Source organism: Amphiura filiformis, chromosome 15 (assembly GCF_039555335.1).
Source record: "Amphiura filiformis chromosome 15, Afil_fr2py, whole genome shotgun sequence".
NCBI lineage: Eukaryota > Metazoa > Echinodermata > Ophiuroidea > Amphilepidida > Amphiuridae > Amphiura > Amphiura filiformis.
This window is the reverse complement of record NC_092642.1, coordinates 568,813-690,708: the sequence shown is the minus strand read 5'-3', so window position 1 is coordinate 690,708 and position 121,896 is coordinate 568,813. Positions and strand designations below refer to the sequence as shown.

The 121,896-nt window shown below is 38.5% G+C and overlaps 8 protein-coding genes and 2 long non-coding RNA genes across 10 annotated transcripts; 9 read left to right on the top strand and 1 right to left on the bottom strand.

Moving 5' to 3' along the window:
* The first annotated feature begins 3,181 nt into the window (after positions 1-3,181).
* Positions 3,182-3,613, top strand: LOC140172039 (uncharacterized). The gene has a single exon (XM_072195386.1). The coding sequence runs from the start codon at positions 3,182-3,184 to the stop codon at positions 3,611-3,613; it is 432 nt and encodes a 143-aa protein (XP_072051487.1).
* A 14,382-nt stretch (positions 3,614-17,995) lies between these two features.
* LOC140172038 (ras-related protein Rab-8B-like) lies at positions 17,996-30,548 on the top strand. Its single transcript, XM_072195385.1, has 6 exons — positions 17,996-18,337; positions 23,730-23,790; positions 26,806-26,866; positions 27,661-27,738; positions 28,254-28,343; positions 30,354-30,548. The coding sequence occupies exons 1-6, from the start codon at positions 18,178-18,180 to the stop codon at positions 30,546-30,548; spliced, it is 645 nt and encodes a 214-aa protein (XP_072051486.1). The 5' UTR covers positions 17,996-18,177.
* Positions 30,549-30,832: 284 nt separating this feature from the next.
* On the top strand, positions 30,833-32,068 carry LOC140172098 (uncharacterized). Its single transcript, XR_011861665.1, has 3 exons — positions 30,833-30,893; positions 31,685-31,744; positions 32,025-32,068. It is a non-coding gene; the product is annotated as an uncharacterized lncRNA (long non-coding RNA).
* Positions 32,069-33,587: 1,519 nt separating this feature from the next.
* On the top strand, positions 33,588-45,735 carry LOC140172097 (uncharacterized). The gene is made up of 3 exons (XR_011861664.1): positions 33,588-33,748; positions 34,808-34,908; positions 45,675-45,735. It is a non-coding gene; the product is annotated as an uncharacterized lncRNA (long non-coding RNA).
* Positions 37,364-44,359, top strand: LOC140171963 (uncharacterized). Its single transcript, XM_072195311.1, is given in 4 exon segments — positions 37,364-40,804; positions 40,957-42,905; positions 42,908-43,830; positions 44,174-44,359. Coding segments are annotated over 3 exon segments (5,880 nt in total). The 5' UTR covers positions 37,364-37,604; the 3' UTR covers positions 43,639-43,830; positions 44,174-44,359.
* A 5-nt stretch (positions 45,736-45,740) lies between the features above and the next one.
* On the top strand, positions 45,741-53,686 carry LOC140172096 (probable serine/threonine-protein kinase qkgA). Its single transcript, XM_072195444.1, has 6 exons — positions 45,741-45,802; positions 48,174-48,231; positions 48,574-48,788; positions 50,508-50,570; positions 52,554-52,745; positions 53,502-53,686. Exons 1-6 carry the CDS (start codon positions 45,800-45,802, stop codon positions 53,649-53,651), a joined length of 681 nt encoding a protein of 226 aa, XP_072051545.1. The 5' UTR covers positions 45,741-45,799; the 3' UTR covers positions 53,652-53,686.
* Positions 53,687-55,620: 1,934 nt separating this feature from the next.
* On the top strand, positions 55,621-57,149 carry LOC140172037 (uncharacterized). Its single transcript, XM_072195384.1, has 4 exons — positions 55,621-55,725; positions 55,935-56,003; positions 56,267-56,503; positions 57,129-57,149. Exons 1-4 carry the CDS (start codon positions 55,684-55,686, stop codon positions 57,147-57,149), a joined length of 369 nt encoding a protein of 122 aa, XP_072051485.1. The 5' UTR covers positions 55,621-55,683.
* On the top strand, positions 57,125-64,132 carry LOC140171118 (uncharacterized). Its single transcript, XM_072194300.1, has 7 exons — positions 57,125-57,283; positions 58,349-58,426; positions 59,019-59,286; positions 60,046-60,153; positions 60,604-60,705; positions 62,777-62,962; positions 63,440-64,132. Exons 1-7 carry the CDS (start codon positions 57,149-57,151, stop codon positions 63,457-63,459), a joined length of 897 nt encoding a protein of 298 aa, XP_072050401.1. The 5' UTR covers positions 57,125-57,148; the 3' UTR covers positions 63,460-64,132.
* Positions 64,133-66,596: 2,464 nt separating this feature from the next.
* LOC140171119 (hematopoietic prostaglandin D synthase-like) lies at positions 66,597-76,952 on the bottom strand. Its single transcript, XM_072194301.1, has 5 exons — positions 76,673-76,952; positions 69,277-69,372; positions 68,504-68,619; positions 67,920-68,009; positions 66,597-67,478 (listed from the first exon to the last, which is right to left on the bottom strand). The coding sequence occupies exons 1-5, from the start codon at positions 76,803-76,805 to the stop codon at positions 67,311-67,313; spliced, it is 603 nt and encodes a 200-aa protein (XP_072050402.1). The 5' UTR covers positions 76,806-76,952; the 3' UTR covers positions 66,597-67,310.
* Positions 76,953-80,135: 3,183 nt separating this feature from the next.
* Positions 80,136-115,620, top strand: LOC140172036 (uncharacterized). Its single transcript, XM_072195383.1, has 21 exons — positions 80,136-80,471; positions 83,444-83,539; positions 84,280-84,395; positions 85,220-85,309; positions 87,427-87,754; positions 88,067-88,162; positions 88,973-89,088; positions 89,881-89,970; positions 95,077-95,404; positions 96,113-96,208; positions 97,307-97,422; positions 98,534-98,623; positions 99,924-100,251; positions 101,508-101,603; positions 103,423-103,538; positions 104,387-104,476; positions 105,078-105,408; positions 106,316-106,411; positions 111,914-112,029; positions 112,920-113,009; positions 114,522-115,620. The coding sequence occupies exons 1-21, from the start codon at positions 80,261-80,263 to the stop codon at positions 114,687-114,689; spliced, it is 3,204 nt and encodes a 1,067-aa protein (XP_072051484.1). The 5' UTR covers positions 80,136-80,260; the 3' UTR covers positions 114,690-115,620.
* The last annotated feature ends 6,276 nt before the right edge of the window (positions 115,621-121,896 follow it).

The following is a 121,896-nucleotide window of genomic DNA, read 5'->3' as shown; positions in this document are numbered from 1 at the left end:
GCCTCGAGCGGTGGGGCTGCTGGCGACTAAAAAGGTATAGTTACAAAGATCATTTTTTATCTGATAATTCTTCTTGCCGCCCTTCATCATCGCAGCCCCTTCCTTTTTTTGTCACCCCCTGCTTCTACGCCCGCAAAGCCCCCCAAAAAAAATACACGCATGCCGTACTTTACCTTTGTCTTAGACCAAACTTACTTCCAACATTTTTTGGGGTTATCTTTTAATAATGTCCTCCGCAATCTTTTTCTCATACTGTCGTTTAGCTTTCCGGACTTCTTCACCACTCCTGATGGAATTTCTGGCACTTATTTTTCAACTTCAGTTATATGTTCAGACAGCCTTGTTTTGATCAAACAGCCCGTTTTCCCAATGTAAGCCTTTGGGCAGCTATTGCATGGTATTTCGTAGATGAATTCCGCTGTTTGGTGCAGTGAGATTTCATTGCGGTCGAGAATCCATGTTTTTTTCAAAACTCTTGACATCCTGTCGGATAGCCCCTAGACGTACAACGACTGAACCCTTAGTTTTGTCTTTTATGCCTCGCTTTTCTTGGTTTTTGGGTATTATTTTTCTTCCTTGACTTTATTGATGCACCTATAAGGGTATCCACATTGAGTCAGCGCTTCGTTGATCTTACTTTCTTCCTCTTCTTAACTGTCTGCCTCCTCTGTGACGATAACATCCTTTCTGTCACGGAGGGTCCTTACCACTCCTTACCTTACCTTATACCACCAATTTCTGGTGTGAGTGGTGAGGAAACTAGATTTGAAGGTATTGGTTGGTGTGTGTGGACTTCTAATTGTATAGATGGACAACTTTGTGGTGCCGTGACTGCTGGTATGTCGTCCGGTGATTCGAGTGTCTATCAAATGCTGCCCTGTACCTATCTGTCTCCTCCTCACATAAGTAAACTTAATAATATCAGTGGGATCTATTTGAGGTGGTCCAAGTTTTTAGTTTCACCCTGTTTCACAATTTCAAGGACATCGTCCACGTAACGCTTATAAAGATTCGGTCTACAACCAGCTGGGCAGTGGCTATGACCTGGACTTCCAGCCATTCCATAAACAAGTCGACAGCAATCGGACTGAGAGGACTGGTCATCATGGCTGAGCCCTTGTTTCTGCTGTTAGATGATGCATTTGGATGTGAAATAATGTGGTAGATAAACTCAGCCAATTCCATGATGTTGTCAACTGTCAGTCTCGTTCTTAGATGTAGAGGACGATCTTGTTTCATTTTCTCCTGAATTATGTCCACAGCATAGGTGTACTATTATTGAAGAGAGAAACTATACGTCTTGAGATATCAAGCACAAATCATCTTCTATTGTGAGGGCCGTATAAATCCTCAGCTAATTGTATGAAATTCAATATTCTCATGATGGCATCCAACCAATGGATTGATGACGTCAGAAAAGGACCGAGACATGTTATTACCAATGATGTCCTTCATGTGAATTTTTGGGCTACCGTATTTGCCAGGAGTGATCTCAGCTGTCGGATACAAAAAATATCTTGTCCTGTGGTCTTATTTTTTCTTCTTTTTCCAAAAGGCTTAGGATTGTGACAAATAGTTTTTGGTATCGAAGCGTGTGATCCTTGTCTAACTTTATGTATTAAAGTGTCGGTGTTATTTAGCATGTTGACCAACTTTCAAGTCCTCGTATTCTATGATGTCCTCGAATTGGCTCATTCCAAGGATGTCCACTCTCCGTGGTGCTCTTTCTGATTGTAGTCAACATCCTATTGGACTTACTGAAGAGCAAGCAAGATCAAGGACACCAGTTGAAGAACACAGACTTCAAACAGTCCCAGAAAGCATATGCAGATGACCTGACGATTATAGCAGGAAGTGTCGATGGATGTAGAGAACTTCTCACCCTGGCGAAACCTTCCTGAAGTGCACCAGAACGATGGAAGCTAAACCTACTAAATGCAGAAATCTGGCCATGAAGAAGTCAGACATTGTTAGGACAAATGGAAAGACATCAAAAACCTATGCACCATATGACCCATAACTTCACATCAGTGGGAAGGACATCCCGTTTATCCACCAATCATCCATGCGATTTCTCGGTCAAGAGATATTCAAGGATCTGAACGACAAGAAGTCCGATATGGTGTTGACCCGGGTGTTGAGTCCAAACTAAAGACTCTCCTAGAGAGAGTAAACAATGACCAAGTCAACAGTATCGCTAAGATGTGGATATATAAAACCACATTGTGAGCAGGATATCTTGGGAATTCATCATCTACTGCTTCCCAGTGTCATTCGCCCAAAATCTTCAAGATGTGGCTTCACGCTACCTTAAGAGATGGGTAGGGCTGCCGAAATGCGCCAACTCCTTTACAGAACTTCTCTACAGAAAGAGAGATAACAAGGGCCTCCAACTGAAAGCTTTAACAACGCATTTCAAATGCATGTAGTTGGTGAAGTACCACATCATGAAATACTATGTGGACGAGGATCTATGGTCACATATAGCAGAGACAGAGAGAGAGAGAGAGAAACAGCGGAATGGAGTGAAAGAGCTGCATGAAAGAGAAAGACATCTCTTTATCAACGAGCTATGCAGAGGGCAACATGGTCGCCAGGACCTGGGCTTTATCAAGGTCAGAAACGCCAAGAGCAGATGTCTAAGCAAGAGCATAGATGCACGCTATCATGCATTACCAAAGATGTCTCAGAAGAGCACCTCCTTATATGGAATGGCAAAACAAGGTCGCTTCTTCGGATGGGAAACAGCCATGTACATCATGGACACAAGATGGAATAGTCTCCTCTACTCCTGGTCACCTGAGATGTTGAAATTTTACCTCAACACTACCCTCACCTGCCAACATGAAGACCTGGAACAAACATCCACTAGGTCAGTATACTCTCTGTGGCTACAACTGCTGCACAATGCTGCACATATCAACTGCTGCCAGTACTCTCTTAGAACAGGCCGTTACAACTAGAGACACGACATGGTACTCCGGGAGATAGTCCACCAACTACTTCCTGCTGTTTTGAAAGCTAGATGTGGGACAGTAGGCGACGAAGATCAACAAAATTATCCCTGGCATTTCATTCAGAACTGAGACGGAAAGAAGTACAGTAGCACAGAACCCAGAAAGACATCATCCAAAGCTGTGAGGACTGGCAAGTAGTGTGGGATGAAGACAATCGCCCAGCTATGTTCCCTCCAGAGAAAGTGACAACATCGAAAAGGCCAGACATAACTGTCTACTCACCATCAGACAAGCAAGGCATCATAATTGAACTCACAGTACCTGCTGAGGAGAACTTAGCACAGGCCAACCTCAGAAAGAAAATGAATTATGAAGATCTAATCCAGGAAGGACAAGAAGCAGGATGGGAACTGAAATACTTCCCAGTAGAGGTGGGATCAAGAGGATTCACAAACAACACACTTCGAAACTGCTTCAGCTTCAAATTCTTTGGCCTCACAAATAAAGAAACCAAAAAGGCACTGGATACTGTGGCGAGAACAGCATTAAGAGCAATATACACTCTATGGCTTGCACGCAACAACAGACACTTTGTAAACTGGGAATTGGTGAATCGTCCGTATATGCGACCACTCGACCTATCTAAAGTTGAATAAATGACCAATCTTTACTTCCCTACATAGGACCAGGATCCTGTGACCAGCCTAACCTCTAATGGAACTTGCACACATCAAGATGTTTCAGCAGTGCAAGTCCTGCCCTGCAGATCCATGACAAAGGGTTTGCTTGGTATACTAAGGGGTGATGGCACGTTGGTTTCAACACCTTATACCAACAGTTCCTGGTCTGCAAGAAGGGAGTAGCCACTACTGTAATGTGATTCCTTTAACAGTTGCTGCACTGGAGAGGGAGGGTTCCCGGGAACAAAGCGCTCAACCCACCACCGCCCGTCCCAAGTCAGAATGTTAGATTGATGGAACATGATTTATAATATGTCTACCTGGGCTTGATACAGCAAACAACAACTTGCTTCATCTGTACACGTCCTTAAAAAACGTAGATTGCAGTTCAAGCCAGGAAGCAGCCACTACACGGCTATGGAATTTCACCCTATCACAACTGTTGCTCTGCATTTGTGTGCTCCCAGTATTCTGCCTGAATTGGGTTGTTTTATTGCGACTATTTCATATTTTGAGTGTTTTGATAGATAACGACCCATCGCATCAGCTGATTCCACTTAAATCAGCTTAAATCCACAACGCTAGAGCACGACGAAAAGAGTGATTTATTTCCTTCTTTGTAGCCTTGTTTTTTCTGCCAAACAATCGTTCATGTACACACGTTGGACTAAAGAGGCGGAAGCTATGATCAGAAAGCAAGGGACCACCATGAACAGAGACGAGGGGCATGGAATACAATCTCAGTCACGTGTTTGACGATATTCTCAAGAAAAATACATCTGGCAACCGCGTTACTAAGCAACCAGCATCATTTGCGGTAAACAGAAGGTCGTCACAACATCAACAGTGTTGAAAAAGGAGTCTGCTAGTCTTCGAAACGTCCATAGTGTGTACTGTTTTTTGGACTAGTACTATTAATCGTTCTTTTCGTTTTGTTGAAGAGCACGGACATATAAGAACACTACAGTCATTGCAGAGTGAACAAGGTTCCTGATAGGAACTGAAATATATCGAACGAGTATGCTTAGCTACTCCATTTCGTTTGGACCTGTTAGCAGAACTTATCTATTTAATTGACTTTTGAATGATCCTGATGAATCTCATCAATAATAATTCAAACGTGTTTACTAGCTCTAATGCAGACTGAGATAAAAAACAAAAAAACAAAAAACAAACAGGGATTCTCTTCCCGTTGCAATATAATCATGACGCAGTTCACGATCCGTTGACTTCCTTGTCCGTGAACATGGTAAAGTCCCGGGTAAAGTAGGCCTACTGCCTAACTGACATTGACCTTCATATTATAACGACTGGTACTTCCTTGTTTTAACCAAATTAGCATCAAATGCAAGTTCGACGTTTGCAATCAGTACACATATTGCATCAGTACAGTGACGATGGTGGGAAGACAAAACATGCTTTTGGCAAATTAACTGACAAACAATATATTTTGTAGTGGCTCATGCATGTATTTACATTAATATATGGTGCAATGTTATCACTAATAATTTGCATATGTTCGTTTATGATGGCTACCAGAGGCCAGTCTGCGACCGGGTCTGTGAAAACCCCAATTGGAAGAGTACATGGTTTCATTGGACAGAACGTCACTTTGGTATGTGATCTTCAAGACATCCGTAATGAGTATGTTATATTTTGGTACCGCGATCCCGAACCATACTATAGCTTCAACGAGGTTATTAGTATTATACCAGATGAAATTAAATCTCGCATATCAGTTAGATGTGAGCGAAATTATCCAGTTGATCGTTGTTCCCTAACGATATCTTCATTGGTGACGACTGATTCGGGTTCTTATGGGTGTGGATATGATAGTCAAGACGGTATGTTTCTCAAGTTGGACCTTGGCTATCTCATCATAGATACTCTTAATGGATCTTTCCCTTCTGAAGATTCGCCTGGGTCAGTTGCACCACCTACTTTTACTAGCATTATAACGTCCACTATGCATGAACACATAACTGCACACACTACAACGGACTCGAATGAATCACAATCGATAAAATCGTACTTTGTACCTTTTGTGATTATTACCATAGTTTTATTTCTTATCATCACGGTTATTCCAGTTGCTTTGTTGTGTAAAAGAAAGAGAAACAAATCTGATGTGCCTAATCAACATCAGGTTCATCAGCCTGTAAATACGGGACACATTGTTGCACAAGATGAAAGGCCATACGCGGAGGTGAATCTGGATATGACTGGAACAGGAGACGACGAAACATTGCAAGCAAACAATGATAAAGATGAACAACACATATACACTTATGCTGACTTGAACGACAACGTGCCAGACGATCATTCCGAGGCATCTGGGATAACGCATCAGTACATAGACTTCAGCGGTCACGGGATGCCACGAGGTATCAGCTCCCCTATCTCTCCAGGTTTTTTTGAACAAGAAGCCGCATTGAAAGCTAACACGAATGAAGATGAACGTAAATATGATTATGCTGACTTGAACGACAACGTTCCAGAAGATCATTCCGAGGCATCTGGGATAACGCATCAGTACATAGACTTCAGCGGTCACGGGATGCCACGAGGTATCAGCTCCCCTATCTCTCCAGGTTTTTTTGAACAAGAAGCCGCATTGAAAGCTAACGCGAATGAGGATGAACATAAATATGATTATGCTGACTTGAACGACAACGTTCCAGAAGATCATTCCGAGGCATCTGGGATAACGCATCAGTACATAGACTTCAGCGGTCACGGGATGCCACGAGGTATCAGCTCCCCTATCTCTCCAGGTTTTGCTGAACAAGAAGCCGCATTGAAAGCTAACACGAATGAAGATGAACGTAAATATGATTATGCTGACTTGAACGACAAAGTTGCAGAAGATCATTCCGAGGCATCTGGAATAACGCATCAGTACATAGACTTCAGCGGTTACGGGATGCCACGAGGTATCAGCTCCCCTATCTCTCCAGATTTTTTTGAACAAGAAGCCGCATTGAAAGCGTACACGAATGAAGATGAACATGGATACGCATATGCGGACTTGAACAAAGATATCGCGGCTTCGAAGAATAGCAAAGTACCTTCAGTAATGGTAATTACGCACCGTTATATCGATTTTCACAGTGGCCATAATGGTGATAAGAAGGAAACAGAGAGTTCTCAGGAACCACCATGTTCACCCAGCCTTTCGGCTACTTATGTGAATACCCCGTAAACGCCAAAAAAGAGCTATCACCTAATCTTACCCAGTCACAGCAAAACGTTGGTGTGATATTCTCAAAACGACACGCATAAGAGGTTGCCAGAAAACGTTTAGATGTCGCGTTGTACAGAATATAAAATGGTGTTATTAGGATCGAATCAACTACGGTTTAAGAAATGCACGTGGTATTGAGTACGTTATTGATAAAACCAATGTTGAAGCCCGGGTTGAAGCTAGTCTCGGTCCCAGTAGATGTGTGCTCCTCCGTCACTAAACAAACTGTCTGGCGTTAATCTTGAATGAAATGACAATCGCTGATTGGTTAATGAATTTCCATATAAAAAGATTTTCAATTGGCTATGGAACCATGTGACTGCGGAACTAGGACATGACTTATGTAGGAGTGACAATAAACATAATACCGCCCAGATTTGTTGCTAACCACAAGCGCAAAATCGGACTAGACGGACGGCAGCCACTGAGACGTCGACCCGGGGGCACCGATCTTCGTCTGATATCGCCTTCCATGCCAGAGAAGTAGCAGCGCGCACTCACGTGTATTGTGTGGATTTATATCACCACTTGGCTGTCCATCAACCAATGAATTCGAAGCCTAGTGCGGCACGCGTAATTTTTTTCTGCACTATAACGGGACGCAACATTTGTTTAAATCCTAACCCTAACCTTAACACTTACCCTAACCCTAACACTTATCCTAACCCTAACACTTACCCTAACCCTAACCCTAACCCCAACCCTAACCCTAACCCTTTCCTATGTATTCCTATGGGTTACAAAATCGGCGTCCCGTTATGGTTGCAGAAGCGTGCGGTACCCTTGATGGTTGCAGAAGCGTGCGGTACTCGTGCATAATTGACAGCCATTTCATCACGGTCTCAGATCAGGGTAATGTTCAGTCAATATGAAAAGACGTACTGACGTTGTCGCCAGGCGGTTTGTTTAGTGATCGAGAAGCACAAACTGGCTGGAAACGAGACTATATTGAAGCTAATTCAAACGTGTTTACTTTGGTCCCTCTGATCAGAGACTACCAATACATTTTTTTCATTGAGACAAAGCCCACTGGAAAAACACAGGGGGTTAGTCTGTTCCCTCCCCGGGTTCCCTCCTCTTTGCAATATAATCATGACGCAGTTCACGATCCGTTTTTGTATCATGGTTGTGCATGTTGCCTTTAGTTTGACTTCCTCGTCAATGTACCGGGTTGATGTCCGTGAACATGAAATAAAGTAAAGTACTGTCGAACCGATATAACCATACATAACGTTTCCTTGTTAGCTACTTGAGCCTCAGATGCAAGTCCGTTTGCAATGTACACACCGTCCTACGATGGGAGAGTATGAGCATGCTTTTAGCATGGAACGTTTTGACTGGAAAACACAATTTGTAGTGACTCATGTTTTATGTTAATATAATTATGTGCATGCATGGTACAATGTTGTCACTATTCATTATTTTGCTTATGTTCGTTTATGATGCTACGTACTGTTAAAACCCCAATTGGAAGAGTAGATGGATTCATTGGACAGAACGTTATTTTGGTATGTAATCTTCTAGACATTCCACATTGACTACAACATTTTTGGTGGCGTCAAAATCGCGACTCATACACCCTCATTAATTATTATTATAGCTATATAAAGGAGGTTATTAAAAGGGCATTGCGTGATCCACAGCATCATCTCCCACTTTTCTCAAAAAAGTTGAGATTTTTATAGGGCTTACCACTGGAAACCTCTGGCTACATAATGCCGGTTAATTCGTGTAGCAAGACTATCGTCAAATTTGAATTACGACACATGCATAACTCGTAAACGTAAAATCGGAATCAACAGAAATTTTGGGAAAATTGCTAGAAAATTGAGGATGCTAGGATCACCAAATACTCCTTTAATAATATACCAGATGAAATCAAATCTCGCATACTAGTTAGATATGAGCGAAATTATCCCAATGATAGTTGTTCCCTAACGATATCGTCATTGGTGACTACCGATTCGGGTTCTTATGGGTGTGGATATGTTACTCAAGCCATGTTTTACAATCTGGACCTTGGATATCTCTTCCTAGATGCTCTTAATGGATCTGTTCCCTTAAATTCGCCTGGGTCAGTTACACCACCTGCTAATAGCATTATATAGTGTCCACTATCATAATGAATAAAGACATAATATTTATTTATTCATTTCAATCTTTATTATATACAATTACATCAAAACAGATCGAAAAGTAGACATACAAATCCAGACAAGAGTATGGCATCAGAAAGAATTCAGTTGCCATATCTCTGCAGGAGTAAAATGGATGAAAGACAGTAAACAAAATATATTAAAAACAATAAACATTTCAAGATATGTACAGATTACAAAAGCACCTAGGAGATTGACCAGTCCTGGTCATATTTGGAGTAAAAGATTGCATATGAAGCCAGTATTGCACGTTTACTGAGGTTGGCTTGAAATTTCTTGCACAGTATTTTGTGGGGTTTATTACCCAATGAAACAGAGGTGAAAATGTTTTGAATATTGCACTTATTGTCGTCAGTAATGAGGCCTCTGCTGCCAATTTCAATACAAAATAACTTGGCGTCATAACTCTGTCCCTGAAGATCCATGATCAAACTTGAGTATTTGTTTACCTTGCGGTCGTGAGAATTTCTGATGTTTTGTTCGAACGGAATAGTTAGCTCGAAGACAATGATCTTTTTTGAGTCGCGGTTGACGAGGACCAGGTCTGGTCTCTGTTGAGTTACCAAAATATCAGGAGGGATAGTGGTCCCCGCAACTTTGGTTGTACCAGCTAGGTCACAATAGAAGGTCCATGATGGGGCAGCTATTTCCTGAAGAGTGTCATGGATGATACGAAGGACAGAGTCATGGCGCCAAGTATACCTGCCTTGTTCGAGCATAATCTGGCAGTGGTTTAAAACATGGTGAAGAGTTTCTTTTTGAGACATAAATTGCAGTTTGTGGGCAATTTTTTGCCCCAACGGCTGAGGTTATTTTTTGTTGGGAGGGTGTCCAGAAAAGAGTTGACCATGAATTTCATGACACCTTTAGGCATATTAAAAATGAAAGACTTCCAAATATGATCTGCCTTTTCAAGGATGGAAGCGCGCAACATGTCACCCTGGACAACAAGATCTTTAAGTTGGTTGATCCAGACATTATAATTGAAGACAGAGATAAAAAGGACTAGTTTGCGTCTGACGCCACTGTCAATCAAATTCCCTACGATCCTTGATTGGTTATTAAATAGCGCGTAAAAGGAAGGTCGATTTATCTGTGCCGATCGGAGAAAAGGAATAGCAGAAAATGGTGAAAAATTACGTAATTTTACAAGGCAAAAAGCAACTTTTCTAGGCATTGTTGACATGGTGCCTTCGTGAAAGAAAGTGTCCTACTATAAAGACCTAACTTTTGAGATGGTTTGTATGTTTGAAGGTGCAAAATTAACAATAAAGCCTCCAGCATACTTTCCTGCCGCTTGCCGCAGCGGCAAGCGGCAGGGCGTTTCAACCAATGACAAGCCTTTATTGTGTCCGTTTGCCTGCAATGCGCGTGCGCCACGCCGCTCAGCGGCAAGCGGCAGGGTAGTATGAAACTAGCATAAGGCGCCCGTTCGGCAACTCAAATCATCACGACACTTGTAAACACACCGTGCTCGAGTTTGATTGACAGATGACGTCTCTCTGTCTTCCATTATACTATATTCGGACACACTTCGAACACAGCTATAATCTGTGCTAAAAAGGAGTCAAGCAGACCACAATCGACAAAATCGTACATTATACCTTTTGTTATTATTACCATAGTTTTCCAGTACTGATGCCAACTACATCTGGTTTAGGGATTCAACCTACATGTATTACCTAACTGTTCATTGCGGAAAGTGTGCCACCAAATCTCGCTGAACGCCTCAGAGTAATCTGTTCCGTATATCTAGATGCGTGCTACTTAACGATCACACGTCTTGAGTGATCTGACGCGGGACAGTATGGGTGCGGTATCGAGCGTGAAGACGAATATCGCTCTAGACTAGGTGCTACATCTGGACAACTTTCTATCTTAGTTCCACCTTCGGATACATCTCCCATCAGTGATCTTTATGATCTGGATTATAATCGCATCAACGATGGTACAGTTTATGTTGGTGATTCACTTAGGTTTAGCTGCACAATCACCGGTGGTGATCCAAGACCATCTGTGTATCTTGCTAGGGAAAGTTTTCTCATCAATATAAATTTTTAGAAGATGATATAGGACTGGAATTCAGATGCGTAATGAACCACCCGGTTCTGTCCCAGCCGATTACTTGCTCCTTGCTCTTTTGAAAAGAAATGTGCCATTTTCAACAACGTCTGACCAACCAGATGTTAAGACCGAAGAAGTTTCATCATGGTCATTCGCACCCACGATGAGACGCGAAGAAATAGTTTCGGGACAAAAATTGCAGCCAAACATTTTGACTATTATAATTGCGATATCTTTGATTTCAATCGCTGTTCTCATTATAATTACGTTTATTGTGTTGTATAGAAGAAGAATAAGATGCCACTCATGATAAACCAGAAGGAACTGCAATACTGCATACACCGAACTGATCTTGGAGACTACGGATAAAAAACACGAATACGAAACATTGAATACGGGTGAACGTGATGAATATTCTAAAGAACTTTGGGAATAGGACTCGCTAAATCTTTTAGGCGGCGAGGTAGGTACCAGGGAATAATCACACGGCTTGGTAGATGCGTCTTGGTTCACTCGTCTCGTCTAGTCTCTCTGATTGGTAGTTCTGCTCCTCGGCTCTTCATCGTAGATTTGGCATGAGTAGGGGCGCTAATATAAAGTTCTTCATAGAACTAGAGGTTCGACCAGGGTCTTATTTAGGCTCTCAGATTCAGCCAAATACGAATATTATCACACAAACATGAAGACAATGAAAACCACAATTTCTTACTACATCTTCTTCATTCCGTATGAAACGTTATATAAAATCTAACAAGTGAACTAGGAGTAGAACAAACTCCATTATCAAGTAATAATTAGCGAGAATTGTTCTCGCTCTAAACTAAGAAGTTGTGTTCAAATCTTGACGCACACGGAGAGTTTGTAGAGAGATGTTATGCCTCTGAGTGACTACTACAAGCTACAACTCATGTTCAGTTTGCGTCGTCCACAAGACCTTCGTTTACAAAAGACCATTGCGACGTTTTACGATAGTCTAATCTAAATGATACCAGAGAGTGATCTCACTCGGGGTGAATGACACCATAATTTTGATTAAATAAATAAATTAAAATAGAAGGCACGGGATATAAAATAATATATCGCCACAACAATATCATCAACATGAATACGTGTATGCAGATGTGAATGAAGATATGGCAACATCTGTTGGTTACGAGATATCTGGAATAAGGCTCGGTATATGTATTACACTAATTACACCAATTTATTCATCTGATCACAAGGATTTAGATGTATAATTTACGCTCTGCCACAATACAGCGCGCTGCAGCGTTATTCCAAAAAAAAAAAAGCCGATTTCATGTCAAAGGGGTATTTTTGGTGTACAAAATTATGATTCCCCTAATTTTGGTATACATTTTTTATACCCCCATGACCCAACATTCCGATAAAAATGACAGCCCTTGACTTGACTTGACTTGACTTGACTTGACTTGACTTGACTTGACTTTACTTTACTTTACTTTACTTTACTTTACTTTACTTTACTTTACTTTACTTGACTTGACTTTTTCTTCCGCTTGGTATCGTGAAGTGTTGCGGGGAGATGTAACTTCCCGGGCTATCAAGGGCTAGGTGGGGCATGGTGATACCTAGTTGTGTTACACTCTTAACACCATCTTCCCATCGTCTAATTCTGGGTCTCCGCTTGATTTGATGGCTGATTGATATCCGCCTATTATTTGTTCGCTATTCATTTTGCAGCAGGCTTTTATAATTTGGTTTGGGAGGGTTGTGTTTGAAAGAAAGTAGGATGCAAGAATGTGTTTAGAAACGTTTAGAATATGGATGTCAGATGTTAAGACATTGGACACCATCACTGACCAATGTTCAGAAAATTGACACATGATGTGTAGCCTCTAAACGTGTTTACAAAGTGAAGGCAATTAAAATTTTGTTTAGAAAAGTGTTTAATTTTGAAACACTGATTTTGCAGTGTAGTGAAGGCAGTTAGAAAAATATCACATCAATATTATCATACGTATGTTACTGAATTATGTTTGCTATTTCAAACTTTTAAAACTGATTTAATACTCTGATTGTCATAAACAGGGTCCTATGACATGTATGATTTGCCGGAAATTAACAAACTATAACAAGCAAACAATTCGAGTGAATGACATTGTAATTTGTTGATAATGTCATGCCAATGAACATCGACCATTAAAAGGAGGAACAAAGCTTGTGTGTATTTGGTTGGTTGAAAACATTGTAGGCCCTATTATACGTCAGTATTATTTCCTAAAAGGAAAACGGCCTTGCATTTATAAAAGTAGTAGGATTTCATACATGCTCATCTACTAGGACACAGTTCTGTAAGCCCAATATGGTTGTACATTCATCAAATGACCTTTGAATATTTTAGGTACGAAAACTCATCTAGCACACCTAATGTCAAATTTTGTTACTTATAATGTGATTGTTGAACTGTGCCAGCTGAAAACGGATCATTCCGATTCGTAGAGCTACGTAATCAGGCCTTCCTATAATGAAAGAAAGAGATAAAAAAGACTAAATCGCGTCTGACGTCATTGTCAATCAAATTCCCTTCTATCCTTGATTGGTTAATAGCGCGTAAAAGGAAGGCCGATTTATGATATCTGGTGCCGATCGTAGAAAAGGAATAGCAGAAAATGGCGAAGAAGTTAATACGTACTTTTACAAGACAAAAAGCAAGTTTCCTAAGCATTATTGACATGGTGCCTTCGGGAAAGAAAGTTACCTACTATAAAGACCTAACTTTTGAGATGGTGTGTATGTTTGAAGGTGCAAAATGAACAATAAGGCGTCCGGTTATACCGCCGGCGGCGTTCAGCAAGTGCATCATCACGACACGTGTAAACAAACCCTGCTCGAGTTTGATTGATAGATGACGTCAGACGCGGTTAGTCTTTTTATCTCTGACTTTCATTCCGGGCTTTCATTATATATACTAGTGCACCTGCTGCTGTGAGAGCACTGGCATGATAGCGATACTGTTTGACCCCAGATGACCTTTGACCTCGGATGACCTTGGTGTAATTTTTTTATGCTCCCCTCATACGAAGGATTCCACCCACCAAGTTTAAGCCCAATAGGGCAAAGTTTAAATTTAGCCCCTACATGACCTTTGACCTCGGTTGACCTCAATTTTGTTTTGCGCATAGATTCCCCTCGTATCAAGGATTCCACCCACGAAGTTTGAGCCCGATAGGACAAAATTTGAAATCCATGACCTTTGACCTTTGACCTCGGATGACCTCCATATAATGTTTTTCATGCTCCCCTCATACGACGGATTCCACCCACCAAGTTTGAGCCCGATCGGACAAAGTTTGAAATTTGACCCCTCAGTAATGACCTTTGACCTCGATTTTATTTCGTGCATATATTCCCTCCTATCAAGGATCCCACCCACCAAGTTTGGGCCCGATCGGACAAAGTTTGAAATTTTGACCTTTGACCTTGACCTCCGATGACCTTTGAAACTACCCGGTAAACAGCGCACGGCCGATACCCATCCATGTCTGAAATATCGGAACGATGCGTCGAAGCGCGGCGAAACGCATAGCCGGACAGACACACAGACACACAGACACACAGACAGAGCTTATGATTATTATAGTATAGACTAGTTCACCCGTTGCTGTGAGAGTAACTGATGGCAATGCTATTTGACCCCTGATGACTTTTTGACACGTTCTCCTCATATCGAGGATTCTTTCTACCACTTTTAAGCCCAGTTGGGCATACTGACCCCATATGACCTTTGCCCTCGAGTGACCTAGGTTTGATTTTGTTCATGCTCCCATGATATGGAGAATTACTTTCACCAAGTTTTACCCGAAATTAGGCGAAGTTTAAAATGCAGCCCCTGGATGACCTTTGACCTCGATTATATTTTTACGTGTTCCCCTCATATCAAGGTTTGAGCCCAATCGGACAAAGTTTGAAATTTGAACCCTCCGTAATGACCTTTGACCTCAGTTGACCTCGCATTTTATTTCGCGCATATATTCCCATGGTATCAAGGATTCCACCTACCAAGTTTGAGCCCGATCAGACAAAGTTTGAAATTTGAACCCTCCGTGATGACCTTTGACCTCGGTTAACCTCTGATTTTATTTCGCGCATATATTCCCCTGGTATCAAGGATTCCACCCACCAAGTTTGAACCCGATCAGACAAAGTTTGAAATTTGAACCCTCCGTAATGACCTTTGACCTCGGTTGACCTCGCATTTTATTTCGCGCATATATTCCCCTGGTATCAAGGATTCCACCCACCAAGTTTGAGCCCGATCAGACAAAGTTTGAAATTTGAACCCTCCGTAATGACCTTTGACCTCGGTTGACCTCGCATTTTATTTCGCGCATATATTCCCCTGGTATCAAGGATTCCACCCACCAAGTTTGAGCCCGATCAGACAAAGTTTGAAATTTGAACCCTCCGTAATGACCTTTGACCTCGGTTGACCTCGCATTTTATTTCGCGCATATATTCCCCTGGTATCAAGGATTCCTCCCACCAAGTTTGAGCCCGATCGGACAAAGTTTGAAATTTGAACCCTCCGTAATGACCTTTGACCTCGGTTGACCTCGGATTTTATTTCGCGCATACATTCCCCTCGTATCAAGGATTCCACCCACCAAGTTTCGGCCCGATCGGACAAAGTTTGAAATTTTGACCTTTGACCTTGACCTCCGGTGACCTTCCAAACCACCCGGTCAACATGCTTTTCCCGATACCTATCCATATCCGAAATATCGGATCGATGCGTCGAAGCGCGGTGAAACGCATAGCCGGACACACAGACACACACACACACACACACACAGACTTCGCTGGTTATTTTAGTATAGTAGATATGAGACTGTACTTGTTGTAACATTTCTATTTAAAAAATATTTATTGTTGTTCTACAAAATGGTAGTAAACAAATGTTAACCGTCTGTGTAGTCGGGTAGAACTTGACCGACTGTGAGTGTAAATTTAGGTATGACTAACATGGTTTACTTTTAGATATAATGTCTGGGGTGTATAGAATAAGAATCTAACGGGTGCTCAATGGGCACCTTTGGGCATTCTAAGATATCAAGGGTCAAAGTTTACACAGGGCCAAACCCAATTTTTTTCCGGTTTTGTTTAAACCTATTCCAAAATATTCTGCATTCCACAAGGATTCAGAAAATGTAGTTTGACTGTGGATCATGTTAAAAGCTGGCGACAGATAACCCACGAAAAAGGCGACGGATGTGAAAATCACAAAATTTTGGCAGATTCGCTGACGGATGAGACAACACGACGGCAATGGATCGCGAACGGGCTGCGGCAGGAAACGAGTGACGATGTCTCGATGAGCCCGACAACAAGCAAGGAGGTCAGACGGCTGGCAGCGGATTGGCTGACGACAAGGAACGGCGGCTGACGGTGAATTGCGGCGACAATGACGTGACTCAGCGGCCGACTTCAAAGCCTGTGTGTGCCCGGATCGTATAGTCCACTTTGACGTCCCCACTCTTCACAACGTTCTGGTCACCCACTCAAACATACGCTGTGCTGTGCTTGAGAAGAATCTACTAACTTTTACATTTTTACTTTGCATTTTACCATCTCAGAGAGCTCAAAAAGTTTAAAATCGTGGACCATCGTTTACAAATCGTAACCAATTGCAGACCACCGTTGCAATGCCGCAGGTACTCGCAAACGACTCGCCATCAACAGTCAACATCCGTCCCCTCCGGACAAAATTCGCAGACCATTGTCGTACCAAGGTCGTTACAATTTTCGTTACTTGGCACAATGTGTCGTCAGGGTTCGAGACGTGACGTTACTTGCCGTTCTTTTTCCGTCAATGGTCGTTGACAACGACTGAAGTGGATGATGTGAGTCCATAGACAGGTACTGGTCAGTGTGTGTCGGTTTGTGACAGATAGTGACCTTGAGAGTGCCGTCCTCCTTTCTGTTAATCATGGTGTCCAGCATGGCGATTTGTTCGTCCTCCTCGCGCTCGATGGTGAATTTAATGGAAGGCGAAAGGTTATTAATGTGTGTGGTGAAAGCATCGACTTGTTGATCTTGAATTGCCCGTAAGGTATCGTCGACATATCTAGCCCAGAAGGCCAGAACGATGGTGGCGCTGGGTAAGTGCTAAGAGCCTGCTGCCCAAACCATTCCATAAATAAGTTCGCCTGATGCCCAGGTGTAGTGTTGAAGTTAAAACTTTAATTCAGTGCTTAATTTGCATAAATCCAAAATGGCCGCTTATGTAGCGGGTGAATTTAGAAAAAGAATACTTTGAGCTATCTCCGATGTAAAGTTCTTGAGTTATAGGGGAAATGGTCAAATGTCAAAATTTGGATTAAACAGGGGACAAAAATTGAAAATTTTTAAATGTTTTTATATTACTCCACATGTAAGAATATTTAAAAAGAGAATAGTTTGTCATATTTCAGATGGTTTGTTTGCAAAAAGATCAAAATATATTGAGTCCTGTTGCCCTTGACATATTTTGCGACGTTACCTATGATTCATTTTTGCTAAAGGAACAGTTTGAGACCAGTTGGTTGATGCATTTTTCAATACATTGGTATGGTTTTGTTAAAAGAAAGATTTGACCAACTTTGAGATTTCACCCCTGTATTTCGTATTGATGCAAATTAAGCACTGTTCCACTACTTTTGATGTGTTATTAAATATGCTTTTCTGAAGTGAATGATGATTAAATGGGTTCTGTTACAATAAGTTGAGAGTTAACCACTTATTTTTCTTAATTTGACAAGCCTATAGTGGTGACACGTCCCTGATTATATCTCTGGCGGAAGTTGCTGGTCATTCAATGTTAAACCCGGATGTTAAAGCTTGTTAATATACTAGTAATAAGTAAGAAAACCAAAGTAAAGCTGACGTGTAAAAAAGCTACACTGTACCTGTGGTGCTAAAACAATAATTATTATAAGCTTACACAAGTTCCAGATATAGGTGTAGGACACCATCATCATGACCATGCAGACTGCATGATGTTATCATACAGGTTTCATATGTGTATGAAGACTGTGTGACTACCAGGATCCATCGACGGTGGTACTGGTGCTATAATGGCTGAGCCATCAGTGACAAAGTCAAGCATTGGAAAGACAAGGAGCCGTTTATATGATTATCTTTTCAAGATATTGATGATAGGGGATTCAGATGTAGGCAAAACTGGCTTGATTTTGAGATTTTGTGGTCCAAGTGCTTATCCCATCTCCACTATCGGTAATGCATGATTAATACTAAATGGAGGGGGGGGGGGGTCATTCATATAATTATATATTTTCATTAATTAATTAACTAATTCATTCATTCATTCATTCATTCATTCATTCATTCATTCATCCATAAAAGTAATTAATTAATTCATTCATACATTCATTCATTCATTCATTCATTCATTCATTCATTCATTCATTCATTCATTCTGGTAAGCCTTTTCTATACCTCTTTCAAGTACTAAATGCAATAATTACTATAAGACAAAAAAGACGATATGAAAATAATACAGCAATGAAATTGCAACAAAAATCCAATTTACCAAGCAAGGAACAACAGCATTTACCTAACAACAAGTTTCAATGAGGTGAAAAACCACAGGACAAAGTATGGCTATTACATCTCTGTATTGTTATCAAAGATGTCAAGAATTGCAGCTGTTATAAACACGACTATAGCTTCAGAACTAATAATTGTTTCCATAATATTTCTACATAGAAAGAAGGATGATTTATTTACGCGCATTTTAATACCCCATTTGTCAAATGTCGTTCAATAATAACAACGCAGTAGTGCTTTTAAAGAACAACACCCGAATTTAAAAGTTGCAATCAATGATTATTACGCAAGCATTGTGGCACGTAAAACCCTCCATTTATCTTCGCGCTGACTTCAATCAATACAATGTCTGTCCAATTAACTTAGACCATGGAGGTATATAAATAAATGGAGAATGATCTAGCCAAGCATCTTTTGTACTACGTTGGTTATGACCAATTATTGTTGAATAGGCAATTTCAGGGGATATTGATTATGCTAAGCTGATTACATTGTTAAGTCTGTTTCACTGGTCATTTATTTCAATGGGGTGCTAAATGCAGTTACTTATAATGTTTATTGGAAAGTGCTCATGTTTCAGAAAATTTAATATCAAAATGTCATTTTCGCCAAAAAATTGCATTGAAATCAGTCTTTTGAATAAAATAAACACCCTATCTGTAGGCCTATATCTGTGGTCATATTGTGACCCCTACATTTTGGTCATGATTCTTGACAAATTAAATTAGGCTATGACCCCTATTTTTCTTTCCAAAAGTTATGACCCCCCCCGGTATAGGCCTATTTGGAACCCCCTCCAAAGAAAATGATGGCCCCTAATAATATTAATAATCATTTAGGCCTAAATACTGATAATTATTTATTATAAAATGAGAAATTTAATGATGATGAAAAGATTTTAGCTGAATTCGAAGTACTTCCGGTAAATTTTACTCGCTCTTAACTCAATTGGCCCAAATTGGCCCAACATAATTTTTTTCACAATCGGAAGGTAAAAACGTTTTGCTTTCATTTGCACTATATTTGAACTCCCTCAGACCCCTTAAAAGCTTAATATATGACACATGAAAACTAAGTATATTTGTCAAGATACGGCACAACTAGTGTTGAAAACAGTTTCATAACTTGAGAACAGAACATCCAAATTTCATCGGGTTTTCGCACAATCATACATTGAAACTATAAGCTATCAAAACTGGCGACTTTGAACAGCTAATTGACTAGCTGACGTCATTATACAGTCTCTTTTACAAGCCTTCCGGTACGGGTCAATGTAGGGTCAATTCCTATGATGAAATTTTGGGAGTGACGATCAATGAACCATGGTAGAGTCTCATAACCATCGTGGAGATCAATAGCTTGGCTGAAGTGGCTAGTCATTCAAGTTTGGTGACTCATTGAATAGAGGTAATAGGATAATCTCCACTTAAGAGATTAGAATTCTGGCGATCATTCTCCATTTATTTATATACCTCCATGCTTAGACACCCAGTTTTTGTTACTTATTTGAAAAAATATCCACTTTCAAAGAAAGTCATGAAAGAAAAGTGTTAACATTCGCTGAGACCTAACGGGATTTTTGTGTTTCCAAAGCATTGAGTGAGAGTTTACCAGAACAGAAATTCTATTGAAATTGGAAGGTTTTTCTCAACATTTTAAAAATAATCTGGTAGAAGTTGGGTACCACTATTTTGGAAGGTCTCATTATACAGATTTGTAGGTATGGTGATTTTGGATAGTGAATGGATGAATAGTAAATTAATTATACTCCTCACCAAAAACATTTTATAAAAATGAAAAATATAATTCAGTTCATAAAATGCAGACAGTGTTTCTAATTGGCATATTTATTCTTAGTGTATTAGCTCAGTGATCCCAGCTGTCGGCGCGGTATTTGAATCTTCTTCTGTGCATGCTTTTGGCTTGGCCCAATTCTAAGAAAATACAAATTGTATGCCCTATGTATGTTCTGATGTTATTGGTGAGGAGTATAATTCACAATACACTCCAGACGCATACCGTCGTTTTATCTTTTCAGTTTATGTTTCCGTATCCGTATCTGTTTTTGTAAGTCATTGTTATTCTGAAGTGCTAGTCTCCCAGGTGTGACCAATCTTTTATTCTAGCCTTTTGTTAGTTACTGAAAATTTGAAGCTCGTGAATTTCAGTTTTCGTTTTGGTAAGGTATATTGATTTTTTACATAAAACCTTGAGATGTGCGGTTGGGTGCTAATCTAGACAAAAGAAGAGTCTAAATTTTACGGTCCTAAATTGACTTGTGTTACGCCTAGACGTAAGTGGCTCTTAAAAATAGTCTTGCATTGAAATATATACTAACCATGTTGCCAAGTTATAAGCAAAAGCCTATCATATTGGCTATGAAACGAGCGTCTGAAATAGTCAAATATCTCCCAATGAGGTGCATACAAGTGGTGATTTGGTAATCATGTTCTATATTGAAATGCAATACAAAAGAATTGCATTGGAGCAAAGATAATTTATTCTATTCATTCGTACCAATGGCAAGCTAATCTGATAATTGAATATATGAATACAAAAGCCACCCAAGTCCATACTTTGGCCAAATTGAGTTAAGCATGGGAAAGTGTTGCTATACATAGGCCTGTCATATGTTTGAAAGAACAACTCAAATTCATCCTCTGTGTCTATTGAGCATGTGAAAATAGCATGTATGAAAGAATCAACCCAAGTCCATGATTTGAGTCTTGTAACACATTGATTGAAATCCAGTATGTATAAAAGTCCACTTGTAACATCTTCATTGCTGGAGAGCGACTTTTGAAAAAAAAATGGGTTTAATCAAGGAAAGTGTGTGGTTTATATTACATGGCAGAATGCTTATCAACATTATACATAACTGTGTACTTTATTTTGTATTATCTTACTAGTGGTAATATCATTCCAACATTATTGTCTTTGTATATGATTCAAAAAACCACCCAAGTCCAGAATTTAAAATGAACCCCACGAAGTCCCTGAAATGCTAATCGTCATACCTAATACAATAACCCACCCATTTGCACGTACAACTTACCATATTGACCAGGTAAATCTAACTGAAGGAATTAAAATGATACACAGGTTTTTTTCTCAAAATCACTTCCCATGGACTTGGGTGGGTTTTGGATTCATGTATTCAATTGGTTGGGCCTATATGCAAGACTCGGGTTTATTTTAAATGTTTATTTTTGCAGAGCTTATTTTCAGTCTCATCTTCTCTGGTCATACTGATAAATTTCGCAAGGGAGGGGAAGGGAGGGAGGGGATACTTGAGACTGAACAAGTGAGAGTTGGAGGGGGTGAGGAAGAAAGAGAGGAGAGGGAGAAACGGAAAAACTAGAAATGTGTATTGGGGGTGCGACATGCCCATAAGCGGACCTTTTGTGATTTAAGGGCTTATTTTCAACGTTTTTACAGAAAAAAGTGGACCTTTTCATTCGGATTGGCATTTTGTAATAATGTGAATCAATAACAGTGTCAAAGACTAGAGGGCGCTAGACCATAAAAAATACCGGTGTTAACACCCATGACACCGGTGATCCATAACCTTGTCTCTCCAGCCTTTATTGACACAGGCACCCACGCCTATTGAAATAAGCTGATTGGTACTTCAAAGTTAACAATGAAGTCAGATTACAGTAAACTTACTGAATCCCTTGCGTTTTCGTATCTGAACAATAGACTTACGGAAACTGAAAAGATAAAAAGACCCTATAGTAACTTGCCCTATCATTTGTTATAATGCACCAACTGTGACATCTTTTGGGTTATAGAGGTTGTGCATGAAATTATTGATTGGCTCCACACAAAGGATTTGGACCGGTGTCCTTCACCGAAATCATGACACAGTGCAGTCCATTCAATCAAATATTGTCATCAACCTATTTGATCGTAGTGTATTTGTTATGCGTGTGAGACGATCTCTCGCGGTAGATTGCAAACGTGCTTTTGTTGAATGCATTTGAGTAGACCGTCATTATTGTGAATTAGTAAAAGGATCAAAGAAAAGAGGGTGGAATCACTGATCAAAATGCAACAATATTCAAACACCCCTGACTGTAAATAGATTATCCCATCAAAAGTTTCAAGTCATTAAGAATATTCGCCTGGTCCCAGATATCTTGCTGTAAATCGGTCAAAATTGAATAAAAGTAGACAAGGAAGAATATTTTTTCATCGCTTTACTAATAATTTCTGTTAGGTCTGACCGTGTTTAGCAACTTTTCTTTCATGACTTTTTGCCAAAGTGAAAACTTTTCGAAATATAGGCCTATCCTAAAAAGCGGGTGTCTAAGTTATTTGGACAGACAATAGCTGCAACTTTTAAATTCGGGTATTTTTCTTTTAAAACACTACTGTGTTGTAAATATGGGACGAAATTGGACAAATGGGGTATCAAAATGCGCGTAAATAAATCATCCTTCTTTCTATGTTGAAATATTGTGATTGCGTATTTATAACAGCTGCGTTACTTATTGTACTGTGCTGTCTTTAGTTATAAACTGTATTATATATAGAGAGAGAAAGACTGGTATGTCACAGCTACATCAAACTATACTTTTTCCGAATCCTTGAAATGAGAGGGAATTATTTCTGTTAACATCTTGAAATAGAACCATAAAAGGAAGCTAAAAAGGGTTGGTTTGGTATATTTGACAGGAATCTATATAATTATGAGGTTAGGAAAGTTGACTAGGCTACAGCTTTGTACTCTCCACAAGATATTTCACTGGGTTATGTTTTTGTGTTTTTGCGATTCTATCATTTCTGGACAGTTCAGTGGGCGTTTCCAAATATATTCACTTTAAGTACTATGTGTAATAAATACTTTAGCGGTAATAGAAATTCGCGGCTGCCTGTTCTACCACGAATTGCGCGAAAATTAAACCCCCGCGATTTTTTGTAATTTTTATTTAAAAAGTATTTTTATTTGGTGGTAGAAACAATTTTGACATTAATACAAAAACAACCCATTCATTTTTGCATTATTGTAAAATTTAATACAAATTTCAATTGTGTTTATTTTTTTATATTGCAGGGATTGATTTCCGAAGCAAACAAATAGAAATAGATGATAAATTCGTTAAATTACATATATGGTAAGTCCTCATTGTTTATATTATTTTTGTTTCAATTTACTAAAAGTGGACATTTTAGCGCTTGCTAATTTTGCATGGTTTCAATTATTGTTTTTAACTTTGCGATTCTAGGTTTCCATAAATTTACCTATACACAAAAGGAATATATTTGCGTGTTGTTATTTTTACGGTAGAAGCTTGAAACGCAAATATATAATGCAAAAATAAATGTAGCACAAAAATTTTCCACTTTTACAGTATTAAGCAAAAACTTTGATTTTGTTCTATTTTAGCTTTCTCATGTAAACCAGACCATATTAGACAAAAACAATTCGAGACAAATGATCTAGGATGAGATCAACAAACAACACGGAACTCTAAAATATTGCCTTCCTTTCTCTGACCCAGAGGCTGACAATAAAACTCCACACTTGATTTTTGTTCAGGCAGTGGACTTTAATGCCACTTATTCCCGCGTTGAAATGTCTTTCCGCAGTAACAATTGTTGAATTTTTAGTAAATAATACTAACTTGAAACCTATTTATTTACTTCAATATAATCTATAATACCTTTAATTAGTTTTAATCAACTTTTCAACATCAAACCATTGCTGGAAAATAAGGAAACAAACTTTCTTATGATCTCATGAAAAACCTGTACCCATAGAAAAAGTGCTTAATTAGCTCATTATGACGTCAGTCCTTGACGACCATCATAACAACAGATGACGCCCGGGGTATTTGAATTCTTTTTTAAAACATGTGATGCATAACAAATGATCAAGGTTATGAATTGTGATACTGGAGGAATAAAGGTATCCCCCGATTACAACGGGTTAGTAATTGTTTTAACTCACAACAGAGATTTCCTATCTAGCAGCGCATAGTTTAATTTCGACTTCCAAAACTGTTCAGTTTTAACATTAGATCAGGCTCAAAATGCCAAAAATGACCGATACCAGAAGGATCTGTTCGATATAATTTGAGAAAAAAGGAAATTCCTGGCTCAATGGACAATCGCCCGAAATCTGGACGGCCGAAAAAAACAACAACACCAATATAATAATAACAACCGACCACAAATAGCGTTTGTATCAAACATTGTTGTTGATTGTTGCAGTCGAGATAACTGCAAGTCGATCATGATAACCTTTTGACGTCATAATGAGCCTCATTAAACAGCGCCGCCACTTTTTTCAATATATTTTTTCTTTATTTATTTTTTTAATAAATGACTATTATTGATTAAAGGGTATATATTTTAGCGACAGTTAGGTTTGATACGTTTTCCATTTGTAGTATCATTACAATTTAACATTTTCTGTGGTTATAGGGGGTGCAGAAAGACATTTCAACGCGGGAGTACACCCACATCTCATATGCACAGTTAATTCCTTACATACTTTGTGTCTTGAATAGCTATTAAGAGGCTAGGAAATAATTCCTATGATATACCTGACCTTATATGGGCAATTCCAAGCAAAAGTGGACATGACCCAAAACATGAAAAATGCTCAGAAATTCAAAACTACAAGTGGTGCAATGGCAAATTTGGTATCAAATGATCGAGATTATCATACTCTTTAAATTAAGTCGACTTGCAGTTACATTATTGCATGTTTATCATGAATTTTCTTTGAAAAACCTGTTTTGGGCCAAATTTGTTACTTTTTTAAGTGAAAAAGACCTATATTTGGGATCTCATTTGCACATCTTCATTAAGGTTTTATTTCATGTTTTTGTTTTAAATTGCTCAAGGAATATTGAAATTTACATATTCTATGATGTTTTTCATGTTTTTTATCTTGTAAATGTATTTATTATGTAATTTGTTTCCGTCTTTTTGGGCGGACAAACTGTAGCACGAGTTACCGTAGCACGAGTTACAAAAGTAAAACTATGAAGGACAAATCTTTTTTATGTATATCAAAATCAAGCTTAACATAGTAGTTACTTATCATAATCAATTAGGCTTTATAGTGTTTTAGGACACCATACAAATTAAAGTGAGTGATTTTTTGGCATGTCACGGCTCGTAGCACTCAAATGAGTTTAAAGGTTGGAGCATAAAGTTTGTCAAAGGACGCGATAAAGTGTAGCACGAGTTACCATGGAATTGTCCATAATAGATTCCTGTCATCTGATTGGTTAAAAGTGCAGTCATTGAATTAGCTATGCCCTGCTTTAAGAATTAGGCCTATGTAAAAACTGAACTATTCCCCAGGCAATAGTATTTTAAAAAGACTATTCCCCGGGAATAGTCACATTCACATCTCTTCTTCTCGTTTGAATAATTTCGCTGTTTACAATGCGTCACTGCCAAGTGCGACATTAATACAGTAGAAGAGACTGATTTTGTTTTGGTGATCCCACCAACACCGCGAGTCCACCGAAAGCGCTCCCGGTAAGCGATCAAATTTTAAGTAGTGTTGAAGTCAATTCTTCTAATTTCACTACGTATGAATATTCAATTTTACAGTAATATATATGTATTTTACTGATGTTATATATTTTTTTCCAGTAAAAGCTTTTTTTTTTTGATCGCTACCTTGTGACAAATGACTTATAGCGCACTTTATACCGGATTTTTTGGGACCGTGTACGGGAATATCACATTCGTAAGTATGTGGAAATCCTCACCCCGATGATGTATATAAGAGTATTATGGCCATAAGTGTATTTAATATTTGTTCATTGAAAACAGTCCCTAGTGTCACTAATGGCCTCATTTTGTTCATTGTATTAATTAGGCAACGAAAAATAAGAAACCATGTTCTACGGGCGACGGACCTTTCACGTAGGGTCGGTCGGTCGGGCTTTTTTTTTGCAAATGACCCCAAAAATCATCCAAATCTGCAAATATTTTGCAATTTGGGGAAATACAAAAAAAAAATGTTCCTGATATTTTCGAAATTTGAGTCGGCATTCATTTGTACAGGAAAAATTTGTTTCCCAATTCTTGTAAAATTTGGGTCGATCGGGCCCGTAGAACAGAGTTTTTCGTCGCCTTATGGACATGTTTCTCTTCTTATTCAGGGACACAGCTGGCCAGGAAAGGTTCCGCACCACCACAAGTGCTTACTACAGAGGGGCATCGGTGAGTTGAAAAAGCTTAAAAAAACTTGGTATGTTTCAAAGCACATAACAGTTTCAAAAACGAATTTAAATGCACAATGTTTTGTTGTTGTTGTTGTGTTTTTTAATAAACTTAATTTTGAATTAATTTTACAAATATAACTTTTTTTAGCATAATACATATTAAACATGAAAAAATTTGCTGCTCTGATCTGGTGTCTCATTCTTGCGCGTCCTGGGACCCCTTTCTTGTTTTTATTTTGGACGGTTTGGACCCCTTAGTTACAAGTCTGAAATTGATCAACAGGTCTGGTCAAAACTGCATGGACCACTTAATTTTTTTTACAATGCAACGAAGTTTAAATTATGTAAATCCTTTGCCTAGTTGCTCATAATAATTTTTCGTCATTGTCGATAAAGTAAAGGACCCAATTATGACACAGGAACCCCAAGAAATCTTTCGAATAGGTAGAGCGTTCCAAAATCATACAAATAACCGGTCAATACAATAACAACGCAATAACATTGATCTTGAAGTTCAAAGTTCAGAGCTTCGGACCTCTTAAAATCGGGTTTTGCAGAGCTTAAAAGGGTCCGGATAAATATTAATCACACTTATAATTACTATTTGTCCGGCAGCCTTTTTCTTATTGATTGCAAAGTTCTGTTGCACTCAATGTTGATGATATATATCCTGATCCAAACTTGTCCTTGCTAGACATCAACTTGATTTGAGTCACATAAGTAACAAAATGTCACCCTATAATATATTTGCTCTGAATAAAGTGAAATTGATATCGCTTTGGATAATTGCAGGGCATTCTGTTGGTATACGATATTACACATGAGAAATCATTTCAGCACATGCAACATTGGGTTCGGGAAGTTGAACAGGTACGTATGCTTGAACGAATGGTGCATTGAAAATCAATACTGTTGCTTCAAAGAGAACACAAGTTGTTTAAGATTTTTACACATATTGTTTCACTTTTGAAGTTTAACCGTGCTTAATTACATAGAACCAGGGGGGTTATAATATTTTGTCGGGGGGTGGTCTATACAATCATCCCCCAAATGTTGACGCCTGTATGTGTGTTTCTGACCAACCTTATAATTGGCCATTTTAGCCCCTAAGTGCAATTTTTTGCGCGCTTCGTGGGAATTTATTCCACTTTTGCACCAAATTTCATCAGTTTAGCTTAAAAATGGCAAACTTCAAGAAATTTTTTCCAACCCCACCCCCCCCCCCCATATTAAAAAGAAATCTACGCCACTGCTTAATTAATCTCTTTCAAATAGCTTCAAATATGCCCAGAGTGTTTCCTCATTCATTTCCAGAAATTGCCTCATGATTCACCTTAAACTGAAATGGTTGTGAACTTGACCTGCATGTTTATGTTATATTGCAGAATGCCTCATCTGATGTCGTGATAATGATAATTGGAAATAAATGCCACAAGGAGAACAGGAGGATGGTTTCAAAGCTTAAAGCAGAACAAGTAAGGAATTGAAACAGTTGAAAAGTTTGCTTAAAGCTTATGGGCTCAGATAGCAACGTCTGCACAGTATGGTTGTCAGACATGAGAGCACATCAGACATATCGAATTGCATTCTGAATACGAGGAATGTCCTTCTGATATCAAATATTTGTTATTTTTTTAAATTCGCGATATAATACAAATTTTGTAGCAAATTATTAAAGTTTGATATTTTTTACATTTTTATTGATATTTAACTGTACTCGCAGTAAACGTTATAAGTCTAATGATATGTACTTAAAGTGTATGTAGTTGGGATGAAAAAAAACAACCATTAATTTTGAAAATATACATTTTTTCCCAAAAGACCAATTTTTTTTTTTCAAAAAATAATTCAAAAAAATTTCAAAAAAAAAAAAAATCGTCGGCCTTTTTTTAATTAAGTCATTTTTTGTAATTTTGAGAACAAAGTACAAAATATGAGTCAAGCATGTATTTAACCATACCGTAAAACCCCGTCTACAAGCATTATAGTGTTGTTTATAAAAGCTTAATTAATTCCGAAGCAAGCGTTAATAAACCAATACAATAGATCGGTCTTAAAATAATACTTGTTTGTATATGCTTGGATCCGTAATTTATTTGCTCAAACTCCATAATGGCGACTGGATTCATGTAGCTTTCATCAGAAGCACACTATATGCTTGTAGACGAGGTTTTACGGTAGTTATTCACCAATCTTTGCACAAGGACAAATGATAATGATACTAATAAAAGGGAATAATCCGAAATAATTAGGGTGATTACGTAATTGATGCATGCTTGAACGACATTTTGTTCTGTGTTCTCAAAATTACAACAACAAAAAATGACTTCGGCATTTAGCGTAGCAGGCTGACGATATAATGAATATGAATGAGTGAATGTGAATAAAACACCACCATTTTGAATCGGTAAGTCGAATTTTCTTCTTTCTTACCTTTGTTAAGGGTAATGAGTCAATGAGTGCTGAAATGAGCGAATATGCAATGAAATGAGGGAATGAGCAAATGAGCAGTGAAATGAGCAAATGAGCAGTGAAATGAGCAAATGAGCACGGAAATGAGTCAATGAGCATGAGTAAATGTGCGGTAAAATGAGTAAATGTGCGGTGAAATGAGTAAATGAGCAGTGAAATGAGCGAATGAGCATTAAAATGAGTCAATGAGCAGGTAATGAGGAGTGAAATGAGCAAATGAGCATGGAAATGAGTCAATGAACATATAGACGAATCCGACGAGACACATTCCTACATCTCACTGACGGCCAAAGCTGGGGGCCATCCATCCATTTTACGCGCCGCCAGTATCATAGGCGTACAGCGTTCACCGCACGCCTAGGCGTATTTAATAGTAATGGGTGAAGAAGAATAAACAAACGTAAGATTCTATCTTTTTTAAAACTTTTATTAGCAACTTCCAGAAAAGAACAGTCGATTATTAACGCGCTTTAATCATTGCTTTCCAGCTCGATATCCTCTTCGCTCTTCGTCCGATCCTGTTGGAAAAGCCCAGCTAATTGAGATCGAAGTTTAGTCAACGTTATTTTCACCGCTTTGCATACGTCCATGCCGTCTTCTATTCGAGGTCGGTCACGATGTCCTGAGTTTCATCGTGTTTCAAATGGACGTTACGAGACAAAAACATGTCCCGTAGCTATCAAAAAACAAAAAAATTTCCCAAACTCAGGAAACGATATGTTGATGACATATTGAAAGTAGTCAACAAAGATGCTGTTTTACCGCTCACTAACCACCTCAACGAAATCGACGATACCAACTCAATCAAGTTTACTTTCGAGAAAGAAAAAGATGGGAAAATCCCTTTTCTTGATATGCTGATTGTTCGGCAAGAGGACGGCACTGTCAAGTTGTTAGTGTATCGCAAGGCCACACACACTGACCAGTATCTGAATTTCGCATCCCAACATCCTCTGCATCAGAAACTGGGGGTTTAAGAACTCTTATGGACAGAAAAGACAATATCATCACAGAAGACAAAGACAAGGAAGAGGAAGAAGAAAGCATCAAAAAGCGCTTCACACCTGTGGATACCCGCCATGGATAGAGTCAGAACACAAATGGAAACCCCCAAAGAGAAGAAAAACACCAAGAAAGACGAAAACAGCAAGTCGATTGGTCTTGTCGTAATTCCCTATGTAGAAGATGTCTCCGAACGCATCGCCTGAACTTTTAAAAGTTACAACATTGCCACCTCTACGAAACCCCATTGCTCCCTAAGGAATATATTAGTCCATCCCAAAGACAAGCGTGATCCTGAGAATACCACGGATGATATTTACGCTGTAAGAACTGTAACTCAATGTATGTAGGAGAAACGGCAAGAAAGTTCGGCAAGCGAATGGCAGAACACCTGGCGGAAACGGAAAAGGCAGGGGCCAATGTGCGGACGCGCGTGGTTAGAAAGGAATCTCAATCTATTGTTAACAAATCGGCCATTACATTCTTATTTCAATGAACACGGAATTAAGTTTATGGAGACAAGTGTCAAAGATAACATAAATGTGGAAGAAGTAAGTAAAAATTGACATGTAGGCCATGTATTACAATTAGTAATATCACCACCAAATAACAACGTACATTCATGGCATTCACCAAAATAACGGCAAGTGTAACCTTTAAATGAGACCATGTGTATGTGTACAGTGGTTTAGCTTGGGGTCGTGGCGTACTATGGTTTCAAGGATACAGAAAGGCACCAATCCTCCCAATTCCTGAAACAATTGTGTGCGCTTTGTTGCACAAATACCGCAATCTACCTTCGGGCTCCGGCACCCGGAGTGAAGTTCAGCATGTGCTTCGTTGGCTTAGCGTTGTTTCTTGTGTGTACGTACACTTTGAACGCGTATGACGTATAAACACAGGCACCAAGTAACGCAAAGCTAACGTAGAACACGCTGAACTTTAGAGCTAGTGCCGCTGACTGAAGGTCGATTATGGACTGTTGGTTTATTATCAAGTTGAATTTTGGTTTTAAAAATCTTTCAAATGACTATTTATGTTGAATTGTGTGTCAAGGGCGCAACAATATTGACATTCACCGCTTGGAGGGGTGCAGAACCGAGCTAGGGTGCTCTGAATTAATCGATTTCATTTGATTTTTTGGTCAACCTGTAACCACATGTTTTGATTTATGTTGCATGTAAATATGATCTTTATTATATGCGCAATATGCTGTTTCCACCCAAAAATAATGCAATCCTGATAGCTGTGTTCAATGAAATGAGCAGAGTCTTATTTAAGAGAATGTTTCAAAAAGCAAAAATAAATTGTTACCTTTAATTGTTATACTTTCACATTCCAGGCCTTTATCACACTAGCAAGGGATATTAAGACAAAACAGGATTTACTGAACCATCAAAAAGTAAGTCTTTAAATACTTGTGGGCTATGAAAAATGAGTCAAACAACTGGTAATCTGGAAACACAATATCTGCCATTCGCAATGGAGGTGCGATAATGTTTATGATCATTTCAGTTTATAGTTGTCCGGTGAATTGAACAGTCAATCAAATCTTGGACTTCATTATAGAATAGACAAAACCACAAACCAAAAGCATTGCTCGTATACATAACTAAAACATTATGCACAGTGTATTATGTTGTTACAATTTATGCATACTACATAGTTGTCTTTTCTTTCAGGAACAGTCATCAAGTCCTGTAAAGGTAGCAGAACTAGGTTAGACCACCTTTAAGTTATCGTTTAATTCTTTGTTGATTATCAGATTATTGCTTTGTGAGTGAGGTGTAATTTGTAAAATTCTAAGCTCGTACGGTAACATTAATCTAAAATATATTTTATTGTTTAGTCCAAATATTTCTCATCAAGTTCATATACATATGAATTGTAATATCACAATTTACTAATGTAATAAAGAAGCGGCCTGATTTTATCCATATGTGTAAAAACCATTACATTTGTAATACTTGATGAGTTTTTTCTGATAACAAAAACAGTATACGTTCTGTGCATTGAGTGTGTTGGCAGTCCATTCTCTCAAAAGTGGCACACTTCATTTCATGACATGACAATAGTGTCTAGGTCAAATCTGTCTCGTTCGAAGGATCTCACCGCTTACAGTTGTTGGTTTTTATGGAATATCAATTTTAAACCACTTATTTTCTCAAAAAATGAGTCATTTTCATTGTTCTCATAATATTAGCTTGCCAATGATAAGATGTTGTCCGAGCAATATCTATGTCCTTTAAAAAAGTGATACATGTATATCATATTGAAGTTCATAAAATGCTCTTCACTTTTTTCAGCCACTCGATTTACTGGACTCCAAAAATTAAGCAAGGGTTTCATGAGTAGATTGCGAGGTTTGGGGAGTAACAAGGATGAAACCACACAAACAGGTATTGTATTTGACCTAATCATCGCTTATTAGCTACTACTTTTAGTAAGTCATGTAAGAACAATAATTAGTTGAGATTTTGTTTTTATTTTTGGCCCCACACGTATGTGGGGGCTTATGTTATGGCCAAAATGGTTGTTTGGCTGTTCAATTGTTTGTTTGTTTGGTTGGCTGACTATCCGAGTAGATGCAAATTTATTAATCCACTCTGTAGCTCCAACGCAATAACCGATCAACTTCAAACCTGGTATGGTGATAGTATATAATGGTAGCCTGATGTGCTGTGTGTCATCATATTTGTATATTTATGAATATCAATGAGCTTATTTGCCTATTTTACCTACATATCCAGTGCAAATCTAGTCTGCAGCTTAAACTCAATAATCGAGCAACTTCAAACTTGGTATGGTATAGTATACGGTGGCCTGATGTTCTGTATAGTTTTGTGTCATGTTATTTGCATATTTATCAATATTAAAGAGCTTGTTTGCATATTTCCCTATATTTTCATTATTCTACTCTGCAGCTTAAACTTAATAATCAATCATCTGTTATTTTAGTTAATGAATAACATTTCCCTCCATACAACCATTTTGGGACACACTAGATTACTACAAGTGTTCAATACCGTAAAAAGACCCCCATTCACAAAAGTGTAAAGGGTTATAAGCCAATATCGATACACATAGTTATATGCGAACAAGTAAACCTGCACATGTGTGTCTCAACCCCATTAGATCAGTTGGTAAAGGGCCGGACTAGGGTACAATTTCATGTCTTCAAAAGCGCTTGATGATAGTAAGCACATATGCTAACTATCGAGTTTTTCTTTCATCGTATTGCAGAGGTCACCCCATATGAAATAAGGGCCATAGGACCAGCTGCAGTAGATGCCTACAATATAGCAATAGAGGCTGGAAAGAAAGCAGTGTATAGAACACGGCTGATGTTTGTGGGACAAGAACGGGCTGGAAAAACTAGTCTCAAGAAAAGATTAATGGGAGAAAGGTAGGCTATACATTGTAAATTGCAATAAATACTTAAAACGTATGTGAAAGTGTAGTATTATATACTATATTATAATACGAATTCTATTATCTTACGACATGTTCGTAAACTTTGCTGAAGGAATTTAGTTTGATAATCTTGCTTTTTAACAACGCAGCAATGACGTGCGTGAAATATGCGCGCGAGTCTTAGGATATCTCACGAGTCATGTTGCCTAGACGCGTGCGTATTAGATTACACACTACACAGGCAATACGGGAAATATTACCTGCCAGTATATTAATGAGTAGTACGCAGTTAATACGGATTTTTATCCAAGTGGTGTTTGACCAATATCAACTAAAGGATAAAGTAACATATCGCTGGCTTAGAGCCAGAAGCAGCTATGTACATTTGTTTTCCCAATTACATGTTACTCATTTCGGTAACAAATGGACGGTTAATACTACCATCCATAAGAAAATGTAAGTGACTTGGAGTATATGCATGGTCACTTGCGTCTAGCTGACTGTTCAAGTGACCATGCATATACCCCAAAGTCACTTGCATTTATTATGGAGGGTATAATTAACCGTACATTTGTTGTCGAAGTGAGTAATATGTAATTGAGAGAAAAAAATGGACATAGCTGCTTCTGGCTCTAAGCTCTCGATATTGTCCCCACCACTGGACGAGTGCAACATAATAAATTATATAGCAAGCCTTTCAGAGCATTCCAAACTATTTCCCTTTCAGAGAACAATGGGATTAGCTGGTATACCAAATTAATAAGTGTTGTTTTACTAAGCTCATCCTCTCCCTTATTGAATTCGTACAGTTGAAATAAGTACGGAGATATGTCAGTTTAATTTAAACCTTTAATATATACATGCACACATTCAAGGACCTGCTAGTGTCTGTATTTTGGACGGAGTATGATGTAGATCGAAAATAGTTCATGATTAGAATATTATATTGAAGGTACAAGGAACCAGTCATACATTCATTTCTAATAAGGTGCTTCTAAATGAATTTCTCAAAATGGTAATTAAATGTCTTGTTCAACTAATACATTTTTAGATTTGACCCCCGAGAGCCTATAACCGATGGTATCGAATCTTCCAATACATGTAGCATTGATATAGATCAGTCGGTAAACTGGAAAGTCAACCAGCTCTGTGGTAAGCAAAATAGCAATGCTTGGGTATTTTGTTTGGTAAACAATGATGTAATAAGCAGTGTGAGGGAAGTCGCGTCGGTGCTCATCGGTGAAAAGGGATCCGAATTATCCGATACGATGTCTGCGCCCGTATGTTGACACGCGCTGATTTAGTCAGTGTTTTCGTAATCTTAAAGTGCCACTTTTGCGGTGTAAAGGTTCCCAAAGGTGGTAAGTGTTCATGTAAGAGTGTTAAGAACTAATTAAGAGCTAACATAGAGTTCAATGATGAATGAAGAGTTAATGGGATACATATTCTATAGTTTATAAAGGTAGCATCATGGTGTCATGTTTTGAGATGTTATCAAAGCTTATCAACGTCAGTTATTTAAAAGGTTAAACCACAGACTGTACAATGTGTCAGGTGCGATTTACAGTACAAGTACATGTATATTGGTGTTACTATGGTTACCAGGTGATTTAATACGTTGATATTACCATTGATTTGCTTGCGTATCCCATTATTATGATCTTAACCTAATTGTGTTCTGGGTTACTGTTTTATATTTTACAGTTTCACGGAGCTTGTGAGTTGTATTGCGTCTTGCGTCTCTGCGATATCTTCACTTGTATGCGATTACCTTGTGTAAACTGTTGAAGAAATGAGAAAATAACTACGAACAATAAACAAGCTTCTGTTGTATACCAAGAAACGTCTAATCCTTTACTCATTAAATTGCGTCATCTTACGGTTCTGGCACTGCCGTAATAGTGAAACACCTCCGGATCGAAACTGCGACTTCAGCCTTGAAGGTAAACATTACCCGGAACGACATTACGATAAACTTGAAAGTAACGCACGCTGAAAACTGACTCTGTTTATAGCCAATTTGCAGTATGCAACCTGCGGTTGAAATCCCAAGCTACAGTTTTGCGTACCGATTGCTGTGCTAGAGTTTATAGTCACTATAGCTCACTACCTTAGGCCTATTCCAAGATACCAATTCATGCATTTCTTCCCCCTCAAGGACAATTGAGGAAAGAATAAAGAGCAGATTTGTGTGAGGTTGTCAGTCTACAACTTGGAATACAGCTTCACCCCCCCCCCCCCCGACATCAATCAACTTCCTGCGAAGGTGCTGATGTTTGAGCGACAACACCAATGCGACATTTGCGAAACCCTTCCAAGCTGCGACACAATTGTGATTGACCCTGTTACGTGTTAGTGTACCAAACGTATAAGATACAACACGCGAGTAACATTAATTGTGACATTCTGCTTTAGTGGCGTAAATGGAACAGGGCTGTGTATGCACTGACAATAAGTGAATTTGCAATTTTCCCCTTCATGTAGACAGTCATGTCAACCCCTTTTGGTCAGAATAATATAATAATAAGTGCGTATCATTGCGACTTATTCTGCTGGACTGTCAACCTGCGAAAGAAATACTACAACAGCCAAAGTAGTCATCGATTACTGCAAAGAACTGTACCTGTTGCGTCAGTCAAGATTGCATCCGACGAGTTTCTGCGACGTCAAAGAACTGCGACAACTGATTTGAGCTTGAATATTGGTTGAATTTGAAATACCGTTACTAAACTAACATTACAGGCATATACTTGTTACCATTGTATATTGATATTTTGCCTGAAGATGCTTTCAATGAAAGGTTGTTCTCCCGGGGTTGTTCTATACCGTACATGCTACATGTACATTGAAAATGATTGTTCATAAAGGACAATACTTCCTCCAGTGTGGAATTTATGATACATGTATTTCTCACCCATGACTCTGAAACGCAAATACAGTTGTGCATGTTCATGTATAAAAAGGGTTGTTATTGTCCATAAAGGTAAAGGACATTGTGTTCACGTTCATGAGAGTTCGGAAATTTGAATATTCAGACCCAAATTGTGAAATTTATTGTGAACTGCATGACTGTGTTTACCAAATGTTAATGTGTGGTGCCTTGAAGCCCTGTGTTATTATTATCAGCGGACTATAAACTGTGACACATTTGTGTGTAGAATACCACACAAAATATTTCTATTTGTGAGAAACCGTATCAAGTGTACATTGTAAACCAAATTTCAGGTTATTGTTCCCACGTATACAAAGTGTTGGTTGTTTACATCAAAGGTAATTGTCTACCAGTTCAGAGAATTCATGTATTGCACTGAGATGTTACATGCACAGGTACTTGTATTATAATTGTACTATTGAAAGACATTTTGTACATGACATTTGAACTCGTTTATCACATGCATGTGTGTAGGTACATATTGGGTTATACTGTTGTATTGTATATATCTACATTGTATATGTTTATGTAGACCCGTTAAGGACATTGCATGCTTGACATTTGAACTTGGTTATTATGCGTACAGGTACCATATAGGTGTATGTCCATGAAATACCCTTTGTTGCCATTTGAAGTGATTTATTTGTGTAAGTCAATCAAGTAAGTCAAGTGTAAGTCAGTCAAGTGACTTATTTGTTTAAGTCAGTCAAGTAAGTCAAGCATAAGCTAGTCAAGTGATTTACTTGTGTAAGTCAACTGTAAGTCAAACGTAAGTCAGAAGTAAGTCAACTGTAAGTCAGTCAAGTAAGTCAACTATAAGTCAGGTTATACATGTCCAGGAAAGGTGAACATACATAATAGTGTACAGTATAATTTGAACTTGTCGAGTACAAACTTGCTCAAATATTAGTAATTTATGAACAGTATGGATAAGGTCAAGTCTAGCAGTCCACTTGGCTTAAACCCAAGGGATGATATGGATGACGGGGAGGTACGTGTAGGCTCTCCAAATGAAGAACAATTGATGCTACGTATCACCCAGCGATCCAAAGATATGGAAAACTGTGAAACCGAATCCAAATCGTCTGAAACAAGTTCTCGTAGAACCAGATCATCCAGGTCGTCAAAGTCAAGGAAATCTAGCAACATTTCAGTCAGAAAGGTAGATGCAGCTTTGGATGCAGCTGACCTTAAGACTAAACTAAAGCACATGGATATGGAGTATAAAATAAAGGCGGAATTGGAGCAAAAGAAGGCTGAATTGGAAAAGCTGCAAACCATTAAGGAATTAGAAATGGCAGAGGCGAGGCTGGAAGCCATTGGAGAAATTGAGCATGATGAAGAGGATTCTCGCAGCTTTGGAAGCAAGCGTAGTTCATTGTCAGGCTATGCTGCAACTTCAAAGACAGACTACACAGAACAATATGTGAAATCTCTCCTACATTCACATGATAGTCCTGCTGTAAGCGTAGTTTCATCCACTGCGCTACGCTCGTCTCCTCAGCATGCAAATTCTCCCATGGAAATGTCAACATATAAAACAAACAATGATGTGTTGCAGCCAGATGTGGCTTCTTCCGTGTTGAATCCTCCTCAATTGAATGCCAACAGAACAGAATTCAAGCCTGTGATCACACTTCCATACATGGTGCCTTCGTCACATGCACAAACGCAAAGTACATGGACAAATGCTAGATCAGAGTCCCATGTCAATGGTCTTCCAACTGGCGTTACGTACAACCAACTCCCAGTGAACAACCAAGACCAGCTCCAAGATAGAAATCAGCTTCAATGCTTAGTGGAGTCCTTTGCTGAGCAGGTCAGCCTCAGTCGGCTGCCACCTCCAGAGCCGGGTATCTTTACGGGCAAGCCACTGGAGTACCCAACTTGGAAAGCTGCCTTCGATACCCTTATAGAGCAGAAACGTATTCCAGCACCTGAAAGACTCTACTATCTGAAGAAATACTTGGGCGGTGAAGCTAGACAATCTGTTGAAGGATATTTTCTTCTTACTTCTGCAGACGCTTATGAAGAAGCAAAGGAGCTACTGAAGGTACGATATGGCGACCCATTCGTAATTGCCACGGCATTCAGAAATAAGTTGGAAGGGTGGAACAAAATACCCTCTCGTGATGGCATAGCATTGAGGAAGTATGCAGACTTCTTACGCCAATGTGAATCAGCAATGAGCGGTAATGATGGACTCAAAATACTTGATGATATACACGAGAACCGTAAATTGGTGAGCAAATTGCCAGAATGGTTGATTCACCGATGGGGGCGCATCGTCCACACCTATAAAGAGGGAAATGGAAAGTTTCCACCATTGAGTGAATTCGCTAAGTTTGTGGCAAAGGAAGCCAAGATTGCTTGTCAGCCAGCGCTAAGGGAATTAACCCCTAGCGAACACAGAGGAAAGTCTGCCCAAAGTCAGAAACCTACCAGATCCTTCTCAACAGAAGCCACCCTTGCTCAATCCTGCCTACTTTGTGAGAAAGGCCACCATATTGACAAGTGCAGGATCTTCTTGAAGAAAGCACTTAAAGAAAGGAAAGACTTTGCCAAGGAAAAGGGCCTATGCTTTGGTTGTTTGCAGCAAGGCCACAGGGCAAGAGGTTGTAAGGATCGGCTTGAATGTGGGAGCTGTCACAAGAGGCATCCAACATCGCTCCATGGTGACATCCGTGAAAAGCCGGAAGAGAAGTCGTGGAAGCAGAAAGAAACTCCCACAGAGTCCACAACTCCCCACACAGGGGTAAGCCATCTCAGCGAAACAAACAACACCAGCAAGGCCTCCATGATTGTGCCAGTATGGGTATCCCACTGCCATAGGCCAGACACAGAGGTTCTGGCCTATGCCCTATTGGACTCCCAATCGGACACGACTTTCATCCTTGATGAAGTCTGCGATGATCTGGGAGTCCAAGGGCGCAACGTGAAGTTGTCTCTTTCAACCATGTCTGAGAAAGACCGAGTGATAGATAGCAGAAGAGTAGATGGTCTGAACGTAAGGGCATATGACAGTACGCTGACACTGTCACTCCCTGCCACATATACTAGAAATATCATGCCAGCTAACCGGGCACACATCCCTACTCCTGACATGGCTAGGAAGTGGCCCCACTTACATCAAATTGTGACTAAAATCCCAAACCTGATGGACTGTGAAGTTGGGTTGCTGATTGGGTACAATTGTTCCAGTGCCTTGGCTCCCCGTGAAGTTATACCACCTGAAACAGCAGATCAACCATATGGCCAGCGAACTGATCTAGGTTGGGGAATTGTTGGCATAATTGACCCAAGTGAGATGGACACCTGCCATGACGATGTCATAGGAGTAAGCCATAGAGTTGTGACCACTCATGTCCCAACACAGCTGCGCACAACAAATAAGAATCAGGTACAAGTCGCTGTCAGGTCTTCTATTAAGGAAAGCATAAGTCCCCTCCAAGTGACACAGTGGATGGAGTTGGATTTTTGTGAGCAGAAATCTGAGATCAGAGGACTCTCCCAGGAAGACCGAATGTTCTTGAAGATAGTCAAGGAAGGCATTGAACAGAGGCCTGACCAACACTACCAGATGCCGCTTCCCTTTAAAGAGATCAAACCTCACCTGCCAAATAATAAGGTGCAGGCAAGTCATCGTTTGCATCACCTGAAACGCCGCTTTGAGAGAGACCCGAAGTATCGGAATGACTATATAGGTTTCATGGAGAACATCATTCAGAGTGGCTTCGCAGAGCCTGTACCAGATCATGAACTGGAAACTGCAGAGGGTAGTGCGTGGTACATACCACACCATGGAGTGTACCACTCAAAGAAACCAGACAAGATTCGAGTAGTGTTCGATTGCAGTGCAAGGTTCAAAGGTGAATCCCTCAACGAGAATCTCCTTCAAGGCCCAGACCTCACCAATGCTTTGGTTGGCGTGCTATGCAGGTTTAGACAAGAACCGATTGCATTCATGTGCGACGTGGAGCAGATGTTCTTTCAGTTCAGGGTAGCTGCAGAGCATAAAGACTACCTCAGGTTCCTCTGGTGGGAAAATGGAAACTGTGATTCCCCACCCAAGGAGTTCAGAATGAACGTCCACTTATTCGGAGCAGTGTCCTCCCTGCTTGCGCCAACTTTGGCCTGAAACGACTGGCAGACGACAACGAAGGTGAACATGGATCTGCGGCAGCCAACTTTATCAGACAAGATTTCTATGTAGATGATGGCTTGTCATCAGTGCCTACATCTAAGGAAGCAATTGATCTGATCCACAGTACCAAACTGATTTGTGCTAAAGGAGGATTAAGACTGCACAAGTTTATGTCAAATTCGAAAGAAGTGATGGCAGCGATTCCTGCAGAAGATCGTGCCAAGGGTATCCAAGACCTGGACCTCCTTCGTGACAGCGGTCCCGTTGAACGGGCGCTGGGGGTCCACTGGTGCATCGAATCGGACTCATTTCAATTTCGAATTACTCTGAAAGACCAACCAGTCACTAAACGTGGAATACTATCTACCATTATGTCCGTTTATGACCCTTTAGGGCTCATTGCCCCAGTAGTGTTGCCTGGCAAGCAGATTTTGCAACAACTGTGTCACCATGGTGATTGGGACGATCCCATACCAGAAGAGATGAAGACACAATGGGATAAATGGAGAAGAGGTATTCTGCTTCTTGGAAGTACAAACTTTAACATACCTCGATGTTATCGACCAAAGGACTTTGGTTTAGTACAGACCATCGAGCTGCATCATTTCTCAGATGCCAGTACTGTTGGATATGGTCAGTGTTCCTACCTCAGACAAGTAGATGACAAGCAGCAAGTTCACTGTAGCCTAGTGATGGGCAAGGCCCGAGTGGCCCCATTGAAGGTTACCACAATTCCTCGACTTGAATTGACTGCTGCCGTGGTATCTGTAAAAGTTAGTGTTATGTTGAAGAAGGAGTTGAGACATCAGCAAGAGATACAGGAGATCTTTTGGACGGACAGCAAAGTCGTACTTGGGTACATAGCCAATGAATCACGCAGGTTTCACATTTTTGTTGCGAATAGAGTGCAAAAGATCCGAGATTCCACTGACCCAGTGCAATGGCGATTCGTCAAAACAGACGAAAATCCAGCCGACGATGCATCAAGAGGCATCAGTGCTCAAGAATTGACAACCACATCAAAGTGGCTGACTGGACCAGACTTCCTGTGGTCGAAGAAGACTCCTACAGGCGAAGCAGATGATTATAAGCAGGCTCTTCCAAAGAACGATCCAGAGGTGAAGAGGATAGCATTTGCAACGAATGCTAAGCGCTCACACCACTTTGAGATAGAGCGACTTGAGCGGTTCTCTACCTGGACTAGAGCAAGGAGAGCTATGGCCAACTGTTTGAAGTTCAAAGCTCATCTTAAGAGTCAAGCTACAATGAGACGTCGTAATAGCGACCCCAGTAAGATTCCCATTCCTCAATACCGATCACCTACGGTAGAGGACCTACGAGTAGCGGAGATTGAAATAATTAGATCGGTGCAGCTGGAATGTTTCAATGAAGAACTCCAGATTCTGAAGTGTCTACATGTGAACGAGAATACTCCTAATAGGAATGAGGCTCGGAAGCGAAACCAAGCCATCAAGGGAACCAGCTGCCTGTACCGACTAGACCCCTATCTTGATGAAGATGGCATCATACGAGTCGGTGGAAGGCTTAGAAGAGCACATTTCCCATTGGAAATTAAGCATCCTGCCATTCTTCCAAGAAAACACCACATAACCGAGCTCCTGATTAGACATTGCCACGACAGCATTGAGCATCAGGGGCGAGGAATGACAACAAATGAGATAAGATCCAATGGATTTTGGATCATCGGGTGCAGCTCTGCAGTGTCAGACGTGATCTCCAGATGCGTGAAGTGTAAACGTCTGCGTAGTAAGCCACAGGTGCAGAAAATGGCAGATCTTCCCACCGACAGACTGGAGCCTGCACCACCATTCACCTACTGTGCGGTGGACTATTTTGGTCCATTCCTTATTAAAGAGGGAAGGAAGGAGTTGAAAAGATATGGTGTGCTATTCACTTGTTTAGCATCCAGAGCAATCCATATAGAAACATCTGCATCCCTTTCTACAGACAGCTTTATCAATGCCCTTCGTCGCATCATTGCAATAAGAGGCCCCATACGACTACTCCGATCAGACAGAGGCACCAACTTTGTGGGTGCCGAGGCAGAACTAAAAGGGCATGCCTCGAAATGGACACCCAGCGAGTGTGCAACTTTCTCTTGAAAGAGAAATGTGATTACGTTGAGTTCAACATGAACGTACCTTCAGCCAGTCACATGGGTGGTGTTTGGGAGCGCCAAATACGGACAGTCCGCAACATACTTGCCTCATTGATGAGTGAAGCGGGCACCCATCTGGATGATGAGTCGCTAAGGACTTTCATGAGTGAAGCTACAGCCATTGTTAACAGTCGTCCACTGACGGTCGACAACATGAATGACCCTATGTCACTGGAACCGTTAACTCCAAATCACCTCCTAACTCAGAAGTCCCGGATTATTCTTCCACCGCCAGGGGAGTTCCAGCGCGAAGATATGTATCTTCGGAAATGGTGGCGTCGAGTCCAGTACCTTGCTAACGAGTTTTGGTCACGATGGCGACGAGAGTACCTGCAAACGCTACAAAGCAGACCAAAGTGGGTTAAGCCAAAGAGAGACCTCCAAACTGGAGATATCGTGATCATAAAGGATGAAACGGTACCGCGCAACAGATGGCAGCTAGGAAGAGTCGCTGAAGTATATCCTGGAGAGGACGGACATGTACGCAAAGTAAAACTCGCTATCGGGAACAAAGCGTTGAACTCTAAGGGCAAGCGTTCCCAACCCCAGTCTTACTTGGAACGTCCAATTCACAAACTCGTTCTCCTCTTGGAGAGTACTGATCAAGCAGAGAATGAGGAAAATTAGCCTGTTACCCGAAGGACGTTGTTGCTAATTTTGAGGAGGTATGTGAGGGAAGTCGCGTCGGTGCTCATCGGTGAAAAGGGATCCGAATTATCCGATACGATGTCTGCGCCCGTATGTTGACACGCGCTGATTTAGTCAGTGTTTTCGTAATCTTAAAGTGCCACTTTTGCGGTGTAAAGGTTCCCAAAGGTGGTAAGTGTTCATGTAAGAGTGTTAAGAACTAATTAAGAGCTAACATAGAGTTCAATGATGAATGAAGAGTTAATGGGATACATATTCTATAGTTTATAAAGGTAGCATCATGGTGTCATGTTTTGAGATGTTATCAAAGCTTATCAACGTCAGTTATTTAAAAGGTTAAACCACAGACTGTACAATGTGTCAGGTGCGATTTACAGTACAAGTACATGTATATTGGTGTTACTATGGTTACCAGGTGATTTAATACGTTGATATTACCATTGATTTGCTTGCGTATCCCATTATTATGATCTTAACCTAATTGTGTTCTGGGTTACTGTTTTATATTTTACAGTTTCACGGAGCTTGTGAGTTGTATTGCGTCTTGCGTCTCTGCGATATCTTCACTTGTATGCGATTACCTTGTGTAAACTGTTGAAGAAATGAGAAAATAACTACGAACAATAAACAAGCTTCTGTTGTATACCAAGAAACGTCTAATCCTTTACTCATTAAATTGCGTCATCTTACGGTTCTGGCACTGCCGTAATAAGCAGCGAGAAAGTCCTGCTAAGAACCTTTTTTTCTAGTATTTGTTTTTTGCTTTATGGTGTTTTTTTTCATCCAAGTGATGTATATAATTTTATGTTTCTAACATTAACAAGCAGTATATAGTTCTAAAGTTTTTTTAAATTACCGCACTGAAACAAAACATTTAGAAATAAAGCCCCAACAAAGCTAAGGCACTTATGTGGAAAATCGCTGGTATGAGAAACAAAAACGGCAACGATAGTCCAAAAACATGTTGCTGGGGGAGGTCAACCATAATAGTTCACACATGCAGGGCCAATTGTTTTCAAAATAACCCCTATACAAGTTCTGGTGTTTCCGCCAAGAACATCCCAGCCAAAATATGGCCCCCTAAATTAGATTCAGATAGCTTGAAAATTGATTCTTGAAGACCCCTAAATGTGCCACGTGTTTTTATTATTCTTTCACATAAAACAGCCCTTTTGACACATTATTTTGGTTACCCTCAAATGTAGAAAAAAACCATCTGCCTATACAATGTATACTGGTCCTTACTGCTATTGCTAGCTTTTGTCATTGACACATCGATCATCTTAGATTTCAAGTAACATTCCTAAATGGGACATCGATGCAGCTAGTGCTTTGTACCCATTCCATTCTCATGTTGTAGCTCTGATGCTTTTAAGAGATCTTAATTATAGTCTGATCACAGCTCGTAATCGGCGGGAATTGTTAGGCTTTTATTACTACGCAGAAAAGTAGACCCACGTTAAGAGTGATATACACGTAGTTGACCTGTCTGATCTACATTGTACGGGTTAAATAAAGTAGATAAAGTATAGAACTTGAATTAACTTGGATTTAAGGAAGAAATTGAGTGGCACCTGGGCTTATTTACTTACTTCATCGAAATTGCCATAAATGCTTAGAATGGTTTTGGTAAGAAAAAGTGGTATTTTTTTTTCTGGGATGGACCTACTTAAGTTAATTGGTTCTTTATTATAAACATTTTGTAAGAGGGTCTCATTAACATCATTTAACCTAATCTTGTAACTGGAGTCATTATCTAATCGCCATTCTCAAGTTTAGTTATGTGATTAACTAGAAATCTTCGAGAATGCGGGAGTTGGCCCACATTCTCGAATGTTGCTAGTCAGTCGCATTCCACCTGTTACATTTTAATATTTTAGAATTTGCCCTGGTAGATTGAATTGGTCTGCCCAGTAAGGGTGTGTGTGTGTGTGGGGGGGTCTGACCCTAACCCCATACACAACAGCTTCAGTTTCGTCAACTTGGATATTTCTCTAATTCCTTTTTGTTTTCAGAGTCTTCTAGTAAATATGAAGAGGCCCTTGCAGCACATATTGCAAAAGATTTACACAAGCACTCCATTGAGACACATCTTCAAGAATCAAGACCTGATCACACGACATTTAAACATACACAGAAAATGGTACGTCATTGGACATTGTTATACATGTATATATTCATTATTTTCTACAGTTCACCAGGGTATCATCTTTCCTCATGAAAAAGCTTTTGAACTTTAATAAAGCCTTAACGTACGATTTCCGTCCGTCAAATTGTACTTTTCTTATTCTTTATTCAAAATGTTGAAATAATATTAGTAATAACTGCCGGGAAGGGTTGCTGTCCATTTTAAGCTGATATAACACTGGTTATTTTGGCCATTGAACATGCAGTTCTATGGGAGGACATAAAGTCATAATTTGTTGAAATTATGACTTTATGTCAAACTTTGCTCTGTTGACCCACAAAGACACAAATATGGCCGATTCCAGGTTGGGACATGTGTAAACATTACAAATATGCAACCCAAAAATTTTGAAAAAATTAACCAATTTCATATTATAAGATCGTACAATATGGCTTCAAAGGCACGAAAATGACTGGCTAAATCAGGACATCTAAAATAAATCATCATAAATTTAGCTTTAATGCGGTTTTTAAGGCCTATACCTGTATGTGTGCAAACATACTCTGCAATATCTTATAATAAGACCAAAAGTGAGATAAATAAACCATTCTAGTCAATTAATGTTGGAGGTATCTGTATGGACACTAACTACAATATGCAATTGCAATATGCAATATTTAAAGCATTACTGTTTCTTCCCCTCTTTGTCAACTTTTTATAAATTTTGAAAAAACAAAACCTGATGAGAACTGTAAAGGCTTCAGGCTTGTAATTCACTTTTAAGCTTTCATTTTGTGATTTCGCAGTCGATGATAACGCCTTTAGCAATGTTCAGCAGTATAGGTTGATGAGCTCGTAATCGGCGGGCCTTATAACATCGCGGATTAATGTCAATATATTTTATTTCGAGAATTGTCTCGTGACATCTCGCTCGAAGTATCACGAATTATTAATGCAAGTCCTATTCTTTATCTACTTTATTTAATACGCACAATATAGATCGGGCAGGTTAACTATATCGCTGTTAACATGGGTCTACTTTTTGGCGTAGTGATAAAGCCCAACAATTCCCGCCGAGATGATGAAACTGTAACTTACACACAACAACAAAGAAGTTCCACAGGGCGCAGAGAGCAACCGCCCCCTGTGGAACATGTTGCCCCCTCCCCCCTCCATCCTGTGGGTTACTAGCTGACATTATATTTTAGATTTTGTCCCTATGAAAGCCGCTTAGCCCCTCAAAAAGAAGTAAACTCATGTTTGAGGGACTGTAACTCAAGATCTGTAAGGAATCTGCTAAAAATGAAAATACCACTGGAAAGAGCAAATTGTACACGTCTAAATAAATAAAAAAAAAGAATTGTAGCAATTGCTCACAGCAAACTCAAGTTATACTCATTTGAATACAACTACCCATTTTTGTAGCTGCACACGGTTTCACTTCCCAAGTAGGGGCCTACCTATTATATTGATTGGTAAGGCGCGATATTCAAATTCAAATTAAGTTCTGTGGTAGGTGTAGTTTCGATCAATAATTCCTACATGTTAAAGGGCTTTTTTCAATATGAATTTTACCTCATTGCACTACATTAAAATAAAACGGGCCAAATGACAACTTGGTACCACAATTTACCGTACGGGAGCGCACGTTTCTGTCGACGAAGTATCATGAAAGTATAGAGTCCCACTGAAGTTCAGCGTCTTTTTCGTCTCCAATTTCCTACAGCTATCCGGGTTTCATGTAAGGGAGCAGTATATAAGAATGTGAACAAGCTCAATGTGCATGGGACACTAAGGAACAGACGCCCGGAAGCTTTAGGCAGACCACGAACTGCTAGATCACAAGTGAACATTGCTAGAGTGACATGCGTTACAGCAAGACCAAAGATCGGCTCAATCCTTTATCCAACATTCCCCAATCAAGCCTCTGCCGGATCGTTCGTAAAGACTTGAATTGGTATCCCTACAAACTATAGTACCCTCATGGACTTTGTTGCCATTAATTAAAAGCAAAAGTTCTCTTTTCAACAATAAATCATGTTAACACTTTGCTGATTCGTCGAAATTGAAATGGATGAAAATCATTTAGCCGTGTGCAGCTACAAAAATGGGTGGTTGTATTCAAATGAGTATAACTTTAGTTTGCTGTGAGCAATTGCAACAATTCTTTCTTTTATTTAGACGGGTAGAATTTGCTCTTTCCAGTGGTATTTTTTATTTTTATCCTTGCCGATCTCGAGTTACAGCCCTTCAAACACGGGTTTACTTCTTTTTGACTCAGCCTGTACACACACCCATCTGGAAAAATTATGGCTATTAGTGTCTCAGCTTGCAGATTGTAATTGTTTGTAGTTATGTTGTTTTTCCCTTTCTCCGTTTTCCTTAGAAACTGTCAGCGACTAAAGATGTGATGAAGGATCAATCAGTTTCAGCTGATGACTTAGGTAAATTAAACTTAAGTTTTGAGGCGGGTTGGGGTGGGGTCATGTGGCCTGAACTGACCAATTTTGTATCAATTTTGCACCCCCTCCAAGCGATGAAATGTTCGTGCGCTTCGCGCGCATTTCAGCACAAGATGATTTTAAAGAACAGTTTAAGACCGATCAACTTTATTATTAGTGGTAGGCTGTATTGTGGACATTTTCTTCGAGCCCAATGGTTTCAAGAATTGGGGGCGCCATTATACCCCCTAGCTACGCCACTGGCTTTCATTGAGTAACATATTAAAATATTCATTATTTAGCTTAATCTTGATTTTGTTTTGTTTGTTTTAATGCAATTTTCAGAAACTCCAAACCAACCAGAAGCAGTAAAAATGCCCAATGAGTCACCAAAAGTCGTAGGTCAGCATGAGAAACCAGAGATTGTGAAAATTCCTGATGAATTATCAAAGGCTGTTGCAGGGAAACTTGAGCAAGGTTTGGACAAATCTGAAGAAAAAGAAGTGACTTTTAGCATGTGGGACTTTGCAGGCCAGGAACTATATTACTCTACTCACCAGGTGAGATAAATCCCAATGCGAGACAAAAAAAAATGTCAAGGTCATTTTGAGGTTATCCAGGGTCAAATCGCCGTAGACTGTTACAGGTTCATGAAATTTGGTGATGGGAATAAATGTGAAGGTCATTTCAGGGTCATCCGGGTCATATTGCTATAGATTGTTGCAAGTTCATGAGATTGGTTTGGAACAACCACTGTAGCAAGACAAAAATGTCAAGTTGATATTGGGGTCCTTCGGGTTCAAATCTGCATCCAAAGACAAATCCCCATAGATTGTTGCAGGTTCATGAAATGTAGCGAGGATGACCACTCTAGTGAGTCAAAAAGGTCATTTTGGGGTCATCCAGGTAAAATCATTATAGATTGTTGCAGGTTCATGAGATTGGTTGGGAACGACCACTGTAGCAAGACAAAAATGTCAAGGTGATATTGGGGTCCTTCGGGTTCAAATCTGCATAGATTATTGCAGGTTTATGAAAACTTGTGGGAACAACTTGCAAAAAATTTGGTAGACGCGTCCACCATAGAGAGACAAACAATGTCAAGGTCATTTTTGGTTCATTCGAAGTCAAATTGCCATAGATTGTTGCAAATTGCTCACATAATGACATTCCCTGAACACATTGCTCACAACTGATGGTATCTCCTAGTTATTAATTGCCCAAACCAGTGATTGCAAAAGCAGGCGAGACTAGTGGTTCGAGAACCACCTTGTTTTAGAAGCAACACCCACACCTATAATTGGCGAAATGAGGTGGTCACTGCATGCTATACGTTTGCGGTTGTCCGCGTTACCATGGTAGCTGTGCGTAAGTGCAATACATATCAATTTGTAAGCGCTCTTTAGCAAAGTCATATTTCATTGAATTTACAACCGTATGAAAAAACAGAACAGGCGAAAATAGTAACTTTTTGCGCAAGATCTGCAATTTAAAGAGAACTGGCCATTACTCATTCTAGTTACTCTAGTATATGGACACTACAAGTGTGCTTTTTCATTTAATGACATAAAATTTCAAAAATATTGTAAGGAACACTTGAGGTTTTGACTTCTAAAACCTACATTTTGGTCAAAAAATGTGCTTGGATAGGTAGTTTTCAACAGATTTACCACATTCGCCTTGCTATAACATTCAATTGCGTTAACTGTTGACCTAGTGATGAAAAGTGTTTTTAGGGGGAAGTGTTAGCTTTCATTTGATATAAAACAAATGTGATTGGATGAAGGAAACACTTGAGGTTTCGACAAAAACCAATCAAAGAGGCCCATTTTCAGCTAGAAGCTACATAGCTCTTACGATGCTATGCACTCAACCGTGTAGTGTAATCAAAGACTGTGTGGTGACAATTCACTGCTTGCTTGAGAGCTCTTGGACGAAAATGTGTGCTCAGGTGAATCGAGGTGGAAACTGCCCATGATGATTTATAAGAGAATGGTTTTGTATAGAAACCTTTCCATATGGAAAATTAATGTGCCTATTAGCTCTGCTATTGCACTAGCACGAAGTACAATAGTCTTTTTGAGCCGACTTTAAAAATAGCAAAAACCATCAATAATAATTGGCCAAGCAAATAACAAGAATCGTTGTATGAGTTATATATCATGATTTATACATGTAGCTCATGAATATCATGAATATTTATGAGGTTTAGCAATAAAGTATGTTTTCCCTTTAATTCTTGTATTCAATGTAACAAATGTGTGTTGTCTCTATTCCAGGTGTTTATATCCAGAAGAGCAGTGATGATGGTAGTTTTCTACCTTGAAGAAGGATTTTCTGAGGTGAGAATCTTCTCCAATATCCATGAGAACAAACTTCTGTCAAAACTTGAAGATTTAAAGCCATATTATAATATTTTCAAACAAAATAGATTAGCATTTCTTTGCCATAAAATGTTAGCTTTTACTGTCAGATATATCCCTTTTTATTTTTGAGCCGAACAACTACGGCAAAGCAAAAAAAATTGGAATTTACTACCAGCGCACATGTCGCCAATACGTACACCTTCGGTCATGTTATAGTACGACCTTTTGTTGTGTATATCACCGTCCCGCACGCCGTGTACGTACTGTGTGTTATGAACATCGTGTATGCGTTCGACTAATAATTCCATCATAATAATAAAGCGCCGGTTCCGGCGTTTCATTCAAAATCTCGGATTTGACAAAATTACAGCACCTAGAGTCTTGATTTTTGCAGGCTATATTGGTTTAATAAAGTACAATTTAATCAATTTAAAAAATGAATTAAAAAAATTAGTGAGGGCGTCCTCCTCAGCAAATGTTATAATATGGCTTTAAGTTGCCGTTACCCATCATTTTGATACCCTATATATAAAGTCTTATGGCATCATGCTCCCCTGAGTTTAGGTCTGCATGCGAGTGCTTCTTAATCTTTCTTTCTTAAACATGGAGGATGGTCCGTTTTGGGGTCAAAAGGGGGTAACATTTTAAAGTTGGTCCAACTAAAGTTGGTTGAATACGTGATCTCAAAAAGGGGTACAATTCCAAAGTTTGTTCAATTTGAATGAAAATTAGCATATGTGATATTGATATGATGAAAAACATGATGGAGGTCACTTCAAGGTCATCGAAGATCAACCAAAGGTCAAATGTTTGTAATAGATAGATTGTTATTCAACTTAGTGCATACATTTTTTATGAAAAGAATTATTTCTTTCAAGGTCATCAGAGGTCATTTTAATAATAAATAAATACTGAACTTATAACGCGCACAAATTTCCAAGGGATGCGAGGCGCGAGAAGAAGACAGAAGGAAGGAAACATCATATTTGGGCGGAGAGATGAGTTTTAAGGAGACTTTTAAAAGTCCCAATGCTATGGGCCATTCTGATGACTATTGGCAGCTTATTCCAAAGACTGGGGCCAGCCACAGAAAGGCAGTATCCCCAGCCAGTTTGAAGGTTCTGGGGATAACAAGCGAGTTACCAGCCGATCGGAGATAGTATGAGGACTGGCGGATATGGAGCAATGAAGAGAGGTATTCACGGGGGTATTCAGGAGAATCCAGATTGACACATTTGTAAGTGTGGACAAGCGTACGAAATTTAATTCGTTCAGCCACAGGAAGCCAGTGAAGCTGGGCAAGTAATGGGGATGTGGAAGTGAATCTGGGCTTCTGAAAGATGAGGCGGGCAGATTTGTTCTGGATACCCTGCAGACGTTGAATGTTTTTCTGAGGGATGCCATTAAGGAGGGAGGAACAGTAATCTATCCTAGACAATATAAGGGCACGCACAATGTTATTACACGTGTTGAAGTCAATGAAACGTCTTATCCTGCCAAGATTCCGTAGTTGCCAATTAAGGGACCGACAAAGCTGAGTGATATGGTCGGACATCTTCAAGTCACCATCAAATACAACGCCAAGATTTTTTATTGAGGCGGAGGGTTTGATAACATGCTCATCGAGGTGAAGAGTGTAAAACTTCACCAATTCATAATGAGTAGCAGAGGCGGCAATGAAATATTCAGTTTTTGCCATATTGAGCTTGAGCTTGTTACTCTGACGCCACACCCTCAGCTCATTGATGCAATTAATGAGTTTAAAGAGGGCACAAGCCGCATCACCAGGTATAGCAGGATCAAAGACGACAAACAACTGAACATCATCCGCATAAAAATGGAATTGAACATCATGGTGACGAATGATCTGACCCATAGGAATAGTGTAATAACATTCTTTTCTTTTCTTTTTCTTTTTCTTTTCTTGTTTGTCTTAATAATTTGTGTTTTGTTGTATAGGGAAAACTGGACAACCATTTTCTAGAAAATTTGGACTTCTGGATGCAGTCTATATATGCCTTCACTTCTGAAAGTCTAGAGCAGCTAACAGAGAGTATATCATCTCAGCAGGACCAGTTATCACCCCCGATACTTATTGTTGGTACACATAAGAAAGGTCTTGCCAAAAAACCTGCCGTTCGGGATGAGATGGTAAGAATTTTATTTTGGGAGAGTTGCGCCGGCATCCGCTACTCAATAGTAAAAACAACAATTGCTATCTGTATTCTCATTGTCGTTCAGTTGATTATTTTAATTATTTTCTTTCCAGAAAAAATAAAGTTACTGTAATGAATTTTTACTCACTCCAATATTTCGTCCTACACATCAGAGGACTTCATCAAGTATAACTGATATGGTCATATGAACAAATTTCTCGGAAAAAAGTCCGAGTCGTTTCCGGTGTTTCTTAGTCTCTTTTGCAGACTTTAGAAGTGGATCGTACATGATTTAAGAGGTATGTGTGTTCAAGATCCTTGAGCGGGAGCATGACAAAAGATCTAGAGAAGTTCAAGAATCAATGGAGATAAGAAGACGGGGCAATAACACATGGAGGAGGGCACACACCTCATAAAAGTCATGTCTACGATCCACTTCTGAAGTCTGCAAAAGAGAATAAAGAACACTGGAAACCATTCATACTTGTTTGGTTAGTGGTTCAGATGACCATATCAGTCATACCTAATGAAGTCCTCCGACGTGTAGGAAGAAATATTGTACTGAGTAAAAATTCACTTGGTTTTGTCAAGCAAAAATCCAAAATGTTCATGAAATTTGATGATCCAAATTGATGTATTTGTGAAGAAAAAAACATTGATTTGTGGTAACTCCCGCTATATAATTTCATGTTTGTATGTTTGCTATATACTGTAATAAATCAAACGTCATTCGATTTTCCATTATCAATAGGTTAAACAGATTTTTATGATAATTGGAGAAAGTCTGGAAGGGAAATGCTACAGTAAGCATGTTGTCAGGGAGTTCTTTGCCATAGAAAACAGCATTGGTGATAAAAGGGTAAGTTGTGTCTCAATTGAAACAGCATATCAAATAAAATAGTATTGAGAACTAAAAGTCAGATGTTGTGGAGCTGAATATCATTAAGGTTATTTACATAATGATATTGCTTTGGTAGAAAATATTCAGAAATATTAGGGTGAATTTGTGAAAAATTGTGGATCTTGAAGAGCTGTAAACATGGAGTACTAGGAAACGAAGAGGCACAAATTGCGGATTTTAAGGAAAGTCACTTGTTTCTTTTGCATAATTATCTTTTTTGTTTTTGTTTCTATTTCCATGCCCTACTCATTGTACATCAAATTTTTTTATAATTCTTTAATCACTTTTGTTTGATAGCTCGCTGAACTGCAGCAAAAAGTAACTGCCATTGTAGAAAAGGAGCCATACATGGGAGAAGAAATTCCACTGCGCTGGTTGAAATTTGAAGAAAGCGTTAAAGAAACGATTCAGCAGGGAACCAACTGCTTGACGATAGGAGAGGTAACAAGTGCTTTCTAACATTTGAATTTGAATTAGTTTGAAAGATTGAACTATTGGAGTGTTTTCATGTGATTGTAAATGAATGTGATAAGAAACTACAGTCTGCAAAGGTTTATGAAATAAAGTAATGAAATCAAAAGTTGAACTTTCATTTTCTAATCAATGGAATGGAAACCATGACGCTTGTTTAATGTGCTAATCAGTGGGGGCACGGCGCTAGTTCTCTTGTTCGAGAAAGCTCTATGTACAAATCAATGGGGCATGCAATGGAGCAAAACTGCAACTTTTGAATTGGCTACTTCCTTGGACTTTGGATCATTAATCAGAGCTAACATTAATTTTTGTTCAAGATATACAGGGGTGAATGTAACTGGTACCTTAATTCTTCGACTTAGTGTACTTTGTTTTTTCACCAATTCACAGTGACTTTAGTTTCTCACTCCAGTACCTGCGACTGATGAAAGATGCAGGCAGTATTGTTGATGCACTGAGTATTGTTGATGCACTCTGTGAGGCATTTTGCTCCTAGTAAATATAAGAAATGTTAACAGTCTTCAACTTTTTCGGTGACCAATTTTAGGCAAATTTTTGGATTTTCCTCCTCTTAAAATTCGTTCCTCTTCCCCCCTAAAAAAATGATAGTCTTACCACTGCTGCATATATAGCACATCAAGAATGTTAGCATGTATTTTTTTTTGCATGTTAGGGTATAGCAGATCTTACGCCAGTGCGTCAATTATCTCTTTGACAGCTTTTGCCCGCTTGGAAAATTACTTTCGGGTGGAATTGGGCCAGAAAAAAAAGACATTTTATGTCAAATCAGCTCAGCTTCTTAGGACCCTGTTTTTGTCTTTGACTGGGACCAATTTCTCAATTACCTGGCTTTTGCCCCTCGTGATGACCAAGCTTCTTTTAATGTTATAATGCTTTTTACAGGTGCAAAAGCTAGAAGGTGCAAAAGACATTCCTGTCTCATCTCCTGATGAATTGAAGACAATGCTGCAATTCTACCATGACCTTGGTGTTATTCTGTATCATCCCCTTGCCAAACCACCTCTCCGAGATCTTGTCATATTGAACCCTAGGTGGCTCATCGATGTATTCAGGAGTGTTATCACCTATCTTGACCACAAAAGAAAGGGTGTGTATTATTTAATAAACAGATATATATATATATTATAGTTATATAACCGTTGTTATTGGTTACAATAAACCTAATACTATCATTTCAAAAATGACTAAGAAAAATATTGGACCTGCCTGTCGTCTATCACACGGTAAAGGATAGTCAAAATAAAAATTCCAATCGTTTATTCTCTAATTTAGCCTTAAAGTTAGTTGATAGTTCTTTAATAACAAGTATCGAAGCAGCATCAACAGTCGATCCAAAGATCGAGCAAATTTGTTTCTGGTGCCTAAGACAAATTTCAACAGTTTAGTTCAATGATGATAGGGAAAAAGAATTGACAGGAAATGTTTTAGTAATCTTGTAAATATTTTATTTTGCGCTTCAATTCAGAGAGCCATAGATGCAGACGCATGGGCAAGGCTAGAAAATGAAGGGGTCCTGCAGGATAGTCTCATCACCTACATGTGGAGAAATATCATTGGAAGAGATGACTCTGGGAAGAAGGTAATTCTTGAAAAAAACATACTGTCATATGAGCAGATATGACTGGCCCTCTTACCAAATGCCTGTGAAAATTTGCAGGTGCTATAAGATTCGCAGACCTTGGCCCTTAACAGATTTTGGCATATGAAAACATTTGAAAAACAAATGATAACATGTGATTTTTTTACTTACTGCACCAATATTAATATTACATCATTTGTATGTTTCAGAAATCTGCTTTGTTGGAGCTGATGGAAAAATATGACTTGTTAGTGAAACAAGATTCATCATATCAAAAGGTAATTAAGAAGCATTATTACATTCACAGTCAGACAGCAGTGCAATCTGTGTGGTAAGCCAGGACTACACTGATATGATTATATTGTGTCTCTGTACACAGTAGCTCACAGTGATTGTACAAATGACATCAACTTCAACTTACTGTCACTTATGTGTATGTGAATGACTGCAATTGAGAAAATTAATGGTAACAATTGGGTAGGACTATGTTATAATAATGCAAAATTGTTTGATTTGTTGATTATTTTTCATTCCTTTACAGAATGAAGCCAGCTCAGAGCCATCCACTGTATGTTACTACGTACCATCAAGACTTCAAGTAACTACAGACAGAAATGCAGATCCGGTCATTTCTGAAGGAAGCAATGTTTTCTACATCAATTTCTTTTCCTTTTTACCAGGTATTTTTATATTTCTTTCAAATATATTTACTATTAAGGAGCATTACCTAGCGGTATTTGTACTCAAAATTGAGACAAATAAAGAGAAGAATGGTAAGGTTCTATAAAGAAGATCCCAACATAAGGGGTGTCATTTCCGCCCCATGTGCATGATTTTTCTTTTGAGGGGGAAAAATACCACGGACGTTTTTTTAGATACAATATTGGCCTTGGCTCAAGAACTGCAAGAATTATTGGCTTTCTAGACTCATTTAATATAAAATCAATGTATTAATATTGAGAAGAACACTGCATTAATATTGAGAAGTGCACTGCAGTTGTTTAGTTAAATGACTAACACTGGAAACATATGGCTCCTGTCACTCCACTCACCTTGAGCATAACTTTAGGAACTGATCCGTATTCAATTTCTTGGTTGAAGGTATAAATTAGGCTTCTACAACTTAATTTTTCCCTAAAGAAGTGTTGAAGCCCCATCCCTCCCACTATTAAGGCAGGCAAATTCAGTCAGAGTAGAGGCAATTACTGTGACTATATGATCTTTGTGCCAGTAATCACCTGCAAGATTATTGTCTGTTTGAAAAACCTATTTAGATTTTGATGTCTGTTTTACCTACATTTTAATGCAATACGGATACTTTTCAATCTGATTTCATTAGCAACATTCTCAGCTTTTATCATTGTTGATGTTTATCATGATGTTTTCCCTATATTTGTTTTCAGGTGGAATTGTATGCAGACTAATGGCCCGTGCACTAGAATGGTCTCAAAGACAAGGAGATGCAGTGCATGCTCCTGCTTTGGGACGTGTTTCAAGTACTTTCTACGCAGATGATCAACATCAGTTTAGACTTCAAGTCATCTCTAAACACATTATGGTATGGAAAATGATTATAATATAATTATTAAAATTATTAACAAGACTGCATGTAGACCCAAGAAATACCTGGTCTGAAGATTGTTTCTAAATTTATTGAATATTTGCTCTATTAAACCCCCATTTAATAAATGCCCCCATATTTTTACAATTAAAAGGGACCAAAATCGTCGGTTGCAACACATAGTGGCGTAGGGTGATTTTGGTCCTTTTTATGATATTTGGTCCAATGGCTTTAAATACGAAGTTCTTTAACGACCAAGTAAGAAAGCTCAACTATACTTAATTTATAACTTTAATAAATTGACCTTTGTTAACAATTCCGTCAAAATCTAATATTTTCTGTTTCACATACTGACTTACGATCAACATGCGCCACTATGTGCTGCGGCGAAAATCAAATTTGATGACATTTGGGCACAGAATCAACACCATCCGTCAATTTTGGCAAACGGTTGAGAAACGGGCCGAAATCTTCAATTTCACATATAATGTCGTATTAAGAGAGTTTTTCTTTTGTCAAAACCAATTTGTAGAAAACTTACTAGTTTTTCTTGCTGACAGTTTCGTCAGTAACCCATTGACTTTATCAAAGCTTGGTGTTGTTGTGATGATCCAACAGCTGATGGCTGGCGGGAAGTTATGTCACTTCCGGTAGCGATGTTAGTCTTGCTTGTAGTTTTCAAATATGGATCATTTAATAGATTTTAGACTCCCCCACTTATCGCTGAGTTCTTAAAATGGCTCTCGGATTCTTTTCTCTTTGACCTTGTGTATTTTTGTTGACTCGCTTTCTCCGCCTCCCTCCTGTGTTCATCTAAACGCGTGCCAAAAGTTCTTTTGGTTTCCCCAACATAGTTTAACTCACAACTTCCACAAGACTTCATGAACACAGTAAGGAGTTTTGACTGGGCAACGAGTAATGAACAGAGACGAGGGGATCTACAATCTAAGTCACGTGTATGATTCACTTTTGAAGACTGGAGGGAGATAAAATTTTTTCCTTAGTTTTGGAACAATTTGAAGTACTTGAAGGCAATTGTTAATATGAATTTCTTTATAACAGGTATCTGTTGTACCTGCAGAAATAATAGGTGATGCCTCAAGTACTAGAACAACTGCCAGTCCAAACACAACAGCTAAAGTAAGTATAAGGCTTGTAGTAAGACTTCAGAAATGACTCAACAAGAATATAATATAGGTGTCTGTCGTACCTAAAGTAATAGTAGGTGATGCCTTGAGTACTAGAACAACTGCCAGTCCAAACACAATAGCTAAAGTAAGTATTACGCTGGTAGTGAAACTTATGGAATGACTCAACAAGAATTAGGCCTTAGGCTCACAACTGAAACCACCCCCTAACATGGCATTTCAATCAAATTTGAAGTCAACTAAACCAATTTTAATGCTAGCCAACTATGAATCCTAATCCTAATCCTAAACCAACCCTACTCCTAATGGTAATCATAATCCTAAAGCCAAAACCAACCCTAATCCAAATGCTAATATTAAAGCCTAACCCAACCCTAATCCAAATGCTAATCTTTAAGCCTAACCCAACCCTAATCCTAATACTAACCTTATTTGTAAAGCCCAAGTCAATCCTAAGCCAAATGCTAATCGAAAGCCTAAAGCCTAAACCAATCCCCCATCTAATCACAAAGCCTGAACCAATATTAATGCTAATCTTGATGATGGCAATGTTATCACATTGTTCATGTCTTACTAATTTCCAGGTAAAAGACTTCCTAGAGGAGTCTCTAGCAGATATCAAGACGACATGGGCTCCAAGAATACAGTATATATTCTGTATAGCATGCCCCTGTAAAAGTGGGGATCAACATTACATAGATCTGGATAAGTTCTTATCAGATGATTCCAGAAGTGTTCAGTGCTGTAGAGGCAAATTGATCGCCAAAGGACCTGTCAAGCAGAAGTTTTGTCAGCATCAAGAAGTCTCTACTAATCCATCAAGTCCAGTCACTACTAATCCAGCAATTCCAGGTATGTCAAAGTACTTGTAATATTCTACTTGCCTATCGTGCATTTGTACACTTGCTGTCTGACGATTCTTGAGAACTTTCCATTTACTTATTTTATGGCTAATAATTGTACCAATCAATGCTATCAATTATAGCTATTACTGGTTTGTGCCTGACCTTGTTATATCCATGTAGCTGCAGTGGGATGACGAAGGGGACCATGCCCCCCTCTTTTGCCAGGGGGGGGGGGGGGTGAAGAAAGGAAACTGGTCTTTCATTTGAAGTAAAGCTTCATGGACAATACATTCCAATTACGAAGTTGACTATGTTTACCCCTCAAAAATAGCCACGGTTTTGAAGAGCATAATCTAGGAGCTTCAGAAGGTCATTATGGGAGCAGGTCGGCAGTTACTCCCTTCAAGAGGCGGGCGCCATCTGTCCTTGCCCTGGCCTTTGCCACTCTGCAATATTTATTATCTTGATACCCTAAGTTAAGTGCCTGTATAGAAATATGGCTCGGTAGTATGGGGTCAAAATAAGGCCTTACACAATGCCTTTAATATTGTATTATGATATTTGAATTATATTTACACCCTAGTTTTTGTCAAATTTGACTCCACAACAATGAGTTCTATTCGGCCTCATTCGGCTTATATATTTGGTCGGCTGTCTGGTTGGTTGTCCGACTGGAAGCAAAATCTTAAAAACAACCCCTTTGTGTGTTATTCAAGTCACACGAAATTCACATGAAATAAAGAGTCCCTTTTTAAAATAATTTCAGGTCAGCTGATGATAAGCTACCAATGGGATGCACAAGATAGAATGATAAAGTTGAGAGATAAACTGAGACATGCAGGCTACAGTGTGTGGATGGATATTGAGAAAATGGGTAGGTTTTGATTTCCAATATCTTTCCAATTATGAATGGATATTCTATATTATGAACACGTTCTTTGAATTGTGCATATAATTGTCTTAACCATGCAGAGGCTATTTTATGAAAAATACTGCTTCCACTGACAACCTAGCCTGATATTTTGGTAGAGTGAATCATTAATTCTAAAATCAAATGATATTATGAAGGGAAAGATGAATGTAATAACATACAATTGTGAAAAAGATTTCTAAAAAATTAAAATGGTTAATAAGCAAATTAAACAAAAAGACCAATATTTCATTGCTAATAAATCAAGGATTTGTATTTATTTATAAAAAGCCTGCTTCTGTTTTCGAGTCAACATGGTCAATGCTGTGTCTTATGGCGTCATGAACGCAAAAGAAGTGAATCAAATCTACCTGCAAATTCATGTATAAAGTTAATTAGTTTTTGTTTTCACAGAAGGGAGTATTCTTGAAAGCATGGGAAAAGCAGTGGAAAATGCTGATGTTGTTCTCACCTGTATATCACAGAAGTACCAAGACAGCCAAAACTGCCGCTCAGGTATGATAATTTTTTTTGCACTTTTTTATCACCAATTTAAAGACAAATGCAACTAGAGATTTTAGTCACAGACTGCGTACGTACCAGTCGTATCATGTTTGATCCAAAACACCAGACTCTGACTAATGGCCTTTGACGCCGCCACCCCCCCCCCCACCCTACCCCAAATAAGCGAGCATGACAGAGAAACAGGCTATTGTCAATATATATGTGCAAGTGGTGTGACTCTGCTATACTATTGTGGTAGAAAAGGCACTTTGAAGGTATTTTGTCTTGGACCGGAAATGACCCTGTAATTACTTTTAACCCCAAATCAATTTATACCGCATCAGTGGCATCACTGTGCTAAGTCATTTTGTGGCAGAAGAAGAATTTTTAAGGTATCTTAGACCAGAAGTGACCACTTAATGATGTTTAACCCCCGGGTTTAAATATGTGAACACCCCATATATACTGGCTAATACCAATGCAAGTGACATCACTGTGTTATATTATTTGTGGCAGAAGAGCCATTAAGTTTAGTGATGGCCAGAAGAACTTGGAAAGAAAAAAAAGATAGCTGTGTAATATGGAAATTGATGTTTTTGGGTTAGTTCAAGTAATAAAACATTTAACAGGATTAGTTTTACATTATAATGACGTCACACACACCCATTTACCACGTCCATGTATGATAAACCCAATTATGTCAATTGCATCCCATGCAGAATCTAATAAACAAAAATTTGAGGAGAAGAATAGTAATGCCTCTACAAAGAGAATCATTTGCCTGCAACTCACAGCCAAGAACTAAAAATGGCTGCAGGTCGAGAACTGAAATCATCAGACAAATATAGGCTTTAATAATATCTGAAGGCCAGTATCTAGTTCAAGATCTGTACGGCTAAACACCCCAGGTGGGGAAAATAAACTGGATTTGGTGTGTGTGCTGTTTTTAAATCTCAATTTGTAGATTTCTAGTAGATGTGCTTTGAAGGCTGTAGGGTCAATTATTGCTATTGTTGATTCTGGCAGTACATTCCACTTGGTGACAGCCCTTGGTAGAAATGAAAATTTGTAGGTGTTCCTAGATGGTTGTGGTGGTATGAAGGCTTTGCTGTGGTTGTTTCTGGTCAAGCGTGTTACTGGGTGCAGTAAGGTTTGGACCAGAATGGCCAGGTGACCTTCGTAGGCTTTCTGGAACTGGCTAAGACGTGATATTTTTCGTCTGGTAGATAGTACTTGGTGGCCATTTCAGATCCGCCATCATGTCGGTGACACTGCTACGCCTGTCATAGAGCTTCAAGTTGGTATATTTGGTACGCAGTGTAAGGGTACCAGACTGCATCGCAGTACTCCATGGAAGGTCGCACCAATGATTTATAAGCCATGTTCTTGATGTCTTCAATGCATCCCCGTAGATTTCTTTTTATAAAACCCAGTGATCTGTTAGCTTTGGAGCTACTTGACTGATGTGATTTTTTCATTTCATGTTGTTTGAGATGTCTACACCAAGATATGTGTGTTATTTTTTTTTACTAAGAATGGAACCATTTATTCATTCAATCTATCTTTATTCTGGTAAGCTCTTTCAATACATAAGTACTGATCTCCCAAGAGGTCCAGATCACACGATATATATCAATATACAATTAGACAATAATTAAACAATCAAAATGCAAAGAATACTATAACAAATACTATAGTATGTATGTTGTTTTAATTCCTTTGGAGTTTGTGACCTTTAAGACGAAACATTTGTCTATGTTCATTAACCATGGTTGTTCCCAGCTACAGAGTCTGTCAAGGTCCTTTTGGAGTTTGTCGGCGTCTGTGTCATTAATATTGCTGATTGAGTAAAGAACATAATCATCAGCAAAACGTCGGACAGTGGAGACAATTTAGTCCGGGAGGTCATTGATATATAATAAGAAAAGCAAAGGACCGAGTACAGTGCCCTGCGGAACGCCTGATTGGACACGTACCCAGTCCGATGCATCTCCTCCTATATAAACAACCTTTTGCTTTATTTGCATCAAGAAATCCATGTTAGCAGCATACTAACCTAAAGACCTGTTGTTTTCTATTTCAGAAGCCGAATATGCATACACTACAAAAAAACCTATCATTCCTCTGAAAATAGATGGGACGTTCAAACCATCTAGTTGGCTAGGTCCAATCATAGGTGCAAAAATGTATTACCGTGTAGACACCGATGAAATGCTGGATGGAAACTGGGCTGGTCTGCTCAGAGATATCGAGGCTCATGTCAAAGGTGGTAAGTATATTCATACAAAACTTGGTTTATAATATGAAATTTATATAAAAATAATTGAAGACTATAACTTTACCTGGTGTTGAATACCCTCAACTTTTAACGGGTTTAAGTGTTACCTACTTGGCCAATATTAAAACCTGGGTTTTTCTTTTGCATCCACAACATGTTTTCTTACCTTAAATACATCTACATTAACTTTCTAATAAATAACCTGCCTTAAATATTCCACTCCATGCCATACAGTATGATGGAGATATTCTGAATATGATTTAAATATTTTCTAATAGAAGTTTCATAGAGTCAAGAGTGTCAGTTGTAAGTCTTTCACTTAAAGCAGATTATTAATCATGTTAATCTTTAATTTATCTCTGAAAATACTGCATGATCAACCTCAATGCACAATATAATCGTATAGTACTAAGTAATTTGCATAATGAAGTGCAATTATATCCTTTGTTTTACACTTGTCTGCTGCAGCGAGAAAGCCTGTCAAGTGAAGTCGCCGGCAATGTGTGTATCGATTGGTAATTGAACCTGCACTGACCGTGGTCTTTCACTTTGGAGAGCATTGAGAGAGGCTGATACCATAGACTGATACTCATCACAGCATATCTATATCTACATATATTAGTAATCGCAATTTTCACAAAATCATTAAAATCTGGACGATTTGGAATTATTTTTACGCATGCGAGGCAGTGATTTGCAGCTAACAAAAATTTTCTTCAATATTCTTATTAATCAATCATATTAAGATTATTGCTGTAGAATACAGCTAAAATATCAAGATATTGCATGATGAAATTTTTTTATGTCACAGTGTGACTTAAACCAGTACTCGGATCATTGTGAGTAGTTAATTTGTATGCAACAGTCAAGCGTTGTTTGCAATATGTTTCATCGCCACCATATTTTATATACTTAATATGTAGTTAACTGGTAATGGTGATTGAATCATCACCATATTTTGCATGCTTCCTATGTAGTTAATTTGTATTTGTGGTACAACACCACAGACAGTACAATATGTTGTATCACCATCATATTTATATTTTTATACTCCCTATGTAGATAAGTTTGTAGTGGTAATTTGCATCGCCACCATATTTTTATACTTCCTATGTAAATTTGTATTTATGGTCATGCGCGTATTTGGGGGGGGGGCTTTTGGGGCGCCAGCCCCCGGGGTCAAAAGTAGGGGGCGGCAAAAACGAAGGGGCGGCGGAAGAAGAAGGGGCGGCAAAAACAGGGGCGGCAAAAACGAAGGGGCGGCAAAACGAATTAGCAAGGAAAAAAGGGCGCCAAATATTGAAAAAGCATAAAAAAATTGTCTTACGCTATAGAATAGAGTAAGCCAGTAAAATCACTGTTGTCTGTCGATCTGTCCGTCCGTGTGAAATCTTGTGTTTGTAGTTACTATTAATCCTGTGTTAATGTAGTTACTCTTAAACAGGAACGAAATGTAATAATGTTGGTATCATTGTGTAACGTTTTTGTTAAAGTTTCTTCAACAATCAAGTATGTTTTACTTTTAATGTTATAATCATTTTTGTTAATTGGTTTTAATTGCATAATTTTTTTATGTCGAAAACACACTGTGAAAATATAATTAACTTCCTGCTGTTGAGCACAATAAGAATTTTTTATTTTATGATAATACTCAGTTGCTGCATGCCCTTTCTGATGGTAGATAAAATAAAAGCCTAAATGATACCATTACAACCCCAGTGAATTGTATAATTACAATTGTGACAATATAATATGACATGCCAACACCATTTGTGCAGACTCTGAATTTAAAATGGGATCTCCATGAAACAGCATTTGTAGAAAATTTGACCAACTCAAAATCTCTGAATGTCCCTTCAATTGATCAAACAGAGCTAAACATGTACTGTAATGTGTAATGTCAAAAAAATCTCATTTTCTTGGATTTGATGTTAGATTTTCAGCATTATTACGTTGATAAAATGATATTTTTAAGACAAATTTGCAAGTTAGTAGGTTAGCCTCATTGATATCGTAAGGGACATTCAGAGTTCTTGATTTAGTTTTAAAATGTTTGCACAAATATTTTATGGTTACCCTGCATTTTACGGGAAAAATCATTTTTGGCATGTCACATTGATCACTCTCATCATTTAGTGACATCACTGTCAGCATTTAATGCCCTCCCCTTCCATGACACCCTGCTGTGCTTACATTGTAAATGTACTTGTAGCTATATTTTATTTACCATCGGAATGATTCACAAAAAATAACCCTAACCCTATCACAGCCTTGAATGGCTTTGAGACATAACAATTTTTGTAGCCTTACAAAGCTGACTTCTTCCCCATGTGTCAACTGAACATGGATCAAATAAAAAAATGTAAATTTGTAAAGAAATTGAACAAATTGGAAACAAAACACCAAGACTAGTTTCGTTTATAAAGTTTTGTCAATATTTTGGAAATACTTTAAATATTAAATATTTTTACACTGACATGAGAATGGTTTTGAATAAATCAGTGTTAATCATTGTGCTATAAAGTAGCATTGTGTGAGATGTTTTAACCTGAAGTTGGTGATTACTGTATGTAGATGATGATTAAAGTTCTAATATCGAGGGGTCAGTGACACAAAGACGTAACTCCATTTTGGTTTTATTTAATTAGCCCAATAATTGAACAACAAAGGGCGATTTGTTGGAGATACATCTTTAATTGTTACGCTGAGATGAATTGTTACGCTATAATCTCATTTTCGCAAAAAATGGACTTACGTCTTTGTGTCACTGACCCCTCGATATGTTCGTACAAAAGTAATGTAGTTGCTTGTTTTTATTCAAATGACAAAAACAATGTCTTTTTGTATCAATGATCTGATGAATCTGGACTTCACACACTGTTCAACACCGAACACACATTAACGAAATCTTAGCAATCGATCTGTGTAAATCTATTTTGTTTAATCTACAAACTTATATACAAAGTACTACGTTTTTAACAGGACAGCTTTGCATTTATCAAAAGGTAACCTGAAATTATCCACCAAATATTTGGATTACTCTTGTAGAAGTGCCTTGGAGTAGGGTAAAATTTAGTTCAGGGCCAAGAAAAAGGGGTCGGGTGGGGTTCAAGCAATTTTTGGCATATATTGTATCAGCACTGTTTAAAATTAGGCATTATAATGGTGTAGAAAGTGGTATGCAAAGTTGCTTGCTATGCTCACATATCGGTACCAGACACATTGTCATGTGTAATCCCGGTCAAAATTGTTGGAACACTTTAACATGGGTATTTCAAAAGGGACTTCAAATATGCCCCCCCCCCCTTTCCCTTTTTTGTCATGCTTCCCTAGAGACATGCAATATTAATTGATGGAGGAGTGTTGTAGTAGTAGGAAACGGTTCAGACGTCACACCAAAGAGGGTGAATTTTTTGTATGTCAAGTATAAGTGAAATACAGTTTAAAACAATCCTGTTTATAGGATTATAGGTATTGAAGACTAGATAATCTGAAGAGGGTCCTGTCAGAAAGCTGTTGCATGCACGTCAGCTTTTAATGATGTTTCATTGCTAACCTCTGTAAAACTTGACAACATTAATTTTAGCCCGTTAAAGTTCACAAGATCTTTAAAAGAAAGTAGTTGATGTATGGTCTACTTAGTGACAACGCCGCTCACAAAAATATCGTTACCATGGTTACACTGATACAGAAACAATTTCTTTTTTAAAAATCAAGAAAATTGAAACAAGTTGAGGAACTTGATGCGATTTTCTATCGCTCAATTTCAGCTCAATTTGACTTGTTGGATGACAATATAGTAACTAAAATTTTATTTCAAAGTGACAAATAGTACTTAACCATCAGACTACTTCATGTGTCTTTTGAAGCAAGTGCTTGATGGGCATTGAGCAGAATCTTGGACAACTATCCGCACAAAATAAAGCAATTCTAATTCTATCGTGGTACGGGATAGTTGTCCAAGATCCTGCTTTCTGTGCCTGGTGGCGTCACACGTTCAGGGGGCTTTAAAATGCGTAAGTGATCATGCTTGTCAGAGAAAAAGTCAATGGTGAATAAACAAAGTCATAATTTATATGCATGCCGAACGAGGTATAGAGACACGTATCAATTTCGATTTTCTTGCATACTTTCTCTGTGAATGCTTGTTTGTTTCTTTGTAGTTTCTGGTCTCTCAGCCATCGATTCTGGGTTCATTGTTTACTTTCTCTGTAAGTGCCTTTAGTTCGTTTGCTTGTTACGTTAAAGTTTCTGGTCTTTTAAATTTTAGCCAACGAGGCAGTGGTTCTGGGTTCCTTGTCTAATTTCTCTGTAAGTGCATTTAGTTTGTTTGCTCCTCTTACAACGAAGTTTGTGGTCTTTTAGCCAACCAGGCAGCGATTCTGGGTTCCTTGCTTACTTTCTCGTTGAGTGCCTTCAGTTTAGGAAAATCTTTGAGTGGGTCATCACACAGCTTTGTCATAAAAACATCACAGTAATTAAATAAACCAATATCAGCTAGCGTGATCTGAAGTGAAAAAGAGAAATAATTGTTATGTTGTTAAAAAAACTTCTTGTCGTATATTGTTCTGATGCAGACTAAATGTTCAAGTAAGCAATCGTGAAGGATTTTGTCTTAAAGATACCACCCTTACAGGTTTATGATCAAACAAACCCTCAAAGTACCAGGGGATATCCAGGGAATCCCTGAGAAAACACGGCGGGGAAACACGCTTTGTGAAATAGCGGGATTATTAAAATGAACTCTAAACGCACCAACTAGAAGTTAAAAAACCCCAAATTCTTTCTTGAAAACAGACGTTTTAGATTTTTTAGTTTGTGTTCATTCTCTGAAAAGCATCCTTAATCCGGGCCCTTAATTCTGGTCACACATGTAAACACCGTGAAACTTGAGTGGCCCCGGAGTTCAATGGGGAAATCACAAAAGCTTTCGGGAAAATATACTTACCTTGTTTCCAACAAAGACGTTCCCGCCATTAGCGGCAAGCATATTTTCAAGGTTCTTCAACTTTGGTTTTATCTTTTCTTCAAAAACTGCCTGCATACGGATAAGAGATGGAAAACATTTCAGACAGTGAAACTTATTCCCCAGTTAGGCCCTATATATTCTGTTTTGCCATGTTATCACTATCATTTTCAACTTTTAATTCTTTCTTTATCATAATATTTCCTGCACAGTGACAGTAACCTAACGTCTGGATGAATTTTTAGGGGAAACCTGGCTGGAAATCTAAAAATATATCGCACCTACAATTTGGCAATGTTTGCCCGGCCGAAGTAGTGTGATTGCTAAGCAATTTTTGGTTTAGATGGTAGGCCCCTATTTGTTTATTATTTAGCACTTTTTAGGGTTCTGCATACTTTCAGGAATGCATTAATTTAAATTCCCATAATATATTATATGAAAGTAGACATTTTTGGATGTAAATTAGTAAAACCATTTAGGGTTCCATACAGGACAGATTTTGCTTTTACATATTCACCCCCCCCGGTATCGTGGAATCGTTTATTGCACGCAAAACCTTTTCATACCTTTTTTGCCTCATCGTTTTCCTTTGTAGCAGGAAATATATCATTGACAATGTCAAGAAAAACCTCCATGACGGATTCGACCTTAAGCTGTTCTAAATTGTTACTACCGGCCAAGTCTGAAATACGAACGTAGAAACAAAATATTATTAAATAAAATCTCTTCTCTTTTTGAACCCCACTCAATTGAAGATGTGAGACGGGAATGTACCTGCGTCGGGAAGGGGACACCGAAGGGGAAGGGGCCTATCTGCATAAAATGATGTGTAGCAATATGAAAAATTGGATATAAATAATTTAAAAAGGGGATCATTTGGTAATAAATTTTGAAAAAAGAGGTCGTCAGGTAGAAAATTTCCAAAACATGCGGCGAGTTATATTTTGGTTACAAAATTCTGAGTTTCGTAGCTTCCACGTTATTTTATGGCACTTTGATGATAAACTTCTAGGAAAAAAGGGGTTATCAATTGTGTAGCCGAACTTTAAAAAAAGGGGGGGGGATGGTCATTGAATATGACTTTAAAAAGGCGGGGTCATCGGGTTTACCTAGGGCGAGGGAAGCGGGCCGAAAATATGTGAACAGTCGGGGATTCGAGTCCCGTGCTACCCCCCCACCCATTTTTTTTTGTGTGGGGGTGTGTGTGTGTGTGTGTGTGAAAACCTGCGGACGCCACTAAATCTGCTATGGACATAGGAGCTCATAGGCCTGAATGGTGCACAGGCTCTCCCGCATTTCCACTGCATAAATGATTCATTCGTGATTTGGTTTGACTTACTGCATTCTCTTGCTACATATCGTGCGATAGCTTGACAGTTGGGTATCTTCTTGCCTCCATCTACCTCAAGGATGGGTAAGGTTCCAGTTGGCATGGCTATTATAGTGATAAAAGGAACAAAAAGGAATCACACCAATTATTTAAATCATTGAAATATTTTTCAACCAATATCGTTATTCAACTGCTTAGGGGCCCATTAATTAAGGTATCTTTTCTTTGATTTTTACGGGCCCTCGAAGGTAGGCCCTACCTTTCTTTACTGTTTAAGGTATCCTCTCTTTAATTTGGCCCCCTAAAACCTCCGTGGAAACGTACCTTTTATACCCCTTTGTCTACGGTTGGGCCCGCGGGGGAGTGGGGTCAAGTGGTCCACCTTTTCATATTATTATGTTTTGATGAGTCCAAGTGTGTGAAAATATTGGATCTTAAACATAATAATGATAAAATTGGATGCTTTACGCCCAATATTTATTGGTCTCGCTATGAGTTTTAAAATATTAGACTCGACTACGTCTCGTCCAATATTTTAAAATGCAATAAATATGGGCTCAATTGATCCAATTTTATATCATTATTATGTTTTGATGAGTCCAAGTGTGTGAAAATATCAATATTGCATCTAGGCCTAGGTAGCATTCTATGGGTGCACTTGCTTAGGCCTACATAATTATACACCTTGCCTAATCGTAGTACATCGAGTCTAAACGTTATTGAAGTTACTTACGGGGTGTGCATAAATTGATAATATCATGGGCTTTTTGTGTGGATGTGGTGTGTGGGATATATTAAGTGGTCCAAACCTGGTCTACCTTGATTTTAACTTTTTGAAATTTTATTTCTGCACTACAAAAGCAGCATTGCATTACATCAAGTTACTTATCTCCATAGGCCTAACCTGTGAATCTTTATAATTATGATATGCATATGGTGGTTTAAGGTTAAACAAAGTGTTGAAGGGCTTTACCTCCAGAAAAATATATTATTACCTTATACGTAAGAAAATATGTCTACTTATCATGTGAAATAAAAAATCCGGAAAAAATGTGTGAAAATGTGTTTTTAGCCTATTTTTTTAGCTCTTGTCAAGCACTATTATTCGATTTGTTTACAAGCGCCAAGCAACTGTCGTCTAGGAGAGTGATTGACATCTTTATTATTAGAGAAGAATGGAATCTGTATAGTTCATGAATATTCATGTAGTATTTATACAACCTGTATCCCAGCCATTTTGCTTAGCTATCATAATCGTTCATATAAGACGCCCATATGATCCATGGTGTTAAACTGATATTCAGCAACTTTATATCTCTCGATCTTTGCGATCCGAAATATTGAATTTCAACTTTAGGCACATCTCTAGCAAGATAATTAAATACCTGTCACAAATATAGGTCTTGAAATGTTACTTGCAACGTTAAAAATGTGAATAGAGAACAAATCGGGTTCAAACATGCTTCAAAAATATGAAAGTAATTGTCAACGCCTACTACCAGAATAGCCGGAAGAGGGCAGACTTCATAAGGGAGTGTTCATAATATATTTTAGTGGGGACAAAGAATTTGAAACTTATTTCGGGAAATTTCCTGGGTTTTTGTTTTGTTTTTTATTTTATCTTCCTGTTCGGGTGTTTCGGTTGGCACATTTTCGGGGCATTTTCATGCACTTCACAGGAGTTTTTTCGTGGCTTCTCTGTAGCTGTCGTGTGTCTTTTTCCCCACGTACAGGGTATAAATAATAAATGAATAATAATATATGAAAAAAAGAATCTGGAACTATAACCCCGGACTATAACGTCAAAAAACAAAACAAAAACAAGACAAACTGTACCCTGCTAAAAATATCAACCCCTATCCTCTCTGAGAATAAAAATAATAAGACTCCAACCTCACCTGCAAAAAAATTTTTTCGGGGATAATTTGGGATAAGTTCGGGCCTATTTTATTGCGACAATTTTCCAAATCTATAAGGTGAAATACGGTGTCGTGGGGATGTGCGGCAGATTTGGGGTGCATTTTCAGCCATTTAGTTTAGACTCTGTTGCATTTTTAGCCATGATTTTATTGACCCTCAGTGTCTTGAAAATTAGGTTTAAGAATGGTATTTTTCAATGATTTTCTCGAAAAAGTAAAAATTTGCGAAAACTTTCAGTCCAAAAGTTGATACAATTTTGGGTCTGTTTTATTCAAATTTGGTTTAAAATCGTACCGTAGTTTTTCGGAGTCACAGCCTCACATCCTTACCCAAACCAACTTGAGAAGGTTCCCCCGGGGTGTATGCAAATTTGCAATTTATAGTCCTACACTCATCATTTAAGCCTAAAATCAAAGTGTTAATACCATTAACACTACCATGGCCCGTTTTGTCGTGATGACTGGCTTCCAAAATGTAGGCCTATTTTAAATTATAAATCTGGTCCCGCTAGAGGTGTGTTTTTACCCGCGGAGGTCTCTCCCTCTGGTTCGTGGATGTGCCACAGTTTTGGAGTAGGCCTACCTTTTCAACGACTATGATGGGTGGGTTTACAGCGAAGACCAACTTTTGGGCGCATTTTGGCAAAAGTGCCCTTAAAAAGCGTCAAATTAGGCCAAATGTGGGTGACTTTGATCCCCGCGGTACAAATGTTTTGAAGAGACCCGCCGAGGTGTTATAAAAAAAAATGGTCGGGCCTGCTAAAAACCTCCCGGAATCAAGCATGGGTAGGCATACCAAAATGCCTTGAGACCCCCCCAACCCAGCGCCGGGACCTCCATGACATGATATTCTCCGCGAGTCCACCAGAAAATATAAAAATATAACATTTTGATAGGCCTACTAGACCTAGGCCTATATTTGTCTGTAAACCTTTCTTGTAGTTGTAGGCTACCGCGTATGTCTACCGTGATGACAGTAGCGTAGCTGCTGGGGGGCAATTGCAAAATTGCCTATTTGGGCCCCCGCCCCTAGTGCAAGGAAAAAAGAGGGAAAGAGGGGGGGAGAGGGAAAAAAGAGGGTGAGAGGAGGGGCAGAGAGATGGGGAATCCAAACGATATGCAATACAGCTCAATAGGCCTACCATATACGATTATTATCAATAAGCCTGGCAAAAATTGTCTATTTGGGCCCCCGCCCCCAGTGGGAAATTTGGTGGATTTGGGCCCCTCAAAAAATCCCAGCTAGCCTACGCCGCTGCGTGATGATGTTGCAAAGTTGCGGAAGTTCATTCATAAATTTCCCATTTCCACTCGACAACAACCCGGGACAACAACAGGCCAGCACGCAGCGCGCAGTAGCTAATCCCCGAGCTAATCAGAGACATGTGCGTTTCTCTTTCAATGTACGCTTCAAATAATTATGCTCTCGGCGTCGAAAGTATGATAATGGAAAATATTTATAATGAACACTCCCTTATTTAGCCACACCTCAGTTCCTTTCTCGAGTTGCCTGGTATATCAGCAAAATCCTACACCTATCGCCTTCCCTTGGTAAAATCCCTGATAAAAACTCGTGATATTGAAATTGAATTTCCACAGCGCCAGAACTTCCGTCATTCTAGCATCATGGATGGATATGCAGTGGCGCCGCTAGGGGTGGGGGGCAGTATTTCCACCAATATTTTTTTCTTTCCCACCCAGTTTTTAGGCAAAATCCCCACAATTATGTAATTTTCCACTTTTTGCGGCAATTTAGTGCAAAATGATGATTTCCAAGTGCCCCGTCTCAAATTCACTTCCCCCCATGCCCCGCGAAAAAAATTCTGGTTCCGCCACTACGGGTATGGCCATAGCTAGGGGGCTTTCCCACCCACCCCCAGTTGCCCTTGGTTATGCTGGACGTATGAGAAATTTAGAGCTTGTTCAATTCCACCAATTTTAGACATTTTAAAGGTAGGCCTATATACAGTGTATATAGGATCACAGTCAAATAAAATATCGTAGGCCTAATAATTTTACCAATGGCATTTATTGAGCTGCTCCTATGGTTTAATATTGATATTATATAATTGAGCTCCTTGTCAAGCTCCTGAGTACAGTGACTAACTGAGCTCCGCTATTTTCAGAAATGAAGGCCTGGCCTTAAATGAATAGGCCCTAATTAGAATTGAGACAGCCTTTTGTTTCATTTACAGAACTTTTTTTTAATCCCCCAAAATTAGTGGGTTTTTTTAATGGGGAGTAGGCTTTTAAAACGAAATTCAAATTTGGCAATATTTTCCATTGCTTAACGAATTGATCTGCGTGAAAATGCCTAAACATGTGGCCAGAGCGGGATGAGTGGTATAAAAATCTTAACTTGTGAGAAAGGACGTAGGCCTATGGGGTTGTATGAGGTTGTGGATCACGAAATGCCCCTTTAATGTGTGCTAGGTAAAGTCATTCTTCCTCCCTTTCGACATGCCAAAATTTATTCCCTCCCCCGGCCCCGGCTTGCCAAAAAATTGCTTTCTCGAAAGGCTGTGCAATCAGTAGGCCTACCGGTATTAGCCTACTAATTATAAGCCAAAATTTCCAAGCGACTCGCTAAAAATCGCTTGCCTCCCGTCTCGGCCAGCCAAAAATCGCTTGTCCGCACCCCCCTGGACTGCCAAATGTTTGTGGCCCCTCCCCCTTGGCCTGCCAAAACTGTGCCCCACCCCCTTTGCATAGGCCTAGGCCTATATGCCAATTTTTTGGGATCCCCAATTTCCATACCCATACCTTAAACCTGTAGCAAGCGCAGCAAGCATGAAAATGTGCACATTTTTTTTCGCGCCCTAACTACCCCCCCACATTTTCCCTCCCATGCACCAGGTTCATTGGCGCTAGATTTGAAGCTAGAAAATACCTAAATATTTTAAAATCCAAACTCGGCAACACCACTTTATCGGGCAAATAGAGCCCGTCGTATACGTAAACAGCGTGTTAAAAAAAAAATGAGAGTGTCACTTTTGTCCAAAAAATTTCGAATTTTGGCCTTGAGCAGCGACAATCACAGGTAAGAAAAACACAGTATGACGCAGCTTGAAATATAGAATCACTATATCAATTTTGAAGTTTGTACTTCAAAGCACGAGCCGAAACGAGGTGAAATGGTTCTAAAAAAAATTGATTTCGCTGTATCTTTTTATCGCGAAACTAGACAATTTGACAGCAGCGAGTCGGAAAAATAGCAAATATCTCAATTTTCTGCTATCGAAATAAAAATTTAAATAGCACCTGCATATAGAAGAGGGTTTATAGAAATAATGTAGGTCAGAATTTTGTCTATGAAATCGTGCACGGAATTGTTATTACTGGTTACAAAACGACATACAAGTGGAGGCCATTTTACTTCAAATTCGGCAAACATGTAAGCTTACTAAAACAAATCGAGACAAGCAATATCAAGAATGAATATGCACATTCTTTTATTGACTTGTTTGTAATGTGCGTCGTAGTTCCCAACAAAATCGCCACTTCCACTGAGAAATTATGGCCGTGTTCCCAAAAATCTTGATGCTCCGGATATTGAAAAAAAATTGAAATGTTTGAAAAGTACATTTCTTTTTGAGCCAAGTGGAAAATTCAAGCATAATAATAACCCTTACACTTTCAGCTTTTAGACGTAGTTTGCGTTTTCTCTCTACGATATTTATTTCCAGAAATAGATAATTTTAAAGGGGCTACATGCAGTCTCATTCTGGATCGATCATTACAAAGTTTAGTATAACCTTAATAAGCGGACACCCACATTGAACAATTTTAGGCCTACATTGCAGGGATTCATATGCGTGGACCGTCCGGGTAAGTCCCGGGGGGTACTCAAGTTTGGTTTTGGTAGGGACGTGCCGCTGAGAATTTGAAAGTGGACCCATAAATATACCAATTTTTCAAGAAATTTGGACCCATTTATATACCAAAAGTCGGCGATCCTGACTTTTAGACCACCCGCGCTATATAGGGCTCAAATATTACTATTTCATCAAGGTTTAATATTCTAACAAGCTTAAACTAAAAGTTTCATCTAAGGAGTCAAGCTTTAAACTATTAAGCAACAATATCCAACAAGCTAAAAACGATTTTTTACCCGTTTTTTAACAAGCTAAAACCAATTTTTGAAAAGAAGCTTTAACATCAATTTTTTCATTGTAAAAACCATCTAAACAATCTTTAAAAATACAGTGACCTACCTAATATTACTAATCTATGTTTCCGATGATATCCAAGAAGCTAAAATATTGTGAAAACGGGCAGGGCTTTGAGTAATGAGGGAAATTTCGGGGTAAAATGTATCACGTTTTTCGAGAAATTCGCCATTTTGAATAAACAATGTAAATGCAGAATTGCGTCACGCAGTAAAACAATGTCAAACGCGCTTGAAAATGCATGATACGCTAGCGTAAATTACCGTCAAAACGAGCGTACATCAAGCGCTTGTGCTACGCGAAAACTTCGGAGCTGGCATCACCGGTTTTGTAACCAGCTCTTTTACGTCAAAAATAGCTATAAAAACGTGAATTTTGGCCCAAAAGTCAACATTTTCGGCCAAATTTAACCCAAATTGTCTTAGTTTTTTGCAAATTTTCCCAAAATTTTGGGAAAATTTTGGCTAGATTAAGGCAAAATTGGGCTATTTTCCGAAAAAATTGAGAAAATTTTGAAAAAAGGACCCATTTATATACCAAAATAGGCTTTGAAAAAGGGGCCATTGATATACCAAAAGGCTGAAAATGCTACCCATATTTGCGGCACGTCCCCGTATGGTCATTTGTACTGAGACCCCCGGGGTAAGTGGTCCATTTGAAATTATTTTTCATTGATTAATTTCTTTTTAACAGTGATTTATTTTAATGGCAAAAAATTGATGAAATGCCCGCTTAAATATTGTTAACGTCCAGATTTGTTCCATGATTTTAGTAGGCCTACTATAATAGCCCATCATTTTTATACTAAATGTGCAATCCCAGCAAACACAAAACATTTTCGGCATCATTCGCAAAAGGTTAGTAGAAAAGGTTGCCAGAAAACGTTTAAATGTCGGGTTAATATATAAAGGGCATAAAACGTTTTCATAACATTCAAAAACGTTTTTGATAACTTACTGCAAATACTGCAAACATAATGTTAATTACGGGTTGAGAAAATATTTGGCAAAATACGTTTGCAAAAATATTTTACAATAACATATTAAAAACATTTAAAAAATATTTTTGCAATGTGTTTTCATATAAAACGTTTTAAAACTTTTTCCTGATCTTTATATAATCCGACATTTGATGTTATTAAAACGTTTTTACCAAAACCAAAAATCCAAAATAGAACCTGTAAAAATGTTTTAAAAACGTTTTGTATTTGCTGGGATCATGACAATGTCACGGTCTGCCTGTAAAAGACCCAACGGTCCAGATCAAGCTAGACCCGGGAGCTAGACCCATTATTTCTCTGAAACTCATCACACTTACTTGGTTTAAGGGGTGGCCAGTCATCAAAATTGACTCTAACATCCTCATATTTCACACCAGCTTGAACAAACACCAGGCGAATTATTTCAGCTCTACCCTTTGCATTGAAGTATGTAAGCTTGTACGAAGGCATTTCGAACCAATCTGGAAATACTTTATTCCACTGACGATAAAACTAGGCTAGTAACGATGCCGTTCTGGTATTCGCAGGAACAAATCTTGCCACAAATCTTAGTGTGCCGTTATGTTGATATGGTCCGCATGTATATCGATCTTGAATATTGCTGAATCATACTAGTCAACATGCATGTTGTCAACACAACATGACCGATCCCACAACAGATATCACTGTGCAATTATTAGTATAACAACTTAACTTAAGGTGGTACTACACCGCTTGATAAATTTGTGACTATTTTTGCATTTTTCTCAAAAAATAATAACACACTGGTAACAAAAGTTACTACACTGGAATTCCAGCGACTCAAAACAAGCGGTACGTTATTTATGATAAGAAAAGAGATAGGCCTTACCCCTAGAATGTACCTCATTTCTTAACATAATTATAACTAGTGGCAAATGGTGGTCATAGACCACAAACCTAGCTGGGGCATGTTGGTGTTGTGGAGGTATCTGACCCCTACAAAATGTTCCAAAAATGCTCCCCTGGTCATGGGGTTTGTTTTCACCAAGTTTGAGTCCCGTACTCCTAACAGATGTCCAAAAATTCAATTCTAAGATTTGACCCCAGATGACCTTTGACCTGACCTATGCATGATGTTCCATAATGTTCCCCTGGTCTTGAGGTTTGTTGTCACCATGTTTAAGCCCCGTACCTCTTACAGATATCCAGAAAATGAAATTCTACGATTTGACCCCAGATGACCTTTGACATGACCCTTGCACAGTGTTCCAAAATGTTCCCCAGGTCAGTAAGTTTGTTGTTGTGGAGTTTGAGCCCCGTACCCCTAACAGATGTCCAGAAAATGCATTTAGAAAATTTGACCTCTACATGACCTTTGACCTGACCCCTGCAAAATGTTCCCCTGGTCATGAGATTTGTTGTCACTGAGTTTGAGCCCCATACCCCTTGCAGATATCCAGAAAATGAAGTTATAAAGATTTTACCCCAGATAACCTTTGACCTGACCCCTGCAAAGTGTTCCAACATGTTCCCCTGATCATTAAGTTTGTTGTCACCAAGTTTGAGCCCCGTACCCCTTACAGATGTCCAGGAAATGCGTTTCTAAAATTTGACCTCTGCATGACCTTTGACCTGACCCCCGCAAAATGTTCCCTTGGTCATGAGATTTATTGTATTGAGTTTGAGCCCCATACCCCTTACAGATGTCCAGATAATGCAATTGTAAGATTTTACCCCCTTAATGACCTTTGACCCCAATTCTGTGTGCAAGGTATGGGCACTGGGTAAAGCCGATGCACATGTGTAAGTGACGACATTGTGCTATGTAATATGTGGCAGAAGAAGCATTTTGAAGATAATTGGTTATATACCGAAAATGCCCCTTTAATGACATTTGATCCCAATTCTGTTTGCACCCTATGGGCACTGGATATAGCCGATACATGTGTGCAAGTTACGTAATTGTAGGGTGTAATATGTAGGAGGAGAAGCATTTGGAAGTTTTGTTGACAGAAGAAGAAAGAAAGAAGAATCGGAGAGCATTACAGTACCTAGCTGGGGGTGTAAACCCCCCAGCTAGGTAATGAACCGTTTGTCTTGAATCACTAAAATTTCAGTGAACATGGTGAAGTAATTGGATTCCTTGCCCCTATAATATACATAACCTTTGTTACCAGGGTGTGGTTATTTTAGTCACGAAATTGATCAGGGGATGTATTACCACCTTAAGCCGGGTCGTACAGTTGTTACACCATTTTCTCAGGGGCCATATGGACTTTTTTTTTGTATTTACTGACAATTTGTAATAATAAAGGCCCCAATTGAAGCATTTCGTGCAATATTATTTCACTATTGCTTAAAATATAAGATGTTTGGGTGTAGGCCTACACAGATGCGAAAACGGCCAGCTGTTTATCCATACGCAGAAATTGGCCAAATTAAGGTCCAATTGAAGCCCTTTGGTGCATCATGTTTACACTATAACATTGATTTAAACAAATAAGGGCCCGAACACAATTTGCAAACTTTTATGTTAGGCCTACAGAAGGGCACTGGCACTTAAAAGATTTGAGACTCGCAATTACTAAAGAATTAGTCTAGTACTCAGCTATTGTTCCCATGCACCCTGATGATGTATTTTTCTAACCTATTTCTTCGTAATCCTTTTAAGGATTACGAAGAAATAGGTTAGAAAAGTTAGGATATAAATAGGTTAGAAATAGGTTAGAAATAGGTTAGAAATAGGTTAGAAATAGGTTAGAAAAGTCCCTAGTACACACATTTTGTTGTTCCCATATAAAAAATATTGTTTCTTGTGTGGGGCAAAGTTCATTCAACTTTACATGGGGTCAAATTTCAAACGTCATTAAATTGTCTCGAAAACATTACTAAGGTATTTCTCTGATCATAAGGATTCAGTGTGTTAGGCCTACCTATCTAGAATCTACCGTTCTTAAGTTATTACAAACAAGGTCAAAGGTCAAGCGTTGACCTCTAGAGGGTCAAAATTTTAAATTTGCTCCGATCTTGATGTAAATGATCTTAAATAATGCTATAGTTAGCAACATGTGAGGATGTTACATTACCTATGTGTACACATCAAAACATATGTCAAGTCCAATGGGTTTCTATGGTCATTGACCTATTTTGATGCGAAATCTAGGTTATGAAACATCCCCAAAAAAAAAAAAAAAAAATACGTGCATGCATTCAAGGGCGCCTTTTAAATAAAACCGTCGTCTAAAAAGGACCCAGTAGAAGAACAATACGGAAACGCTTAAATATGCAAATTTTCTTGATCGCTCCGCTCGCAATATACAGTACATGATATATACAATTTAGTTTTAACGTGTGAACGTCATTCTTTTATTCCTACAAACCAACCTGCACTGGACCACATTTATTAATTAAAAAATTGTGAAACTTATAAAATTATTTATACCCCAAAGCGGCAAAATTAACATTTTCTGCAGCCCCCCGAGCGGCCACGGTACGCCACTGCTGACAGACTTGTGTAACTTGGTTGCGGAGTTAATGTGTGCATTTGACAAACACAACCAAACATACGCAAGGGTAAATCGTTTTTCGTTTGATTATTGGATTCTGTATTTGCAATATTGCATAATATTAATGTTTGATCAACGTTACTTTGTATGTTGACCATGATTCAGCAAATTCTGATATTACATGATGGTGGTACAGACGCGGACAATTGGCATGATAAGAAGTAACTATTGGTAACAAGATGCACTGAGGGTTTGTTCCTCTGATTCTACGACTTATTCTTTATTTTACTATAGAAAATACCAGAACGGTATCATATATTTTGCTAGCCTGTTTTATAGACTGCCTGGTCACAAGTCTCGTATCGTCTGGCCAACAATAACCATCAGCGTCATTATTTTCAGTCACAATACAAAGATTTCACTTGAGGAACAGCAGTTATGGGGAGTTCGGCTAGTCGGAAGAAAAAATCGAAAGAAAAGGCTACCGTGAGTAACGGAACCTCTTCCAAAATGCCTTCGTACAAGCTCACGTACTTCGATGTAAGGGGGAGAGCTGAAATAATTCGTCTGCTGTTTGCACAAGCCGGTGTGAAATATGAGGACGTGAGGATACCAATCGGCGGAGAGGAATGGAAAAAACTAAAACCAAGTAAGTGTGGTTACAGCCCGCTATGTCGAAGGTTCGCTGAGATGTCACATATGCGCTCAGTATAATATTATAATGTCGAAGGTCCACTATCAGAGGAGGCTTAAAGGCATTCCTACAATGCACTATGATTGGGAAATTTGATCAATATAACCTAATTTTAAAGGCAAAGTACCCATTGCCACACACACAAAATGGTAATTTTAAAACTGCAGCCAACGAGCTAATAGTTGAGACTTATGACTGATATTTGATTTTCTTACAGGAAACATTCATATTGTCCCACTGCATTAATTTTATTCCTAAGTCTCGATGTTTTGAATGTTAAATAATAGGATGAAAACACCAGATATTTGCACAAATCCCAATGCAAGGTATGATCAACTGTACCACATGTGTACAAAAGCCAGACATACAAGGTCAGAAACCCCATTGGGTTGTGGGAATGTCTTTAAACATCCTCTGGTCCACTATGTTGAATATGAAATAAGGTTCGTTATGTCCAAGGCCCGCTCAGTACGTATGTCGAAGGTCCGTTATATTGAATGTGAAATAAGGTTAGTTATATCGAAGGCCCGCTAAGTCGATTATGAAATAAGCCCGGAAATAAGGTTTGCTATATGTCGCCGGGATAATATAAAATATATCTATTTGCTAAACACCTCAAAAGAAATAAGTCCCCCTCTGAACATGTCGTCATAACATCGTAAGGTTTCATTTTGTACCAACAAAACTAACTTTGAAATAATTATATGACTGTTTACTAAGTGCTGTGTGAAAATGAGAGATTTCCATGACTTCAGGGCTGAATGAGCCTAAATTGAAGGCAAAACTGCCCTTTTCAAAAGTCACAAAGTAGGCCTATGCTTGTCACAAAAGTTGATTCATGGCTTGTTACTAATGGAAAACCCCATGTGTTTGAGTGCAGTTTAAAATCCTCACCAAGTGAACATTTACTGTAATGTGTATCGATTCTTGATCATTCAGCCATGCAAATCCCCTTGGTGCAGAGTTCAGCACAGTGAGTTGTAAGATGGTCAGTTCAATACGCCTTGCAGTTAACAAGCATAGGCCTACTTTGTGACTTTTAGAAAGGGCACTTTTTGTCTTCAATTTAGGCTCATTCAGCCCTGAAGTCATGGAAATCTCTCATTTTCACACAGCACTTAGTAAACAGTCATATAATTATTTCAAAGTTAGTTTTGTTGGTACAAAACGAAACTTTACGATGTTATGACGACATGTTCAGAGGGGGACTTATTTCTTTTGAGGTGTTTATATCAAATCCATATATCCCTAAACTCGACAACCCTAACATTATCCCTAAAATGTCTTAGTGGTGTTAGAGACTGCAATCAGTTAGTCGTTTCTCAAAAGGCTAGAGCAAATAATGTACCGTCCAAAAAGGATTGCCAAGATGCAAGCCTTACGAAATGGCATTTCCTGAAAGACGTAACAGTTGTAGAAATTGGCCTATGGGCCAGATTGCCGGGGTATTGCGAGCAAGATCATTTAAAACCAATAGCAACAAACCTTAATAACTCCCCTCCTTAACCAGCCCTAACCCTAAACCGTATCCAAATCCTAGCTAGCCCACTTTCAGACTATCATTTCGGCATAACGAGCCTTATTTCATAATCGATGTGGCGAACATTATTTCTTATTCGACATAACACTAGCGGACCTGTGACACTAGCCTTTTAGAAGTATGACGGACGCAATAGGATGGCGCTGCACGAAATGGGTAAAGGCTTTTGTATTTGGCGGGTTTTACCCATATTGAATACTGCACTCCTATTGTGTACGCCATGCTTCGAAAATGCCAATAGTTCGTTATTTATTTTATCGACATTAGGGAACCTTGGACATAGCAAACCCTATTTCATATTCGACATCGGAACCTTATTTTTTCGACATGATAGTGCACGTTATTTCATTACTTGGCATAGTGTGAAAATAAGGGGTGGTGCAATAATTATGTGTACCCCTGGGGGTGAATTCTCAAAATGGTCTGGCAAAACTCGCTTGCCCCCCCCTTTGGCCGTGCCAAAAAACCTTTGCCCCCCTTTGACGTGCCAAAAACCTTTGCCCCTTTTGACGTGCCAAAAACCTTTGCCCCCCTTTGACGTGCCAAAAATCTTTGCCCCGCCCCCTTACACATGCAAGATTTTGGGGAACCCGAATTTAAAACCTTAAATTGTCTTAACATATAATGCGAGCGCAGCGAGCAGGAAATTTTGCATATTTGAACGTGTTCGTAACGTTTTCCTACGCCTTTTTAGGGCGTAATATAGAAACGGTGCCCAAAATATCTGTGCCAAAAATTGCTTGCCCCCCCCCTTTCGACCTGGCAAAAATCGCTTGACCCCCTTCCTTTCGACCTGCCAAAAATGCTTGCCCCCCCTTTTGGCCTGCCAAAAATCTTTGCCCCCCCTATAATTCACCCCCCGGGGGTACACATAATTATTGCACCACCCCTAAGGTGTGAGGTATGGGTTTGTTTTAGTCCTTTAATCACGTCGACGCGTGTTAAAGTTATGCGTTCAATTTAAAACGGAAAAACTTCATGGGAAGAACTTTGGCATGTATAGACATATATATACCATTCATATATACTTTCCTTTGATTGTGTGATCGATATCACGTATTTATATATTAAAGAAAGAGAGGATAAGACAGGCGTGATTTCGATGTTCGCCCATCAACGGCAGGAGAGTGCAAATTATAGGAAGGGTCTATTAAACAATGAATCGATCATAAGACCAGAGAATCTCTTAGGCAGTCAAAATTAATGGGTAAATTTTCACGGGAAAAATGTCAGGAACACGTGACACCCTGTTGGGGTTGGTGCATTACTTATGACTATTAAAGCCATGATGTCAATCGTAACTAAGTGCGGCATTAAAGTTCATTTACATTTAAATTATTTGTAACTAATAATTATTGTCATTCCTTTTTGTTCCTGTCATATATAGCCATGCCAACTGGAACCATGCCCGTCCTTGAGGTAGATGGAAGTACCAAAATACCCAACGCTCAAGCTATTGCGCGATATGTAGCTAGAGAATACAGTAAGTCAATCCAAATCATGATATGAATTAACAGGAATTGAATACGCAGTGCCGTAGCCAGGGGAGGGGTTCCCCCCCTAGAAATCATGGACCGACAGTCGTCGCAGGTACATATTAACCTCTGGTATGACCGTATGATTAACTTAATATTTTTTTTAACTGGGCTAAAGGAAGATAAAACCCGACATTTAAACGTTTTGCGGATAATGTCGAACACGATTTGTGTTTGCTGGGATGGTATCGATGTGATATCAATGTTCACGCCATTAAGGCAGAAAGGTACCAATTATAGGAATAGTCTAAAGGTATTGCGGTTATCTTGGTCCAGGAATATTATGCATGAGCAATGAGCTTTCCGGTTTTGGTGGGGATATTATCTGGTATTATCGGTGGGATATAATACACTTTTTTTTTTATAGACACTGTACCGCGTGTAAAGTCTTCGGGCATCCAAAAGAGGGCTTTGAGAGTGGAACAATATGCGCGCATATTTTGGCCTATCATGATCAGTCGGGGTGAATGTTGATGAGAAACGGCTCCTTTCCCCTATCATTTCGTATGCCTTCCCGATTTTCTTTTTTTAGCGAGTGGGGTCACTTTTTCTTTCATTTTTTTTGTCAGGAAGGCACTCTGCCACCCGCTGCGCTACTGAGTAGCATAAGAGCCTCCTAAGTGGGGTAAGTTTCTCAAAAAGTGAAGAAATTAACCTGCTTCAATATTTTTCTACGTTCCTGTTACAGACTTGGCCGGCAGTAACAATTTTGAACAGCTGAAAGTTGATGCCGTCATGGAGGCGTTTATTGACGTTGTCGGCGATATAATGCCTGCTCTAGGCGAAACCGATGAGGCAAAAAAGGTACAAAAAGAACCGATGTTTTGTCTGGTAGGAATGTGGTGAGAGTGGGGTGGGGTATTTGTCTGTGTGGACACAGAACTCCAGTAATGACCTGGAGCGGGACCTGGAGGGGCGGTGGCAAACTTGTGCAATATTATTTTACCCTATTTTGGCCAAAATATGATGTTTATCGGGCTAAAAAGGCAGATGAACATGACAAGTTTGGTTGACTTTTTTTCTTAGGATTTAGGACCCCCCTAAAACAATTTAGGGGGACGTGTTTGTTTTTTAGTATGGACTTCAATACCGTACTCTGTAGCGCAAGTATTCTGTTACCTGAACATTACTGAATAGAATAAATTGCACTCATCTGATTTACGATGTTACAGCTGTTTTTTAAGTGGAATTGTGGATTGTTTTTTACCTCATAACTGCTAAATTGTTGTTCTAAAGTTTATTAAAGTGTACATATTTAGAATGGCAAAGACTCTACGAACCCATCTGTGAGGTCAAGTTTGGGGCAAAAATGCTTAGTTGGGGGGGGCACAATTTTGCCGGCAACATAACAAACTATATTCAGTAAAATTGATTTATTTTTTATGGTTTTTTTATTATTGTTTTTGATTTTAATTTTGATCAACATCACCAAAATGGTTGGAATTTTGGGCGAAAATCAGGCTATTTTTATAATTTTTTCAAACTTTAGTATTTTTCAACCCAATTCCTCAAAGTTGGTGAGAATTTTTTTTAAATCAGACCAACCTTAATTTAAGAAATTACTACAATCATTGAGGACTAACTTGTTCCACAGTCTTAAAAAATCTCCATCTCTTATCCGTATGCAGGTCATTTTTGAAGAAAAGACGAAACCAAAGTTGAAGAACCTTGAAAAAATGCTTGCCGCTAATGGCGGGAACTTCTTTGCTGGAAACAAGGTAATTATATTTCCCCCGCAAGCAATATGGGCATAGGCTTATAGTTATAGACCATTCCTATAATTGGCACTTTCCTTCCGTTGATGGGGTGAACATCTATCGATATCATGTTTTATGGAATAACGAAAGCCATGAAAGCGACGACATGAAAGGTAAGGCACATGATTATAAAATAGCGAAAAAGAGGGCAAGAAGGGTGTTGATGTTGACCCATCAACAGCAGGAAAGTGCCAATTATATTAATGTTCTCACAATAACCCAGCAAACACAAAAATGTTTTTAAAACGTTATAAACACGTTTTGGTTTTATTCAAACGTTTTAGTAACATTTAAATGTCTGTTTATATAAGGATCATAAAAACGTTTTTTAAATGTTTCATTTTCACATAATAAAACACTAAAACAACATTTTAAAAATGTTGTCAAAATGTTATTGTAAAATAAGTTTGGCAAACATCTTGGCAAAATATTTTTGAACTCTTTAATAACATTATGTTAAAATGGTTTGCAAATGTTTTTGAAAGGTTATTAAAACGTTTTATATCTTTAAATAACCCGACAATAAAACATTTAGTGTTTGCTGGGAATATATACATTGTGTCTGAAATCTTTAACTGTTTAATTTTTTTTTCTTCAAAAACGTGCCTTTTTTGTTGTATTTTGGCTAGTATCATGGAATCTGAAACCTTTTTTTTTTTTAAAAAATTTCCCAAGTGTTTTGAATTCTTAAGTACTTTGTATTTAAATTTGATGCGCTGTGTTGGTTATTTATTTTGTAATTGTAAATATGGGTTAGTTTCTCCATTTTAAGTTCATGATTGTGTATGCTTATATATTTATGTTTCCTATATATTTACATATTTTGTTAAATTACTTTGATGTATTTTGATGTATATTTTAATGTTACCCCTGGGCCTCATGGAAGAACAGAGGATACCTTATAACATCCACTGAATGAGCAACCCAGGCAAAAGAAGAAATAAAATAAACAAAGAATGATAATACAGGCGCTAGAATTTGTGTGGCGATCATTTTGAGCCTGGTTCACGACTTTTAAAAAAGAGTTATCTAATTAATTTCATGAAAATTGGATATATCACAATGCCTCGGCTAAGGTATTATTATTAATTGTATTATAATTTATATTATGTGCAAAATCTTGCGTGAATTTTGTCGTAGGACCCCAGCAAACACAAAACGTTTTCGACATCATTCGCGAAAGGTTATAAAATGTTGTCAGACAACGTTTAAATGTCGGGTTATATAAAGGGTATATTAAGAGTATAAAACGTTTTCATAACATTTAAAAACATTTTTTGATAATCTACTGCCCAGCAAACAGAAAATGTTTTACAGAAAACGTTTAAATGTCGGGTTATATAAAGGGTATAAAAACGTTTTAATAACATTCCAAAAACATTTTTGAAAACCGGATACAAAACATTCTAAACAGAATGTTATTTTTGGGTTGAAAAAAAAATTTGCGAAAAATGTTTGCCCAAAATATTTGCAATAACGTTTTAAATACGTTTTTATGACCTTTATATAACCCGACATTTGAATGTTATTAAAAGGTTTTGAAGAAAACATTTTAAGAACATTTCTGTGTCTGCTGGGGGCAAATATTTTAACATAATGTTAAATAAATAGTTTACAATAACATTTTTGAAAACATTTTAGAAATATTGTTGTAGTGTGTTTTCATACAAAACGTTTTAAAACTTTTTCATGCCCTTTATATAACCCGACATTTTAATGTTTTAAAAACGTTTTTACCTAAACCAAAAGACAAAATATAACTTATTTAAAACGTTTTAAAAACGTTTTTGTGTTTGCTGGGACATGCATTTTTCTTTTCTTGAAATGACTCAAGAATCGAGTGGTCATGGGCATTTGCATCTTTTTCATTTCATAACTGGTTTTTTCTTAAGTTAAGGGCAAATGTGCTTAAGTTAAGGGCAAATGTGCTTAAGTTAAGGGCAAATGTGCTTAAGTTAAGGGCAAATGTGCTTAAGTTAAGGGCAAATGTAATACATTTTTATTTTTTGCTTTACGACAGATCATATGAAAAACTAATATAACATACCCCATTATTTCTCAATATTATTCCACTTCAGATCACGGTGGCTGATATAACTCTATTCAACAATTGTGATATTTTTCTAACGAAACTGTGTGATGACCCACTCAAAGACTTTCCTAAACTGAAGGCACTCAACGAGAAAGTAAGCAGAGAACCTAGAATCGCTGCCTGGGTTGCCAAAAGACCAAAAGAAACTACCGTGAGTAGCGGAAAATCTTCCAAAATGCCTTCGTACAAGCTCATGTACTTCGATGTAAGGGGGAGAGCTGAAATAATTCGTCTGCTGTTTGCCCAAGCCGGTGTGAAATATGAGGACGTGAGGATACCAATCGGCGGAGAGGAATGGAAAAAACTAAAACCAAGTAAGTGTGGTTACATCCCGATATGTCTACAAACTACGCTCGTACTTCTAGGGAAGAACTAGACCATTCACATTATTGGCACTTTCCTGACGTTGATTGGGTGATGGGTATAACGTATTATAAGATAAAGAAAGCCAGGTCAAGAAAGACATGATTTCAACGTTGGCCCATTAACGGCAGGAAAGTGCAAATTATAGGAATGGTCTATTAAATAATGTCAATCGTAACTAAGAGCTGCATTAAAGTTCATTTACATCTAAATTATGTGTAACTAATAATTGATGTCATTCCTTTTTGTTCCTATCATAATAGCCATGCCAACTGGAACCATGCCCGTCCTTGAGGTAGATGGAAGTACCAAAATACCCAACGCTCAAGCTATCGCGCGATATGTAGCTAGAGAATACAGTAAGTCAAAGCAAATCATGATATGAATTAACAGGAATTTAATACGCATTAATTCAGTGACGTAGCCAGGGGTATGGTTGTTCCCCTCCCCCTCCCCCAGAAATCATGACCAGTAGTCGTCGGCAAATAACCTCCGGTATGGCCGTATGATTAACTTAGTAATTTTCTAAAACCGAGCTAAAGGAAGATCAACATTAAAACTTTTGATCAATTTTGCCCTAGCCTTTATTTCGAAGTTTGGGGAGCCCCTTTCCCCACGGTCGGTACGCCTCTGCACACTGGCTATTTCTGGAGAAAGGGTCTTCAAAAATTCGAGATGCGCCCGGGGAGGGATCTTGGTCCTAATACGGGGGTCGTAATATTATGGCGAAAGGTGATATTGGTGAACAAAACTGCGGGATAATGTAGGCCAGGGAAAGATTACTAGTACTCATCATGAGCTACAATTATTGCTAGCATTACGGTATCAGCGTAGTAGCAGGGGCGTATTCAGCTGTCTTGGTGGTGGTGGTGGTGGTGGTGGTGGTGGTGGTTGGGGGGATGATGATGAGGGTGCAAAGATAAACAAGATGATATCTTGGTTGCATCATTTTGACTCGCTATTTTCAGTGTGATACATACCTTTACCGTGTAAATTCTTCGAGTTTCTGAAAAGCGGGCTTTATAGTGTGACAATGTCCGTGTGTATTGCGCAAAAAGTTGGTATTCAACACTATTTTTGCCCATGATCAGCCACCCTAAGTGGGGATACGTAGTTCAAAAAGTGAAGAGATTAACTTGCTGAAATATATTTCTACGTTCTTATTACAGACTTGGCCGGTAGTAACAATTTAGAACAGCTAGAAGTTGATGCCGTCATGGAAGCGTTTATTGACGTTGTCGGCGATATAATGCCTGCTCTAGGTGAAAACGATGAGGCTAAAAAGGTATAAAAAGAAATGATGTTTTGTTATGTAGTGGTTTGGTGAGAGTATGGTGGGGTGTGTGACTGTGTGGATGCACAACTCCAGTATGATCCAGGGCCTGTGGGAAACTTATTTTGGTCCAACAAATAATATTTATCAGGCTAAAAAGACAGATGAACATCATAGCAATTCTGGTCGACTATTCTTGGTATAGGTAGATAGAGCACTTTTTGTTTGTTTTTCTTCTCACTTCTCTATTTTACCACTTTGCATTCTAATCTCATGGTGCTGACGAAAGCGGTTTTTTGGTTAGACTTCAATACCGTTTCAATACTTATACTCTGTATTGCAAGTATTCTCTTGCTTGGAATTGTGCAATATTTTAGTCTAAATTATGTAAAAGTATACATATTTAGAATGGCAAAGACTTTAAACGAACCCATCTGTGAGGTCATATTTGGGCAAAAATGCTCAGTTTTGGAGAAAATAATCCCCAAAACACACATTTTTGTGGGCAACATAACAAAACATTATTTAGTAAAAAAAAAAATTTTAAACAGAAATAGAAATATAGAAAAGGGTATTTTTATTGTTTTTGTTTTAACTTTGATCAACTTTCCCAAAAATGGTTGGAATTTGTGCGAAAATCAGGCTTTTGTTATGATTTTTTGCACACTTTAGTATTTTCAACCCAATTCCTTAAAGTTGGTCAAAATTTTAAACCAAGACCAAACTTATTTAATGATTACTGACAATCATTGAGCACTAATTGTTCCCTAGTCAAAAAAATCCCTATCTCTTATCCGTATGCAGGTCATTTTTGAAGAAAAGACGAAACCAAAGTTGAAGAACCTTGAAAATATGCTTGTCGCTAATGGCGGGAACTTCTTTGCTGGAAACAAGGTAATTATATTTTCCCCACAAACAAATATGGGCATAGCCATATAGACCATTCCTGTAATTGGCACTTTCCTTTCATTGATGGCAAGTTTCTCACAATTCATCAGCAAAGAGGTTTAAGGTTAAACAAAGTGTTGAAGGGCTTTACCTCCAGAAAAAATATATTATTACCTTATACGTAAGAAAATATGTCTACTTATCATGTGAAATAAAAAAATCCGGAAAAAAATGTGTGAAAATGTGTTTTTAGCCTATTTTTTTAGCTCTTGTCAAGCACTATTATTCGATTTGTTTACAAGCGCCAAGCAACTGTCGTCTAGGAGAGTGATTGACATCTTTATTATTAGAGAAGAATGGAATCTGTATAGTTCATGAATATTCATGTAGTATTTATACAACCTGTATCCCAGCCATTTTGCTTAGCTATCATAATCGTTCATATAAGACGCCCATATGATCCATGGTGTTAAACTGATATTCAGCAACTTTATATCTCTCGATCTTTGCGATCCGAAATATTGAATTTCAACTTTAGGCACATCTCTAGCAAGATAATTAAATACCTGTCACAAATATAGGTCTTGAAATGTTACTTGCAACGTTAAAAATGTGAATAGAGAACAAATCGGGTTCAAACATGCTTCAAAAATATGAAAGTAATTGTCAACGCCTACTACCAGAATAGCCGGAAGAGGGCAGACTTCATAAGGGAGTGTTCATAATATATTTTAGTGGGGGACAAAGAATTTGAAACTTATTTCGGGAAATTTCCTGGGTTTTTGTTTTTGTTTTTTTATTTTATCTTCCTGTTCGGGTGTTTCGGTTGGCACATTTTCGGGGCATTTTCATGCACTTCACAGGAGTTTTTTCGTGGCTTCTCTGTAGCTGTCGTGTGTCTTTTTCCCCACGTACAGGGTATAAATAATAAATGAATAATAATATATGAAAAAAAGAATCTGGAACTATAACCCCGGGACTATAACGTCAAAAAACAAAACAAAAACAAGACAAACTGTACCCTGCTAAAATATCAACCCCTATCCTCTCTGAGAATAAAAATAATAAGACTCCAACCTCACCTGCAAAAAAAAATTTTTTCGGGGGATAATTTGGGATAAGTTCGGGCCTATTTTATTGCGACAATTTTCCAAATCTATAAGGTGAAATACGGTGTCGTGGGGATGTGCGGCAGATTTGGGGTGCATTTTCAGCCATTTAGTTTAGACTCTGTTGCATTTTTAGCCATGATTTTATTGACCCTCAGTGTCTTGAAAATTAGGTTTAAGAATGGTATTTTTCAATGATTTTCTCGAAAAAGTAAAATTTGCGAAAACTTTCAGTCCAAAAGTTGATACAATTTTGGGTCTGTTTTATTCAAATTTGGTTTAAAATCGTACCGTAGTTTTTCGGAGTCACAGCCTCACATCCTTACCCAAACCAACTTGAGAAGGTTCCCCCGGGGTGTGTGCAAATTTGCAATTTATAGTCCTACACTCATCATTTAAGCCTAAAATCAAAGTGTTAATACCATTAACACTACCATGGCCCGTTTTGTCGTGATGACTGGCTTCCAAAATGTAGGCCTATTTTAAATTATAAATCTGGTCCCGCTAGAGGTGTGTTTTTACCCGCGGAGGTCTCTCCCTCGGGTTCGTGGATGTGCCACAGTTTTGGAGTAGGCCTACCTTTTCAACGACTATGATGGGTGGGTTTACAGCGAAGACCAACTTTTGGGCGCATTTTGGCAAAAGTGCCCTTAAAAAAGCGTCAAATTAGGCCAAATGTGGGTGACTTTGATCCCCGCGGTACAAATGTTTTGAAGAGACCCGCCCGAGGTGTTATAAAAAAAATGGTCGGGCCTGCTAAAAACCTCCCGGAATCAAGCGTGGGTAGGCATGCCCCCCCCCCCCCAACCCAGCGCCGGGACCTCCATGACATGATATTCTCCGCGAGTCCACCAGAAAATATAAAAATATAACATTTTGATAGGCCTACTAGACCTAGGCCTATATTTGTCTGTAAACCTTTCTTGTAGTTGTAGGCTACCGCGTATGTCTACCGTGATGACAGTAGCGTAGCTGCTGGGGGAGCAATTGCAAAATTGCCTATTTGGGCCCCCGCCCCTAGTGCAAGGAAAAAAAGAGGGAAAGAGGGGGGGAAAAGGAAAAAAAGAGAGGGTGAGAGGAGGGGCAGAGAGATGGGGAATCCAAACGATATGCAATACAGCTCAATAGGCCTACCATATACGATTATTATCAATAAGCCTGGCAAAAATTGTCTATTTGGGCCCCCTGCCCCAGTGGGAAATTTGGTGGATTTGGGCCCTCAAAAATCCCAGCTAGCCTACGCCGCTGCGTGATGATGTTGCAAAGTTGCGGAAGTTCATTCATAAATTTCCCATTTCCACTCGACAACAACCCGGGACAACAACAGGCCAGCACGCAGCGCGCAGTAGCTAATCCCCGAGCTAATCAGAGACATGTGCGTTTCTCTTTCAATGTACGCTTCAAATAATTATGCTCTCGGCGTCGAAAGTATGATAATGGAAAATATTTATAATGAACACTCCTTATTTAGCCACACCTCAGTTCCTTTCTCGGGTTGCCTGGTATATCAGCAAAATCCTACACCTATCGCCTTCCCTTGGTAAAATCCCTGATAAAAACTCGTGATATTGAAATTGAATTTCCACAGCGCCAGAACTTCCGTCATTCTAGCATCATGGATGGATATGCAGTGGCGCCGCTAGGGGGGGGGGCAGTATTTCCACCAATATTTTTTCTTTCCCACCCAGTTTTTAGGCAAAATCCCCACAATTATGTAATTTTCCACTTTTTGCGGCAATTTAGTGCAAAATGATGATTTCCAAGTGCCCCGTCTCAAATTCACTTCCCCCCTGCCCCGCGAAAAAAATTCTGGTTCCGCCACTACGGGTATGGCCATAGCTAGGGGGCTTTCCCACCCACCCCCAGTTGCCCTTGGTTATGCTGGACGTATGAGAAATTTAGAGCTTGTTCAATTCCACCAATTTTAGAAATTTTAAAGGTAGGCCTATATACAGTGTATATAGGATCACAGTCAAATAAAATATCGTAGGCCTAATAATTTTACCAATGGCATTTATTGAGCTGCTCCTATGGTTTAATATTGATATTATATAATTGAGCTCCTTGTCAAGCTCCTGAGTACAGTGACTAACTGAGCTCCCGCTATTTTCAGAAATGAAGGCCTGGCCTTAAATGAATAGGCCCTAATTAGAATTGAGGCAGCCTTTTGTTTCATTTTACAGAACTTTTTTTTAATCCCCCAAAATTAGTGGTTTTTTTTTAATGGGGAGTAGGCTTTTAAAACGAAATTCAAATTTGGCAATATTTTCCATTGCTTAACGAATTGATCTGCGTGAAAATGCCTAAACATGTGGCCAGAGCGGGATGAGTGGTATAAAAATCTTAACTTGTGAGAAAGGACGTAGGCCTATGGGGTTGTATGAGGTTGTGGATCACGAAATGCCCCTTTAATGTGTGCTAGGTAAAGTCATTCTTCCTCCCTTTCGACATGCCAAAATTTATTCCCTCCCCGGCCCCGGCTTGCAAAAAAATTGCTTTCTCGAAAGGCTGTGCAATCAGTAGGCCTACCGGTATTAGCCTACTAATTATAAGCCAAAATTTCCAAGCGACTCGCTAAGTATCGCTTGCCTCCCGTCTCGGCCAGCCAAAAATCGCTTGTCCGCACCCCCTGGACTGCCAAATGTTTGTGGCCCCTCCCCCTTGGCCTGCCAAAACTGTGCCCCACCCCCTTTGCATAGGCCTAGGCCTATATGCCAATTTTTTGGGATCCCCAATTTCCATACCCATACCTTAAACCTGTAGCAAGCGCAGCAAGCATGAAAATGTGCACATTTTTTTTCGCGCCCTAACTACCCCCCACATTTTCCCTCCCATGCACCAGGTTCATTGGCGCTAGATTTGAAGCTAGAAAATACCTAAATATTTTAAAATCCAAACTCGGCAACACCACTTTATCGGGCAAATAGAGCCCGTCGTATACGTAAACAGCGTGTTTAAAAAAAAATGAGAGTGTCACTTTTGTCCAAAAAATTTCGAATTTTGGCCTTGAGCAGCGACAATCACAGGTAAGAAAAACACAGTATGACGCAGCTTGAAATATAGAATCACTATATCAATTTTGAAGTTTGTACTTCAAAGCACGAGCCGAAACGAGGTGAAATGGTTCTAAAAAAAATTGATTTCGCTGTATCTTTTATCGCGAAACTAGACAATTTGACGCAGCAGCGAGTCGGAAAAATAGCAAATATCTCAATTTTCTGCTATCGAAATAAAAATTTAAATAGCACCTGCATATAGAAGAGGGTTTATAGAAATAATGTAGGTCAGAATTTTGTCTATGAAATCGTGCACGGAATTGTTATTACTGGTTACAAAACGACATACAAGTGGAGGCCATTTTACTTCAAATTCGGCAAACATGTAAGCTTACTAAAACAAATCGAGACAAGCAATATCAAGAATGAATATGCACATTCTTTTATTGACTTGTTTGTAATGTGCGTCGTAGTTCCCAACAAAATCGCCACTTCCACTGAGAAATTATGGCCGTGTTCCCAAAAATCTTGATGCTCCGGATATTGAAAAAAAATTGAAATGTTTGAAAAGTACATTTCTTTTTGAGCCAAGTGGAAAATTCAAGCATAATAATAACCCTTACACTCTCAGCTTTTAGACGTAGTTTGCGTTTTCTCTCTACGATATTTATTTCCAGAAATAGATAATTTTAAAGGGGGCTACATGCAGTCTCATTCTGGATCGATCATTACAAAGTTTAGTATAACCTTAACAGATCGCAGCCGAATGAAATGAATATAAAGGTGCAACATTTTCCGTGCATATCGCCGTAGGCTATGCATATTTCTTTTTTTTGAAATGACTCAAGAATCAAGTGGTCATGGGCATTTATATCTTTTTCATTTCATAACTGTATGCCAATTGAGGTGAAAAATTGTGCTTAAGTTAACATGGTTAATGGAAAATGTAATCCAGTTTTACAATTGCTTTATTATTATTATATATTATTTCTATTGTTTCACTTCAGATCACGGTGGCTGATATAACTCTATTCAACAATTGTGATATTTTTCTTACGAAACTGTGTGATGACCCACTCAAAGACTTTCCTAAACTGAAGGCACTCCACGAGAAAGTAAGCAGAGAACCCAGAATCGCTGCCTGGGTTGCCAAAAGACCAGAAGAAACTACCGTGAGTAGCGGAAAATCTTCCAAAATGCCTTCATACAAGCTCATGTACTTCGATGTAAGGGGGAGAGCTGAAATAATTCGTCTGCTGTTTGCACAAGCCGGTGTGAAATATGAGGATGTGAGGATACCAATCGGCGGAGAGGAATGGAAAAAACTAAAACCAAGTAAGTGTGGTTACAGCCCGATATTTCGAGGGTCCATTCAGTATGTCGGAGGTCCGCTATGTCGAAGGTCCGCTCAGTATGTCGAAGGTCCGTTATGTCGAATGTGAAATATGGTTCGCTATGTCAAAGGTCCGCTCAGTATGTCGAAGGCCCACTAAGTTGAACATGAAATAAGCTCGGGAATAATGTTTTGTATATCGAATATGAAAACCTTGTTTGCTATGTTAATTCTATTCCCAAACCGAATAACCTAAACCATAAGATAAGTTTAACCCAAGCCCTAACCATATAATTCTACTCCTTACCCTGGCTATAACACGGAACCGTACCCAAATCCTAGCTAGCCCTATTTCAGATAACAATTTCGACATAGCGTATCTTTTTTTATATTCGGCATGGCCAAACTTATTTCATATTAGACTTATTAATACTAGTGACTTATTATCGACACAGCGAACCTTGGACATAACAAACCTTTTTTATATTCGTCCGTCAACGGCAGGAAAGGGCAAATTATAGAAATGGTCTATTGAATGATGTAGAATCAACCATAGGACCCGACTAAGTTAACAGAGAACCTCTTGGAGATGTTGCATTACTTATGCCTATTATGTTAACCGTAACTAAGAGCGGCATTAAAGTTCATTTACATCTAAATTATGTGTAACTAATAATTGATGTCATTCCTTTTTGTTCCTATCATAATAGCCATGCCAACTGGAACCATGCCCGTCCTTGAGGTAGATGGAAGTACCAAAATACCCAACGCTCAAGCTATCGCACGATATGTAGCTAGAGAATACAGTAAGTCAAACCAAATCATGATACGAATTAACAGCAATATAATTCGCATTAATTCAATGGCCTTAGCAAAGGGGAGCGCTTTTTCCCGCAGAAATCGTGGACCGACAGTCGTCGTAAATACATAAACCTCCGGTATGGCTGTATGATTAACTTAATAATTTTCTAAAACCGGGCTAAAGGAAGATTTACATTAAAACTTTTGGTCAATTATACCTCTTTATTTCGAACCAGGGGACAACCCTCTCGGTCGGTACGCCTCTGCCATGGGAGTATGGGACATGAGTACCGGGCATGAGTAATTATTATAATTGGCCGTTAACGATGTCAACATCGATATCACGTATTACAGGGCAATCAAAGCAAGGTAAAGAAAGGTTTCATTTATTGTATTTCGTTATTTTATAATCAGGTGATACCCTTCTTGACCTCTGCTTTTATTGTTTTAAAGTTTTATCTATGTTCACTGCGCCATCAACGGCAGAAAGGTGCCAATTATACGAATAGCCTATAGGTATTATCTTTCTAATATTGTGCATGAGCAATAATGATAGGCGCTCTTGTTACGACTGAATATTGTGCTTGGGCATGTGGTTGGCTGTTCAGGGCTGGAGAAAGGATGCGCCCGCCCGGGGGAGGGGATCTTCATCAAGTCATGCTGGGGTCATAATATTTATGGCAAAAGGTGATAATGGTGAACAAAACTGCCGGATGATGTAGGACTGGGAAAGGTGACTCCTCATTAGCGACAATTACGTCTAGTATTAGTAGTAGCAGCATATTCAGCTGTCTTGGTCGGGGGGGGGCTAAACCGGATTTGATGATACGGGTGCAAATTAAAGACGAACATGATATCCTGGTTGCATCATTTTGACTCGTTATTTTCGGTGTGATTCATACCTTTACCGTTTTAGAGAGATTTGAGACTGTAATGTGTAAATTCTTCGAATTTCTAAAATGGGGCATTATAGTGTGACAATGTCCGTGCGTATCGCGGAAAAAGTTGGTATTTTACACTATTTTTGCTCATGATCAGCCACCCTAAGTGGGGTACGTAGTTCAATTAACTTGGTGAAATATTTGTATGCGTTCCTATTGCAGACTTGGCCGGCAGTAACAATTTAGAACAGCTAGAAATTGACGCCGTCATGGAGGCGTTTATTGACGTTGTCGGCGACATAATGCCTGTTCTAGGCGAAAACGATGAGACTAAAAAGGTATAAAAAGAACCGATGTTTTATTGTATTGGTTTGGTGACAGTATGTGTGTGTGACTGTTTGGACGCAGAACAGTCCTATGATCCAGGGCCTGTGGCAAACTTGTGCAATATTATTTTATCCTCTTTTGGTCCAAAAACATGATATTTTTCGGGCTAACTTGACAGACGAACATCATGATTCTGGTCCGATTCTTGGTATAGGTAGATAGAGCATTTTTGTTCGTTTTTTCTTCTCTCTCCTCTGTTTTACCACCATGCATTTCTAATCTCACGGTGCTGAGGAAAGCGGGTTTTTTGGTGAGTAGACTTCAATACTGCAAGTATTCTCTTGCTTGGAATTATGTTTTGGTCCATAAAAGTAAACATATTTAGAATGGCAAAGACTTAAAGCAATATTATAACATTTTCAAACAAAATAGATTAGCATTTCTTTGCCATAAAATGTTAGCTTTTACTGTCAGATATATCCCTTTTATTTTTGAGCCGAACAACTACGGCAAAGCAAAGAAAATTGGAATTTACTACCAGCGCACATGTCGCCAATACGTACCACTCCTTCGGTCATGTTGTGGTACGACCCTTTGTTGTGTATATCACCGTCCCGCACGCCGTGACGTACTGTGTGTTATGAACATCGTGTATGCGTTCGACTAATAATTCCATCGTAATAATAAAGCGCTGAATCAGCCTTTAATTCAAAATCACGGATTTTGACAAAACTACAACACTTAGAGTCTTGATTTTTGCAGGGTATATTGGTTTAATAAAGTACAATTTAATCGTGTAAAAAAGGAATTAAAAAATTCAGTGAGGGCGTCTTCCTCAGCAAATGTTATAATATGGCTTTAATAAACCCATCTGTGAGTTCATGTTTGGGCAAAAATGCTCAGTTTTGGAAAGAAAATCCCCCAAACCCACATTTTTGGTGGGGAACTTTTTTGTTTGTTTTTAATTTTGATCAACTTCACCAAACATGGTTTGTGCACACTTTAGTATTTTTCAACCCAATTTCTCAAGGTTGGTCAAAATGTAAGAAAAATTAAAACCGACCTTATTTCATAAATTACTAATAATCATTGCGGACTAATTGTTCTCTTATCCGTATGCAGATAATATTTGAAGAAAAGACGAAACCAAAGTTGAAGAACCTTGAAAATATGCTTGTCGCTAGTGGCGGGAACTTCTTTGCTGGAAACAAGGTAAGTATATTTCCCCCACAAGCATGACAAGCAATATGGGCACAGGCTTATAGACCATTCCTGTAATTGGCACTTTCCTTCCGTTGATGGGGAGATGAGGTGAAGCCACGAAAGCGAGGACATGAAAGGCAAGGTACGCAATTACAAAATAGCGAAAGTGAGGGCAAGAAACGCGTTGATGTTCACCCATCAATGGCAGGAAATTAATGACCTTAGGGGTGATGCAATAATTATGTGTACCCCTGGGGTGGTGAATTATGGGGGGAAGTATTTTGGCAGGTCGAAAGGGGGGGGGGTGGTCAAGCGATTTTTGGCAGGTCGAAGGGGGGGGGGGGGCAAAGGGATTTTTGGCACCGTGATATTTTGGGCACCGTTTCTATAAGCCCTAAAAAGGTGTGGGAAAACATTAGGAACACGTCCAAATATGCAAAATTTCCTCAGCTCTTCGCATAAATTTGTTCCTATTTTAACAATATTTGACCATTTAAGCTTCAATATAGCCAATATTTATGCAGTTTGTGCCCGTTTGTACTATAGCCACAGATCCAAACTATGCTGCTGTGCCCACAAACACATACCTCTACATACGGTGCACGCCAAAGTCGAACTGAGTGGTATTTTCCCACAAAGGGAATACTAGAAATAACGTTCCCTATAACGTCGAAGATCGAAGATAAGGTTCGCTATGTCGAATATGAAATAAGGTTTGCTATGGCCAAGTTTCGCTATGTCTATAATACAAATAAGGATAGCTCTGTCGACAATCCACTAGTATTAAGTCTAATATGAAATAAGGTTTCCAATGTCGAATACCGTAAAAACTCGATAGTTAGCATATGTGTTTACTATCGATCGCTTTTAAAACATGCAAAAATGAAGTACCCCATCCACAAAAGTGTAAAGGGTTTTGAGCAAATCATCGATACACATAGTTATATATGAACAAGTAAACCTGCAAATTTGTGTCTCAACCCCATTAGCTCAGTTGGTAAAGCGCCGGACTTTGGTACAATTTTGTGTTTTCAAAAACGCTCGATAGTAAGCACATGTGCTAACTTTTGAGTTTTTACGGTATGAAATAAGGTTCGCAATGTCGAATTGTTTTCTGAAATAGGGCTAGCTATGATTTAGGTACGGTTTGTGGTTAAGAAGTATATAGTTATATAGTATTAAATTTTTGGGGTTAGGAATAAGGATAAGGTTAGGGTGCGGGTTATAGGGTTTAAGGGTAGAATTTTTACGATTGCTTTACTGCAGCACATAGGAAAATCTGACAACATACTCCATTATTTCTCTTCAGATCACGGTGGCCGACATTACTCTATTCAACAATTGTGATATTTTTCTAACGAAACTGTGTGATGACCCACTCAAAGACTTTCCTAAACTGAAGGCACTCCACGAGAAAGTAAGCAAGGAACCCAGAATCGCTGGCTGGGTGGCCAAAAGACCAGCAGAAACTACCGTGAGTAGCGGAAAATCTTCCAAAATGCCTTCGTACAAGCTCATGTACTTCGATGTAAGGGGGAGAGCTGAAATAATTCGTCTGCTGTTTTCCCAAGCCGGTGTGAAATATGAGGACGTGAGGATACCAATCGGCGGAGAGGAATGGAAAAAACTAAAACCAAGTAAGTGTGTTACATTCCGCTTTGTCGAAGGTCCACTCACTATGTCGAATAAGGTTCGTTATGTCGAAGGCCCCCTAAGTCGAATATGATGGGCCTGGAATAATGTTAGCTATGTCGAATGTCCTTTCTCTATCCCTATCCCTTAAGGTGTGGGGTATGAACGTTTGGACAGTATTTATTGTGGGACATAAGAGCACATCAGACATATCGAATTGCATTCTGAATACGAAGAATGTCCTTCTGATATCAAATAATTTTAATTTTTTGAAATTCGCAATGCAATACACATTTTATGGCAAATGATTAAAAATTGATATTTAACAGTACTCGAAGTAAACTTTATAAATCTGATGATTTATACTTAAAGTGTATGTAGGTGTGATGAAAGTGTTGACCTTTCGTATTGAAGATATGGATTTTTTTCCCCCAAAACACCCAAAAAAATGAGATCTTTTGGGGAAATAATCCATATCTTCAATATGAAAGGTTAAAATTTTCAATTGACCGTCTTCTTTTCCTCCCTGCTACATACACTTTAAGAATATATTATTAGATTTATAAAATTTACTTCGAGGACTGTTATATATCAAAAATGTGAAAAATATCAAATTCTAATAATTTGTCGTAAAATTTGTATCATATCGTGAATTTCAAAAACTGAAAATTATTTGATATCAGAAAGATATTCTTCGTATTCAGAATGCAATTCGATATGTCTGATGTGCTCTCATGTCCCACAAAAATACTGTCGAGACGCTCAAAACGCTCATTCCAGATCCCTTAACGTACCCAAATCCTAGCTAGCCCTATTTCAGAATACAATTTCGACATAACGGGCCTTATTTCATATTCGACATGGCGAACCTTATTTCATATTCAACATTTAGCGACCTCGTATATTATCGACACAGCAATTAGCAAATATTATTTTTCAATCGACATAGATAACCTTATTTTTCGACATTTTTATAGGCAACAGCATTTTATATACTTATCTTATAGCGAGATCTATGCGAAAATATCAGCTCGACTGGGTAGCCTATGCTAAAACAAGCTTATGCTATTTTGTCCATGTCGACGTCGCATCTGGTCGCATCGACATGGTCGACGCGGGTTAAAGCCATACGTGATGTTCAGTGATTAATCTGACTGGGTGTACTTTAATCTGGCTAGGCGTACTTCAATTTCATTTACATTATGTGTGATCAATTATGCTAATAATTGTTGTAATTCCGTTTTGTTCCTATCATATTTAGCCATGCCAACTGGAACCATGCCCGTCCTTGAGGTAGATGGAAGTACCAAAATACCTAACGCTCAAGCTATCGCGCGATATGTAGCTAGAGAATACAGTAAGTCAAACCAAATTATGATATGAACCGACAGGGATTTAATGCGATTTGTTTCTAAAACCGGGTTAAAGGCTCTGGTAGCAACGTCTGGACAGTATTTTTTGTGAGACATTAGAGCATATCAGACATATCAGAACATTTTAAGGCAAATGATAAATTGACATTTTTGATATTTAAGAGTACTCGAAGTAAACTTTATAAATCCAATGATTTTCCCATAAACACCAAAACAAATTAGGTCTTTTGGCATGCTCGTCGGCTTTTCATCCCAGCTACATACGCTTTAAATACATATCTTTAGATTTATAAAGTTTACTTCAAGGACTGAAATATCAAAAATTAAAAAGATATTTGCATAAAAATTAATATCGTGAATTTGAAATAAAAATCAAAATTATTTAATATCAGAAGGACATTCATCGTTTTCAAAATGCAATTCGATATGTCTGGTGTACTCTCAACTACGTTAAAGGAAGATGCACATTAAAACTTTTGGTCAACGGTATTTCGAGCCAGAGGGCCGAAATCCCCTCACGGTCGGTACGCCTCTGCCCATCTGTCTCGTAAACGTGGAGTTGTATGGGCATGATGGGGGAGGGGGGGGGGGGGGGTAGTACGACTTAATGTCGATATTGCTCTGTTGACCTACAGACACAACGAATTTGAATAATTCCATTTTGGTGTAAGTTGGGACATGTGGTTTGAAAATCATAATCCGACGGAGGTGATATTGGGGACCAACAATGCGGGATGTAGGCGGATAGAAGATGCCTTCTTTATCTAGCAACATGTCTAGTATTAGCAAAGTAGCAAGCTTTCTTGGTGGGTTGGGAGCTGTTGGGGAGAGGCAAAATAAAAATTTCGGATTTGGTGGTGGTAGGGGTGGTGCTGCAATTTCCTGGTTGCATCATTTTGAACAGGTTTTCTAGAGAGACTGTACCGTATTAAGTCTTCAATCTTCCAAAAGGGCTGTATAGTGGGACAATGTGCGCCCGTAGCTAGCAAAAAATATTTTTTGGACGCCTTTCCTTTCTTTTTTCTTTGCCTTCCCGATTTTCTCTTTCATTTTTTGTCAGGGAACTTTCCCCTTTTTTTGTCAGGGGGTAATCTGGCACTGCTTTTTTTTTTTTTTTTTTTTGATTTGATTTGTTCGGGTTGTGACAACCCTGGATAACCCAAGAAAGCCTCTATTGAAGCTTATTTCCATTGGGGTCCATTTGAATGCCGGGACGGGTTGGGAACAGTCAGGGGTTAACACCCTACTCTTTTCGAAACTAGCTGCGAGATACATGTACAGGTATGGCTCTCTGCACACGGGACCGACGGCTTAACGTCCCCTCCGAAGGACGGAGTACTTTCATGATTCATTTACCCAATTCTAAATGAACCATGGGGAGAGCGGAAGTCTGAATGTAATCTACAGATGTTGCTAATTAATTTCAGACTTTCTTTTCCAAGTCAATATCCCAGCAAATCGCCACCGCCGGGAATCGAACCCGGGACCTCATGCACTAAAGGCAAGTACCCTAACCATTGCGCCACACTCTCCCTATATCTACGCTATTACTGAATAGCAGCCACCTATAAGCAGGGGTGTAGAAAGCGTGTGAACAGGGTGGACGAAGTCCAGGGGCCCCCTACGGTTCAGGCCCCCCCGAGCAAAAGTGAAAATAGAATAGGACTGATGCTAATGGCCCGGCACTGCTCCTTGACCATGGGACCCGAGCCTCTTAATACACCCCTGATCCTAAGTGGCGTACGGGGTTCAAAAAGTGAAGAGATTAACTTGCTGCAATATTTTTCTACGTTCCTATTACAGACTTGGCCGGTAGTAACAATTTAGAACAGCTAGAAGTTGATGCCGCCATGGAGGCGTTTGTTGATGTTGTCGGCGATATAATGCCTGCTCTAGGCGAAGACGATGAGGCTAAAAAGGTATAAAAAGAACTGATGTTTTGTGTGATAAGGGAGTGGGGTAGAGTATGTGTCTCTGTGAACGTAGAACTCCATTATGATCTGGGGGCTGTGGCAAACTTGTGCAATATTATTTCACACTACTTGAGCCCAAAACATGTTTACTAAAAAGGCAGATGAACATAACAATATTATTATCATGATTATTGTGGTATTATAGTATGATGTGTAATCCGTGTCCCCTCCTTTTCGCCGTTTATATATTTCACGGTGCTGACGAAAGCAGTTTTTTGTTTTTGGTTTTTGTGAATGGACTCTATAGCGCAAGTATACCTGAATATTATTGAATAAAATAGCACTCATCTGATTTACGATTTTACTGCTGTTTTTGAAATACGTTAAATATAAACCTGACCCCAGGTTGGTCTTACCTTACTTGTTGGTCTATATAAAAGTATGCATACTTAGAATGGCAAAGACGTAATGAACCCATCTGCGACTGTTTTGGTAAAAATGCTCAGTTTTTGAGAAAATCTCCCCAAAACACATTTTTTGCGGCAACATACCAAAACATTATTCAGTAAAGTTGATTTTTTGTTTATTTTTAAAAACTATAATATAAATATCTAGGAAAGCCTTCCTTTGTTTGTTTTTGATCAACTTCATCAAAAATGGTTGGAATTTGGGTAAAAATCAGGTTTGGTTTATAATTTTTTGTAAACTTTAGCATTTTTCAGCCAAGTTTCTTAAAGTGGGTCAAACTTCAAACAAAAAATTAAGACCAACCTTAATTTTCATGAATTACTAACTATCATTGAGGACTAATTGTTCCGCAGTATAACAAACCCCCATCTCTTATCCGTATGCAGGTCATTTATGAAGAAAAGACGAAACCAAAGTTGAAGAACCTTGAAAATATGCTGGTCGGTAATGGCGGGAACTTCTTTGCTGGAAACAAGGTAATTATATTCCCCCGCATGCAACATGCATTTTTCTTTTTCTTGAAATGTCTCAAGAATCGAGTGGTCATGGGCATCTCCATCTTGTTCATTTCATAACTCTGTTTATACCAATTACTACTAAGGTGACGCAACTCAAGTTCATTAGAACATGAGGCGTTGTGACTGAAAGAGTTATAATAAACAGTTATTTAACAGAACCCACAAGTCTCTGCCATTCAGTGCGGTTTTGCGCTACTCTGAAGGCGTCCTTAATTGTCAAGTTAATGGTGTTGAGATCGCCTATGAGCTGAGCTAGATATGTGCGGCGAAGTGCTCCACCACGGCGATAGGCTTCTGTGGCCTGATTGTTAGGATGGAGAATGATGGAAAGTGGCAGTTCTGGTCTCCTTATTGCGTGGCCCACAAGCCGTAGCCTGTTGCGCGTGAGTGTCAATGTCGCAGGTGCAACTTTTGCCCGGGCATACAGATTGTCGTTTGATACCAATTAAAGTGAAAAAAATTGTGGTTGAGTTATGGCCAAATGTAATACATTTTTACGATTGCTCTACGGCAGAACATAAGAAAATCTAACAACATACCACCTTATTTCTCTTTTCAGATCACTGTGGCCGACATTACTCTATTCAACAATTGTGATATTTTTCTTACGAAACTGTGTGATGACCCACTCAAAGACTTTCCTAAACTGAAGGCACTCCACGAGAAAGTAAGCAAGGAACCCAGAATCGCTGGCTGGGTTGCCAAAAGACCAGAAGAAACTACCGTGAGTAGCGGAAAATCTTCCAAAATGCCTTCGTACAAGCTCATGTACTTCGATGTAAGGGGGAGAGCTGAAATAATTCGTCTGCTGTTTGCACAAGCCGGTGTGAAATATGAGGATGTGAGGATAACAAGCAGCAAAGAGGACTGGCAGAAACTCATTAAACCAAGTAAGTGCGGTTCCCGGGGTGCGGTTACAGCCGTTATGTCGAAGGTTCGCTATGTCAAACAAAAGGTTCGTCACGTTGAAGGCAGGCAGCTGCAGGCGAGGGTCGAATATGAAATAAGCCAAGAAATAACGTTCGCTATGTCAAAGGTCCGCATAGTATGTCGAAGGTCCGGTATGTTGAATGTGAAATAAGGTTCGTTATGTCGAATGCACGCTAATAAGTCGAATATGAAATAAGGCTCGCTATGTCGAATATGAAATATAATGTTTGCCATGTGAATTCTGTCCCCAAACCCATTAAACCCTAACCTTAACCCTAACCTTGCCGTTACTCTATACCTTAGCCCTAATCCTAAACCGTATCCAAATCCTAGCTAGCCCTTTTTCAGAAAACAATTTCGACATAGCGATTTTTATTTCATATTCGACATGGCGAACCTTATTTCACATTCAACGTAATACTGGTGGACCTTTGACATAGCGATCCTTATTATTTTATCGATATAGCGAACCTTGGACATAAGCCAATCTTGTTTTATATTTGACATAGCGAACCTTATTTTCGACATTACAGGGAACGCTATTTCATACACTTGACATAGTGTGGGAAAATATTAGCTCCAATTAGGCGAGACTCTAGGTGCTGTAATTTTTTTCAAAATCTCGGAATTTGAATAAAACGAAGGAACCGTCGTAGTCGAACACACGATGCGGTTGCAACACAGTACGTAAATATAGTCGTACCGTAGCAGGACCGATGGAGTGACATGTATTGACGTCATCTGCACTGATAGTAAATTCCAATTTTCTTTGCTTTGCCTCAGTCTGTTGTTTGGCTCAAAATAAGGGGATATATCTGACAATAAAAGCTTACATTTTATATTATTTTAATACTTTTTGTTATACAGCCATGCCAACTGGAACCGTACCCGTCCTTGAGGTAGATGGAGGTACCAAAATACCCAACGCTCAAGCTATCGCACGATATGTAGCTAGAGAATACAGTAAGTCAAACTAACTCATGACTAAAATTAACAGGAATTTTATAAGCATTGGTGCAGTGGCGTAGCCAGGAGAGTGGTTGTTCCCCAGAAATCATGGACCGACAGTAGTCGTCGGTACATGGCACCCGGTATAGTCGTATGATTTTCTCAAAACCGGGTTAAAGGAAGATGCACATTAAAACTTATGGACATTTTTGTCAGTGCCGGTATTTCAAACCTTAACCTGGGCATAAATCCCCTCCATCAGCATGACCACGGTCGGTACGTCTCTGCCTATACTGGCCAATTTGGTTGTTACCGTCACTATGACACAGAGCTCTCACAAAATGAGCATAAAGATGGCAAAATAACTTTCTGAGATATACCAGATTTAAAATCCTTCTTTTATACTATTTACTTCATACCAGAATGTACTTTGTTTTCTTTTGAATTTTGGCATGATTAATGGACTGTATAAGAACAGTAATTCAGCAAGCAAAACCTTAGGTTTTATTCTCAGGAACCTAAACACTAAGGAAATCGGCTACAAGGCATTGGTAAGGCCTACCCTAGAATACTGTCCCATACATGCTAACATTGAAAACCTAAAAAACAGTGTCCATGGCGAATGGACGGCACGAAGCGCGCGGAGTATCGCCCCTGACGGCCGGGGGTGCAGGGGCCCGCTTAAGGGCCCCTGCTGAGGTCCAGGGGCGAAGCTCTGGTAGGGGTTGAGGGGGCGAAGCCCCCAATGCTGGAGGGTTTCTACACTGTATATTTAAAAAAAGTTTTTGGTGACTTTGGAGAACCACTGGACCTATTCTGAAGTGCTAGGATCATTCACAGTTAATTAAAAAAAAAATATTAAAAATGCATTGGTTTTCTATGCATTTATAATTCCGTTTTTTAAAGTTGCAAATCTTTTAAAAACTAGATTGTCTCAGCAGCAGGGGACATTAGGCTGTCATGTGCATCTAGGTGTAGAGGCTTATCCTCTTATTCCCACTTGAGCATTCTCAAGTACACTTAAAGTTTTTTGGTCTCCTGGTCAATTCAGTTTTAATTTAGGGGTTGTTGTTATGTTGTTATAGCAACAAGCTCAGTTTTTCTGTCCAGTCAGCTGTCACTTTAGTGGTGTGCAGCCATTCAGGTCTCCCGTCTTATTTTTCCATTCCTTTGTGATGCACTTGCAATTGTTCCTTCCCAAAAGCTGGAAGGGTGAATCAGTTAGCTAAATATGGTTAAAGATACTCCAATAAAATGGTATGTCCAATTATGCTGCTTTATGCTTAAAAATAGAGGCTTTGTGTGGAATTTCTTCAAATCTTGAAGAATATCATTAGTAGATTGTCTCCACTTTCTACTGCGTTTTATAGAAGGGGAATGAATGCTTTGTATGGAGTTTCTTCGAAACCTGAAGAATCTCGTCAGTAGATTGTCTCCACTTTCTACTGCGTTTTTATGGTATTGATTGGTTTTATTGGGCTATTGAATGCTTTGTATGGAGTTTCTTCAAAACCTGAAGAATCTTGTCAGTAGATTGTCTCCACTTTCTACTGCGTTTTTATAGAGGGTGGTGGAGTTTCTTCAAAACCTGAAGAATCTCGTCAGTAGATTGTCTCCACTTTCTACTGCGTTTTATAGAGGGTGGTGGAGTTTCTTCAAAACCTGAAGAATCTCGTCAGTAGATTGTCTCCACTTTCTACTGCGTTTTATGGTATTGATTGGCTTTATTGGGCTATCGAATGCTTTGTATGGAGTTTCTTCAAATCCTGAAGAATCTCGTCAGTAGATTGTCTCCACTTTCTACTGCGTTTTATGGTATTTGTTGGTTTTTTTGGGCTATTGACTGCTTTGAATGGAGTTTCTTCAAAACCTGAAGAATCTCGTCAGTAGATTGTCTCCACTTTCTACTGCCAGTCAAGATTAATAGGTAAATTTTCACGGGAAAATTTTCTGGACACGTGACCAATGCGTATCAATGTGAGTGTAACCTCGAGCCTGATATCTGACCCCCGGCGGTGACCTCGCTATTCAAGTCTTAGTAATTTTGAATTGGAATAGTATTTTTGACCGCAATTTTGATAGAAATTTGTGCATTGCAAATTTATTAAATATTATGTTATCTTAATTTCTTCACAATATCATCAAAACGTAATTTCAAAAATATCTATCTACGGAAAAAAAGATTTATCTACGGAAACTCTTACCATAATATTATTAACTTGCGACAAGTAACTTATTTTGCACCAAAGGAGGAATTCTTCCTATTCAAATACATTGGAAGAACACCCGCTGTGCTCGGGGTCACAGTCCATAATGCTAATATGAGCGTGTTTCTACAGGCGCACCGCTAAGTTACCGCTAAATGGATAACGCTATCTTACCGTTATCTTACCGTTTAACCTGCTGTTTCCACAGACAGGTTTTTGCCGTTGGCGTGTTCATACCGTTTAATCTGAATGACAAACATGTTTTAAAAGTGTATTTTGTACGGTAGTATGACCAGAATATTGCATCGTAGGCCTAGAATTAATGCTAGAATGGATTGTTTAATGGTTGATTATTGCTAAATAATCCCTTTTTTTTGTTATATTTTGCAAATCAAGAGGAAAGTTTTACATTTTACACAGTTTTTCACTATTTTGTAGCATTTACAAATTTCCGTGAGCAAACCCCGAATTCCGTGAGTTTTTCTGTTTTTCCGTATCACGGATAAATTGTGGCTTTACATAACAGTTTGGACTTGTTATGTTGCCCAGGCTGTTATTAACGTTTTTGTCATGTCGTCTGTCCAATTAACATGTTGATTAACAGCCATTTTGTTTGATTTTGCTCAATAATCGGCAAGTTACCGCTTCGGTCTGTTTCCACAGAAAATCTACCCGCTTCGTCAACGGCAAAAACCTACTCTAACGAGGTTTCCGTTGGCGATGAAAAGGCGTTGCAAAAAGGCGTTGAAGGCTGTTTCCACAGGAGTGATTAACGGTTCCATACCGTTTCCAAAGCGGTATTTGGCTCTGTAGAAACACGCTCTATGTCTGCGCCCATGGGTGTCACGTGTCCAGAAAATTTTCCCGTGAAAATTTACCTATTAATTCTGACTGACTGCGTTTTATGGTATTTGTTGGTTTTATTGGGCTATTGATTGCTTTGTATGGAGTTTCTTCAAAACCTGAAGAATCTCGTCAGTAGATTGTCTCCACTTTCTACTGCGTTTTATGGTATTGAATGGTTTTATTGGGATATTGAAAGCTTTGTATGGAGTTTCTTCAAAACCTGAAGAATCTCGTAAGTAGATTGTCTCCACTTTCTACTGCGTTTTATAGAGGGTGGTGGAGTCTCTTCAAAACCTGAAGAATCTCGTCAGTAGATTGTCTCCACTTTCTACTGCGTTTTTATTGAGGGTGGTGGAGTTTCTTCAAAACCTGAAGAATCTCGTCAGTAGATTGTCTCCACTTTCTACTGCGTTTTATAGTGGGCTATTGGTTGCCTTCATGCTTTCCTCCCTTTCTACTGCGTTTTCATACCAGGATTATTATAAATGCTTTGTTGCTTATTTGGAGTATCTTTATTTACTTGGTTGTAAATAACGGTGGATTTAATATATTATATATCAGTAAATGGTTTAAGCATTGATGCCAGATCTTCCTGAATACAAAATGTTCGTTTGCTAGTGTTGGCATTGTTTATTCTTTTGGAGATTTCTAATTATTTAATTGCGGTTAAAAATGCTGTTTTCCAATCCAATCCTCTGTTTGATCCAAAGATGTATATGTTTAAGATATGCTTAAGATTTGCTTAAGATGAAATTTGGTTAAATGTGATTCAGAAGTCAACTTTTGTTTGTCCAGCCTGTATGGTTGGCTTGTACACATTTTTCCAATAATTCGTGTATTTATTGATTTATATGAAGATAGTCAATAATTCCAAATGCTTGCTGCAATTAATTATCTCAATGTATATAATTTGTTTAATTGATATGAAATCTGTTATTATCTCAATATACACCAGGCACAAAAAGAAACTCGTCAGTTATATTCATCCTTGCTGTTCAATAACTTGATAATTTTGGATTATTCTGAAACATACATTTTGTTAATTGGACTTTGCTTTCTCATTTGACACCCTGTTCGTGAAAAACGAACAAGAATTGACCAAGATATGCGCCTCCAAAGCCTCAAACCCCAAAATCAAAAGTTGTATTTTCAACAATTTTCAACGGGAACGCATCGTTGTATTGCACACAAGCACCACGGGCCAATCAATAAAACACACCGTGTAACAGGCACAATTGAATCGTTAAAATTGCAACTTTTCATTTTGGGGTTTGAGAGTTTGAAGGCGCATATCTTGGTCAATTCTTGCTCAATGTTCACGAACAGGGTGTCAAATGAGAAAGAAAAGTCCAATTAACAAAATGCATATTTCAGAATAATCCAAAATTATCAAGTTATTGAACAGCAAGGATGAATATAACTGACGAGTTTCTTTTTGTGCCTGGTGTAGTCTTAATTTCTATGAGATGTGAAATTATTATAAATAAGCTTATGTGTATTAAATGGTCCTCATGATCGTGGGGGCAATGCGGAGTCTATTCTTTGCGTTGTTGTGCTTTCCTGCTGTCTCGAGACAATAATATGTGCTAGATGAAGAGGTAAATATTAGTTAGTGGTTTGCTTATTAAGGATAACAAGCTGTAATTTTGTTGTAATTTTTGTTACCATTTTTTTTCAAATTAACTGTGAATTATCCTAGCACTTCAGAATAGGTCCAGTGGTTCTCCAAAGACGCCGAAAAGAAATAAAATCAAATTAAAAAAAATCGGAGTAGTTGGCAGGTATGCTGTTCTGGGGTTTGATCAAGAAAATGGGTAAGATCCAGAAGCGAGCTGCGAGCATGGTTTGTAACAACTTCGACTGGAAGACGAGCGTCACAGATCCAATGAAATAACTTGACTGGGAGATATTCAACAAGAAGAAAGACCCGGACCCAACGTCTAATGATCCTGTACAAAGCCAAAAGGCCACCTGGCAATGCCAGTCTATTCATACCTGCTGCCGCGGCTCAACGGCATACTAGGCGTTCAAACGCAAAATCACTCACGCAACTTCAATCTCGCACCGACACCTACCAATTTTCTTATGTCCCATGGACAGTAAGAGACTGTAATGATCTACTCCATATCATAACTGATATTGGCAACCCAGATCAGTTTAAAGAGGTACTCCACTTGTCATAACTACTTTTTGCAAAGGAAGATAACATAAGAGCTAATTCCATTTTACACATGCGCAATATCTTCCACCTGGAATGTTAAGCAGTATCCAGAAGAAGAATTTTGATGGGCTCCTTTCCCCCTTTCTTTCCCTTCGCCTTTCCGATTTTCTTTTTCTTTTTTGTCAGGAGGGCTCTCTGCCCCTGCCCCGCTGGCTACGCTACTGAGTAGTAGTCACCCTAAAGTGGGGTACGTGGTTCAAAGAGATTAACTTGTTGAAACATTTTTCTACGTTCATGTTACAGACTTGGCCGGTAGTAACAATTTAGAACAGCTAGAAGTTGACGCCGTCATGGAGGCGTTTATTGACGTTGTCGGCGATATAATGCCTGCTCTAGGCGAAAACGATGAGGCTAAAAAGGTATAAAAAGAACTGATGTTTTGTCTGGTAGTACGGGTGTAGTGAGAGTGTTGTGGGGTGTGTGTCTGTGTGGTGCGGGGGCGAATTATTTGACCGTATTTAACATAGGGAGCCCGATTATGCGGTGTCCCGCACAACTCTGTTGCATTAGGGTTAGGTTAGGGTTGGGGTTCTCCTATTCAAACGTTAACTATGGAAAAAATATTGCATCCGGGAAGTGGCTGTGGCAAATTTGTGAAATATTATTTTACCCTATTTTGGCTGTTCACTGGGCAAAATGTAATGTAATCCCCCTAGAACAATTTAGGGAGCCGTGTAACACGTGTCCCCTCCGTTTAGCTGCCCATGCATTTAAGCTTACGGCGCTGACGAAAGAGTTTTTTTGGTGGGTGAATTAACTTCTATACTCTGTAGCGCAATTGGTATCTTGTCGCCTAAACATTATTGAATAAAATTGCACTCATCTGATTTACGATACTACTGCTGTTTTTGAAATGCGCTAAAAATAAGTCTAACTAAACCTGACTCTAAGTTCAGGTTGGTCTTAACCCTGGAATTGTGGGATTTTGTTGACCTCATAACTGCTAAATTGTTGGTCTATAGTATATTCAAAGTATAAATATTTAGAATGGCAAAAAGGTAACATTTGAGAAAAACAAAAAAATTCTTCAGCATTTTTTTTTCTATCTTTAAAAACTAGATATAAACATTTAGGAAACTTTTTTTCTTTATTTTGATCAACTCCTCCAAAAAGGGTTAGAATTTGAACGAAAATTATGTTTTTTTTATGATTTTGTGCAAAATTCAGCATTTTTAACAGTTTTGTTGTTGTTGAAAATTTCAAAAGTTAGTAAACATTCCAAAAATCCCTATCTCTTATCCGTGTGCAGGTCATTTTTGAAGAAAAGACGAAACCAAAGTTGAAGAACCTTGAAAATATGCTTGTCGGTAATGGCGGGAACTTCTTTGCTGGAAACAAGGTAAGTATGGGCCTAGGCTTGCAGACCATTCCTATAATTGACACTTTCCTTCCGTAGATGGGGTGGACCATGATATGTTTTATAAAACAAATAAAACGACATGAAAAGAAAGGTACCGATGCGTGATTATAAAACAGAGAAAATGAGGGCAAGATTGTATTAATGACCTATACAATAATCCAGCAAACACAAAAATGCTCTTGAAACGTTATAATTGGTTGTATTCAAATGAGTACAACTTTAGTTTGTTGTGAGCAATTGCAACAATCCGGTGTTTTTTAATTTACTCGTGTAGAGTTTGCTCTTTTCAATGATATTTTCATTTATTGCAGATTCCTTACCGATCTCTAGTTACAACCCCTCAAACATGAGTTCACTTCTTTTTTACTCAATACTCGCTCGAGTGCTCACGGGAAAATTAGACCCATTAGGCCTTTTCTTGAATATGGCAGGCGCTCATTTCAATATAGGGGGGCTCTTGCTTGGAATCAACTCCACAATTCAATCATTTCTCCGTTACCAACCAGTACTGGTGTTTTTAAATCAAGATTCTATCCAAAATAGTAGGTTTATAAATTTCTCTTGCCACCAAACATTGGTTTAAAATTTAGGCTCTTTTGTTGAGTATTTTTAAATAATAGGCATTGCAATGATTGTTACAGGATCAACTTTTGCCAAATTTCTTTTGTTTAAATTTTTGCTGTTTGATTATTGTGTTCTATCCTTATTTTGTAGCCACTAAGTTTTTATCCATTTCCTTTGATTATTTGAATGTAGTTTGTTGTTTTTTGAAATCCTGATTTAAATTATTATGCTGGCATGATGTTTTATCATTTTAAAATTTAAATTCTCATAGTGCAATAAGAAATAATAATAATATGAATTTTGTCAATGTATTTGAAAATGTAGTCTAATTAATGCAATATAGTGTGTGCTATGTATTATTTTTTACCTATCTTTTAATATTATTGTTGTACCCAAATAATTTTGGTAATTCATGTAATTTAAGTTAATATAGTAAATTATTCTAAGTGTTTTGTAATTATTTATTTGTATTTTTAGATGTAATAACTGGGCCATATGGAAGAACAGGGGAATACTTAAATTTTCCCCTGAATATGGACCCAGTATAAAGAAGAAATAAACAAACAAACAAACAAACCTGTTGAGGCCTACTTTTGGAAGTTTGTCACAATGTAATGGATCATGCACCTTTTAGAATGATAAAACAGGCGGTAGAATTTGTGTGGCGATTACTTTGATCCTGGTTCAGTGCAACATTTTGCGTGCATTTTTGTCGTAGGCTATGTATTGTTCATTGAAATGACTCAAGAATCAAGTGGTCATTTTGCTTAATGGCATTTGCATCTTTTTCATATCACAACTTTTTTTAATCCAATTGAAGTGAATAATTGGCTTAAGTTAAGGGTAAATACATTTTTTACGACTGCTTTACGGCAGAAGATATGAAAATCTAACAACATACCCCATTATTTCTCTTTTTCACTTCAGATCACGGTGGCTGATATTACTCTATTCAACAATTGTGATATTTTTCTTACGAAACTGTCTGATGACCCACTCAAAGACTTTCCTAAACTGAAGGCACTCCATGAAAAAGTAAGCAAGGAACCCAGAATCGCGGACTGGGTGGCCAAAAGACCACAAACTGCAATGTAAAAACAAGCTTAAGTACATGAAGTAAGGCATTTAACCTACAGAGCAAGTAGGCAATGAGAATCGCTGCATGGGCGGCTAAACATGCTAAAAGACCAGAAACTACTATGTACCAAACAAACAAACATACTAAAGGAATTCACAGCACAGAGATAATGTGCAAGGAATCCAAATCGCTGCCTGGTTGGCTGAGAGACCACAACTACAACGTAGCCAAGCACACAGAGAAAGTATAGAGCCCAGAATCACCTGGCTGAAAGACCAGAACTACTTAACAAACAAGTAACCCAAGGAACCCAGAATCACTGCCTGGTCGAAATACCAGAAACTACAGAGAAGTATATGCAAGGAACCCAGAATTACTGCCTGCCTGGCTGAAAGACCAGAAACTACAATGTAACAAACATGCAAATTAAAGGAGCTCACAGAAAAAGTATAGGCAAGGAACCCAGAATCACTGCCTGACTGAAAGACCAGAAACTACAATGTAACAAACAAGCAAACTAAAGAGGCTCTCAGAGAAGTATATGCAAGGAACCCAGAATTACTGCTTGGCTGAAAGACCAGAAACTACAATGTTACAAACAAGCAAACTAAAGAGGCTCTCAGAGAAGTATATGCAAGGAACCCAGAATTACTGCTTGGTTGAAAGACCAGAAACTACAATGTTACAAACAAGCAATCTAAAGGAGCTCACAGAGAAAGTATATACAAGGACCCCAGAATTACTGCTTGGCTGAAAGACCAGAAACTACAATGTTACAAACAAGCAATCTAAAGGAGCTCACAGAGAAAGTATATACAAGGACCCCAGAATTACTGCTTGGCTGAAAGACCAGAAACTACAACGTAACAAACAGGCAAATTAAAGGAGCTCACAGAGAAAGTATTGGCGAGGAACCCAGAATTACTATCTCTATACCTTATTCGGCATATAAATAGTTATGTGACTTTGTTTTTTCAAACATACGATCATTACGAATAGTAAAAGATCAATTTTCAAGTATAATCCCTATTGACTTTTTCTTTGGAGCATTAATTTGAAGCAGTTTAAGAAACCCTCGTTACACTGTCAATCTCTTGTTACATAAGTACACTGATGGAGAAATGAAGTAAATTGTGCCATATTTTTTGTTTCATACTTCATATTCGAGTATTCTGATAATAATACAGGGTGAGTCAAAAAAAGTGCAATAGAGAAAAGAATCCATTTTTATTTAATAACCGATTTGAACCTTACAGGTTTTAAAACATTTTATGAATGATATATCCATTAGTGACCTTGTGTGAAAAAAACATGGAATTAGCATTTACCGTTTTGTTTTTATGACACATTTTATAGCGATACCCAATTTTAATGTTTGTCCAAGAAACATCTAAAATTTGAAAGTCAGCCCACTCTGTGTAAGGTAGATTTGGAACAACTGCTATTTTCTTAACCTCATTGGCATTGAAATAAAATGGAGCACCAATTGTTATTGTCCTTGGTCTTGTTTAAGGAAAAGAAACATTATTTGTTGTTATTTTCATTTTACCTTTACTTTAAAGATGTTTATTCTCTATCAAAAACATACAAATTTGCAGGCGGATTTTTTCAAATGTCGAAATGAAATGCGCGTAAATTGAAGTGGAGCGAATTATAGAATATCCAGTAAGTTGGACATATTGGAATTTAAAAAAACAGGAGTTGGAGTCAAGTGAGGTATGAAGGACTTAAAGTAATGTTAAAAAGTTTGTTTGAACAGAAAAAAGAAATGAAAATAACGCAAAAATCAACCTTATTTAAGTTAAAGTCAGTTTCAGAGCTGGTGCCTTTATCGTGCATTGAGTGCTCTCATTCAAAATACATGGTACCTCGTGGACAAATAATGAAATTGGGTATCGTAGCAAAAGGACTCATAAAAATTAAACGGTAGATGTGATTGACTTTAGTTTTTCACAGAAGGTGCCTATTGAGTGTGGCATTTATGGAAATGTTCAATAATTGAAAAGTTCAAAGTAATTCTTACGTAATTATCGATTCTTTGCTCTATTGCACTTTTTTTGACTCACCCTGTATATTGAGATAGAACAAATAACAAGTTCCTCTAAGAACTACTTGTCCATAATTTTCTTGATGCTTAAGGGATCTGGAATGAGTATTTCGACAGTATTTTTTGTGGGACATAAGAGCACATCAGACATATCGAATTGCATTCTCAATACGAAGATGTCCTTCTGATACCAAATAATTGTGATATTTTGAAATTCGCGATATAATACAAATTTTATGACATATTATAAAAATTTGATATTTTTTTAATTTTTGATATATAACATCTCGAAGTAAACTTTATAAATCTAATGATATATACTTAAAGTGTATGTAGCTGGGAGGAAAAGCCGACGATCAATTAGAAATTTTGACCTTTCATATTGAAGATATGTATTTTTTTCCAAAAAACCCAATTTTTTTTTATGTTTTGGGGGAAAAAATCCATATCTTCAATACGAAAGGTCACAATTTTCAATTGATCGTCAGCTTTTTATCCCGATGGAGAAATAATGTAAATATGTCATTTTAACAAATATTGACTTTCGTCAACCAATTATACTTCTCGCTTTGAATATATGTTTATTCATTCGGTGTTTTTAATACTTTTTACTGTAATGTAAATAATAAATTTCGATAGAAAAATTTACCAAATTTCTATAAGAACTACTTCTTGCTGGTGATTTTCTTAGTGTTTCTTTGAAATCGGTTGTGTCAGCGCTGTATACATGGGAGTGGGCCGCACCCCATTTGCAAAAGTATAAAAAAAGTCCCAAAATCCCAATTTACAAGCGCAGCGACTAAAAAGATAGCCAAAGATCAAGGTTTTCATGTACTTTTGGTCAAAAAGAATCCACTTTGTCAAAACCGGCCCCAAAATCTTTACGGGCAAAACGAGGCCCCAGGACCTCAAATCTTAAAACGAAGGGCCAACCGTTTCTCAGTAAATAAAGCAGCTACAGGTCTCTGGGTGTGTATAATAATATCACTAGAACATTATACCTTAACATATGAACTCAAGCCCCATAGGTCAAATATTATGGGTCTCAAGGCTCCAAATGTTAAAACAAAGGGCTGGCTGTTTCTCAACGAATAAAGCTGCTTCAGGGCTCAGCGTTGATACACTGATAACACTTGAGCATATATTATGGACCCAGTGTCACAAATGCTAAAACAAAGGGCTGACTGTTTTTCAGCAAATAATGCAGCTACAGTGATCCAAGTTGGTATATCATGTATACTGATAGCACTTGGGCATAGGACAAATATTTATATATAATTTATATAATATACCTAGGGCCCCAAATGTTAAAACAAAGGGGTTAGAACAAGCCGTTTCTTCATGACTATAAGTTTGTACACATAACATGCAGGTATCGTGTAAATTGTGGTCATCAAGTTTGAGATTGCTAACCTCTATTTTAGTATAAAACAAACATAAGAATGACAAAGATTTCATTTTGTATTTTAAGCATATTCAAAATCAGCTCTTGTTTTAATCATCATTTAATACAATATTCATCAATTTAAAAGCACCTTGCTCTGACTTATACATTATGGTGTGGCAAAAAACACTTTTTTCCTCAGATTGACTCAGAACTCTCAGAGAATTTTACTGGGGTACGGTACATCCTACTACTACTGTGCTTAAATATCAAGATCGAAGCATGTTTCACCCAGGCAATAGATTTTCACAAAATTCCTACTTTTTTGCTATTTCTTTCTGTATAACTCTATATAGAGAAATCAGTAGAAACCTGGGAAATGTAGGCATTCAGAACATTATAGCCAATATTAAACACTTTGGGTAGTTTATTTGGACCCTCTAGAACATCAGCAAATAACAAGTAGTCTCCAATTCGTTACCATTATTTTTGCTGAAGACATGCATGTATGTAATAATTATTAAAACACTTAGAAAAATTGCTTTTTAAGGCACTTATTGGCAATGTAGATATTCAAATCCGGTTTTTGTTTTAATCATCATCTACATACTACCTAGGGAGTCAAGCCCTTTGAAGTGACATGATGTGTTATAATAGGTTGGCCTCTGTGGGTGGGTGTTTTCTATGGGTCATTGGCAATAACCTCTGGGTGGCCAGCTAAATTAATCTTCTTCAGGGGATCCCAGCATAGGGTCAAATGTTATATGGGGTCAAAATTTCGAATCTCCTTTTAAACCCCACCTCAAATTAAGCCTTTGGTCATCAGTCTAGTTTGACCTACCTATGACATCTGGTTCTTGACTTATTAGCTAAAAGGTGAACAATCAAATTTGAGCACCACAGAGGTCAACATTTTACAAATGCTCTGATTTTAACCAAAAATGTCTCAAATTGCTCCTCTAGCAAAACCATTTGAAATAAAAAAGGTTTGCACCACCTAGGATGTTTTGTTACATGGGTTATATAGCAATATATGTTCAAAGAGTTACCGAGGTCACAAAACATTGAAGGTGTCAAACCTTTCTTTATTTTGAAATGATTTTAAAAGAGGAACAATTTGAGACATCTGTGTTTAAATCAGGGCATTTTTACGATGCTGACCCCCCTCCCCCATTACAGGTCAAAATTTGACCTTTTTGCTAATAACTCAAGAACCATATGTCACAGGTAGGTAAAACCTAAAAGGAATAATTTGATAGGGTTTAAGTGGAATATTTTCTAAGCACCATGCGGCCTGTACACAAAGCTGAAAGATGAAGGTCAGCCAAATCCAATGATATTTGGTATGTAGTCTAGCTAGGTCAGATGGTTCACAACTATGATAGTAAAAAATCAGGTGACCCCCTGGGGAAATTCCATGACCCCCTAAAATTGGCCCTCTTTGACCTGCCTCAGAATTGATACAGCTTAAAAATGAACAACATTTGACATCATGAAAATGTCCTTTGAAATAACCTGGGTCTGACAGAAAGTTGAACATAATGGAATTGAACTATGCTTTATAAGATGACCTATTCAGAAAAATTTATTTCTTTTGATATAATTACGTAATATCATCGTGGAATTTGGGCAAAAACAGGATTTTTCATAATTTTGAAAGTAGCGAAAAAAGAGCATTTTCAAATCAAATTTTCTGCTATATTCAGGCTAACATTGGATCAAACCTTTTGGATAATATAACCAACATGTTGTACTTCTGAAATATGTTTAAATTAGCATGGGACTTTTTTCCTATACTGCAGGGGAGTTTGTTGATTTTGGCGGATTTTCCGTTTTTTGCTTTTTTTTTTTTTTGTAGACTCAATTAACGTTTTCCAATGTACAGGGTGTATCAAAATTAAGTATACAGTTTGAAAAATGCCGCTAGATTAAAAAGTATGAGGTCTTTGGTCAAAATTCTTCAGTTGATAACATAATCAACATCTTGTCCTCCTACAGCTGAAAAAATCACTGGCGTGTGACCATTAATAAGGATTTGGTGGCGACTTTTGTGAACCGAGTACAAAAAGCAGTTGCGCGAAGTCAATTGGGTTTAAATGCCCAGTGCTTGCTATTGTTTTGCTGCCAAGAGAAACATGCAGGTGTTACAGATCATTTGTCTTCATTGTTAGGGTTCCAATCCTGTGCACGAGTGAGTTACACAACACGTGACCTTTGGTAACTCTGGGCAACTATCTCCTTACATATGCTAGGTTTTACTTGACAATGAGAATAGCAACATTAAAATGGATACTCCACAGTATACGCCAGAGCAAAGGGCCTTCCTTGTTGCAGAGTACCAACGTACCCAGAGTCCAGCAGATGTGCTTCGGAGATTTCGTCAGCAGTACCCAAATGCACGACCCCCTTCACGTGGCGCTATTTACAATAAAATATTGCGAAGTATCAGATAACTGGAACGATTCGTAATCTCAACAGAGAACATTGTGGACGTCCCCAAACTGGAAGATCTGCTGCTAATATCCTAGCAGTCCGTAACACTTTGCAGGCGGGACAAGCTGGAGGTCAAATTAGCTGCCGTCGAAATGGACTTGGAATACCATCTGCAACCTTTAACAGAATAACTCGTTTAGACTTGCGATTTCATCCCTATCAGATGATAAGGAGACATCAACTTCAGCAAGCAGATCACCAACGTCACACTGTGTTCTGTAAGTGGCTTCTTCCCCGTCCTCTACGTTTCCTGAAAGATTTCATCATTGGCGATGAAGCAGCGTTTGCATTAAATGTTTTTACATGTCCTCCTCCAGACCTTGAAGAACTTCAGAGACGCATAATTGCACATGTTGACATTCTCAGGCAGGACAGACCTCTCATTAGACGTGGTGTGAACGCCATGTTGAGAAGAGCCGAAATCTGCATACAGAAGAATTGTGGGCATGTGGAAGACCAAGACTAAAACTGTCAATGACTGTAAACAGTAAAGAAAGTGGTGATACTTTGTATGGGATTTGCATGTTGTTTTGATTTTAATTGACTTCGCGCAACTGCTTTTTGTACTCGGTTCACAAAAGTAGCCACCAAATCCTTATTATTGGTCACACGCCAGTGAATTTTCAGCTGAAGGAGGACAAGATCTTGATTAAGTTATCAACTAGATAATTTTGACCAAAGACCTCATACTTTTTAATCTAGCGGCATTTTTCAAACTGTATACTTAATTTTGATACACCCTGTATAAACATACTAATTATTTTACATTCACAATACGGCTTCAATTCTCAACCAAGGTTATTATTGATTTAAGTTTGATAACTATTTTCATGTGGATTTTGCTCTTTTATTATAGTGGAATTTGTTAATTTTCATGGAATTTGCATATGAACCTCCCTGCTAACTAATGATATGAAACTCGGGTTTCCTAGATTGATATGATATTTATTTTGATTGCTGATTTTAGAAATATGTTTCTAATAACAGAATGTGTTTTTTTAATGGAATTTGTTTTTTCCAAGGAAGTTTTGTCTTTAAACATATTTTCGAAAGTGGGATTTGCAACCAACATTACACTGTTTAGGTAATAAATCATATTTAAAATAAAATTGACTAATATTTTGTTAACTGTTAGATCAGGCAAAAAACAACAACACATTTATAACAAAACAAAACAAACACCACGCCATACTTCATATAATATCTACTACCAATGCAATGGAATTTTCATTTCTTTTCAAAGGCGAATTTGATAATGAGTTATCTATCAACAAGCCCACCCCAATGATAAACCACAGCA

Bases quoted from the DNA above. Each gene is read 5' to 3' on its own strand.
- LOC140172096 (XM_072195444.1), top strand. The intron at 48,232-48,573 runs GTAAATTAAACT...TGCAATTTTCAG, and splicing joins AGTTTCAGCTGATGACTTAG to AAACTCCAAACCAACCAGAA. The intron at 52,746-53,501 runs GTAAGAATTTTA...CATTATCAATAG, and splicing joins CTGCCGTTCGGGATGAGATG to GTTAAACAGATTTTTATGAT.
- LOC140172037 (XM_072195384.1), top strand. From the start codon at position 55,684: ATGTGGAGAAATATCATTGGAAGAGATGACTCTGGGAAGAAG. The intron at 55,726-55,934 runs GTAATTCTTGAA...TGTATGTTTCAG, and splicing joins GAGATGACTCTGGGAAGAAG to AAATCTGCTTTGTTGGAGCT. The intron at 56,504-57,128 runs GTTCTATAAAGA...ATTTGTTTTCAG, and splicing joins ATAAAGAGAAGAATGGTAAG to GTGGAATTGTATGCAGACTA.
- LOC140172039 (XM_072195386.1), top strand. From the start codon at position 3,182: ATGTTCCCTCCAGAGAAAGTGACAACATCGAAAAGGCCAGACATAACT.
- LOC140172038 (XM_072195385.1), top strand. From the start codon at position 18,178: ATGGCTGAGCCATCAGTGACAAAGTCAAGCATTGGAAAGACAAGGAGC. The intron at 18,338-23,729 runs GTAATGCATGAT...TTTATATTGCAG, and splicing joins TTATCCCATCTCCACTATCG to GGATTGATTTCCGAAGCAAA. The intron at 27,739-28,253 runs GTACGTATGCTT...GTTATATTGCAG, and splicing joins GGGTTCGGGAAGTTGAACAG to AATGCCTCATCTGATGTCGT.
- LOC140172036 (XM_072195383.1), top strand. From the start codon at position 80,261: ATGGGGAGTTCGGCTAGTCGGAAGAAAAAATCGAAAGAAAAGGCTACC. The intron at 89,971-95,076 runs GTAATTATATTT...GTTTCACTTCAG, and splicing joins ACTTCTTTGCTGGAAACAAG to ATCACGGTGGCTGATATAAC. The intron at 96,209-97,306 runs GTAAGTCAAACC...TTCCTATTGCAG, and splicing joins ATATGTAGCTAGAGAATACA to ACTTGGCCGGCAGTAACAAT.
- LOC140171119 (XM_072194301.1), bottom strand. From the start codon at position 76,805: ATGCCTTCGTACAAGCTTACATACTTCAATGCAAAGGGTAGAGCTGAA. The intron at 68,010-68,503 runs GTATGAAAAGGT...ATCCGTATGCAG, and splicing joins AAAACGATGAGGCAAAAAAG to GCAGTTTTTGAAGAAAAGAT. The intron at 67,479-67,919 runs GTAAGTATATTT...TTTTCACTTCAG, and splicing joins ACGTCTTTGTTGGAAACAAG to ATCACGCTAGCTGATATTGG.
- LOC140171118 (XM_072194300.1), top strand. From the start codon at position 57,149: ATGGCCCGTGCACTAGAATGGTCTCAAAGACAAGGAGATGCAGTGCAT. The intron at 57,284-58,348 runs GTATGGAAAATG...TCTTTATAACAG, and splicing joins TCATCTCTAAACACATTATG to GTATCTGTTGTACCTGCAGA. The intron at 60,154-60,603 runs GTAGGTTTTGAT...TTGTTTTCACAG, and splicing joins GATGGATATTGAGAAAATGG to AAGGGAGTATTCTTGAAAGC.